Source organism: Symphalangus syndactylus, chromosome 15 (genome assembly GCF_028878055.3).
Source record: "Symphalangus syndactylus isolate Jambi chromosome 15, NHGRI_mSymSyn1-v2.1_pri, whole genome shotgun sequence".
NCBI classification, from domain to species: domain Eukaryota; kingdom Metazoa; phylum Chordata; class Mammalia; order Primates; family Hylobatidae; genus Symphalangus; species Symphalangus syndactylus.
This window is the reverse complement of record NC_072437.2, coordinates 68,626,989-68,759,595: the sequence shown is the minus strand read 5'-3', so window position 1 is coordinate 68,759,595 and position 132,607 is coordinate 68,626,989. Positions and strand designations below refer to the sequence as shown.

The window sequence follows — 132,607 nt, the reverse complement described above, 5'->3', positions numbered from 1 at the left end:
TCTCTCACAGGCACTTTACCTTCTTCACATGACCACAGGAGGAACGACTAACACTAATTAATCATCAATACTCCAGGTGCCTGCAGTTTCACGGTCAGCTGTGTTGGCAAAGAACTGTTCTGAAAGGAAATCTTTTTTTGTTTTGTTTGTTTTGTTTTTTTGTTTTTTGGGTCTTTTAGAAAAGGGTCTGCTTTCTCTCCAATAATTGTGTGGCAGTAATATTAAAAAGTGTCTCAAAAATAGACATATCATTGGAGTGGGTGAGTCTGGAGATTAGAGAATTGCCATGTTGAAAAACCTAGCAGTTTTGCAGGTTTTCCTATTCACCATCTCAGCCTACTGAGATCTCCATGGTATCCTTTGAGTCAATTTCTTTTTCTACCATCCAATAAAAAATTATTGAGGTTCACATGACATAAAATTAACCATTTTAAAGTGAAAAACTCAATGGCATTAATACATTTACAATGTCACCCAACCACTACCTCTAATTCCAAAACATTTCATTTACTTCAAGGTAATGGAACCCTTATCCATTAAACTGTCTCTCCCAATTCTCCCCCTACACTCAGCCTCTGGCAACTACTATTCTGAGTTATTTCACTACGGATGTATCTATTTAAGATCTTTCATATAAATGGAATCATACCATATGTAACTTTTCATATATTACTTCTTTTACTTAGCATAATGTTTTGGAGGTTTTTGCGTCACTTATTAACTCTGTATTTTCTTCTCACTTAATAGAAACCCTGGTTACCCCACCTGTCTGATGAAACTTTAGTAAATAATCAACAATATTGACGGAAGTATTTAAACAGCAAGTGATATCTTAAGGATGGTGATGGACACTGTTACACTAAAACTGGGACATTTCATCAAGTAAAAAACTACACAAAATCTCAAACCAAACTCCTCATTAGCAAGACGCGACCATAAGATGTCTGAAGAAAAAAGCAGGCAGAAGTGGGAAAAACTGACCACAGCCGAGGGCCAGCTGTGGAGGCCCTCAGACCTGGGAAGGGTAAACGGGGAAATCACATCCTCCCGTCTGTGTCCCCGGAGCACCTAAAACCTGGCTGAAAGAGTCCAGTCCAGCCTTACTGCAGTGATCAGGCAAGAAATGGAAACCCAGTACTTGAAACCAGGCAGGTGCAGTCCAGACTGGCCCTCACTTCCCCACCGCCACTCTTAAAACCTTCTAGCCCTGACTTGTTTCGTTCTGTCATGTGGATTGGGTGTTTGTGTGGGTTTTATGAAGGTGGTATTTTTAGATGAGAAAAACGAAGATTATGGCAGCACACTTAACCACACAAACACAAAACGTCTATAACAAATGCTATTTTATCTTCAAAGGAGAATTATATATAACCTTGAGGAGGGGATGAGGTTTATCCCCATTTTTTCTGTTTCTTCTCCTCTCCTCCGTTTTTTGCATTTGATAATTGCTTAGAATAAAGGTATGGAAAGTAGATCCCAATTTCAGTTCCCCTTCACACGCTGTGCAAACGTGGACAACCTCCGAACCGGTCACCTCTCAGTGGAAAAAGTGGTGATAACGTCCCACCTCAGAGTTATGATGCTCAAAATGAAGCAATATTTGTGAAAGGAAAATACACACGCTTGTGGTACGCTAGACCGGTGTTTACGTCCCCGTCAGTGAACGCGCCGATGTTTAATAAGAAGCGCAGCCAGTCAACACTTTTCTTGTCTTTTTCTCGTCTGCCTTCCTCCAAGGACTGTGAGGGACTCAAGATGTGTCCCATCTCGGTTGTTTGTCAACCTAGTCCTGCTATGTCGTGGGGACTGAGCAGGCCGACTCCCCCCCATCGCACGTGCAGGATGAGGACGCTATTTAGGTTTGAAACCTGCAGATTCAGTCCCAACCGAACTGGGCAGACACCAGACCTGCCCCGGCAACTGTAGTCCAGGCTCCGCCTCTCTACGCCCATTGGCTTATTCAATTCACGCAGGAACCAATGGGCGGAGACGGCAGCCGCGCCATCTGAGGGCTTAGCCGCGGCTGGCGTGTCCAGTGTGCGGCGGCGGTGGCCTGAGGAAGTCCTATTTCGGCGCTAAAGCGGAGACGCATCCCCCGACCCGAGGGTACAATGAGTAAACCGGCCGTGCCCCAGGACCTGCAGCTGCCCCCGAGTCAGAGGGCCCAGTCCGCATTCAAAGGTGAAGGCCGCGGTGGCGGTGGCGGGCGCGGGCCCGGGCCCGGCGGTCGGGGCTCGGGGCCGCGCTGGCGCGCTTCACCTCTACCCGGCTCTGTGAGATCCCTGAACGCGGCGTCGGCCTCGCCCTGCCGCATTCTTGGCCTTGTGGAACGGATCATAAAAGCAGGAATCGCTGCGTGGTGTTACTGTGCGGTCGCTGCTGGCTGGGTGGGCCCTCGTAAGAAGGAATCCGTTAGGCGAGGGGAAACGTGCGGGGCTCAGTCCGGGACCGGTGTCGGAGACCCTGGGTCCGCGCGGAGGCGGGGCTGCACGGGTTCACGGACCGACTGCGGCTGCGCTGGGTCCTCCGCCTCTTGGGTCGTTAGCGAATTTCTGCAGGGCTGGGGTCGCATCATGTGTTATTTCCAATTTCACAGCTTCTCCTTCGACTTTATGGAAACCAAGGGTTGGTTGGGTCATCAAAAGCAATATTGTTATTCCCTTATTCTACACATGGGAAAGCAGAAGAAAGTAATTCTCATCTAACCCAGTTCTGGCAAATTAGAACTTTCGAGTCTAGCTCCTCACTTCTACCATTTAGTTTCTTAAAGCTTGGCTTTCAGGAGCTCTATGTAGAAAATGATGTTCTCCAGATTTTTCATAGACAGTAGAGAATGTGATTCTTATGCAGAGGGGTTTTGGGGACCTGTTGTGGTAACAATCTCTTACAAGGTGATTTCTCAAAGGCAATATTGAATTGGGGAGTTTTCCGTTATATAGATGTGACCTCAAGTGGAACCAGCTTTGGAAGTAAACTCTTCATTTAGTCAACAAGATTTATTTGCCGTTACTGATGTTTTAACTAATATTGACTTGTAGCTCTTACGTTTTGTTATCTAGAGCAAAGAAGACAAAAACTCAAGGAACATCTGCTGAGAAGAAAAACGCTTTTTGCATACAAGCAGGAAAATGAGATGTTATCCAGGTAGGGTCAAGTTTATTTCTTTTCACTTCTGTAAAATTGTATCAGATCTGTCCAATAAAAATGTAAAGTAAGCCATATCTGTAATTTTAAATTTTCTAGTAGCCACATTTAGAAAAAGTGCTTACATATTATTTTACATCTTTTTTTGGTACAATGTCTTTAAAATTTGGTGTCTATTTTACACTTACAGGACATCTCAATTTGGTCTATCCACATTTCAAGCACTCAGTAGCCACATTTGGCTAGTGGCTACTTTATTGGATGGTGCAGCATTAGATCATTTTATTAATTTTTTTTTTTTTTTAGACAGAGTCTTGCTCTTGCCAGGCTGGAGTGCAGTGGCGTGATCTTGGCTCACTACAGCCTCCACCTCCTGGGTTCAAGTGAATCTCCTGCCTTAGCTTCCCAAATACCTGGGACTGACTACAGGCAAGCGCCACCATGCCCTGCTATTTTGTATTTTTAACAGAGACAGGGTTTCACTATGTTGGCTGGGCTGGTCTTGGACTCCTGACCTTGTGACCCGCCCACCTCAGCCTCGGAAAGTGCTGTGATTACAGGGGTGAGCCACCGCGCCCGGCCTAGATTATCGTTTTCTATGTAAATTAATTCACAGTCTAAGAAAAAAAACAATTTTAAAGCAAAGTATGTGCATAGACTAGATTATCAATTTACTGTTTACACCACACAAAGGTCAGTCTTTCTATTATTTAGCAAAGCTTTTACTCAGTGTATGGGGGAGTTCATCAGGGAAGGGTTGGGTGGCCCTCCCAAATGCCTAGAGATTATTAGTTGTAGTCTCAACCCTCCACAGAAATATCTTTATTGTTAAAATATTTTAGATAGTACATAGCTGTAGCATAAACAAAAACCCGTGAAAGTAGATGAAGCAGAAAGTTCCCCTCACTCTCTAGGGATAACCACTAATAACATCCTTACAGGCTTAGACTGGGTGCTGTGGCTCACGCCTGTAATCCCAGCACTTTAGGAGGCTCAGGTGGGCAGATCACGAGGTCAGGAGATCAAGACCAGCCTGGCTAACAGTGAAACCCCGTCTCTACTAAAAATACAAAAAATTAGCCAGTCATGGTGGCGGGTACCTGTAATCCCAGCTACTTGGGAGGCTGAGGCAAGAGAATCACTTGAACCTGGGAGGTGGAGGTTGCAGTGAGCCGAGATCACGCCATTGCACTCCAGCCTGGGTGACAGAGCGAGACTCTGTCTCAAAAAAAAAAAAAAAAAAAAGTCTCAGGTAAAAAATTGTATATACCACCCACATACATATTCAGAGAGTGGAAATGATAACGCAAATGGGATAAAAATTTTAACAATAGGTGGATCCTGGGTAAAGAGCATACAGATATTCTTTGACCTGTTTGTATTTTTGCAATTTTGTGTAAGTTTGGCGTTCTAAAATTTTAAAAATAATTTCTAACTTTAATAAGTTGCTTTAGTTTGGAATAAACAGTTTATCCTTCAGAAATAAATCTTTTACTTCTTTGTTTAAGACAAAAAGGTGATCCTAGGTTTTTGATTTGATAAGTAAATGAATGGTGATAACCATATACTGAAATAGGAAGACAGAAGGAGGAGCTAGGGAATTAGGAATTCTGTTTTGACCATATTTGAGGTACCAACCAGACATCCAAGCAGATATGCCAAATAATTGTGTGTCTGAAGTTCAGGGGAGGGGTTGGGACTGGAAGCATGAACTCAGAAATTGATTAGTGTACAGATGATATTTACTTAAAAACCTTAGGATGGAATGAAATTACTAGAGAATAAGTAGAGACAATATGGATTCAGACAGTGACTCTCAACCGCTTATTTAAATAAAGAATCCAACAAGGTCAGGGGTTTCTAATACTCTTAATAGGAAGAAAAGAAAATTCTAAAACGCTTCTTGTGGCTTAAGTACTACATTTATTCCTTTCAGAAAACAGATGTCGGCTGGGTGCAGTGGCTCATGCCTGTAATCCCAGCACTTTGGGAGGCTGAGGCTGGTGTATCACTTGAGGTCAGGAGTTCTAGACCATCCTGGCCAACATGGTGAAACCCCGTCTCTACTAAAAATATAAAAATTAGCCGGGCATGGTGTCAGGCGCCTGTAATCCCAGGGAGGGCCAAGGCAGGAGAATCGCTTGAACCCGGGAGGCGAAGGTTGCAGTGAGCCAAGATCACGCCATCACACTCCAGCCTGGGGAACAAGAGCGAGACTTTGTCTCAAAAAAAAAGAAAAGAAAGGAAAACAGATGTCAATTTAAATGTTATCACCTCAGCAGTGAATCATTAAATAAGACAACTGACCTGTGTTGCAGCTTTTCAGAATTAAACAATTATATTTTACAATCTCTAAAGTATAGATATCCTAAGACTCATTTCCGATAACCCTTCTGAGGGCAGTTTTATAAGAAGAAGACAGAATAGGATTAAGTCTCCCCCTCTGGACAGGTGAGTAAGATGGGTTCTTCTTGTCATCCTGAGTTTTGTTTTGTTCTGTTAGCTAGCAGTTAGCTACTAAGATACCCTGTTAAGTGGCACGTTTTGATCTTCCTTCACCATAGTTCAAAATGTATAGTACAGGTTGTGTCAAAGTTCTGTTCCTTCTCCAAGCTGACAGAACAAATAGATATGAAAGGCAATGTAACCAAAATTATTAACTACTAAATTATGTCAAATGTAAAATACATATATATATATATATTTTTTTTTTTTTTTTTTGAGGCAGAGCCTCGCTCTGTCGCCTAGATTGTAGTGCAGTGGCGCGATCTCAGCTCACTGCAACCTCTGCCTCATGGGTTCAAGCAATTCTCCTGCCTCAGCCTCTAGGGTAGCTGGGATTACAAGCATTTGCCACCATGCCTGGCCAATTTTTGTTATTTTAGTAGAGACAGGGTTTCGTCATGTTGGCCAGGCTGGTCTCAAACTCCTGACCTGAGGTGATCTGCCCACCTTCTCTACCCAGAGTGCTAGGATTGCAGGTGTGACCCACTGTGCCTGTCCTCATTTTTTTTTTTTTTTTTTTTTTTTTTTTTTTTTCAGAAAATGAAAGATCACGCATTTTAATGTGATCTCTGAACTTAGGATCGGTCTTAAAATCAATGGCATGTCTAATTGACAGTATTTTTTCCTGTCATAGTACACAAAATTGTTACAATCACTTGCTAAGAGATGCTCACAGTCTGCCTTAGCCAGTTTATAGCTATAAAAATAAGTTAGGTCAGTTTCTTGAGGAGGGATTTTCTTTGCAATACCGCCTAGAAACTAACGTTCTTTTTTTTGAGAGATGATCTCACTCCGTGTCACCCAGCCTCTAGTGCAATGATGGGATCTTGGCCCACTCCCTCAACTCCCAGGCTCAAGCGATCCTCCCACCCCAGCCTCCCAAGTAGCTGGGACTACGGCACCCACCACCACACCCAACTCATTTTTAATTTTTTTGTAGAGATGGGGTTTTGCTGTGTTGCCCAGGCTGCTCTCGATCTCCTGAGCTCAAGTAATGCTCCCACCTCGGCCTCCCAAAGTGCTGCTATTACAGGCATGAGCCACCACAACCAGCAGTCGATATTCTTAATGTATTGTAATATAAATTAAGCTGTGAATGGCATATGGTAATTTTTGGATTACTTCTGGGAGGCTCTTCTATAAAAGTATTTTCAATGTAGTACATCTGTTACTAAGTACTTAAAACTAACCCAAGGAGGTATTACTTACTAAAGGTTATTTGAAGACTTGTTTGAATAACTTGAGAATGATTTGAAATAAGATTATTAAGTATTTACAAATTCTATGGGCAGAGAGTGTTAGGACTTTCAGAAAATATCTTTAAATTCCTCAGCCATTTGTTTACACTATTTTTTTTTTTTTGAGATGGAGTCTCGCTCTGTCACCCAGGCTGGAGTGCAGTGGCGCAATCTTGGCTCACTGTGAACTCCACCTCCCGGGTTCATGCCATTCTCCTGCCTCAGCCTCCCTAGTAGCTGGGACTACAAGCGCCCGCCAGCACGCCCGGCTAATTTTTTGTATTTTTAGTAGAGACGGGGTTTCACCGTGTTAGCCAGGATGGTCTGGATCTCCTGACCTTGTGATCTGCCCACCTCGGCCTCCCAAAGTGCTGGGATTACAGGCGTGAGCCACCGCGCCCGGCCTGTTTACACTATTAAAAATAATTAAAAGCTTTGCTTAGGGCTGGGCGTGATGGCTCACACTTGTAATCACAGCATTTTGGGAGGCCAGTGTGGGCAGATCACCTCAGGTCAGGAGTTCAAGACCAGCCTGGCCAACATGGTGAAATCCTGTCTCTATTAAAAATACAAAAATTAGCTGGGTGAGGTGGTGTGTGCCTGTAATCCCAGCTACTCAGGAGGCTGAGGCAGGAAACCCTCTTGAAACCCAGGAGGCAGAGGTTGCAGTGAGCCGAGATCATGCCACTGCACTCCAGCCTGGATGACAGAGCGAGACTCCATCTCAAAAAAAAAAAAAATTTGCTTAGGACAAATTTCAACTCAGGTCTTTTTTAAATTTAAAATTAGTAAGTTACTTAATTGTTAACATTGCCCTCTTCTTCCTCCCCAAAAGGAAGCCTCCTTGGTACGGGATTGATTGATTGATCATTTTGTTTGTTTGTTTTTAAATAGTAGAGGTCAGAGAGTTGTGACACCTGAGGACCAAGTTCAAGAAGGGACTAAAGTGCTGAAACTTAAAACAAAAATGGTAAGATGTGGACATAGCACTCTTAAACTGTCCCCTTTTCCGTTTTGCGTTTCCTAAACACTTTTCTTAAATAATTCTTTTAGGCTGATAAAGAAAATATGAAGAGACCTGCAGAGAGCAAAAATAATACAATAGTGGGGAAAAATTGTATTCCTTTAAAACCTTCAAATGAACTAACCAATTCAACTGTAGTAATTGACACACATAAACCTAAGGATAGTAATCAAACTCCGCATTTGTTACTAACTGAAGATGATCCCCAAAGTCAACATATGACATTAAGCCAGGCATTTCACCTTAAAAACAATAGTAAAAAGAAGCAAATGACTACAGAAAAACAAAAGCAAGATGCTAACATGCCCAGGAAACCTGTGCTTGGATCTTATCGTGGCCAGATTGTTCAGTCTAAGATTAATTCATTTAGAAAACCTCTACAAGTCAAAGATGAGAGTTCTGCAGCAACAAAGAAACTTTCACCCACTATCCCTAAAGCCACAAAGCCTCAGCCTGTAAACACCAGCAGTGTAACAGTGAAAAGTAATAGATCCTCCAATATGACTGCCACTACTAAATTTGTGAGCACTACATCTCAGAACACACAACTTGTGCGACCTCCCATTAGAAGTCATCACAGTAATACCCAGGACACTGTGAAACAAGGCACCAGTAGAACCTCTGCCAATGTTACAATCCGGAAAGGGCCTCGTGAAAAAGAACTATTACAATCAAAAACAGCTTTATCTAGTGTCAAAACCAGTTCTTCTCAAGGTATAATAAGAAATAAGACACTATCAAGATGCATAGCGTCTGAAGCTGTAGCCAGGCCTGCTTCATTGTCTAATGATAAACTGATGGAAAAGTCAGAGCCTGTTGACCAGCGAAGACATACTGCAGGAAAAGCAGCTGTTGATAGTAGATCAGCTCAGCCCAAAGAAACCTCAGAAGAGAGAAAGTAAGTAGATGTAATTTTCTTTATTACCTTAGTTTTCAATAAAGTACTGTTTGTAGATGTGGCTTATAATTTCCTTGACTGCATTAGAATTTTCTGTCATGGTTTCTCTTCTGTCATATGCAGGCAAATTTATATTGTGGAACAATATGACCTAAAAGTTTTTGTGTTTGAGTGTGTTTTATAAGGTTGCTTTTTAAAATGCTAAGGTACATGCTTAATAATAATTGGGAAATACTTGATAATCTCAAATCAAAAAATGCATTCATGGAATCATTGAGCATAATTGACCTTGATATGTTTAATAGTTCTTCAAGCTTGTGAACTATATATATGCCATTAGAGTAAGATTACTTAAAAATAGACTTTTTTTTTTAACTTTTTCTCTATTTGACAGAGTTCTGTCAGCAATTTCAAAGTAATGTTTATATCTGCTTCTAACTGTAGAGCTCGTCTGAGTGAGTGGAAAGCTGGCAAAGGAAGAGTGCTAAAAAGGCCCCCTAACTCAGTAGTTACTCAGCATGAGCCTGAAGGACAAAATGAAAAACCAGTTGGGTCTTTTTGGACTACCATGGCAGAAGAAGATGAACAAAGATTATTTACTGAAAAAGTAAACAACACATTTTCTGAATGCCTGAACTTGATTAATGAGGTAGAGTCTTTATATTTGCTTAGCATTTTATAGTTTGCAAATTACCTTCATAAGCATTATTTCATTAAATTATAGTGTCAGTCTTTTTGACCAGGTGATGTTGGTGATACTATGTTGACTTAACATTAACTGTGAGATTATTTTAACAATTATTTAATTGTGAGATACACTGCTTCATTCATTAATTGTGAGCTTATTAGCCTTTAATTGACTACATTTTGCATTGAGTTTGTATAAATATACAGGTTGAGTATCCCTTATCCAAAATGCTTGGGACCAGAAGTAATTGAAGATGTTTTTGTTGGATTTTGGAATGTTTGCATATACATAATGAGTTATCTTGGGGATGAGATCCACAAAATTCATTTACGTTTTGTTTGTTTGCTTTTGAGACAGAGTTACTCTCACCCAAGCTGGAGTGCAGTGGTGTGATCTCAGCTCACTGTAACCTCTGCCTCCTGGGTTGAAGCCATTCTCCTGCCTCAGCCTCCAGAGTAGCTGGGATTACAAGTGTGCACCACACGCCTGGCTAACTTTTTGTATTGTTAGTAGGGACAGAGTTTCACCATGTTGGTCAGGCTGGTCTCAAATTCCTGGCCTCATGTGATCCACCTGCCTCGGCCTCCCAAAGTGCTGGGATTACAGGTGTGAGCCACCACGCTCGGCCTCATTCATATTTTATATACAGCATATATACGTAGCCTAAAGATAGAATACTTTTTATAATTTTGTGCATGAAGCAAAGTTTGTGCACGTTGAACGATTAGAAAGCAAAGGTGTCACTGTGTCAGTCACCCATGGGACAGTCTGGTTGTTTGGCAAGACCATCATTCCTCACTCTGAATTTCCATGCTACCAATAAGCAATCATTCTCTTACACTTATTTACACATAATTACTTAACAGTTTAAAAAAAGACACATTAATACAGTGAAAAATATGTTCAGAGTAACTAAGCAGCACGGTAGCATCATCAGAACGCCTGTATCAGCTGTTAGACAATAGCAACAACAAACAGCAGCACGTTTTCAATCTCCATCTATGATGTTGTGCTTAATTAAGAGGTATTTTACACTGTGTTTTATTTTTTTAGGTGAGAAGAAACACCAGAAGCAGTTGAGGGACCAGGAAGTGGGTCCTCTAGGGATAAGGAGGCATTCTGCTGGATGGCTTTTTAAGATGTTTACTTCAGAGTCATCTGCCTCATTGGCAATGGTTTTTGTCTTAGAAGTTTCTCTTTGATTTTATAAAGGGACATGATTTCTTTTTCTGTTCTGGATAAATGCTGCTCTAGTTCTTCAATAAGCCTGTCACATACTTTCACCTTGTCGCCTATAGGTACATTTTCTGCAGTGTTAATGACGGATATCTGCATTGTGATGTTGATACTCAAAAGTTTTTTTTTTGAGACGGAGTCTCGCTCTGTCGCCCAGGCTGGAGTGCAGTGGCGCAATCTCGGCTCACTGCAAGCTCCGCCTCCCGGGTTCACGCCATTCTCCTGCCTCAGCCTCTCCGAGTAGCTGGGACTACAGGCGCCCGCCACCACGCCCGGCTAATTTTTTGTATTTTTAGTAGAGACAGGGTTTCACCGTGGTCTCGATCTCCTGACCTCGTGATCCGCCCGCCTCGGCCTCCCAAAGTGCTGGGATTACAAGCGTGAGCCACCGCGCCCAGTCGATACTCAAAAGTTTTGGATTTCAGATTTTGGATTTTCAGATTAGGGATACTCAACCTGTATCAAAGGGATAATTGGGTTTTTTTACTCAATTACAAATATTTGATTTCTCTGAGATAATTAATATGTAATACACTGAGGTGATATTTACTTATTGCTTCTAATATTTTGTTTCTTACATCTATTCATTATATTTACACATTATTTTTTACATTCATTACACATTTTACCAAAGACTAGCAAAACAAATACTGTGTGAGTCATTATTATCACAGATTAAGTTACCTAAAATACTCAAAAAAAATCCCATTCATATGGTCAGGTGGGGTGGCTCATGCCTGTAATCCCAGCACTTTGGGAGGCCAAGGCGGGCGGATCACCCGAGGTCAGGAGTTTGAGACCAGCCTGGCCAACATGGTAAAACTCTGTCTCTACTAAAAATACAAAAATTATCTGGGCATGGAGGCGGGCGCCTGTAATCTCAGCTACTCAGAAGGCTGAGGCAGGAGAATCGCTTGAACCTGGGAGGCGGAGGTTGCAGTGAGCCGAGATTGTGCCATTGCACTCCAGCCTGGGCAACAAGAGCAAAACTCCGTCTCAAAAAAAAAAAAAAAGAAACAAAATCCCATTCATCTAAGCCAACATCATCACCATGTTTTTGAATTTATTGCAGAATTTTGCTATTTGGACCAAAATCCTATGGAGTATAATAATCAGCTCCAGAACAATATTCTGTTTAATAATAGATAATATCTTTGTTTCCTGACTGCTCTTTAATCTTGTTTTGGTCACCCACTAGTGTGTAAGATCCACAGCAAAACTGAATTCAAGGTATGATTTCAAACCTTACTCTACTCTTCATGAGCATCTTTTAACTTGTGGTTCTGAACACCAGTAAAAGTTACAATCAGGAAAACTCTTGATTCTCTAATAGAATAGAATCAGAGTTTATTTCTGCTCAGTTGAACTTTTTCCTTTTGATACTATGAACTTTTTCTGCCCTACTATTTAATTATATGTAACTCTGACATAAACCATTACAGATTCATTTTAATCTTAATATCAAAACCTGACAAAGACAGAAGGAAAAAAAACTCCGCAGACTATTCTTACTCATAAACATTTGGTAGAAGGTATTAACAAATGGAATCCCACAATATATATGAGGACGAAATCAAGATCAAATAAGTGTTCATTTTTTACTAATAAATTTCTCAACTAATGTTTCATTTTTTTGCTTTACGCTTAGGGCTATCTTTATCATTGATCTTGACTATAGTAGGCTCAATTATTGTTCATACTTTGTAAGCTAAAAAATATTACACACATTATTTCTTCCTCTTTTAGGGATGTCCGAAAGAAGATATACTGGTCACACTGAATGACCTGATTAAAAATATTCCAGATGCCAAAAAGCTTGTTAAGTATTGGATATGTCTTGCACTTATTGAACCAATCACAAGTCCTATTGAAAATATTATTGCAATCTATGAGAAAGCCATTCTGGCAGGGGCTCAGGTAAGATAAAAATTTACTGATGTTTACAATTACAGTGTAGTAGACAATTTGGAATTAATTTGAAACACATCACAACAGAACTTGAGAAAATTTTGGTCATATATGTAGTAGTAATAAATGTTTAAAGGCTGCAAGGATTGCATTATAAAAGCTGTTTGTTGGCCTTCTAAGTCTTTTATTCCTATACTGGGAATAATCAGACTTTAGAAAATGGATATAAGCTGAAATGTATATTTAATGAAACCTTCTGCATGAAATGTTTTAGCATATTATTGTATGCATTTCCTGGTTGGAAATTTACTGGGAGACTAAATATAATATTAAAATTTGTTTATTGAATATAAAGCAAAAGGGATTAAATTAGCTTTTTAAATGTTATCAAGCTCTCTTGGTTTTGTGGGAGAACTCTTTCACTTTGAGAGTAAACCCAAATTACATATATATATATATATATATATATATATATATACACTCTATATATTGGTCTTGTCTGCATACAGAAAATGGCAATAAACCAGTTTCTCTAACATTATTACCTCTATAGTGGCTTGATACCATATTCCTTATCTCTTCTAGCGCATTGACACACAAAGCTTTGGGTATAGAATAAATCATTTCTTGAGTTTTTTGTTTGGTTGGGTTTTTTTTTTTGTTTTTATGGATACATGTTCTTAAAATATATCTCCTTTTGACCAGATTTCTCAGAAACACACTCTTGGAGATTGTTTACATAGATAATTTTTTAAAACTCCCTTTTAAGAAAGATCTGTTCACCTTTGTCTCAACAAAATCAATGAATACTATTTTACTTTTCACTTAAATAAAAACTCAGATATTCAGCAGATAGTCTCTCAGTGGCTAACATGTGTAAAACTTTCTAGAATGGTAATTATATTTGACAGAATGCTACCTGGAAGGGAGTGTTAGGCCCCTACTACATTGTATCAGAAGGGACATTACTTAAGGCAACTAAGGACATTGTAGCAAGGATGCAAAACTGGAGCTAAGGCTCACATAGAAAGCAATAATGTAAACAGAAAGATGGAACACCAGAGGAGAAGCTGCTGGAAAACAAGAATCAAAATTAGCCAACATGGCTGGGCACAGTAGTGGATACCTATAGTCCCAACTACTTGGGAGGCCAAGGTGGGAGGATTGCCTGAACCCAGGAGTTTGAGTCCAGCCTGGGCAACATAGACCCCATCTCTTAAAATTAGTGGCCAGGCATGATGGTTCACAGCTGTAATCCCAGCACGTTGGTAGGCCGAGGCGGGAGGATCGTTTGAATCCAAGAGTTCAAGACCAGCCTGGGCAAGAGGGTGAGACCCCATTTCTGCAAAAAAAAATTTTTGAAGTTTTTGTTGGTGGTAGACAGTTGTGGTCACAGCTATACGGGAAGCTGAAGTGGGAGAACTGCTTGAGCTCTAGGGTTCAAGACTAGTAAGCCATGATTATGCCACTGAACTCCATCCTGAGTTGACAGAGCAACACCCTGTCTCAAAAAAAAAAAAAAAAAAAATTAGCCAAGAAAACTGAAAGCAGGATAGCTGAGTAATTCAGGACTAAGTACTGGAACTAAGACTGTGAATTACACCTTCCCTAATCTTGATTGTGTTGGATGGAACATAGCAAATGCTTATAATATCTGGTAAATAATGGGCACTTAGTAATTTTTTGTAAATTCTTGAATGAATGAAATATGTTGAGATGATCAACCTTAGCTCTTCAGAGGTATATTTCATAGCATAAGAAACAAAAATATAACCATAGACTTAAATGTAAGAGAAAAGGAGCAAGGCTTAAGTAAAATTATGGAGGAAGTTTTTTTTTTTTTTTTTTTTTTTTTTGAGACGGAGTCTCGCTCTGTCGCCCAGGCTGGAGTGCAGTGGCGCAGTCTCGGCTCACTGCAAGCTCCGCCTCCCGGGTTCACGCCATTCTCCTGCCTCAGCCTCTCCGAGTAGCTGGGACTACAGGCGCCCGCCACCACACCCGGCTAATTTTTTGTATTTTTAGTAGAGACGGGGTTTCACCACGGTCTCGATCTCCTGACCTCGTGATCCACCCGCCTCGGCCTCGCAAAGTGCTGGGATTACAAGCGTGAGCCACCGCGCCCGGCGGAAGTTTTTAAATATGAAATTCTAGGCCGGGTATGGTGGCTCACACCTGTAATCCCAGCACTTTGGGAGGCTGAGGCGGGCAAATCATGAGGTCAGGAGTTCAAGGCAAGCCTGGCCAGCATGGTGAAACCCTGCCTCTACTAAAAATACAAAAAATTAGCTGGGCATGGTGGTGCACGCCCGTAATCCCAGCTACTCAAGAGGCTGAGGCAGGAGAATCACTTGAACCCGGGAGGCTGAGGTTGCAATGAACTAAGATCGCACCACTGCATTCCATCCTGGCGATAGAGGGAGACTGTCTCAAAAAAAAAAAAAAAGAAAAATTCTGTCCTTCATTTTTACTCTATAAATTGGAAAAGACAGCCATTTCTCTTTTTTTCTTTTTTCTTTTTTTTTTTTTTTTGAGGTGGAGTCTCACTCTCTCGCCCAGGCTAGAGTGCAGTGGCATGATCTCGGCTCACTGCAAGCTCCACTTCCTGGGTTCACGCCATTCTCCTGCCTCAGCCTCCCGAGTAACTGGGACTACAGGTGCCCGCCACCACGCCCGGCTCATTTTTTTGTATTTTTAGTAGAGACGGGGTTTCACTGTGTTAGCCAGGATGGTCTTGATGTCCTGACCTCGTGATCCGCCCATCTAGGCCTCCCAAAGTGCTGGGATTACAGGCGTGTGCCAGCGAGTCCGGCCAAGATAGCCATTTTTCAATCTTAATTATAAGTGGTCTGAGAAGCATGGTTTAAGAGCCACTCCGTTACTTTAAAATACAGTATGAAAATTTAATCACAACTTGGATACCTAGTTAATGTCAGAGAAAATAAAACTTACATGGATCTGCTTTCTTCATTAAAAAAATTAAGCCTATTGAAGAGATGCGACACACGATTGTAGATATTCTAACAATGAAGAGTCAAGAAAAAGCTAACTTAGGTAAGTTTTAGTTATTTTATTTCCTTCAAGTGAATTGTAGTTTTTTGTTGTTGTTTTTTAACTTTTGTTTAAAGATCAGGAGTACGTGTGCAGGTTTGTTACAAAGGTAAATGTGTGTCATGGGGATTTGTTGTACAGATTATTTCATCACCCAAGTATTAAGCCTAGTATCCATTATTTTTCCTGATCCTCTCCGTCCTCCAACCCATGTGCCCAAGTGTATGTTGTTCTTTTTTTTTTTTTTTTTTTTTTTTTGAGACGGAGTCTCGCTCTGTCGCCCAGGCTGGAGTGCAGTGGCGCAATCTCGGCTCACTGCAAGCTCCGCCTCCCGGGTTCACGCCATTCTCCTGCCTCAGCCTCTCCGAGTAGCTGGGACTACAGGCGCCCGCCACCACGCCCGGCTAATTTTTTGTATTTTTTAGTAGAGACGGGGTTTCACCGTGGTCTCGATCTCCTGACCTCGTGATCCGCCCGCCTCGGCCTCCCAAAGTGCTGGGATTACAAGCGTGAGCCACCGCGCCCGGCCTCAAGTACTCATTTTTAAGACCCAGCCTAAATCTCGCTTGTGAAGCATTCCCTAACCATCTCCCTATACCACAAGCAAAGTTAGTTGTTTCTTTTTCTGAGTTTTAATAATCCTTTGTTCTTATTTCGTATATAGCATTTATTTCATTTTATAATAGTATTTGTTATATAGTTGGCAGCAGTATTTGCTGAGGAAAAGGAATTGTTCGGAGATGGCAATTGTGTTATTTTGAAAATTTGGCCAACTAGGAACAACTTTAATATCTTCTGATTTTGTTCTTAAAATTCAGCCAAAAGCTTAATCTATAAATGTGTTTTCTTTAGGAGAAAATATGGAGAAGTCTTGCGCAAGCAAGGAAGAAGTCAAAGAAGTCAGTATTGAAGATACAGGTGTTGATGTAGATCCAGAAAAACTGGAAATGGAGAGTAAACATCATAGAAATTTGCTATTTCAAGATTGTGAAAAAGAGCAAGACAACAAAACAAAAGATCCAACCCATGATGTTAAAACCCCCAATACAGAAACAAGGACAAGTTGCTTAATTAAATATAATGTGTCTACTACGCCATACTTGCAAAGGTAAACTTTTAAAATGTACCATGATTTGTTTTCATGCTTGGGGATAATAAATACGGCATTTAAAAATCTTTGAGATAGCTTCAGATTACAGCTACCATTTATTAATATAGAAATTTCAGTATGGGCATGGTGGCCTACGCCTGTAATTTCAGCACTTTAGGAGGCCGAAGCAGACAGATCACTTGAGCCCAGGAGTTCAAGACTATCCTGGGCAACATGGCAAAACCCCATTTCTACAAAAAATAAAAAAAATTTGGCTGGGCAAGGTGGTGTATGCCTGTAGTCCCAGCTACCTGGGAGGCTGCGGTGGGAGGATCACTTGAGCCCAGGAGGCAGAGGTTGCAGTGAGCCAGGATCATGCCACTGTACTCCAGCCTGGATGACAGAGCGAGACCCTATCTCAAAACAAAAAACAGGAAAGTTTTTAAACAAATAGAATGTCATTAGAACATTTCACCTCTTAAATACTGTATTTACTTTCCCTAACTATTGGCATTTTGAAAAAGAAAACTTTTATTTGAATTTACTTTAATCTGTGTGTTATTAATAACAGTAGGTTTTGGCATTCAGGAATTAGCCAGTTCTACAGATACTCGGGTATCTACTGTGTATAAGTTGTAATGACAAATTGAGAAAAGGATAAGTTTCTCACTTCAATGAGCTTATAGTACCTCTCTAAAAGACAATTACATGCTTTTACATGCTTACAGCATACAAGCTATATAGTATGGTACATATCATGAAAGTACAGAGTAAAAATGTTAAAATGTTTTTGAACTCTGGAATACTGTTTTAATTTTCAGTGTGAAAAAGAAGGTGCAGTTTGATGAAACAAATTCCGCATTTAAAGAGCTGAAATTTTTAACACCAGTGAGACGTTCTCGACGTCTTCAAGAGAAAACTTCTAAATTGCCAGATATGTTAAAAGATCATTATCCTTGTGTGTCTTCATTGGAACAGCTAACGGAGTTGGGAGGAGAAACTGATGCTTTTGTATGCCGCCCTAATGCAGCACTGTGCCGGGTATACTATGAGGCTGATACAACAGAAGAGAAATGAAGCTCTGATAGGGAACAGGGTTTGAATTATTTGTGGGGTGTTTTCTTTTGAGTAGCTTTATATTGCTCTTAGGTCTGGAGTTGGCCACGTACCTATGTATCCTAAGTATTCACGGCAGTGAGCTCCTTTACTAACATTCATGTTATGGCAAGAGTTGTCCTCCTCTGCATTGGAAAGCTAATCCTACCTTGTCAATCTCAACCAACTGAGTTTTTTCTTTAAGATAGGTAAATTTTGTCAGCTAGTTTACTATGTTCCTTGAATATAAACAGGTTATAATACTACCCTGTTCACTTTACTAAATATAAGTACAGTAATGATGCATAATTAGAAAATGAGGTATTCTAGGTAAAACGTATGTTTGCCTTGACATGTTTTTAAAAGTTACGATGTACCTCCCTGCCTTTAAACAGAATACTTTTTTTTTTTTTTTTTTGGCCTTTCTCGGATTAGTCAAAAACTGTATAGAATGACTCACTTCGAATACTAAGACACAGGAAGTTTAGCCTGCTTTCTTACCAAATTCATGTTACCCAGACTTGTGTTCTCTTATGTCCCTTGGACTGCCTGTTGATTGATGGAAAGTGTCTGCACTGTCACTTTTCGTCAGTAGTCTGTAGTCTCGTGGCCTCTTTTGATTATAATTGGGGTCACTAAGAAGGTTACTTAATTAAATACCCCATTTCTAAGAGAAGATACTTTGTGTAAGAAAAGATGCTACATTTAGTGGTTTAACTTCTGTAACTTCACTTGATAGTTTTTAAACAGTTAGAGTGGAGTTAGGGAAAGAACATATCATACTGAATAAATGTCATTATAGTTTATAGCATTTCTAAGATACTTGATACTAATACTTGTTTTCTTCCCTATAACATAAAAAACTTCATTATTAAGTCATGTCCCCTGAAACATGATAGTTACATACACAGTTTTCGCTCCACACATAAATAACACCACTAAAGTTGTTTTGTAAGGTTCCAAACTAATAATTATATGGCATATATCTATCAATTCTACAGTTTCAAATAAGTGACTTTTTAATTGTAAAAGATTAGTTGAAAAACTGTATGAATGTGGTTGAAGATCACATGCTTAGTCGTTTTTATGTTCATTCCATTTGTATATCTTTTCTATTTATTGACTTCTCATGTTCTAGAGAGTAGGACTTTTATTCTGTGTACCTGATATATATACAATTAAAATATCTGTATAATTATGTTTTAATGAAGTTTATTTCAACAAATATTTTATGAAATGCAGTTTAACCACAGTGAATGAATTTTAGCTTTGCTTTTGAAATACATTGTAAGATTTGACTTGAGGTTTTTGACACTTAAGTACATGCTTAATGATATATTTTCAAAAATCATCAGTCTACTTATATAAACTTTACCTAATTTTTTTCACTTTAACAAAAACATAACTGTGCCCTTTAGTTTTTTTCATACTTTGACCCAAAATATGCCATTTTGAAATACAGTTCAAGCTTTGATACACTCTCAGCTTTTTAATATCCATACCATATAATTCATTTGTCTGTATAGCATCGTTTGAAATGCCTCTGTTAGAGAACTCAAGATACAACTTTTATGTTTGGACAAGTTTTTAAGAGTGTTTTTTTTCCTCCTTTACCTGAGGGGAAAATCTGTCTCTAAATAGTCCTAGTTCTAACATTCAACCAGAGGTCTAACCCCTTTTCTGGTGCTTAAGGACAGCTATGTTATCTCTCCCCTAGGTTTATTCCAAGCTAAATGATGTGATACCCTGCATAAGCATCCAGTAGAGACATAACAGGGACCCCTCTTAAGGGCCCGCTTGGATCTTCCCATGTATGGTAATAAAGGAAAAATCTTAAGTGTCTTCAAGGGAAATTCCAGGTACCTAGCTAGCCTCAAAAAAAGTAAACTGAGCATCTTGGAATAAGGAAAAAATGTTTGGTTTCCTATAGAAATGAAAGAACATCTTGAGGTTGAATTTTTTAGAAACCCAGATCCATACCACATAAAAATGCCAACCACTGTCAAGTGGACCTCAGATAAGGGGAAACAGGACGGAACTCTAGCCACTATTCTTGCCCGTCTCGGCCTCCCAAAGTGCTGGGATTACAGGCTTGAGCCACCGCGCCCGGCCGCAGGACTGTTGGTAACACTAAATGAGACAGTGTAAGTAAAGGGCCCCATGAGTGGCCCACCATCCTCTGAGCTTCCAATGCTATGTGGCTAACATTTTTTTTGTTCTTAGATTCAACTTCCCTTTCCATTGTGACATTAGCTCTTTTGATAAATTCTACATATGTATTTGTTTATTGTCTGTATCCCAACCAGTCAAAACCGCCATGATATGCCTGTACTTGGTCTATTGAGAATAGATGTTCTTTTCAATTTATAGCAAAGATGGAGATAGTGTAGCGGGTGAGTTGGTAACACCTGTTTCACAACTCTAGGGAGCAACATTCTCACAGACCAGAGTGAAAGATGGCCCCTGACAGATTGCAGCTTCACAGCCTGGCTTTCTATCCTCCAACCTACACACCTATCTGTTTCTAAGCCTTTTTTTCCTACTTTTAGTTTACCTCTTCTACCTGTGCTTAGGAACTCATGCTTTCCCTTTAGCATCGAGCTTCTTGGAGAAGTTATCTACTCCATTGCTCCTCTTTTATTAGCAATTTTCTTCCTCTTTTCCATTCACTCTTCAATTAATTGCAGTCTAGCTTTTGCTTTCCCTAGATTGAAACACATTCCAGGAAAATCAGTTTAATTTCAAAGCCTTTGCACTTGCTCACTGAAACCTTTCATCACTCTATTGGATTCATACCTCTCCCAAGCCCAATTCTATATCCTCCTTACCTGATTTATTTTTCCTCAGAGCACTCATTCAATACATTAAATATTCACATATTTATTTGCTCATTGTCTGTGTTCCCGACTAGAATGTAATCCTAGAGGGCAGGGATTTTCCTTTTCTTTTTTTGAGACGGAGTCTCGCTCTGTGGCCCAGGCTAGAGTGCAGTGGCATGATCTCGGCTCACTGCAAGCTCCGCCTCCCGGGTTCACCCCATTCTCCTGCCTCAGCCTCCCGAGTAGCTGAGACTACAGGCACCCACCACCGTACCCAGCTAATTTTGGGTATTTTTAGTAGGGATGTGGTTTCACCATGTTATCCAGGATGGTCTCAATCTCTTGAACTCGTGATCTCCCCACCTCGGTCTCCCAAAGTGGTGGGATTACAGGCGTGAGCCACTGCGCCCGGCCGGGATTTTTATTTTCTATTTTGTTCACTGCTTTATCCCCAGTGCCTTGAATAGGAGATGCACCTGATGGGTGCTTCATGCATATTCACTGACTTGAACAAACAAATGCATTTTCTTATCTCCAGATTCATTGTGTCCTTTTCCACGTCCTCCTTGTCTTCTCAGGGATACTTGACACTTGCTTCCGTGAACTTCCATGACCACACTCTCTCTTGGGTTTCCTCTTATTTTCATACCACTTTCTTATTTCCCTTTGCCAGCTTCTTTTCTTCTTACTCTTAAATATTGGCCATTCTGGTGTTGTCCTTGTTATCTTTCTCTTCCTACTCTACGCTTTTCCAGACAAGATTATCTACACTTGGGGATTCGAATACCATCCACAAGATGAAAATTCTCAAGCATGTATTTCCAGCTCTTGACTGTGCTCCTTCCATCATTGAAATGGCCCTCCCATCTTGAATCACAACACATTTTTTTCTCCCCAAACGGCTCTGTATTTAGGTTAAGCACCAACACACAACTGATACCCCAAGTCAGAAACTTAAGAGTCACCTTGAACTCCTTCCTTTCACCAGCACTCTGAAGCAGTAGGACATCAAACTGTCCGTGTTACCCCGGCTCGCTCTATGCCCATTGCACCGCCTTATCATTCCTTGCTTGTCCTGTTTCCTTAATTTTCTAAAATTCCCTTGCCTTCCTCTAATTCATCCCACACGTGGCAGCCAGAGCATTCATTTAAAAATGCCAACCTGCTCATGCTCCCCTTAAAGAGTCCCCCTTTTTGGCCCGGCGCGCTGGCTCACGCTTGTAATCCCAGCACTTTGGGAGAACGAGGCGGGCGGATCACGAGGTCAGGAGATCGAAACCACGGTGAAACCCCGTCTCTACTAAAAATACAAAAAATTAGCTGGGCGTGCTGGCGGGCGCCTGTAGTCCCAGCTACTCGGAGAGGCTGAGGCAGGAGAATGGCGTGAACCCGGGAGGCGGAGCTTGCAGTGAGCCGAGATTGCGCCACTGCACTCCAGCCTGGGCGACAGAGCAAGACAACGTCTCAAAAAAAAAAAAAAAAAAAAAAAGAGTCCCCCTTTTTGTGATTCTCAGCTGTCTGCAGAAATCATCCAAACTACTTGGCACAGTATGGAAGGCCCTTCAAGATCTGTCACATCTTTTACCCTGACACAAATATTCTGCATATGGTATGGACTACTTATAATTCTTTAAAGAAGCCACACTTGTTCTTCTCTCCTTTGTACATGCTGTTCCCAGTGTACTTTGTACATGCTGTTCCCAATGCGCAGATGCTCTTCCATGCTTTGTCTATCTGGTGAGCTCCTACTCAGGTCTTCCCTGATATCCCCAGGCAGAAACAGAAGCTTCCTCTGCGTCCTCTCCTACAAGTACCTCATTTACAACACTGATTGCATTTGCAGGAATTGCTTTTCACATGTCTATCTTCCTCAAACATCTGTGAGCCCCAGGAGGGAATAAACTTCATTCTAACCATCTTTTCCAACTTTTTTCTTGGCACAGAATTTTTATTCCGGTTTATTAAGTTGAACAATAAAAATACTACTTTTCATCATCACCTCATATTTAACATGAAATTCTCATTTAACATGTTCCTAAGACACTTTCTCGGTGGCCCAGGATTGGGCGGTTGCTATTCAGTGCAGAAAGGGAGATGTCATCTAAGCGTGGTGGTGGCAGAGTGTGACTTGTCACCCACCAAGAAGCCCGAGTTACTGTCTCTTGGCCTCTATGGACTTTCTGAGGCATTTAATCCTTCAGGCTTCAGTTTCCTTAACTAAAATGAGGAGAGGAATAACCTGAGTTCTGAGATTAAACAGAAAAGTGGAACTAAAGTATCAGCCATACTCTGTTTTGGCAACCAATTTATAAGCTTTATCATCCTAAAATAAGCTCTGTGTGTTTTGTGCAATTATAATTTTGTGTATTCACAAATACAAATAATTTTGTGTACCGGAGTTGTAGGCAGTCATTTTATTATTTTTATTTTTATATTTTTTAGTCAGGGTCTCACTCTGTCATCCATCCTGGAATGTAGTGGCTTAACCATAGCTCACTGCAACCTTGAACTACTGGGCTCACGCAGTCCTCCTGCCTCAGCCCCCTGACTACAGGCATGTGCCACCATGTCTGGGCAATTTTTAAATTTTTAGTAGCAATGAAATCTCACTATGTTGTCCGGGCTGGTGACAAACTCCTGGGCTCAAGCAATCCTCCTGCCTCAGCCTCCCAAAGTTCTGGGATTATAGGCGTGAGCCACCACGTCTGGCCGTAAGTGGTCATTTTAGATCATAAATTCCATAAGGGCCAAAGGCCTTTTGACTCTCTACATATGGTTGAGTAGAGTACCTGCACTCCATACATATCGGCTGAACTGACTTGTATAGTGCTCAGAATAACTTTATAGCAATTTCAGAAATACAAGATGAAAAGCAGATTTGCTGTGATTTTAGTTATAAATAACAAGGAAAAAATGTTTTGCTCCTGGTAAATGAAAGGCACCAGTTTATCCAAAGGACTAAGAAAGGAAACTGATGCCTTGATTTGCTAAACCTAAATCCTTTTGGTACAATAGGGGTGGACAAATGGAAAAACCTGCCCTAGAGTCCTTTGTGATATTTCGTCATGCTCAGAGTAGGTGCTCTATAAATACCTGTTGGATGAATGTTGCATGACTGCAGTTCCTCTATAGTTTTAATGAGTTCCTAAGAGCAGCTAGCCATATCCCTTAATAGTACCTTTCTGCTGACAGCAGCAAGCTATGTATGGTGTTAGTACAGTTGCCAAACGATGAGCAGGAGAGAAGTCAATTCTGAATAAACATCTAGGAATTTAGTGAGACAAGTTGAGCAAAGAGCTGCATAAAACAGCTCTGGATACCAGTTAATGTAAACTTCATTCAGCTAGTTATACTAACTTTTAAAAAAACAAAGGCTGATGTCTGGTTACCTGAGCACTGACTCAGGCCCACAGGTGAATTTTGGACAAAACATTTTAATTGGAATTCTTTTTTGATGGAGCCAATACAATCCAGTTTCCCAGAGTTTCTAACACTCCCTATTATCTTGCTTTACTCATTTACATAACCTGTGAATCTCCTGAAACTTCTTTCTGGCTTAGAGGAAACTGAAACTAGAAAGAGAAACCTTTGGATAGCAAACTGGTCTAAAGTTACAATTTAGTCTTCAAAATTGGTTTAACCAAGCTTTCAGAGTGGATGGGCATGTTTCTTTATCTAATTTGTCTTAAAGCTTTGCTTACTGCGATGATCTGTGAAAGACTTAAAAAAGAAGGGCTCATGATGAGTAATTGTCCAGGGCCCCTTACAGATAGGCGTATTTACATTAATTAAGAATTGTTGGCCAGGTGCGGTAGCTCACGCCTGTAATCCCAGCACTTTAGGAGGCGGGCGGATCACCAGGTCAAGAGATCGAGACCATCCTGGCTAATATGGTGAAACCCCCGTCTCTGCTAAAAAAAAAAAAAAAAAAATTAGCCAAGCGTGGCGGCGGGCGCCTGTAGTCCCAGCTACTGGGGAGCCTGAGGCAGGAGAATGGCATGAACCCGGGAGGCGGAGTTTGCAGTGAGCAGAGATCGCGCCACTGTACTCCACCCTGGGAGAAAGAGCAAGACTCCGTCTCAAAAAAAAAAAAAAAAAATTAACCAGGCCTGGCATGGTGGTGGGCGCCTGTAATCTCAACTACTGGGGAGGCTGAGGCAGGAGAATTGCTGGAACCCGGGAGGCAGAGATTGCAGTGAGCCAAGATCCTGCCATTGCACTCCAGCCCAGACTGATAACAGCAAGACTCCGTCTAAAAAAATGATTAAAAAAAGAATTGTTGATTTCGTGCATTCTATGTACCAGCCTAGGTGCGTGGGAGGCTCAGAGAGTAAGAACTTACTCAAGAGTACCCAAGAGTCACTGAGGCAGAGCAGGGACTCCTCCATCTGCTGATCTCAGCTCCATGTCCTATTCATTGCTCCACGAGGTAACACGTGATTTTCTACTGTACTGGGCACTGAAAAGAAGGCTGCCGGGTACAGTGACTCACGCCTGTAATCCTAGCACTTTGGGAGGCCGAGGCAGGCATATCCCTTGAGGCCAGCCTAGGTAACATGGTGAGATCGTGTCTCTACAAAAAACACAAAAATTAGCTGGGCATGGTGGCGTGTCCTGTAGTCTCAGCTACTCAGGAGGTTGAGGTGGGAGAATCGCCTGAGCCTGGGAGGCTGAGGCCGCTGTGAGCTGTGATGGTGCCCTGCACTCACTCCAGCCTGGGTGACAGAATGAGACCCTGTCTCTCTCACACACACACAAACACACACACACGAGAAAAAGGAAGAGGGGGAGGGGATGGGAGCAAGTTCATAATTTCATTTTTTTTTTTCAGACGGATTCTCGCTCTGTTGCCTAGGCTAGAGTGCAGTGGCGCAATCTCGGCTCACTGCAAGCTCTGCCTCCCGGGTTCATGCCATTCTCCTGCCTCAGCCTCCTGAGTAGCTGGGACTACAGGCGCCTGCCACCACGTCCCAATAATTTTTTGTATTTTTTGTAGAGACGGGGTTTCACCGTGTTAGCCAGGATGGTCTGGATCTCCTGACCTCGTGATCTGCCTGCCTGGTCCTCCCAAAGTGCTGAGATTACAGGCATGAGCCACCGCTTCCGGCCCATAATTTCTTTTCTTTCTTTTTTTTTTTTGAGACAGAGTTTCACTCTGTTGCCCAGGCTGGAGTGCAGTGGCATGATCTTGGCTCACTGTAACCTCCACCTCCTGCGTTCAAGCAATTCTCATGCCTCAGCCTCCTGAGTAGCTGGGATTACAAGCGCCTGCCACCAGTCCCTGCTAATTTTTGTTTTTTTAGTAGAGACATGGTTTCACCATGTTGGCCAGACTGGTCTTGAACTCCTGGCCTCAAGTTATCCACTCACCTCGGCCTCCCAAAATGTTGAGATTACAGGCATGAGCCACAGCGGCCAGCCGCAAGTTCATAATTTCTAAATGAGCAGCCTAAAAAAGGTCTGCTGCAAGAGTATAATAAAATAAAAATAACATTTATTGAGTGCCTACTATATGCTGACATTGTCTTAAGTGCTTACATATATTAAATTAACTCAATTCTCACATCCACTCTATAAGGTATTATTCTCATTTACAGATGAAGAAAGTGAAGTACAAAGAAGTTAAATAACTTGTTTGCCCAAGTTAAGGAATGGTTGAACCAAGATTTGCAACCAGGCAGTCCAGCTCCAAAGTTTACATATACATAAGCTATGTTGTAACCATTTGCCTTTTATTTCATGGAGGGTGGAGAGGAGGAGAGGTTGAAGACAGTAAATTAAATTCTATGCTGCATTTAAAATTCAATGAAATATTTCTGCTTAAAAGTCAATGATGTAATCTTTAGTGGTATTTTCATTGACATCCATCATTTTTTTGCTTTAGCATCCCATTATACAAATGTTCAATTCTTTGGAGAGCTCTGGAACTGTGAATTATTTTTTGAAGCTAATTAGATGGAGACAGGCTTTATCAGAAAAACAAGAGAAAAACCATGGGATATGCAGTTTTCAGTAGAAAAGTCACAGCCCCTCTTCCACAAAGCCAGCATGTTTCTCCTCTACCATCGCAGAATCCAGATGTTCTCACCCTCCTAGCAAATGCTCCAATTGGAACTTCTTGTTCAAGCAAATCAAAGCAGAGCCAAGTTGTATGTAGGTTGGACTTTGGCTTGTTTTGAGCCATCCATTATGAACACTGTGCAAGGCAATTCTGTTGCTTTCATGCTGTGGCCTCAATCAGCAACACAGACCCGTCATTTATTATACTGAACTTCAGTTTTTGTATCTCAAGGGAAAAAAATTTAAATTTTAAATCCGGGGTAGTGTAGAAAAAAAATCCTTCTAAAATATTAGAGGAATCGGGAAATTGCTATCGGTTCCCTGCCCACAGTTGTAAAAATATCATTACGACAGCAGGGTTTTTTTTTTTTTTTTTTTTTTGATCTAGCTGTTTAAAAACCAATTGATTATGAGGATTTATAAGGTGATATTCACAAGTAATGATTGTTGAAAGTTATATGAATAAAAAGAGGATAGACATTAGTGAGTAATTTTAACTTAGTCTCCACGTATTTAAAATGTGACTGAAGAATAAGGGAAGCTTTTGAAAAAGAAAAAAGTTGCTCCGGATTCCTAACATCTTTTTATTTTTGGTATTCCTTTCCAGCCTGTGACATTGGTGCGTAATTAATGGATATAAGGCAGGACACATATTTATAGTGCTCAAGTTCTATTAGTTAGCTTAAGTGTCATGACCCACTTTGTAAGACAACTCATGTGAAGCAGGAGACAGCCCCTTGACCCCATTTAAAAACAAATTTTAGTAAAATTTACGTTTGGAAAATTTGGCTATGTTCTAGAGTTCAGGAGGGTATGGTGACTATTAAACTCAACAGCTGTTTGCTTCTTTTTTGTAGAAGTTGTACAGACTTGGTAAAGCTTATGTCTGGCAGTATTGAAAAAGCAAGGCTGGTAAAACCAACGGCAAAGCTAGCGGATGATTGCAAATTTTAGATGGGCTAGGAGCCATCCTAAGATGGTTTTGCTACGGTTGGTGGTGGTGTGCCGGTGATAGGACATGCTAACAGAGGACAAGAAGGGTGACAAGATCCAGCTGCAAGTCCGTATACTACTTATATTTAAGGTATTCTAGTGTTAAAGAAAGAACTTTCCAGTGTTTGTACAAGAACTCAGGACCGCTATTTTTATTTCTAAATATTAAATCTAAATGGGTATCCTGCGGGCATTGAAAAGTTAACTCGAAAGACACTGGTCTGCTTGGCGTCTACATTAGGCCACTGGTATAAATAATGCCAGCTAACAAGCGTTGAGGCATTGCCATGTGTGAGGCACTGATGAAGATATTTGATGTGAATTTAATAATTTAATCTTTCTTTATTGTGGCAAAAAATACATAACATGAAAGTTACCATCTTTTTTTTTTTTTTTTTTTTTTTAAGATGGAGTCTTGTTTTGTTGCCCAGGCTGGAGTGCAGTGGCGCAATCTCAGCTCACTGCAAACTCCGCCTCCTGGGTTCACGCCATTCTCCTGCCTCAGCCACCCGAGCAGCTGGGACCACAGGCGCCTGCCACCACGCCCGGCTAATTTTTTTTGTATTTTTAATAGAGACGTTTCACCGTGTTATCCAGGATGGTCTCGATCTCCTGACCTCGTGATCCACCAGCCTCGGCCTCCCAAAGTGCTGAGATTACAGGCGTGGGCCACCGCACCCGGCCGAAAGTTACCATCTTAACCATTTCTTTTTTTTGTTTTGTTGTTCCATTTACTGCTTACACTCACTTTATTTCATAGAGTAAAAGGTGCTTTTCAAACAAAAGTTTATGTTGTTTGTCTTCAGCTCCCCCTGTATTCTCTCACCATGTCATTGGTGTGGAGAAGCAGGAACCTAAACATGGGAAGTGAACATCAAAATATGTCATGATTACAGTGTGCTTCAAGGTAAATACCACTTCAGCACGATATCCATTTTTATAAAGCTTAAAAATAACTGTCACAAAGTAATATATTTTCAGATATATCTATATTTACATCTACATCTCCCCTCTCTATACATAGATACATATCTAGACTATAAAGAAAAGCACAGGGATTATGAACATAACCTTCAGAAGAGTGGTCACCTCTGTTGCGAAGCAAGGGGACTGGATCAGAGAAGAAATTCCAGCAGTCCTGTAGCTTCCAAAGGACTAGAAATGTTTCATTCTGCATGAGGTCATGGGTTTATGGATGTTATTTAATTGTTATGCTTCATTACTTAGATGCACATCCCATGTTGAGAATATCTCCTATACAAACAAAGCACTTGTATTTAAGAATGTGTTAAAAAAAAAGGGAAAATAAAATAAATATAGTTACTATATAAGCTTCATGTATGTTCTACTTACACATGCTTATCTAAGTGTGATACTTATTTTTTTATAAAGGCCAAGTTTAATGATTAAATATTATGAGCATTACCATATAATACACAACAATAAACATAATTTATGTTTTAAAACTAGTTTTTTTAAAAAACTTTGAGCAATATAACAAGCACATTATTCAGTTAAAAATAAATACATGTGCATAAATATAATAAGGTGTATTATGCCGATAAAAGAATATTGAATATGAAAGAGTGGAGAAAGTCTGGTAGCATAAAAAAGAAGTAAATTATAATGCTTTCATATGAGGATTTAAGAAAGTTCCAGGGCATGGGGGCTCATGCCTATAATCCCAGCACTGTTGGAGGCTGAGGCAGGCAGATTGCTTGAGCCCAGGAGTTCAAGATGGGGTTTCACCATATTGGCCAGGATGGTCTTGATCTCTTGATCTCAGCTGATCCACCCGCCTCCCAAAGTGCTGGGATTACAGGCATGAGCCACCATGCCTGGCCTTATTTAAGACTTACTAAAGGCTGGGCACAGTGGCTCACGACTGTGATCCCAGCACTTTCGGAGGCGGAGGCGGGGAGATCACTTGAGCTCAGAAGTTTGAGACCAGCCTGGCCAACACAGTGAAACCTCATCTCTACTAAAAATACAAAAATTAAGGCCGGGCGCGGTGGCCCACGCTTGTAATCCCAGCACTTTGGGAGGCTGAGGCGGGCGGATCACAAGGTCAGGAGGTTGAGACCACGGTGAAACCCCGTCTCTACTAAAAATACAAAAAATTAGCCGGGCGTGGTGGCGGGCGCCTGTAGTCCCAGCTACTCGGAGAGGCTGAGGCAGGAGAATGGCGTGAACCCGGGAGGTGGAGCTTGCAGTGAGCTGAGATCGCGCCACTGCACTCCAGCCTGGGCGACAGAGCGAGACTCCGTCTCCAAAAAAATAAATAAATACATAAATAAATAAATAAAAATACAAAAATTAGCACAGTGTAGTGGCGTGCGCCTGTAATCCCAGCTACCAGGGAGGCTGAGGTGAGAGAATTGCTTGAGCCCAGGAGGCAGAGGTTGCAGGGACCCGAGATAGTGCCACTGCATTCCAGCCTGAGTGATAGACTGAGACCCTTCTCAAAAAAAAATAAAGTCTTACTATCTTACTATAGAGGTATAGTAATCTATAGGTATGATATTAGCATAATAATAGACAAAGAAGCCAACAGAACAGAATAGAAACCAGAATGATGCCCATATATATCAATTGTATTTCTATATACTAGCAAGAGACGATTGAGAAATGAAATAAAAAGTACCATTTGCAATAACATCAAATACATAGACCTATTTATTAAAAAATCATAAACCCATATAAATGAAAAAATATGCCATGTTTGTGGGTTGGAAGACTCAAGTTTGTTGGGTGACAGAGTGAGACCCTCAAAAAAAAAAAAAGTCTTACTGTAGAGGTATAGTAATCCATATGGTATGGTATTAGCATAATAATTGATAAAGAAGCCAACAGAACAGAGACCAGACTATACATATATACATATATGCCCATATATATACATAGTCAATTATTATTGAAATGGTGTTAAGGCAATTAGTTCAATGGGGGAAAAAGTCTTTCCAATAGATGGTGCTTTTCCAATTGGATAAACATATGCAAAATAGAAAAGAAATAAAGAAACTGGACCTCTCCCTTACACTATACACAAAAATAAAATTGAGATGAATCATATATCTAAGCCTGTTTTTCTCAACTGTACTTGCATTATTACCTTCCCCCATTAGGAGTATTTTAAGACATATTCTCCCTCTAATCACCCCCGGCTCCACCACAGCCAAAATAAAGAAAAACAGATTGACCTTAGTTTGGATTCCTACAAAAGTGGACTCTGTGAGACAAGGATTGAAAATACCCATAGGGAAGTGGAAAACAGACAGGGAGGGGAAGGCAACAGATACAGGCTATATTATCAAGAATGTCATCACCAGTGCCAGCTGGTGCTTTCTCCCACTGCAGAGCTCTGACAGCAAGTGTAGAGCATGTGCTTCAGAGTCTTCCTGTCCCAAGGTCAAGGGAGCTAGAGTATGCATAAACCATGGCGCATCAGTCATTGGTTGAGATCTCGGCTCAGGACTTATTAATCCCCTTCCCTTCTGGCCTGTTTTGAGTGAGGACCTAGAAGGTTCTGATGGCCAGGGAAACCCTCAGGCAGAGATTAAGGTGCAGGTGTGAACTGAAATAGGGAAGCTTGAGTGGAAATGGATGGCCACCAACGGCCTCTGCTACAAATACCAAGTGTGAGCCGGGATGTGGAGTACCGGAAACTCTGACACTGGCACGATCACTTTGGAAGAACTGTTTGGTTATTCAGGCTGAATATATGTATATCCTCTGGTCCAGTAATTCCACTCCTAACTCCACATCCAATAGAAACATGAACACAAGTTCACAAAACGATATGTATGAATGTTCATATAAGCACTATTCTTAATAGCAAAAAATCAATAATTTCCAAATGTTCATTAACAGTAGAATGAATAAATACAACGTGTTACATTTATACAGTGGGAAACTCTGCAGGAATGAGTTTGAACTACAACTATATGCATCAAAGTGGTTGAATCTCATAAGCATAATATTGAGGGAAAGAAGGTAGAAAAGAGTATACTGAATAATTCAACTCCTAAATTTCAAAACTGGCATGATGAATTATCCTATTAGAAATTAGAAGTGAAGTCAGGCAGTGGTCAGCCTCAGGAGGGCGGTAACTAGAAGGAGGCTTCTAGGTACTGGTAATGTTTTGCTCTTTGGTCTGGGTACCGGTTATGAGTACTGAGTACATACTGTACTGTGTATTCACACTGTGAATGCTCATTGAACTTTATACTTGTGATTTGTGCACTTTTCTGTATGTTTGTTATACCTCAACCAAAATTTGACACCTCAAAGAAGTCAATGCTGGCCTTTGTCGCCTACCTCTCCACACCATAAAAAGTGTGATTAAGGCTGGGTGCAGTGGCTCACGCCTGTAATCCCAGCACTTTGGGAGGCTGAGGCAGGCGGATCACGAGGTCAGGAGTTCAAGGCCAGCCTGACCACCACGGTGAAACCCCGTCTCTACTAAAAATACGAAAATTAGCTGGGTGTGGTGGTGCGTGCCTGTAATCCCAGCTACTCAGGAGGCTGAGGCAGAAGAATTGCTTGAACTCGGGAGGCGGAGGTTGCGGTGAGCTGAGATCGCACCACTGCATTCCAGCCTGGGTGACAGAGCGAGACTCTGTCTCATAAAAAAAAAAACAAAAGTGTGATTAAATAGACTGATCAATGAAACAGAACTGAATGTCTATCAATAGATCCTAATACATGTGGCACTTTACACAATGATAAAGGTGGCTTTTCAAATTAGTGATAAATAGAAAATTCAACAAATGGTGTTGGGATAAGTGAGTAGCCATTTGGAATAAAATTTAGTTTAGCTCTACTTTATATCTTACACCAAGGTATATTTCAGATGAATAAAAGATCATTTTTTTTTAAGAGACAGAGTCTTACGCTGTCATCCAGGCTGCTGGAGTCCAGAGACTCACTACAGCCTTGAACTCCTGGACTCAAGTGATCCTCTCTCCTCAGTCTGCTGAGTAGCTGGGACTACAGGTGTGCATCACCATACCTGGCTACCTGGCTGATTGTTAGGTTTTTTTTTGTCTAGAAACTGGGTCTCACTATGTTGCCTAGGCTGGTCTCAAACTCCTGGAATCAGGTGATCCTCCAATCTCAGCCTCTCAAAGCATTAGGATTACAGGCGTGAACCACTGTGCCAGGCCCAAAAGATTTAAATTTTAAAATAAAACAATAAAATGAGTCAAAGAAACATTGAGAATAATTTTTATAACTTTACAGTTTTTTTAAAAAGCACAATACAGCAAAAGACCTCCTAAAACTAGAAGACTGATGAATTAAATTGTTTAAAAATGTGTGGCAAAATCCACAATAAATAAAAAGTTAGATAACAAATTGGGAAAAATATTTCCAATTCATAACGCATATAGACAGCTAACATCACCAGTGTAAAAGAGCTCTTTCAGATCAATAAGGAAAAGCTGAATAAGCCACCAGAAACATGGACAAAAAGTAAATACAAACAGTTCATTGAAAAGAAATAAAAGTGACTCAAGGCCAGGTGCGGTGGCTCGTGCCTGTAATCCCCACACTTTGGGATACCGAGGAGTTCGAGAGCAGCCTGACCAACATGGCAAAACCCCCACTCTACTAAAAATACAACAGTTAGCTAGGAGCGGTGGCACAGGTCTGTAGTCCCAGTTACTTGGGAGGCTGAGGCAGGAGAATAGCTTGAACCTGGGAGGCAGAGGTTGCAGTGAGCCGAGATCGCTCCATTGTACTCCAGCCTGGGCTACAAGAGCCAAACTCCATCTGTGAAAAAAAAAAAAAAAAAAAAAAGCAAGAAAGAAGAAAACTTCCTTTTGATTATGCAATTTTAGTTTCCATTTCATGTTCTTGGCTGCTGATTAGAAATTTAAATTCTAGAATTAAAAAATTCTAGAAGTAGGAGTTTCCAGAGCCAGTTAATTTAACAGCTCAAGAGTATCTGGGGCAGCTTCTCTGTAAGTCTCTTAGCCTTTCCCTCATGACTACAAGATGGCTGCCACAGCTCTGCCTATCCCATCCGTACATGCACTATCCAAAGGCAGGAAGGAAGCACGCTCACATATCTTCCTCTCATCAGAGAAAACAATCTTTCCCAGCAGCCCTCTGTCAGGCTTCCCCTTGTGTTTCATTGGCCTAGAAATGGGTCTCATACTCCTCCCAAAAATCAACACTCAGAGGAGACTGGTGTTAGCATGATCGCTTGAGAATAGGGTCAGCAAAGTTCTTCTGAAGAGGACCAGCCAGTAAATATTTCAGGCTTTGCAGGGCATGGGGTCCCTGTCACATCTAGTCAGCTCTGCTCTTGTAGAGCCAAAGCATCTAGAGACAACGGAAACAAATACATATGCCTGTGTTCCAATGGCACTGTGGACACTGAAATTTGAATTTCATATATTTTTTACCTCTTACAAAGCATTTTTTTTTGTTCTTTTTCCAGTGAATTAAAAATGTAAAAAGCATTTTGTACGGTATAAGGCCATACAAACACAGGTGGCAGGCCAGATTTGGCTAGCAGGCTGTAGTTTGTCAATCCCTGGTTTGGAGCAATGAGGACTCATCCCCTTGGGGCTGTGGGAAGGGACCACCTTCCCTGAGACATCACCACCCACACCTGAAAAAAAGAAGGGTGAGGGAAGTGTTGTTAGGCAACTGAGAATGTCCCCTACAACATATTAAGGATATTGAAAAATGCTGAGGGTTATGATAATTTTTAAAAACAGATTACATGTCAATATGGGCAGGATGATCCCAACCAATTCCGCTTGCTGAAATCCCTGCCATCCACTGAGATCTATGTTAGACGCAGCCGCCCCAGAGCACCTGTTTCTGATTCCTGGTTCTCAGAAGCCAAATTGGAGCATCCCTTCCTATCCATGGCAAACTTCCCTTTAGCACCTATCCTGTGCTGGATGCTGTCAATCCAACCTAACTGCTGGAAATGCAGAAGTGAAAGAGCCAATGGCTAGCCTCAAAGAAATCATCATTGCCGGGCGAGGTGGCTCACGCCTCTAATCCCAGCACTTTGGGAGGCCGAGGCGGGTGGATCATGAGGTCAGGAGATCGAGACCATCCTGGCTAACACAGTGAAACCCTGTCTCTACTAAAAGTACAAAAAAAATTAGCCGGGTGTGGTGGCGGGCGCCTGTAGTCCCAGCTACTCGGGAGGCTGAGTCAGGAGAATGGTGTGAACCTGGAAGACAGAGCTTGCAGTGAGCCGAGATTGCGCCACTGCACTCCAGCCTGGGTGACAGAGCGAGATTCCATCTCAAAAAAAAAAAAGAAAAAAAAAGAAAGAAAAGAAAATAAATCATTGTCCAAGCAGAGGAGGAAGAAACAAGGAACTATAATTCAGTGGGGTATGTGGCAAGAGGCATGTAGGTAGGGGGGCATCCCCGGAGGGAATGAATGAGGGATGGAATAGAAGTTTCAGGGGAGGCCCACAGGAGACCTCCATGCCAACATAAATGGCATCTGGCCCTTTATTAAGAGGATGAATGTAGTTGGTGTATCATCTACTCCAGGGGCCAGGAGAGTTGCAACTAAGCCAGGCTCTTAGTTGTAATCAACAGAAGCACAAAAGAGATTGATCAAAAGGATTAAAAGGTTGTAGAGTGACTCTTCTGCTTGCTGGATGGGGAGGTGGAATGCCGTGAACACCCTCCTGCAAAAAGGCCCTATGCCCACTGCAGACCTGGCCTGCAGTGGAAACCACTGTTGCTGCCCCCCCTAGAGCTCTGGATGTGATGGTTTGTGATGCTGCCCCTTCTCATACCAGGGCCACAGCCTGGTATCCTTTGCTCCTCCAAAGCTGTGTGCCTGCATTACCAGCTTTGCCCAGTACATCACTTACACACTGCATCCACTGCCTTGGATTGCTTATCTCTAAGTTGGTATCTCATGTAGATGCAGCTGATGGAGGGAGGCTGGGTCACGTGCCTGTACCCTGCTCTGCATAGAAGCCTGGCCGAGTGGGATCTCTGGCAACTGCCTTGGAGAGGCAGGACTCACTCATGTGTTAGGAAATTCCCAGGACATAGCCGAGGTTTTCAAACAATGCTAGGCAGCCAAAAAACATGACACATGTCCACTCTGCACGGACCGAGCATCCCAGTTACAGGAAACATGCAAAGGCACAGAGGTGTGAACCGGCAGAGCACGTTTGGGGAACTGGAAACAGTTTGTTTCTGCAGAAGACAGCTATGAGTGTTGGGAGAGTTGCCTGGCGCAGCCGGGAGGAGCCCCTGCTAAACTCATGGTCCTTGTGGCTCCAACCTCAAGGGAAATTTTTTTCTTTTTTTTTCTTTTTTTTCTTTTTTTGAGACAGAGTCTTGCTGTGCCACCCAGGCCTGAGTGCAGTGGCATGGTCACATCTCACTGCATCCTCAAACTCCTGGGCCCAGGCTCATCTCCGTGTCCTGAATGGCTGGGACTACAGGCGTGCGCCACCACCCCCAGCTAATTTTTGTATTTTTCTGTAGAGATGGGTTTTTTCCATGTTGCCCAGGCTGCTCTTGAACTCCTGGTCTCAAGCAATCCTCTTGCTTTGGCCTCCCAAAGCACTGGGATTACAGTTGTGAGCTATCAAGCCCCGCAAGGGCAGGTACTTGTGTCTTACTCAGTGTTCCCTGCTGAGGCCCAGGAGCTGTGACTAACTCCTTGCCGGGCCCAGGGCCCTGCCCCTAGTGAGTTTTAGTTAGTATCTGTCTAAAGGAATCATCTTTGTAAACTGTTGGATAGGCCGGGCGCGGTGGCTCACGCCTGTAATCCCAGCATTTTGGGAGGCCGGGACGGGCGGATCACGAGGTCAGGAGATCGAGACCATCCTGGCTAACACGGTGAAACCCCGTCTCTACTAAAAATACAAAAAATTAGCCGGGCGCGGTGGCAGGCGTCTGTAGTCCCAGCTACTCGGGAGGCTGAGGCAGGAGAATGGCGTGAACCTGGGAGGCGGAGCTTGCAGTGAGCCAAGGTCGCGCCACTGCACTCCAGCCTGGGCGACAGAGCGAGACTCCGTCTCAAAACAAAACAAAACAAAACAAAACAAAACAAAACAAAAAACTGTTGGATTGCATCATTGTTGTGAAATAGCAAGTGTATGCAGCTTCTCCCTCTTTCTCTTCTCTCTCCTTCTCTCTTGTGTGTACATTTTCACAATGTACTATTTTATAATTACATTAATAATGGTTCCCCCAGTAAAAATAATCTGGATTTAGACCCTTGGTATCTAAATATTTATATGGCACCTATCACTAGATATTTAGCCATTTATAAACATCTTTTAAAAATGCTTTCATTAAATTAGTGATTCTGGGCAAACACAGGCAGATATAACCATTGAAAGGACACACAAATAAAGGCCCAGCAGAGTTGAGATGCCATTGCCTTAGAGATTAGCATGCAGGCTCTGGGTCAGACACCTGAGAGGGAAATCCTAGCCTCTCTGCTTCCAGCTGGATGAGTCGGAAAAGTCTCTTGGGGTGGGAATGAGAGGAAAGATCTGGTTCTGCCAGTTGATGCTCTGAGTACCCCCTGCTCCATGCTGCTGCTTCTCAGCTTCATGCGATTGTACCTTTGAGGACTTCCATGGGCCACATTCTAACCCTTTTTTATTTTTTTTTTAAGACGCAAGGTCTTGCTCTGTCACCCAGGCTGGAGTGCTGTGGCGTGACCATAGCTCACTGCAGCCTCGAGCTCCCAGACTCAAATGATCCTCCCACCTCAGCCTCCTAAGTAGCTGAGACTACAGGCCTGTGCTACCATGCCTGGCTAATTTTTAATTATTTCGTTTGTGTGTTTGTTTGTAGAGAAGGAGGTCTCACTATATTGACCTGGCTGTTCTCAAACTCGTGGCCTCAAACAATCCTCCCATCTAAGCCTCCCGAAGCGCTGGGATTACAGGTATGAGCCACTGTGCCCAGCACTCACCCTCTTATTTACAATGGGATTGTTTGCCTCGCTGTGCCTAAATTTGTAAAACATGGCCAATTCTTAAATGCTCCATCATTCAAGGTATTTAGTCAATCTCTCTGTTCCAATTAAGCACCAGAAATTTGCAGACGAAAAGCCGCACCTCATTTCATTCACTGAGAATCACAAAGCCAGGCACAGGAGGCTGGGAGCAGTAGGGCATGGGCACAGAACCCAGCCCAGAGGACCAGGAAAGGTTCTGGAGCTTGGGGCAAGAGCTGAGCCTTGAAGTAGGAGTAGGAGTTAGGCAGGGAAGAAAAAGGGAACACAGCATTGGATTGCAAGGAGGTGGGGGAAGGCATGGCCATGTCTGGGAGCTGCAGGGGCTCCGGTCAGGGTAGGAGGAGAGGTAATGGGAAGGAGACTAGCGAAGGAGGCAGGGCTGATCTTGTGGGATCTCACAGGCCCTGCTAAGAGAGTGCAGGGTTTCTTTAGAGGATGGTAGAGGGAGCCGCTGAGTAATACAGACTTCCTGATGTGAACGTGGCTGTGTGGAGGAGGCTGACAGCATGGACTCTGGGTCGACTGTCCGGTCCTCAAAAGCTGGCTCTCCCACCTGATGACTTTGTGATAGTGAGAAGCTCCTGTAAGCCTCAAATTTCTCATCTTAAAAGTGAAAAATGGTGTTACTTGCCTCACGAAATTTTGTGAAGATGAGACAATACATATAAAGCACTATTATAGTGTCTAATACTTAGTGGTCGATAAATGCTAACTATTGTTGTTATTGATCATTTGAATAATAATGAGGTATACAGTTTGTCTCATTTTATAGACTTGTGATAATGGAGTGAATGAACTTTGTCACAGCAAAATAAGTTTAAAATGTTAGTTGTGTATCCTGATAGAAAATATAAACTTAAAAAGATTTCTTCATGAGACAGAGGTCTCACTACGTTGCTCAGGCTGGTCTCGAGCTCCCGGCCTCAAGCTAACCTCTCGCCTCAGCCATTGTGCCTGGCTAATATAAACATTTGTTTATTCATTCCACAAATATTGATTGACCATGAAGGATGTACCAGGCACAGTTCTAGGCTCTTGGGATAAGGTAGTAAATGAGGCTGACGGGTCCCTGCTCTCACTGAGCCTACATTCCAGTGGGGAGGCTGATGATGAAGAAGGAAACAATGTGATTCCCAAGACCCGTACATTCCACCAGGGCAGGGAACGTGTTGCATTTGTACCTTGATCTATCCCAAGTGCATGAGACAGGGCCTAGGTCAGGCACTCGATGAACGTGTTGAGTGAATGGAAGATTATTTCAGATAGTGCTGAGTGCCGGAAGACAAGGAAACAGCGTGACATGACAGAGTGGGAAGGTCCACTTGGCTAGATGCGGTGCACGGCTGAGAAAACACTGCTGAGCTGAAGTGGATGGTGTGAAGGAATCAGTCATGGGACAGTCTTTGGGACAGCTATTCCAGGCCAAAGAATTTTCCATGCCTAAGCTGAAGGCCCTGAGGCAGGGCTGTGCTGGGAATGCACAAAGACGGGAATGAATGGACCCCACAGCACAGGGGCCAGTCATTTGTGGGTCATTGGCAGGCATGTCTTTTATCTAACAGGAGACTATTTTTGCCTCCAGAGGGCACTTGAACAGGACAAATGCATCTAAGGGCCAGCTTGGGTTAACACTTAAGACAGAGAAGCAGTTTCCTGAAAGCATAACTTCAGAGGCCAGGAAAGCAAAAAGAAAATAATCTCAGTTGAAGCCTTTGCTTATTGAAATTTGAAAGCACCTCTTTTAAAAATTAACGTTTATGAGATAGTACAAGTGTAAGCTAGCAATGCGGGCTTTCATACATTAGTGTTAGTTTAACAACATAGCCCTCCCCTTGGTGGAGAGATGAGAAAGCCGTTTGACAGGTAGGAGAGGGGACGAAAGGCTAATTTAGAGAGGTCTCGGCAACAGTGTCAGGCCTGGGCGAGACCCAAAGCAAGGAGGCTCTGGGAAGCTAAAAGGTAACATAGAGAGGGGCCAAGGGACAGGGGCGAATGCGTACAAGAAGGCAAGAGGATGGGCTGGGGGAACCAGAATACTCTCACGTACTTTAGAAATTGGCCTGAGGACAGTTCTGCCTGGTCATATCTCTGTCGTCTCCAAAAGTCATGTGCTAAGCACTGTTTCAACATAGTTCTATGTCATATGCTGTGCAATACACACTAGTGTGACATGATTCTGGTCTTCCATGCACTTAAAATCCAAAGCAGTTTTACACATGAATATACTAAGAATGAGTCATCTTACATGGAGGGGAAAGACAAGTACCTAGACAATCTAATTTGAAGGACACGAAACCACTTCGTCTTCCGTCCCATCTCTCATAAGTCCTCCTGCTGTGGGGCTCTCCGTGCCCCTCCCTCTTACTTTGTCCTTTGGCTTTGGGCACTAAAGCGCTTGTGAAGAAGCTAATGAAATCTAGGAGACTCATCCATCTGGGTGCAACCTCTCTGGTCCTCCACAGGCCTGGCACCTGTTGCGTTGCCTATCTTGTTAGATTACCTGCTCCACATCTGTGATCTCTGCTAGATCACCAGCCCCTTGAAGCAGGGAACAAGTCATACTCACCTGTGTATTCCAAGGGGACTAAAGCTTCATTTTTCACATAGTGTTATGCAGTTACACTAATATCATCTACCTATATATTATATAAACATGCACGTATGTTCATCTTTTGCTGTTGTTATTTTTTTTGAGACAGGCTCTTGCTCTGTCACCCAGGCTGAAGTGCAGTGGCACTGCAGCCTCTGCCTCCAGGGCTCAAGCAATCCTCCCACCTCAGCCTCCAGAGTAGGTGGGACTGCAAGCACACACCGCCATGCCCACCTAATTTGTTTATTGATGTGTATTTTTTGTGGAGATGAGGTTTCACCATGTTTCCCCGGTTTCTTGAGCTCTTGGGCTAAAGTAATCACCCACCTTAGCCTCCTAAAGTGCTGTTTGAGGCTGTGTTTGAGGCTGTTTTAGGCTGTGTTGTGAAGATGCAGAGACAAAACAGCTCTTTTTTTTTTTTTTTTTTTTTTTTTTTGAGATGGAGTCTCGCTGTCTCGCCCAGGCTGGAGCGCAGTAGTGCGATCTCGGCTCACTGAAAGCTCTGCCTCCTGGGTTCACGCCATTCTCCTGCCTCAGCCTCCCGAGTAGCTGGGACTACGGGTGCCTGCCACCACGCCCAGCTAATTTTTATTATTTTTAGTAGAGATGGGGTTTCACCATGTTAGCCAGGATGGTTTCAATCTTCTGACCTTGTGATCCACCCGCCTGAGTCTCCCAAAGTGCTGGGATTACAGGCGTGATCCTTGTTTTGTCATGCCCGGCCCGACAAAATAGCTCTTAATCCACCTAAGAAAAAAGAAAGGAAATACCACATCCAGTATATACCACACACATCATCCCTCACCCAGATCAGGAAACCTCACGATGAGTTATGCCCCCAGTGAGCCCACCCAGCCTCATTCTCTCCTTCTTTCTGTGCCTTTAGCTAGTACACTGCCTTTGGAAAGATGTCCATCATCCTTTAATACTTTTGCTAGTAGAGCCACAGGTGAATTGAAGTAGGTAGCTGAAACTGCTGGACAACTGGGTTTATTCTGCAGGCTTATTTCACAAAGAGCAAACCTCAGAAAACTGAGGCCATTTGTGGCCTGGCTAGTTGGATTTCCAAATATTGACCATTCCTGGACTCCTTGTTACAGGTTTTCATACACCTGCTGAGACACATGACTGCCCTTGTTGGATAATCCTGATGTCATTGAGGAAATTAAATGAGATGAGGAAGTAAATTGTTTAGTGTGCAGTGGGCAGTCAGTGGTGTTATCTCATTACCACATTGCAGGTATTTATGCTGCGCCTGATTTTGTTGGAAACAGTCTTATGTACCTTTTTTACACAGAGGCATTGAAAGTTAATTCAGAGTTGATTTTAGGGGAAAGGATTACTTTGAACATAAAAGACACAGATTTACAGACATATTTATTGGGAAATGAAGTCACATATATCGGCAATTCTAGTGACTAAAAAGCAATTAATAAAATAAATTACATTTGATTGCCCGTGAAGTACATAGACAAAGTAAGTATGATGGAAAATGGCATAAAACAAACAGCAGAATAGGGTACATTTTGCTGCACAAGCAAAGTAGCGACAGAGCCTGTAAGCCTCACCTGGGCCATGACATTCATGTTCTGCCATCCTGCCGCTTGGGAGAAGTGGCTTCATGGTTTACCTTTTTGTGTGTGATCCACTAGCATGAACTACTGATTACTTCATGCAGATCGACAGAAGATTCTAAATTTTTTCTGAATCTTTGTAGATGTATTATTTATTCACTTAGATCTTTCTAAGATGTATTATTTACTATATCTAAAGTGTTTCTTAGAATTCATATCGTAATTAAATAATGTTAGAAATGAATCTGGCGTACGTTAAATATCATGAGAAAGAAGTTCATTCAGGTGAATTGAAATTGCTTGTACCATTAAGGTAACGTGCTATTTTAACATCTTTGCTGTGATTTTGTAACTTTGTAAGAGTTAACCTGTTTGTAGTATTTCTACGCTATTATGAATACCATGCATAACATAGTTTTTCAGCTGTTCACTAGTCATTGACTCCCACCTCTAATCATTAGCTATCAACTTTCAAATGATCATTTATTCATAGAGTGTTTTGGAATCAGGGTGGTGATTATAAAAGTTGGGTGAGCACTATTGTGTTATATGGCAGTAAATAGAACTGTTGTACTGGACTCTAGAAACTGGTCAGCATGGGCTTCAAAGATTTCTTTTGGGCAGCTGGACCAACCCCTTCCCTGTGGTTCTTCTGCATCCATGCAACCCCCAGAGCAAGTCAGATTCTTGGTGCTGGTCCTTCCTATCTGCTCATCCCACTGCAGAAAACAAAGAATGCCTATCTGTGTCTGAGGATAGGACTGATCCTAAGCTCTTATGGACTCCTCCAAAGATATGCTATACTTTGGAACACAGACAAACTCTTCATAATATCCAGTGCTAAGTGCTTTATAATACAACTGAATGCAAGAGCAACACTATTTTCACTTAGATTTCTGACTTTTAATGATGATTCGAGAGGTCTGAAGCACCATGAATTATTAATAGCTGGAAACAATATTCTGATTTCTTTTTCTTTTTCTTTTTTTTTTTTTTGAGACAGAGTTTCGCTGTTGTTGCCCAGGCTGGAGTGCAGTGGTGCGATCTCGGCTCACTGCAACCTCTGCCTCCCGGGTTCAAGCGATTCTCCTGCCTCAGCCTCCAGAGTAGCTGGGATTACAGGCATGTGCCACCACACTTGGCTAATTTTGCATTTTTAGCAGAGATGGGGCTTCTCCATGTTGGACACCATCTCAAAAAAAAAAAATCAGTAACATTTCTGTATGCTAACAGTGAACAATGTGAAAAAGAAACTTAGAAAGTACTCCCAGTTATAATAGCCACACAGAAAATTAAATACTCAGGAATTAACCAATGATGTGAAAAGTCTGTTTTAATGAAAACCATAAAATACTGATGAAGGAAATTGAAGAGGACGTTAAAAAATGGAAAGACATTCCATATTCATAGATTGGAAGAATTGTTAATTGTTAAAACGTGCATTCTGCCCAAAGAAATCTACAGATTCAATGCAATTCCTATCAAAATACCAATGACATTCTTCACAGAAATAGAAAAAAAGAATTCTAAAATGTATCTGAAACCACAAAAGACCCAGAATAGCCAAAGGGATCCTAAGCAAAAAGCACAAAACTGGAGGAATCACATTACCTGACTTCAAATTATACTAGAGAGCTATAGTAACCAAAACAGCATGGTACTGGCATAAAAACAGAAACATAGACCAATGAAACAGAATAGAGAACCCCCAAAAAATCCACACTCTACAGTGAACTCACTTTCAACAAAGGCGCCAAGACATATACGGGGGAAAAGACAGTCTCGTCAATAAATGGTGCTGGGAAAACTGGATATCCACATGCAAAAGAATGAAACTAGACCACTATCTCTCGCCATATAGAAAAATCAAATTGAAATGGATGAAAGACTTAAGACCTCAAACTATAAAGCTACTACAAGAAAACATTGGGAAAAATCTCTAAGACATTGGTCTGGGCAAAAATTTCTTGAGTAATACTCCACAAACACAGTCAACCAAAGCGAAAATGAACATATAGGATCACATCAAGTTTAAAAAGCTTCTGCACAGAAAAGGATACAATCAACAAAGTGAAGGGACAACCCACAGAATGGGAGAAAATATTTGCAAACCACCCATCTGACAAGGGATTAATAACCAGAATATATAAGGAGTTCAAACAACTCTATAGGAAAAAAACTAATAATTTGATCAAAAAATGAGCAAAAGGTTTGAATAGGCATTTCTCAAAAGAAAACAAACAGCAAACAGACATATGAAAAGGTGCTCATCATTATCATCAGAGAAATGCAAATCAAAACTGCAATGAGGTATCATTTCACTGCAGTTAAAATGGCTTATATCCAAAGCCAGGTAATAACAAATGCTGGCAAGGATGTGGAGAAAAGGGAACACTTGTACACTGCTGGTGGAATGTATATTAGTACAACCACTATGGAGAACAGTTTGGAGGTTCCTCAAAAAACTAAAAATTGAGCTACTACATCATCCAACAATCCCACTCCTAGATATATACCAAAAAGAAAGGAAATCAGAATATAGAAAAGATATCCGCACTCCTATGTTTGTTGCAGCACTGTTTACAATAGCTAAGATTTGGAAGCAACCTCAGTGCCCATCAACAAAGGAATGGATAAAGAAAATGTGGTATATATACACAATGGAGTACCATTCAGCCATGAAAAAGAATGAGATCCAGGCATCTGGAACAGCATGGATGGAACTGGAGGTCATTATGCTACATGAAATAAGCTAGGAACAGAAAGACAAACGTCCCATGTTCTCACTTATTTGTGGCAACTAAAAATCAAAACTATGGAACTCATGGTCATAGAGAGTAGAAGGATCGTTACCAGAGGCTGAGAAGGGTAGTGGGGAGTTGGAGGTGAGGTGGGGATGGTTAGTGAGTACAAAAAATATAGAAAGAATAAGACCTATTTTAATTGCACAATAGGGTGACTGTAGTCAATAACAACTTAACTGTATATTTTTAAATAACTTAAAGAATGTAATTGAATTGTTTGTAATTCAAAGGATAAATGCTTGAGTACTCCATTCTCCATGATGTGATTAATATGCATTGCATGCCTATATCAAAACATCTCATGTATTCCATAACTATATACACCTACCATGTACCCACAAAAATTTTAAAAATCATTTAAAACAGTTTTTTAAAGAAAATACTGATGAAATGAATGGAATTAACTAATTAAAAGTTTTCTAGGATGTGGTAGCAACTCTCTGAAAATCGTCCCCCAGTGACCACTGCTGATGGTACTTGCAGGGAAGTGTGGTTCCTTCACTTTGAATCTGGACTGGCCCTGTGACTCATTTTGCACCAACAGAATGAAATGAAAGTGATGCCATGTGACTTTCAATGCTGTGCAGCTTTAGTCTGGTGTGAATGTTCACTCTAAGGCAAGCCAGCTGCTCTGTAAGAAGTCCAAATATAGGCCAGGCCCAGTGGCTCACGTCTGTAATCCCAGCACTTTGGGAGGCTGAGGCAGGCCAATCACGAGGTCAAGAGATCAAGATCATCCTGGCCAATGTGATGAAACCCCATCTCTACTAAAAGTACAAAAATTAGCTGGGTGTAGTGGTGCACGCCTGTAGTTCCAACTACTCGGTAAGCTGAGGCAGGAGAATTGCTTGAACTCAGGAGGTGGAGGTTGCAGTGAGCTGAGATTGCGCCACTGCACTCCAGCCTGGAGAGAGAGTGAGACTCAAGTAATAATAATAATAATAATAATAATAATAATAATAAGAAGAAGAAGAAGAAGAAGAAGAAGAAGAAGAAGTCCAAACATACTGAGATGCCATGCTGTGAGGAAGCGCAACCCAGCCAGGTACAAAAGTCATGGGGTAAGCCGGTGCAGTGTCTCATGCCTGTAATCCCACACTTTGGGAGGCTGAGGCAGGTGGATCACCTGAGGTCAGGAGTTTGAGACCAGCCTGGAAAACATGGTGGAACTCCCGTCTCTACTAAAAAAAATACAAAAATTAGCCCAAGGTGGTGTCGTATGCCTGTAGTTCCAGCTAATCTGGAGGCTGAGGCAGGAGGATAGCTTGAACCTGGGAGGCAGAGGTTGTAGTGAGTCAAGATCACAACACTGTGCTCCAGCCTGGCAACAGAGTGAGACGCCATCTCAAAAAAAAAAAAAAAAAAAAAGGTCATGGGCAAAGGTGTGGAGAGAGATTCAGCCAGTCCCTGTTTCTTCCAGTTACTCCAGCTGAGTCATCAGATGTGTGGGTGAAGAAATCACCAGAGGCGGTGGCTCACGCCTCTAATACCAGCACTTTGGGAGGCCGAGGCGGGCGGATCACGAGGTCAGGAGTTCGAGACCAGCCTGGCCAACATGCTGAAACCCCCGTCTCTACTGAAAGTACAAAAAAAAAAAAAAAAAAAATTAGCCGGGCGTGGTGGCGCACGCCTGTAATCCTAGCTACTCAGGAGACTGAGGCAGGAGAACTGCTTGAAGCTGGGAGGCGGAGGTTGCAGTGAGCTAAGATCGCGCCACTGCGCTCCAGCCTGGGCGACAGAAGGAGACTCCGTCTCAGAAAAACAACAACATAAAAACAGACTGATCATCTGTAGTTTTTGCACAACTGATCACGCCCTCCACTATCTTGTTCGGCGGTCTCGGCGGTCTAGGATCCTCCTAGGCCAGCGAACCTTGCTGAACACTGGCGAGGACTCCGCCTCTAGGAATAGAATCGCGGGGTGGGTGGGGTCGCCTGGAGGTAGCTGGCTCCGCCCGGCCCGCGGGCGAGTCCGGAATACAGTTACCCACCTCAGTTGCCCACCGGAAAGCAAAGGGAGAGGAACACGTCAGACCGGAAACGGAAGAGAGCCCGGAGGATGTGTTTGGCGTGGGGCGCACTGTTACAGTTGCGCTCCTGATTGGCTTTCTGTCTCCGCTGTGTTTCCTAGAGTCTCGGCGTTTCTACCTCTTCGCACCCTTTCCTGCCACCCTTTGTCCTCTGGAAGCCCGGAGACATCAGCGGCTGCAATTTTGCTACTCGCTGCTCGGCGTGGAAGTGTCAGGTACCGCAGTTCAGCGCTTTTGGCCCCGCAGGTCCTCGGGCATCCCCGTGCCCCGTGCTGTACGTTCAGTTATCCCCCGACTTCCTGGGGTCGATGTTATTACCTGCTGGGTTTTAGAAGCTATTGCTTTAAATCTGAGAAAAGAAAAATCCCAGAAAGATAAGATGACTTGCCCAAGGTCATAGCGTGCGTGGAAAACAGAGCTCCGATTACAAGCCGGGTCGCTGTGCCTCATTCCTCTTGTCAACAACTCCTGTCAGTGTATCCAAGCTCCAAAAGCGAAGTTGTTTTATCTTTTGCTTCCCAAGATTTATTTGATAGTCTCACTTCTGTTTCCTTCATTTATTCTTTAGTTCATTATTGGAAAACTTTACAGCATGCCAGTACTGGTCATAAACCCCAAGTAAGACAGTCTTGTCATCACGGAGCGTGTAGTTCCAGCAAGTAGACAATTCAAGTGCTGTGCGGTGAAGTAATTGCTGAGATAGTGTATGGAAGCACAGAGTACACCATTCATCCAACACGTAATTGCTGGAGGAGCAAATAGGGACATCTAACCATTGCAGGGGCGACTCAGGATATCCTTTCTGGAAGAAAAGTCTGATGAAATCTGAAGGACCACTGGTTGAAATTAGCCAGGAAAGAAAAGGCTTTGCGGCATACTTGGTTTTGCTACTTATCCTCCGAGTACTTTATTGTTATGAAAGCCTAATTCCACCGTGTAAATTCCATGCATAACACTCAGAAGCCAGTTAAGTACAGTGCTGAAGCAGGTTAGTAGCAGTGAAGATGGGAAGGACCAGCTGAATGGAGGAGAAAAATTGCCCAGGTAGAATTAAGGGGATATGACATCATGGGATAATGGTAGGGTGGTCAGAGATAGCAAAGATTTCAACTGGCTGCTTTGGAGGATTATGGTATCCTTAACGTTAGCAGAAGAATGCAGAGCCGGGGTTGAGAAAGAGTTTTACGTATGTTATAAATATTGGAAAATAGAAAAAATCTGTTATGTCAGGGGGCATTTTAATATAGAAGTGTGAAAAATGGAAAATCAGTCTGAAAGGGGACGTCTTGAATGTCGTTTTGAAGGTGTTGCGTTTGAGGTACTGATGAGATGCTGTCAGTGGAAACAAACTCGGGTGGGAGGTTAGGTTTAGCATTTTATTATATTACTGTTATGGAGTTACTTATGCATAATTTTCCTGTAATGTAGATTGCTTTCTGTGGTATGAAAGCGGTCTTGAAAGAAAACATTGTAGTAAAGATTATATGTGAGATTCATTCCCCTGATTACCACCTTTCTGTTAAAATACCTTTAATATTAACTTTATTTATTTATTTTCTTTTTTTGAGACAGAGTTTTGCTCTTGTTGCCCAGGCTGGAGTGCAATGGCACGATCTCGGCTCACCACAATCTCCGCCTCCTGGGTTCAGGCGATTCGCCTGCCTCAGCCTGCCGAATAGCTGGGATTACGGGCATGCCCCAGCTAATTTTGTATCTTTAGTAGAGATGGGGTTTCTCCAATGTTGGTCAGGCTCCAACTGCCGACCTCAGGTGATCCGTCCGCCTTGGCCTCTGAAAGTGCTGGGATTACAGGCGGGAGCCACCACGCCCGGCCAGCTTTATTTATTATTATTATTATTATTATTACTAATTATTTTTGAGACGGAGTCTCGCTCTGTGGCCCAGGCTGGAGTACAGTGGCATGATCTTGGCTCACTGCAACCTCTGCCTCCCTGGTTCAAGCGGTTCTTGTGCCTCAGCCTCCTGAACAGCTGGGACTACAGGCATGCGTTACCACGCCTGGCTCATTTTTGTATTTTTAGTAGAAACGGGGTTTCACCGTGTTGGCCAGGCTGGTCTCGAACTCCAGACCTCAGGTGACCCATCCGCCTCGGCCTCCCAAAATGCTGGGATTACAGGCGTGAGCCACTGCACCTGACCAGTGTTAACTTTAAATGTAGAATAATAGGCTGGGCGCGGTGGCTCACGCCTGTAATCCCAGCACTTTAGGAGGCTGAGGCAGGCGGATCACGAGGTCAGGAGACCCAAACCATCCTGGCTAACACGGTGAAACCCCGTCTCTACTGAAAATTCGAAAAATTAGCCGGGTGTGGTGATGGGCGCCTGTAGTCCCCGCTACTCGGGAGGCTGAGGCAGGAGAATGGCGTGAACCCGGGAGGCGGAGCTTGCAGTGAGCTGAGATCGTGCCACTGCACTCTAGCCTGGCGACAGAGCAAGATTCCGTCTCAAAAAAAAATAATAATAATTATTATTATTATTTTGCTAGATTGTAACATATATTGATTATTACGAGAGCCCTGTGTACCTATTATGAGGATACTAGTTTGGCAATTGTTTTTTCCTTCCAATTTTAAAGTGCCTGATTTGATAGCCTCTGACGTTTTCGTAAGCACATCAAATAGTTTCAGCATTTTTTGAAATTGCCGTTTTCTCTTTCATGCAAGTATCCTTAGCCTGTGGCTACTATTTTCTGGCCTTGAGAACTTGATATAGTATTTAACCTAAGGTCTGATACAGGCTCTTGAGCTCACCTGCATCAGAAGCACTTGGGTCTTATTTTTTTTTTTTTTTTTGAGACGGAGTCTCGCTCTGTCGCCCAGGCTGGAGTGCAGTGGCGCAATCTCGGCTCACTGCAAGCTCCGACTCCCGGGTTCACGCCATTCTCCTGCCTCAGCCTCTCCCAGTAGCTGGGACTACAGGCGCCCGCCACCACGCCCGGCTAATTTTTTGTATTTTTAGTAGAGACAGGGTTTCATCGTGGTCTCGATCTCCTGACCTCGTGATCCGCCTGCCTCGGCCTCCCAAAGTGCTGGGATTACAAGCGTGAGCCACCGCGCCCGGCCAAGCACCTGGGTCTTATTTAACATGCAGATCCCTGAACCCCATTCCAAACTTACAAACTAAGAATCTTAGGAATCTGTTTTTAAGTCAGCTGGCTATGTGATTTGTATAACCTCTAGAGATTCATAACTACTGACTTAACGTCTGTGGGCAGCAGTTTGTTCTGTAAAACGAGAACAATAAAACCTATCCTTTAAGATTGTAAGGATTAAGTAACATAGATAACATAGCTACTGTAATGTGGTCCCCTGATCAGCAGAATTAGCAACACCTGGGAACTTGTTAGAAATGCAAATTCTCAGGTGTCTCCTGGAAAAAGCTACTGAATCAGAGTAGTTTGGTGAGACCAAAGAATCTGTATTTTAGCAAGGATCATAGATAATTTCTATGGGCCAGGCCCAGTGGCCCAGGCCTGTAATCCCAGCACTTAGGGAGGCCTAGGTGGGCAGTGGGAGTTCTAAGTGGGCAGATCCGAGGAGTTCCTGTGCAACACAGGGAAACCCATTTCTACAAAAAATTAGTCCCAGCTACTCAGGAGGCTGAGGTGGGAGGATCGCCAGAGCCTGGGGAAGTGGAGGCTGCAGTGAGCCAAGATCATGCCACTGTACTCCAGCCTGTGTGACAGAGTGAGACCCTGTCTCAAAAAAAAAAAATAATTTCTATGCATATTAAAGTTTGAGAAGCAGTGCTGTAGCACATCAGCTTCATAAAAGTAGGGACTATGAAATTCTTATTTACTAATATATTGTCAGCACCTAGTATAGTGCCCAGCGCAGCGTAGATATTCACTATATTTAATGAATGATTTTTAAATATGTTATACCCTCTTACTGAAACTAACACATTCAGAGTTTTTAAAGTTCTTCAGTAATCAAGTGCCAAAAGAGGTTTTTAACCCCACAGAATAAAACTGCATATTTGAGTTACTTAGAATTAGGACATCTTTTGCATGAGTCTAATACAGATGTAATCATTTGTGGTGTTCTCTTTCATAAATGTATCTAATGAGGAAAGCAAAAATGACATAGCCATCGATTATTCTCTTTTCTGTTCCATTTTAGCTTAGCTTACAAGTGGTTATGGGTTAAATGGCATGTAGCTCGATGAGAATGTTGATCAGATTAAAATAAGACCCACTCAGTTTTTTTTAATCTTTTTGATAGAAATTTATTTTTGTATTGTTTAATTATAACTTTTTAAAGAGGCGCTATGTTAAGATCAAGGACTTGCAGTCAGTCAGATTTGGATTTGAGAATAATAAATTGTCATTTGTTGACCATGTCAGAGTTTTTCTACTGTACTCTGGTAAACGGTGGGAAGGAACAGATTTGGGAGCACCAGCACCCCCAGGCCTCCCCTGGCCACCCCAAGGAGCAGGTGATCAATATCTTAGTATACCTCTACTTATTTGTGGCACCCCAGTGTGTCTTAGGCCTTAGTGAGCTGTGAGGTGCATGACCTTAGGTAAGTTACTTCTCTGATTTTCAGTTTCCTTATCTGCAAAATGGAGACCTTAGGGAGTTAATGTGGGTATGAGAAATGTGCATGAAACATATTGCACAAGGTTGAGGCATATAGTATATGCTAATAAATGGTAAGTTGCTGCTGCTATGGTTGCTAATAATTATAAAAAGCAAATGGAAAGGGCTTGAATTGAAAAAAAATTTAGATACATGGTTTTTTGCTTTATTAGCTTGCATTGTATTTTTCATTTTTTTTCTTTAATGCATCTTTCCAGGACAAAAAATAATATCCAAAGATATTTTGGCACTAACGGCGAGATCTGTAGCAAGAAAGTTGAGCAGTCTGAACTGTTGAGACTTCCAAGAAGACTTCAGAGAACCAAGACAGTGTAAAGGAAAACAGTAAAAAAGAGTTGTTAGACATTATTAAGGGCACGAAAGTTGAATTGAGCACAGTAAATGTACAAACAACAAAGCCACCCAACAGAAGTCCACTTAAAAGCTGCAACTGGTGGGCCTCAAAGAGCTACAGAGCATGCTCCAAAGAAGAGGTAAATTTAATTGTAATTTGAATGTTGTTTGAAAGTAATTTTTGAAATTCCAGTAAGCATTTTCTTTTTGCAAAAATATTTTTAATAGAAGTACTTGGGAGATATTGAACTAACGAAGAAAAAAATATCAGCTTGTAAACACAGGGACTCTAATAATTACTTGAGAAATGCTGTAATTGTATTATATTTAAATAACAAGAGGATATCTGTACACAATCCAGTGAAAGGAAAAGAGAAGTGATCTCATTGAGAATTCTACACTCTTAAGTATTTATCGGTGTTATTAACTGCCACTTAACTGCCTCTTCAAGCTGTTAATTAACAATATCATTTACATCTTGATTTGAAGGTAGCTTCATGTCTGTAAAGGACTCGCGTATTTGAAATTTTCCATTTAAAAAATTTTTTCTGGAATAAAGTTTAGCATGTTGATTACAACTGCTCTATATGACTTCCTGTGACCAATAACTATCTGTGCTTTCAGCTTTCTTGGCTTCCTTAGAGCATTGTAATTACTTGTGCTTGTCAAAAGAGTGTTTAAGTGCAATCAGTGATATCTTGGCATTGTTTTGTAGGTTAAATGGCAGTATTTTTTTTTTAATGACACATAATGATGTATTTCAGGGATGTCATTAATTCAAGTAGTAAGGTGTGTGGCTTTAGGATACCCATCACTGACTTCCCTTATCAGAACAAACAGATAATATAGGGTTCTGTTTTCCAGAATGATTTAACATTTTAATGGAACTTCCTGGTTTCTATGTGGTATCAAAAATACCTCTGGAAAGTATAATTGGGTGGTAGAGTAAGCTAATTCAGACAATCAGTACCCATAATAGGTACTTCCTCCTCGTCCTACTCTTTAGAAACAAAACAGTTACATATAAGTATATGGAAGTAAATAACACAAACATATAAATACTTACCAAGAATGGCATTTTTAAGGCTACCAGACCTGTTTATGACCCCTCATGCCCTTTATTATAATTTAATTAACTGTTACAGAAATGGTAAAGTGAGTTCAATGCTTTGGAAAGAGTCAGTAAAGGTCACATAAACAATTTCTTTCCAGTTAGGCATGAGTGAGACAAATACACATACGCAGGAACATCATACCCTTAGATCGCTTTGTAAGCTGTCTCACATCCTTGCTCCACTTTTCCACTTAAACCAAAATTGAAAATATTGCAGGATGGGTGTGATATATATAAAATATATGTCTTAGAACCTTTTATCAGTGGTCCTGTGTTTAAAAAAGAGGCTTTGGTCCTACATCAAAAGACTGGTGAATGAGGTGCATTTGTTTTGAGTTTTTAAAAGGTGTCTTTTAATGATTTTTGCCTCCCCTCCCCGCTTTTCAAGGACTCCAGGATGCATGGGATTAGATGAGTCGTGATCTTTGCTTCATGAGGCACTGTCATCATAGCTTCATGCATAGCCTGCTTTTCTTTGTGTTATATATTAAATCCCCATTGATATGGTTACCATGGTTACACTACCTCCCAAACTTAGTGGCATAAAACATTCACTCATTATGCTCACAGATTCTGTGGGTTAGCAATTTGGCTGGAACACAGTAGGGAAGGCCAGTCTGTGTTTTCTGATGTCTGGGTCCTCATTTAGAAGACTTAGAAGTCTGAGGCTGGAATCATCTGAAGTTTGCTCACTCAGAGGTCTAGCAGTTGATGCCGGCTGTCAGCTGAGACCTTAGCTGAGGGTGTTAGCAGAAACACCTACATGTGGCTTTCATTGTGGCCTGGGCTTTCTCACCGCATGGTGGCTGGGTTCCAGGGTGGATGTCTCAAGAGAAAGTGAGCCAAGAGGAAGTTGTGTTTTGTTTTGTTTTTGAGATGGAGTCTTGCTCTGTCGCCCAGGCTGGAGTGCAGTGGCAGGGTCTTGGCTCACTGCTATCTCCACCTCCTGGGTTCAAGTAATTCTCTGCCTCAGTCTCCCGAGTAGCTGGGATTACAGGTTCCTGCCACCATGCCTGGCTAATTTTTGTATTTTTAGTAGAGATGGGGTTTCACCATGTTGGCCAGGCTGGTCTTGAACTCCTGACTGTGTGATCCACCCTCCTTGGCCTCCCAAAGTGCTGGGATTACAGGCAAGCCACTGCGCCCAGCCAGTTGTATTTTCTTTTTAATGACCTAGCCTTGTAATAAGATTGGACATTACCACGTTTACCCTCTTCCACATTGATTTTCCTAGGATACTTTTTTTTACCACAACCACTTCTGAGACACCATCTTAACAAGGATAATGTCATTGATAGGAATGGAGTAATATACAGTTGGCCCTCTGTATGCGTAGGTTCTGCATCCACAGTTAACTTCTGATAACATTTTTTAAGAAACACACAGAAAAAAATACCAATTAAAAAATACAGTATAACAACTACTTATGTAGCATTTGTTGTATTGGGTATTACAAGTAATCTAGAGATGATTTAAAAGTATTCACGAGGGGCCTGGAGCAGTGGCTCACGCCTGTAATCCCAGCACTTTGGGAGGCCAAGGTGGGCAGATCACTTGAGGTTAGGAGCTGAGACCCGCCTGATGGACATGGTGAAACCCTATGTCTACCACAAAAATACAAAAATTAGCTGGGTGTGGTGGCATGGGACTGTAATCGCAGTTACTCGGGAGGCTGAGGTGGGAGAATCCCTTGAACCCGGGCGGTGGACATTGCAGTGAGCCGAGATTGTGCCAGTGTGCTCCAGCATGGGCAACAGAGTGAGACCCTATCTCAAAAAAAAAAAAAAAAAAAGTTATGAAGGAGAAAAGTATGTATTCATGAAATAGTTTTAATTACAGGATTCAGTAGATTGTTAAAAGATACTTTTTTTTTTGAGATGGAGTCTTGCTGTTTTTTGCCCAGGCTGGAGTGCAGTGGTGTGATCTCAGCTTACTGCAACCTCTGCCTTCTAGGTTCAAGCGATCCTCCTTCTTCAGCCTCCCGAGTAGCTGGGATTACAGGTGCACTCCACAACGCCTGGCTAATTTTTTGTGTTTTTAGTAGAGATGGGGTTTCACCATGTTGACCAGGCTGGCCTCGAACTCCTGACCTCAGGTGATCCACCCGCCTCGGCCTCCTAAAGTGCTGAGATTACTGCCCTGAGCCACCACACGGCCCTAAAAGATATTTTAACAAGTTCTCATTACATTGTTAAAATCTATGAAGAAAGATCCTTGTATGTAAAAATTATCTTGTTTAATGACACAGGCTCCCTACAATTTTTATTAATTAGAACTTTATAAATTATAAAGCCAGAGACTATAACTATGAAGGAAACCATTGTTATGAAATACATAATTCTGAAAAATGAATATTCATCTATGTTCTGTGCCTACTCTGATCAAATACATACACTAAAATTTGAAAATGAAGTTTACAAGTGGTTTATGAAAGAAATAATAATGACGTGGAATAAGGTTAAAGCTTTATTCACAGATAACAGTTCTGAAGGCACATTTCATTTTAACTGTTATACTTCCTTTTTTCCTTTTCTTTTTTGAGACAGGGTGTTGCTCTGTGGCCCATGCTGGAGTGTGGTGGAACAATCATCACTCACTGCAGCCTCAACCTCCCAGGCTCAAGTGATCCTCCCACTCAACCTCTCAAGTAGCTGGGACTGTAGGCGTGTGCCACCACTCCTGGCTAATTTTTTTTTTTTTTCTTTTTGTGGAGACGGGGTTTTGCCATCTTGCCCAGGCTGGTCTGGAACTCCTGGGCTCAAGCGATCCTCCCTCCTTGGCCTCCCAGAGTGCTGGAATTACAGTTATGAGCCACCATGCTCAACCCCTTTTTTCATTCTTCTGTTTTTCTTCCATTCCTATCAGATTTTAGATCTTCCATATATATCTCAGTTAAGTCCTTAAAATCTTTCTCCAAGAACTTTAGGAATTTGGAAGCTTTAATTTGAATATTAGGTAATAGATCATAATATAGAAAGTCAGGCATAATAAAATATTAATTTGAGTCCCACTTACTGAGACGGCAGTTCTCTGAGTTTAAAAATGTCGCAAATAGCCAGGTATGGTGAGAGATGCCTGTAGTCCAGGCTACTCAGGAAGATGATGTGGGAGGATTGCTTGAACCCAGGACTTCGAGGCCAGACTTCACGACATATTGAGATCCCATCTCTTAAAAAAAAAAAAAAAAAAAAAAGGAAACAATGTTTTATATTTTATATGGTTTACTTTCTTTTTATAATAGGATGTTTTTGTATTAACTTGCTCTAATTTATTTAGGAAGCTTTTAAAAGCTTTTTCTTATGAAAAATCTAAAACATACGCAAAGCACGCAAAATGGTACAGTGAACCCCTTTATACTGTCACCCAGCTTCAACAATGATCAACATTTTGCTATTCTTGTATTATATATACCTTCACCCAGTTTTCATCTCCTTGATGATTGATGGCTTTTTTTTTTCAGGTAAAATTTACATACATTAAGGTGTACAAATCTTAGCTGGAGGATTTTGACAAATGGCCATGTGACCCACACACTTAACCAAGACACTGTGTTTCCCATTTTCACCTTCCCAGTCAGTAGCCTTCTGTCCTGAGGCAATTGCTGTTTTGATTGTTTTTTCGCCTCAGATTAGTTTTGCCTGTTCTGGCACTTGACAGCAATGGAATCATACAGGATATATTCTGTGTCCAACTTCTTTCACTTGATCTAATGTCTATGAGAATCATTCATGTTGGCATGAGCTGAGTACTCTTCCGTTGTTTGGATATCTCACAATTTGTTTTTTCATTCTAACAGCAGACCTTAGGTTGGTTCCAGTTTGGTGCTATTATGAATAAAGCTTCTGTGAACAGGTTAAGCTGCCTTAATATTTGCTTGCAATATATATTGTTTTTGAAATACGATAGCATCTAATTGAAAATTCCACTAATTTATAATTTTTGAGGCTGATCCCTTATCCCTCCACCTTATTTATTGTTCTGAGTTAGCATTTCAAAGTTTATATAAAACTGGTACCTAATAGTTGAGAATTCCTGCTTTTGTCAGATATTGAATTGAATGATACTTTTTTGATCAACAGAAAATTTTCCCCCCAAAATCATTTTGCTTTTCACTAAACTACTGGCATAATAAGCAATCTCTCTTTTTTCTTTGTCATTTGGTTTTCATTTTCTTTTTCAGAAATGAGCCCCTGAGTCCTGAGTTGGTGGCAGCTGCATCTGCTGCTCTGTTTTGAAAAGCAGGCAAGCCAGAGCTGCTCAGGCAGCTCCGTAGCATGAGGAAGAGTCAGGGGCACAGAGAGATGGAGAGAGACCTAATTAGGTAAGTGAATCAAACCATTAGGTTAGTAATGTTTATATCTCAAAACAGGCCATTTTCATATGGCTAGTAAGTAATACACATAATATATACCACATAAGTGGAATTTACATATAGAATATACCATATAAATAGAATTTTAGCAATTCAAGTTTTTAAAAAACTTATGTCTTAAGTAAGATTATAGTTTTAAGAGACCAATTGAACAGTTACTTTCCTTTTAGAAAGTTACAGTTTCTTGTCCATGAAACAAGGAATGATAAATTCAGTAATGTTATTAAAAATAACAGAATAAGATAGCTTTTCTGAGAAAAGTAATTTTTTTTTTCAGTTAAATAGCTTGCTGGTTTTATGCATGGTATAGCAATCTTCAGGTCTGTTTCCTTCTCTTTTTCCTCCTATTCTTATGTTTAAGCTGACATCTTTCCACTTACTCTCTTCATCTCTCATTATTTTATGCTACGTTAGACTCCTTGCTGCCTACATTGTAGTAAGTGGTAACACTGCTTCATTTTGTAGGTGATCTAAATCTGTTGTTCCCAATGAGCGTGTGTACCAGATGTATTTCAGGAAGTTAAAAGAAATGGCCATGTGTGGTGGCTCATGCTCGTAATCCCAGCACTTTGTGAGGCTGAGGTGAGAGGATCACTTGAGGCCAGGAATTTGAGACCAGTCTGAGCAGCAAAACAAGACCTCATCTTTAGAAACCATAAAAAAATTAGCTGGGCATGGTGGCGTGTGCCGGCAGTTCTAGCTACTTTGGGGGCCGAGGCTGGAGGATGGCTTAAGTCCAGAGTTTGAGGCCGCGTTGAGTTAAGATAGGCACCACTGCCCTCCAGCCTGGGCGACAGAGTGAGACCCTATCTCTGAAAGAAATTATATTAAAAAAAAAAAAAACCATAAATATCTGGACTGTCTGTTCAGTTACTCATTTTGTTTGTGTTTGAACAAATACAACGGCAATAAATAAATATATCTATTTTGGTTTTAATTTAGTTATTGAATATAGGTGATAGGTATACAGATACTGATTGTACTTTCTGTTCATTTTCTTGGAATAATTTTTCATGTGACACTTTTATGTTTGAAATGAATATTTCTGAAGAACATCTTTAAAAGATGGAAGTAAACAAAAATTGTAACGTTCTGCGTTATGTGAATGTTAATAGATGACTTTTTAAAATTTAATTTAAACATAACTTTGTATGCTATATAATTAGTGGATAAAAATGAAATAAGAACTAAATGTTATCACTGTCCTGTTTCAGAAAGTTTATTATTGTTCTGTAGCTAAGGTTTCTTTATTTTTTTATTTTTTTGGAGACAAAGTTTCACTCTTTTTTCCCTGGCTGGACCACAATGGTGCGACTTCGGCTTACTGCAACCTCCACCTCCTGGGTTCAAGCGATTCTCCTGCCTCAGCCTCCCGAGTAGCTGGGATTATGGGCGCCTGCCACTGTGCCCAGCTAATTTTGTACTTTTAGTAGAGAGGGGGTTTCTCCATGTTGGCTTGGCTGGTCTCGAACTCCTGACCTCAGGTCATCCACCCGCCTTGGCCTCCCAAAGTGCTAGGATTACAGGTGTGAGCCACCGTGCCTGGCTGTAGCTAAGATTTCTGATGCACTTGACCTTTTTATTATTTCAGTTTCAATAACAAAATATCAGATATGAAAATTGCCAGATGTGCTACAGCTAGAGTTAATATAAGGCCAGAGCATCAGATTCAGTTTGACCAAGGCTATGACAATTATCCTGGCCAGGAGAAGACCGCTGATCTTCGAAACAGGTTATCAGGCTTTGTAGTCTGCTGGGTTTTGTTTGTGTAGTTTAGTTTTACCTTGACTGTAGATTTACCTTATTATGGGTGTGTATTATTGCTGTTGGATACATGAGCATTATGAATGCATTTACATCTGTGTTCTTACTCTCTGTATACCACTTCCTAGAGAGGGAACCATGTGCTGGATTTAGCCAGTCCTGCATTTTTCTATACCTTAAATCAAAATGGGCCATGCTTCATATCTACCCATGATGAATAGGGTTCCTTTGATTTAGAATAAATAGAGCTGACTGAATTCTGAACAAGTGAGTATTTTGTGAGAAACATTATTTTTCATTTTAAATATAAATGCCTGTGTATTCATTTACCCTTTATATCTCTATACGTGCTTATCTTTTGTTACACCTTAGAGAAATGACCCACCATCGACGAAAAGAAAGAAAGGCGTAGGCTGGGCGTGGTGGCTCATGCCTGTAATCCCAGCAATTTAGAGGGCCGAGGCAGGCAGATCACGAGGTCGGGAGTTCAAGACCAGCCTGGCTAACATGGTGAAACCCCGTCTCTACTAAAAATACAAAAGTTAGCCGGACGTGGTGGTGAGCTCCTGCAATCCCAGTTACTCAGGAGGCTGAGGCAGGAGAATTGCTTGAATCTGGGAGGTGGAGGTTGCAGTGAGCCAAGGTCGTGCCACTGCACCCTATAGCTTAAAATGGTAGATTATTTGTGGCCTTTTGAAATTACTGATTTGAAGTTCTTTAAGATGGTGAGCCATGTCTTACACAGTTATTTTAGAATCTAAAGTTGTTCTGTATTTACATAAAGTTTCTATTCTTTCTCTCCTTTAAACCCTGAAAGTGGTAGTTGCGAAGGAGGAGCCAGATATTTGGCATGGTCTGACAAAAATTAACTTGTCTTTTATTTATTTATTCGTTTATTTTTTTGAGACGGAGTCTCACTCTGTCGCCCAGGCTGGAGTGCAGTGGCACCATCTCGGCTCACTGCAACCTCTGCCTCCTGGGTTCTAGCGATTCCCCTGACAGCCTCCTCAGTAGCTGGGATTACAGGTGTGTGCCACCGTGCCCAGCTCATTTTTGTATTTTTAGTAGAGACAGGGTTTCACCATGTTGGCCAGGCTGGTAACTCCTGACCTCAAGTGATCCGCCCACCTCGGCCTCCCAAAGTGCTGGGATTACAGGCGTGAGCCACCACGCCCGGCCTAACCTGTCTTTATAGCAGGATATGCTCACAATTGGAGTGTTTTCAATACATCGTGTATTCTGTGGATTTGTTTTAAGTAAAATCAGGCACTTGAGTTAACTCCTTCTGGGTGTTAAATTACTGATTTATACAGGAAAGTTGTAAAAGGTGGTTAGCAGTTAACACAGGAAGTTCAAGAGTTTATGGTGACTTTGGAATATTATTTGAATTACTAATTTAAAGTGATTTAGTATCTGTTACATATTATTGAATAAAGTAGAAAGTGTTCTTGGAGTTTTACTTAAGAATAGTTAACTGAGTCCGTTAAAGTTGAGAAAATTTAACTGAATAATTCAGCTTGCATATAATACTGTGCAGCTACATCGGGATGGCATATTTGATTTTTAATATTAGATTTGATATTTAATATCTTAAAAATTAGGTGGCCAAGGAGAAGCTGAAAAAGTAGGAAGGGTTCCTGTGCCTTCAGTGTGTTAAAAAGCCAGCTAAAGGGGAGTAAGGGAAAGCAATGGTGAGATGCCAAGTTGTTCACTCTGCTATGACTCGGGCAGGGTCTAGGGTATCAATCCCAGACAACCCAGGTCTGGACTTATTGCTTCTGTTGGAAATTGACAGTTCCCACTGGCCTGCCTCAGAATGTTGGCACTGCCACTGACTAATTCTGTGACCGGGGCACCTTTTATAGCCTCCATCAGCCTGTTTCCCCAGCTATAAAATGCTGAAAGTGAAATCTAGCTGAAATGGCTTTGAGGAATAGAAAAGAAACACGTATAAACTATCTGGTACATAGTAGGTGCTCAGCAAATGTTCATTCCCTTTCTTTGTTGTACATTCCTCTTTTGAAGTTCAGTGCTTTACCAAGGCATTTCCTCTCTGCCGTGACTTGCTTTAATCCACCATCCTGTTCACCGGACGTTCGGTTGAGGGAGAAGAATGCAAGGCACTGAGGAAAATTCTGGAGCATAAAAGCCTTTGTTTACAAATAACTTAGGAACCTGCCAGAGGAAAACTTGTATGACTTGAAATCACATTACTTAGTGTTCATATGATATTTCCATTTTTTCTGGTTAGTTCTATTTAGTAGAGAAAAGTAATTTAGTCCATAAAAAAAAATTTAAAATTATTTTTAAAATTAGCCCTCCAGTTTATAAACTGGATTTTAATCTGCCAGTAAGTTTATTCAAGTAAATATGTAAAGTGATGCATAAAGCAGTTGATTATCAAGTTTGCAAGAAAATGTTACCTGTTAACTGTGATATTAATTTCAATAGTTAAAAAGTCATGTAAAGAAAGTTAATTATTTTACAGAATGATTGCTTTATGAAAGGGAATGTTGTGATTTCCCTACACAATCTTTTGTAATTATAATTTGTAATTAAACATTGCAGTGTTTCCCGCCCTTAAAAACAAATGTTGACTCTTTTTAACAGCTTCTTTTTAGCATAGTTTTATAGTTTTTCACAGCATGGAGTTTTTAAAACTTAATATCAAAGGGAACAAATAAAAATTAATACTAATTGAGCTAATCTTTTCAATTAGATATTTTGGAAATTAAGTTGCTGTAACTGATTTGTTGTATTATGAAGCAAAACTTCAAGTGCACATTTCTGTTTTTAGTCTATCAGTCCTAAAAATGTGGCAATTTAGCTAAGATGTTTGATGTACGTCAGTGGAATTATTTTGAATTTTTACATAGAATATTTCACTTAAATTTTTTTCTCATAATTTTGTTGACAGTTTATATTCATTAAAATGTTCTTTTTTTTTTTAGGAAAAATATATTCGGGGAAGAGATGTAATAGATTTCACATTATGGCAGTTACTAAAGAAGCACGTGAACAGGTTTGTAAAGAATAACTATTTCTCAGGTGGAAAAATATTCCATCCTTTCAAGATGTCCTCAGTGTTCCGATGGTGTAATAGTTGGATATTTTAATATTCCTTCTTGTCATTGGCCTGGATTCGAATCATGAATGTGGCGGTTGTCAGAAGGAAAACTTGGGACTGTAAATTGAGAAGGCATTGAGAGACCAGAGAATAATTTGGGCAAGACCAGCTTGATGAATAGATGAGTTTACTAGGACTTACCTACTGGACATTTCTGGCAGCTCTAGAGTCACCCTGCCTCTTATCTCTAAGCTGCTTTTAAGCTTACATGCTGGCTGTTTGCCCACGTGTGTGCACGATGAGACTGTTTTCCTTGATATGTTTTGAGGTATGCCCTGGGATGTTTTGGTTCTCAGGGACACCTGCTCCTCAGCTAGACACTGTAGCCTTGGCTCCCTGCCCAGCCTTCAGGGTTCAACCAACACACATATACCCTTAAGTAAGCTGGTGGGGGACATACCACACTACAGTTGTTGACATTGCTAGTTGTGGTTCGGTTTCCCTCTTGAAATGCTGCATTCTGTGAGATAATGGGAGGTAAGTACTACCAATTACATGAATCCAGAGGTCCAGATTAGCCACTAATTTGGGTTAGAACATTATTAATCACCTACCATTTGCAGTGTATCTCTATGCTATTACATAAAGACATACTGGTTCCTGCCCCTAGGAAGCTTGCTATCTAGAAGAGGAGATAGCATTTATAAAATAACTTATTGAAGTGATTTAGTGATTGTTCAGGAGATGGGAAGAACATTCAAGGAATATATTTAAGAGACTTGTAGTGTTTTTTTCTTAACACGTGGTTGGTGTTTGTTCTCTATTCTTCTCCTTTTCTTTGGGTAAGAAATTTACCATTTTAAGTCTAAAAGAGAAATGAGTGTCCTCTTGCTTGGCATTAAATTTGGTTTACTAGTAAAATAAATGAAGAAACTCAGTACAAATGGTCTCCAGAGTGTAAGTGATGAGCATTTCTGACGAATAGAAGTTAGTTTTTTGGATTTTGATAGAAATAATGTTGTATGTGGACTTAGGAGGCTGAGACAACAGGATGGCTTGGGATTAGGAGTTCAAGACCAGCCTGGGCAACATAGTGAGATCCTTTCTGTAAAAAAAGAGAAAAAAATTATCTGGGTACGGTGGTGCATGCCTATAGTCCTAGCAACCTGGGAGGTTGAGGTGGCAGGATCGCTGGAGCCCAGAATTCGATGCTGCAATGAGCTACAATTGTGCTATAACACTCCAGCCTAAGTGACAGGGTGAGACTCCCTCTCAAAGGGGGAAAAAAAATGTTGTATGTGATAGATAAGTTCCTAGGCCAGCCTCCAATGGCTCATTTAATCTTTCTACCAGTTACTTACATAAACTTCTGATTTTCCCCCTATTTAATAAACTATATTAGAGGCTAGATCTCATTCATGTCTGTATACCCTGTAGCATCTACTCATGCGGCTTACAGATCATAGGAACCAGTTATCTTAAATCTTAAATTCTTTTTTGAATAAACTGTACTATAAAATATACATCTGTAAAGGAAAGTAGTGAATTCAATTAACGTTTGTTCGTTAGAACTGAAGGTGAAGCTAGAAGAATAACCCCCTGTATTACAAAAACTTCATTCTTTTGTGTGTGATAAAAAGGAAATGCAAAATGCATAGGGACAATGAATCACCTCTCCCCTGCTCAAATGGTATCCGTTAAGTGTGCATCAGAAAGGAATTTTTTGTCAGGGCAGCTGCTGTTGTCCAGCCAAAAGAGACAGTTGGATTCTGGAAGGAGCCCGCTTGCTTTTTAAAATAAAATAATCTTATATCTAAAACTGAAATTAGTTGGCAAGGAGGCATTTAAATTTTATGTATTTTATAAAACAGTATCAAATGATTCTACCCTAGTGAGGAAAGTAGCACACAAATTTATGTAATAATTTACTCTAATGAAGGTACTGTTTGTGCTATACTTGCATGAGTCTAAAGAATGTTTTTTGTTTCCAGTTAAGTACAAGAATAGCAAAATGTGGAAACTTAAATTTAGCCATTTTTCATTGTTGTTATCTTACCATCCCAAATAATGCTGGAAATATAGTTGGCATTCAGTAATTTTTTTTATTGACCGATTGAATGAGTTATTCTGTTCCATGATACCCACGTCTTGTTCCCCACTAAGTTCTTACCACTGCTACAAAGGATATAGTCATAGGCCCTACTGGTTATCCTAGAGTCGACAGGCAGTATAGCCCAACAGAAAGAGTGTTGGTGTTGTGTAGATCTGGATTCAAATTCCGATTCTGCCTCACTAACCTTTCCGCAACTGTACAATGAGGGTTAGTATGTACATCTGAAGGATGAAATGAGGTCATCTGAGAAAAGTGTGAGGCACGGTGCCTGGAACATAGTACACATTTAATAAACGTTTGCAACTATTAGCAAGTATAAAAATTTGATCCTAATGATGACGGAAAAGACATAGGTCTGTCAGTGTCCACCAAATAAAAGATAACTGAGACAATTAGGTTATTTTATTGGTGTGATTGCTCTGTAAATGTGGCTAGTTAAGCCTAATAATTGTGATAGTTACCCAGTATCAGATGAACTAGGCCAAAATACTTAATATCTGCCAGTCAGTATGTGGTTAGACACATCTCTGCACATGAAGGCTCATAGAAACCGATTCAGAAAAAGCAAATAGATAAAATAAGGCTTACCCAGGTAGAAGAGTAAATGAGCTATTTGTTGACATGCTTTAGGGGGCTTGACAAAAGTGTATAAACAGGTAGGCTGGAGGAGAAATCATATGCAATGTATACCTCTAGCCCGGAAAGATAAAATATGTTTGAAAAAATAATTAAGGACCAAAAATTAGGGAAAAAAATAGCCAAGGGATAGATAGTGATACTCATTTTCTTTTTACAACTTTATTAAGGTATAATTCGTGTGCAAGGAACTGCACACATTTAGAATATATAACTCGACTAGTTTTGACAAATAGATACACCCATGAAACTGTCATGTACAAATCTGAACATTTTCATGTTCTTTTGCAACACACACACACACACACACACACAATGCAGGCAACCACTGATCTGCTTTCTGTGAAAATAGATTGGGTTGCATCTCTTAGAATTGTACATAAATGAAATCACACAGTATGTACTCTTTTGCATCTGGCTTGTTTCTCTCAGCTAATGATTTGAGATTCATCCATGCTGTAACATGTACTAGTAATGCATTTTTATTACTGAATAGTATACAGTTGCATGGCTGTATTAGCTTTTTTTTTTTTTTTTTTTTTTTTATGAGACAGGGTCTTGCTCTGTAGCTCGGGTTGGAGTGCAGTGGCGTGATCTCGGCTCACTGCAACCTCCACCTCCTGGGTCCCGGTTGAAGCATTTCTCCTGCCTCAGTCTGCTGAGTAGCTGGGATTACAGGCACATGCCACCATGCCCAGATAATTTTTGTATTTTTAGTAACGACGGGGTTTCACCATGTTGGCCATGCTGTTCTTGAACTCCTGACCTCGTGATCTGCCCGCCTCGGCCTCCCAAAGTGCTGGGATTACAGCTGCGAGCCACTGTGCCCGGCTGATGTATTACATTTTTGTACGTATTCACCTGTTAGTGGACATGTGAATTGTTTCCCACATTACAACCCACATTTGGCTATTAGAAAGAAAGCTGCAAGGAACTTTCATGTACAAGTCTTTGTGTGGACATGTATTATCTCTTGGGTAAATATCCAGGGATGAAATAGCTATGATGAATAATAGATGTATTTTTAACTTTTTAAGAAGCCATCAAGCTGTTTTCCAAGATGTTTGTACCATTTTACGTTCCCAGCAGCAGTAACTGGTGGGAATATGGCTCATTCTCAAAAGATGATCTGAAATTTCAAAAGTAAAAAAGTTATTGAAACATGTAATATGATGGTGGTAATTAGCCTACTCACAGGGTTGGTTGTGAGGATTAAATGTGCTAATGCATAAAAAACATTTAAGCACAGAGGAAGCACTCAAGTGTTCATTAGCAGTTTTATTGTTATTCTGTTGATCTAACTTCTTTGGTTGTTAACAGTAGTACATTAGTGAGTAATTTTGATAGAGTTAAAATAAACAGCCTAGATTTTAAAAATCAGTCACATATTATATAAAAAATATTCATATTCGTAAAAATACCTTTAAACAAAATACAAATTTATTTTTTTTTCCAGTGGAAGGGGCAGTGATTACCTGGCATTGTTGTAAAACCAAAGTTAAGCTTGCCATTATTGTAGTTATAGTCTTTATTTAGCCTTTATTTATTTATTTATTTTTTGAGACAGAGTCTCGCTCTGTCACACAGGTCGGAATGCAGTGGCCTGATCTTGGCTTACCGCAACCTCCGCCTCCCGGGTTCAAGCAGTTCTCCTGCCTCAGCCTCCCAAGTAGTTGGGATTACAGGCACGCACCACTGTGCCCAGCTAATTTTTTGTATTTTTAGTAGAGATGGGGTTTCACTGTGGTCTCGATCTCCTGACCTCGTGATCCGCCTGCCTCGGCCTCCCAAAGTGCTGGAATTACAAGCATGAGCCACCGCGCCCGGCCGATATCGAATTTCTGACCTCCCCACCTTGGCTTCCCAAAGTGCTGGGATTACAGGCATGAGCCACAGCGCCCGGCCTAGTTATAGTCTTTAATATAATTTTTGTTGCCGTTATCTCTCAGCGAGTAACTTTTTATTATATACTGTAATTATGAGTGTCAAGGTATTAAAAATACACGATCAATTCAGGATTGGTTATAACATTTTTAAAAAAGATATTTACATTGACTTGTTCTTATTTAAAATGTCTTATTATACAGACACATCACCTTCACTTTGGGATATGGAATTTGATAAGCAGTTAGCCACAGAATATGAACAACCCCTTTAGAATGAGATTGAAGAGCTGATCCAGTGGACAAAAGAGGGGAAACTGAGAGTTCCCAATTAACAATGAAGCAGGTAAGTGTTAATTCCAGGGGTTATAAAATTCATTGATTGAGATTATTTCTGCCAGATATTCACTTTTAGAGTGTAGATACTTACATGAATTTCAAAACACTGTGTAGATATCTTCACGGTGTCCTAAAGACAGTTAGTTGCAGCAGAATGCATGCAATATAATAGAATTTTATAAAATTCAAAAACCAAATTTTGAATATACTTTCTTAGCTCTAACGGTGATGAAACTATAAAGAAAATGATCAACATAACGTGGTATTTCAGGAAGTCAGGGTAATTGAGTAGGGACACCCAGGGGCTTCGACAGTTCTATCATTCTGTTCCTCAGGTTGGACGGCAGGTTCACAGGTGGTCATTTCATCATGCTTTTATGTCGTTTTATGTTGTAGATATTATACTATATGTTATTCATATTATAATTACACATTATATTCTTTTGTTTGTAACAATGTTTCATAATATTTCAAGGAATGAATGGAAATGGGCACATAATGAAGATATGCAGTGCCTAGCCATCAGTAGAGTCCCAGCATTATCAGATTCCAAGATAATTCTTATACAAAAACAAGCAAAGGGCATGTTATCTAGAATGAAAAGACCATCCATATTCTAATAAACTGAGACAATCAAATAGGGAATCCCTCTTTTAAGGATGGTATTTGTTATATGCTTGGAAGTGTTTTGAAGTAGAAATTGGTTGTAAATAAATCTCCTTATTAATAGGAAAGTATAAGCTTGCGTTTAATGTCCCTGTTATCCCTACCAAGAAATTTAAAAATCCTGGAGGTTAGTATTGCTTATGAACTCACTTACTTGCTTATTAATAACAGGTGCATTTACTCTCTTAGGGGATGACCATGGGTATTTTAAAAGATAAGAAATTTGCTGAGAATTCCTTAAATTTTTCTAATTTTTACTAGCCAGTGAGGACATTGACCCTTTTTTGCAGGTAGCTTTGAAAGATGATGATACCTCCAGTTGAGACCATGTTGTTAAAACATCCTTCATTTAACCATTTAGACATTTGGTTCTAAAGAATGTATTATCCTTAGATTCTTGTTTCTAAAGAATGTATTATCTTAAGATTCTTGTCTTATTACTATTCTTAAAATTGCCCTAAAACTTGCTGAGGTAATCAGCTTTAAATTCTGTAAATACAGATAACAAAACCCTCTTAATCCTAAAGGTGCTTTTAAAGTTCATGCATTTATACATGTATGCAAATTGGCTATTAAATTGGGACGATTTTATTCTAAGTAACCAAATCTTAAGGAGCTAAAGCCAACCTGCTTTATAAAATATATTAATTCCAGGACTAAGCAATTTCTGAAAACAGACTGATTTACTGTGCTGCTTAATATTTCCTCAAACTAGAATACAAGTGACGGTGGCAGAGGGAGGAAGTAACTCATACTAGGAAGAACAAACAGCTGCTGGAATATGCTTGTGGTTTAGAGCTTCTTTTAAAAATCCTGTCAGCTGCAAAGGGAAGGAAGGATAATATTTTCCACTATGTCAGTAACATCTTTATGAAGATGCTCCTTTTGAATGTGGTACAGAAAGTTGGAAAACACTTAGGCATGGTATCTGGCATAGTGCCCCTTAGGAAGCACTTCACATACAGACGGTCCGGGGCTTAGGATGGTTTGACTTAGAATTTTTTGACTTTATGATGGTTCCCAAGGCGATGCACATTCAGTAGAAAGCGAACTTTGAGTCCGCATACAACTATCCTGTTTTTCCTGTTTAGGACATTGCTCCCATAAATTTCATGAGCTATTCAACCCTTTATAATAAAAAAGAATTTGTGTTAGATGATTTTGCCCAAATATAGGTTAATGTAAGTGTTCTGAATACGTTTAAGGTAGGCTAGTCTAAGCTCTGATGTTCCGTAGGTTAGGTGTATTAAAGACATTTTGACTTATGATATCTTCCCCTCCCAATAAACCCATTGTAAGTCAAGAAGCACCTGTAGAGGTCTGCCTTTACCAATTTCAGCTGTGACAGATTTAATGTTCCTGTATTGCTTTTAAATTGGAGAGCAGCAGCAGGTCTGAAACAAATACTGCAGTTAGCTTTGTGTTCTTCACTATTTATTGAACAGTTCAGAGGGCAAGGAAGCAAAGAGAAGTGCTCTGAGTGTGTCTTTGCTTGCCAGCTCCTGAATTGTTAACAGTTCTATAGTGGCCTTCGTGTATTTTTCTCTCGTTTTATGTGTTCTCTTCTCTTTTTGTTGACCCTGTCTCAAAAAAAGAAAACAAAAAACAAAATCAAATAAAAATATCCCTTGGGAATACGTGATGTTTGTATATGGAGACCCTCATGCCTTTCTTGCTACCTGTAGGATAAAGTCCAAAATCCTTAGCTTAACATTCAAATTTCTCCATCAAACTGGGTTCCTAGGCCAACTATTTGAGAGTTAATGTTCTTTTTTTTTTTTTTTTTTTTTTTTTTTTTGAGGTAGTGTCTCACTCTGTTACCCAGTCTAGAGTGCAATGGCACAATCTTGGCTCACTGCAACTGTCACCTCCCAGGGTTCAAGCAGTCCTCTCACTTGGCTCACTGCAACTGTCACCTCCCAGGGTTCAAGCAGTCCTCTCACTTCAGCCTCCCGAGTTGCTGGGACCACAGGCCTGCACCATGCCTGGCTAATAGATGTGTGTATTTTTTGTAGAAAGGGGTTTTCACCATGTTTTCCTGTCTCGTCTCCAACTCCTGGGCTCAAGGGATCCATCCCTCCTTGGCCTCCCAAAGTGGTGGGATTACAGGCGTGAGCCATTGCACCCAGCTGATGTTTTTCTTAAAATGGAAATTCTTTGGTTATACCCCATACCTACTGAATTTGTATCTCATGGGAAAGCTGTACAGTTTGTATTTTTAACTAGTATCGTTTATTTCTTGCTACTCAGAGTGGTCCCCAATTAGCATCTACATCACTGGAAACATTTTAGAAAAATAGAACTCCAGGCCCTGCTCCAGACCTAATGAATCAGAATAACGTAGACATTCAAGTTTGAAAAGCACTAGGTAATCTTAATGTACACTTGGAAGTTTAAGAATAACTGATCTGGCCCCAACCTGTCATTTTAAGTTTGTCCCTCAATGTTGCTCTACATTTATTCATTCAACCAACATGTATTGGGTAAGGTATCAAGGATGGCTTCACATAGTCATGGAACTCTTAGTACAAAGTTGACAGAATATAATGTCTGCCCTCCAGAGACACACTGGGGTTAACCAGTGAAGTTGCTTACTGCTGTGTGTGACCAGCCAGTGGCTCTCACCATCCATTTAGACTAAAGGGATCAGGATTCTGGGCACACCCATAACCATTCATAGTACATTAGTTGGGGAGCTCTGCCTTATGTCCTGGTATTTCTTAAGATTCCATTCTTGGCTCTCTTCCCACTGCACATGCGCCTTTGACAATCTCATTTACTGCCATGGCTCAGTCACATCTGATATCCACATCCAATCAATCATGCAGCCCAGGTAATTTACCTCCTCAAAAGCTTTTAATTTGTCATTTGTCTTCATGTTTCTACCTTAGTTTAAGTTACCATCATTTCTTACAAGGAATATGCAAACTTCTGAACAGGGTTTACAAGGACCAGCATGATCTGTCCAGATAATACGTCTTGACTCTCTGTAGCCCTAACATAATCTAGTCATCAACTCCTGAATAGGACATGGCTGTCAGTACTTGGCCTCTCCACACCAAATCATTGACTCAAGATTGTTTATTAAGGAAGGACCTGTGATGCTGTTGTCATTGTCCTTAACCTGTAAACTTGCTGCCTTCCTCACTTTCCATTTATTCTTTAACCCTCTGTAGTATTGCATTTGACTTATTACCCTGAATTTGTTGTTGCAAAGGTCACTAAGAGTAAACAATTTCCATATTGCTGAATCCCATCCTTCCTTCTCTTCCTGGACCTCTTGATCAATTGATAACTTTCGTAACTCACTTTTCCTGTAAACTCTCTATTGCCTTCAGTTTTGCCCAATCTGAAGTGCCCAACTCTCCTATCCTGCTTCTGTAATATTTTCCCCCTTTTACTGTGTAAAAAATAATTTCCTGATGTTCCCTTTGGGTTGCTCCGGAGACTTTTTCAAAGATTGGAGTTCTCCCAAGTTTTGTCTAAAGGTCACTGTTCTTATTCTCTGTTTTCAACTTGTCCGCTTCCAATCTGTTCTCCCCAATGCAATAGGAGTGTCAGTCTAATTATGTCAAGCCTTCAGTGGTTTTCTTAATCTTTTCAGATGGAGTTGAGGCCCCATGTGGTCTCACGAGACTCTTCTTTATCTCATCAGCCTTATGATCAAATTCTGCACTCCCAGACAGAATAGCAATTAGAATAAGAATGTTTTCAATTGCAAGAAGCAAACAGAAAAACCCAACTCAAAATTATTAAATAATACAAAACAAAAAGTCAGGAGTTTGGAGTCTTCTGGGTTGGTTAACTCAGGAGCTCACTGGTAACACTGATGAACTAGGTTTCTCCATCCTTATGCTTTCATTTTCCTTGGGGTATTGGTTTGGTCTTCCAGGATGGCTATTGCTAAAGGTAGCTGCAGTAATTTATTCTGTGTTTCTGTTTATCAATAAGGAGACCTTTCCCAGAATCCCTGAGCAGACATCTCATGCATGGCCCAATTGGCTAGATTAGTTATATACCCCTTCCTAAACCATGTTGTTTGCCAATATGGCCAACAATGTGGGGTTGGGGATCCCAACAATGTGGGATGTGGGATTACCACAAATGACTTAGTCATGTGCTGGAGAAACAAAATTAGGGCTTCACAGCAAGGAAGAAGGGAGGAGTGAAGTATCCTATTATGTATACTTCTCCTTCTTCCTGTACATACACTCAAAAATGTTCAGGCCCATATGAAAAATGTATTTATTTCCCAAAGAGAATCAGCCAGAATCTCATCCAAATACTCTATCCAGCTTCATGTCTAAGATCTCTGGTGGAATACGTAGGCTGCTTTTTCATCTGGTGGCTATGGCACTCTGGTGTTTTGTCCTCAACAGCCACATCTAATATGAGCACCGGGAAGAAGACTCTTTCTAAGGCTGCTCAGCTTTAGAGTACATTTCTTCATGGTGTGAGCTTGGTGTCCTGTCTCAGAGTCACTAGTTTCCCAGCCCGAAACAGTTGTGTCTCAATGCCCTCCATCCTGCCATTTCCACCCGGCCAGTTACACACCATTCCAGGTCTGTTTTGTAGCACTCCACTTCCAAATACCAAATTGTCTATCAGTTTGGATTCTTAGTCATAAGCCAGAGAGATGGATTCTGGTTTTCAGCATAAGATAAACTGTATTAGAAGAATATTGTGCTGCTTGCAGAATGGCCAAAAGGACTAGAGAATCAGCATCAGTCTGAGCCACACGGCTGGGAATAAATCCTGGAACTATACTGCATAACTGGTCGGGTGAGGAGATTGTAGCCACTGTGGCCAAGCACTGACACACTGTGCTTTGTAACACTATCTGCTGCTTTGGGAATTTGATCTTCACACATGTGTTACTGCATCTGGAGAGGATACACTAAGGTCCTTCCTTGATTTGTTGTTGTTAACCAGCTACCAATTTTAAAGTATGTGCAAGTTCAGCTTAAATCGTTTGGCATTTTCAGCTTTTGTAAAGGGAGACTGGCTCAGTGGGAAGACTCAAGGAATTTCTCAGACATAAGAAGGAGCTGAATTCTAAGTAACCCAAAAGAAATACCTACTTAAGGACAAATCCAGGTTTTGTGGGGCCAAAATTTACACAGTTTGTTGGGGTTGTGGGAGTGGGAAGGGGATTTATTTAGGAAAAATACATACAAAATTATATTAACAAATTAGATAGAGGATTTGAAGGGGCTTTTGCAAATAAACATCCCTGAAGCTGTACTTCCCAAATCACTCCGCTAGCTCTGATTTCCAGCCCACTCTGCTCAGCACAGTTTATCTCATGCTGGTTAACTCCTATATGTTCTTCAGGCTTTGGCTGAGACATTACTCACTCTGAGCTTTCAAAATCTTCTGACTGCTCTCACAGAATCCTTTAATCTCTCCCATTTAGACATATATGACACTATAATAACTGCCTGTTGATATGCGTGATTCCAACACTAGATTATTAAGCACCAAGATTGCAGTCATTTTAGTATCCCCAGTCCCTTGCATATCTATACGTAATAGGGATTCAATATTTATTAAGTGAGAAAACTACATATTTACATATTCTTCTTGCCTTTTTTTTTTTTTTTTTTTGAGACAGGGTCTCACTCTGTTGTCCAGGTTGGAGTGCAGTGGCATGATAACAGCTCACTCCAACCTCAACCTGGACTCAATCAATCCTCCCACCTCAGCCTCAGTACACTCAGTGGACTACAGGCATGCACCACCACATCTGGCTAATGTATTTTGTAGAGAAAGTGTTTTACCATATTGCCCAGGCTGGTCTCAAGCTCCTGGGCTCAAGGGATGCTCCTGCTTTGGCATCCCAAAGTGATGGGATTACAGATGTGAGCTACCACGCCTGGCCTCCTTGTGCTCATGTTCTCATGTTGCTTACCACCATCCATATGCTGATTACTATCAATTCTTATCTATAGCTCTAAATGTGTTTTAAAAAATAGCTTTAGGCTGGGCGCGGTGGCTCACGCCTATAATCCCAGCACTTTGGGAGGCCAAGGCGGGCGGATCATGAGGTCACAAGATCGAGAGCATCCTGGTTAACAAGGTGAAACCCCATCTCTATTAAAAATACAAAAAATTAGCTGGGCGTGGTGGCGGGCACCTATAGTCCCAGCTACTTGGGAGGCTGAGGCAGGAGAATGGCGTGAACCCGGGAGGCGGAGCTTGCAGTGAGCCGAGATTACGTCATTGCACTCCAGCCTGGGCAACAGAGCGAGACTCCGTCTCCAAAAATAAAATAAAATAGCTTTATAGGGCTATAGTTGACATAAAGCAAACCATGCACATTATTTAAAGTGTACAGTTTGAAGTGTTACATATGTATACGCTCGTAAAATCATCACCGTAATCAAGATAGTGAACATACCTATTACCCCAATATGTTTCCTTATGCACCTTTTATTCTTGAAATTCCACCCTGCTCTCCAGCCCCCACCCCCGCCCAGTAAACCACTGATTGTCATACAGATGAGTTTTAAAATTTTTCAGGATTTTATATAAATGGAATCATACAAAATGGACTATTTTTGTCTGATTTCTTTCACTTAGCATAATTTTGAGATTCATCCATGTTATAGTGTGTAGCAATACTTCATTCCTTTTATTGCTGAGCAGTATTCCATTGTATGGCTATACTGGCTATACTGCTGTTGTTTTTTGTTTGTTTTGAGATGGAGTCTCACTCTGTCGCTCAGGCTGGAGTGCAGTGGTGTGATCCTGGCTCACTGCAACCTCCACTTCCTGCGTTCAAATGGTTCTCCTGCCTCAGCCTCCTGAGTAGCTGGGAATATAGGTGCGTGCCACATTTTTTTGTATTTTTAGACGAGACAGTGTTGGCCAGGCTAGTCTCAAACTCCTGATCTCAGGTGATCCACCTGCCTTGGCCTCCCAAAGTGTGGGATTACAGGCATGAGTCACGTGCCCGGCCAGCTGTACTACTGTTTATCCATTCACCTATTGATGTACATTTGGGTTGTTTCCAGTTTTCAACTGTTAACCATTAAAACTGCTATAAACAGACACAGACATTTCTGTACAAACATTGTGTGAACATGTTATTTCATATCTCTTGGGTGCTAATTGTGTAGCAGTGGTCTAAGTCATTTTACGGTTGTGCCTTTTTACATTCCTACCAGTGGTGTATGAGTCTTCCAGTTGCTCTACATCCTTGCCAACATGGTCAGTCTTTCTCATTTTAGCCATTTAAATGGGTGTGTAGTGGCATATGGTTGTGGTTTTAATTTCTATTTCCCTATTGACTTACAGTTTCTGAGTTTTGAGACATCTTCATATATTCTGGATGCAAGCTCTTCATCAGAAATGTGATTGCAAATATTTTCATAGTGTAGAATCTTTTAAATTTTGGTGAAATCTAATTTACAAATTTCTTCTTTTATGGATCATGCTTTTGGTGTGCTAAGAAATCTTTGTCTAACCCAAGCTCACAAAAATTTTCTTTCCTCTAGAAGTTTTATAGGAGTTGTAGCCCCATAATCCATTTTGAGTGAATTGTTGTACATGGTGCAAAGATATGCATTGAAACTCACTTTTTGGCACATGTATATCCAATCTGTTTTAAAGTCTCTCCTTTTCAACTGTTTTTTCTCCACTGCATTACCTTTGGACCTTTGTTAAAAATCAGTTGTCTACATATGGTATGGGTCTATTTATGGATTCTCTGTTCCATTAATCTGTCTATTTTTGTGCCAATACCACAAGGTTGACAAGTCTTGAAATGAAGTAATGTTATCTCTCCAACTTCGTTATTTTTCAAAGCTGATTTGGCTATTGTAAGTTCTTTGCATTTTCATTTGAATTTTTTCCCCCATTTGAATTTTAGAATCAGTTCGTCAACTTCTAAAAGGGAAAAGCTCTGGGATTTTTTTTTTTTTTTTTTTTTGAGACGGAGTCTCGCTCTGTTGCCCAGGCTGGAGTGCACTGGTGCAATCTCGGCTCACTGCAAGCTCCTCCTCCCGGGTTCACGCCATTCTCCTGTCTCAGCCTCCCGAGTAGTGGGGACTACAGGCGCCCGCCACTACGCCTGGCTAATTTTCTTTATTTTTAGTAGAGATGGGGTTTAACTGTGTTAGCCAGGATGGTCCCGATCTCCTGACCTTGTGATCCGCCCACCTCTGCCTCCCAAAGTGCTGGGATTACAGGCGTGAGCCACCGCGCCTGGCCAGCTCTGGGATTTTTAAATGTATTTTATTTCAGAGATGGGGTCTCTGTTGTCTAGGCTGGTCTCCAACTCCTTGCCTGTAAGCAATACTCCTGCCTCAGCCCCAACAAGAACTGAGATTAGACATGAGCCACCATGCCCGACTAGGGATTTTGATTGGGATCATGTTGAGTCTATAGGTCAATCTCGGAAGAACTGAGATCTCAACAATATTGAGTCTTCTTGACTCATGAATTTGGAGTAGCTCTCCATTTGTTAGTTTTCTTTAATTTCTCTTGGCAATGTTGTTGGGGTTTTTTTTTTTTTTTTCTTAAGAGTCTTGCTCTATTACCCAGGCTGGAGCGCAATGGTGCAATCTCGGCTAACTGCAACCTCCACCTCCCGGGTTCAAGCAATTCTCCTGCCTCAGTCTCCCAAGTAGCTGGGATTACAAGCACCCGCCACCACGTCTAGCTAATTTGTTTTGTGTTTTTAGTAGAGATGGGGTTTCGCCATGTTGGCCAGCCTGGTCTCAAACTCCTGACCTCAGGTGATCCACCCGCCTTGGCCCCCCAAAGTGCTGGGATTACAGACGTGAGCCACCGCGCCTGGCTGCAATATTTTTTAGTTTTCAGTGCACATCTTGCATATCTTTTGTCAGATTTATTTTTCAGTATTTAATATTTTGATGTTACTATGCATGTCATGGCGTTTTGTATTTTAAATTTTGATTATTACTGATTTTGTTTTAAATCTTTTTTCTGTTGAAGTATAAACTTGGTAAAGTGTACAAATCTTTTTAAAATTTTCTCTCTTTTTTTTAAACTTCTCTTTGGGAAAGCTTTATTGTGAAAAAGACACAAATAAGAGATTTTGTTAGATTCAGTTTGAAATTATCAAGTGTAATACACTTAAGGATGGCTTCAGTGTTAGACTGGGAAGGTTTTCTCTTTTAAATGAAAAGGATCCCTTTCCTAGGAAGATGTTAGGTAACACAGTATAAGTGACTATTTTCACTCTTCAGTTTGAAGATGAATTATCCTTCAATAAGTGCCCACTTAATCCAGCATGGTCACTCCTCCCCTTCTTTAAATTACCAAGGCTAAGCACATTGGTATATTTAGTTATGTCATTTGCACATGAAAATGTTTTTTTTAACTTTTTTTTCTTTTTTGCGATGAGTCTTGCTCTTGTCCTCCAGGCTTGAGTGCAATGGCTCAATCTCGGCTCACTGCAACCTCCGCTTCTCGGATTCAAACGATTCTCCTGCCTCTGCCTCCCAAGTAGCTGGGATTGAGGCGCCTGCCACCATGCCCGGCTAATTTTTGTAATTTTTTAGTAGAGACGAGGTTTCACCAAGTTGGCCAGGCTGGTCTTGAACTCCTGACCTCAGGTGATCTGCCCACCTCGGCCTCCCAAAGTGCTGGGATTACAGGCGTAAGCCACCACGCCTGGCTGAAAACATTTTATTAATAACTTCCTAAGCATTTGTCTCTCCTTCCTCCCAAGATTTCAATAAACTGATGCCAAGAATTTATGGAGAAAATTATAAAAACTTTACTGAAAGACATACGAATAACTGAATGAAACAAGCAATTATGTTCATGGACTGGAAGAGGCAATACAAGGGAAAGATATCATTTCTCCTCAAACGAATCTGCAAAATCAAAGTGAACAATTTGTTGTTGTTGTTGTTGTTGAGACTCACACTGCTACGTAGGCTGGAGTGCAGTAACACGATAAGAGTCTCAACCTCCTGGGCTCAAGCGATCCTCCTGCCTCAGCCTCCCAAGTAGCTGAGGCACGCACTACCATGCTTCGCTAATGTTTTTTATTTATTTATTTTTTGTAGAGACCAGGTCTCACCATCTTGCCCAGGCTGGTCTTGAACTCCTAGGCTCAAGTGATTTTTCTGCCTTGGCTTCCCAAAGTGTTGGGATTACAGGTGTGAGCCACTGCACCCAGCCTGCACAAATCTTATGCATAACTTGATAAAATTTTATGTTTGAATACACTGCTGTGATTACCTGCCAGATCAAGATATGTAACATTTCCCACATCCGAGAAGATTTCTTCATGCTCCTGTTCCCCACCCTCCCTGACAACCAGGAGGTTCCCTTATGATACCTCTCTTCTAAGTGGAATCAATCATGATGTACTCTGTCTGGCTTTTTTTTTTTTTTTTTTTTTTTTTTTACCACAACTTATGTATGTAAGGTTCATCCATATCGTTGTGCATAGTAGTTGTTCATTCTTATTGCTATGTAATTTTTTTTCTCCTATTTAAGGACATTTAGATTATTTCCAGTTTTTGCTACCTTGGGTAATGCTGCAATGAATATTCTTCTACATGATCATAAATAATAAATACTCTTGGGTATATGCCCAGTGGTAGAATTATTGGGTTATGGTCTGTGTATAACTAGCTTTAGTAGATAGTGTCTGATATAGTTTGGATATGTGTCCCCACCCAAATCACATGTCAAATTGTAATCCCCAATGTTGGAGGTGGGGCCTGGTGGGAGGTAACTGGATCATAGGGGTGGGTTTCTCATGAATTGTTAAGTACCACCTCCCTTGGTACTGTCCTCACAACAGTGAATTCTTGTGAGATCTGGTTGTTTAAAAATGTGTAGCACCTACCCCCACCCTACTTGCTCCTGCCATGTAAGATGGCTGCTCTACCTTTGCCTTCTGCCGTGATTGGAAGCTTCCTGAGGCCTCTGCAAAAGTAGAAGCTGCTATGCTTCTTGTACAGTCTGCAGAACCATGAGCGAATTAAACATTTTTTTCTTTATAAATTACCTAGTCTCAAGTATTTATAGCAATGCAAGAACAGACATACAGTACCAGTTTTCCAAAATGATTAAACTCTCACCAACAATATATGAAAGATACAGTTGCTACATATCCTTGTCAATGCTTGGTATTGGAAGTCCTTTTAATTTAAGCCATTCCGGTGGTAGTTTTGGTATCTCATTGATTTCAATGTCCATAATACATAGAACTTCTTTTCATCTTGGGCACATAGGTCAGCCTTGGAATTCACCCTTTCAGAGGCCATACATATATGTGTATTGGTGCATGGCAGAGGCTGGTGTACACACATTAGTGTATGGCTGAGCCATAACTGGAGCATACCTGAGACTAACCCTATGGTCTAAGAAGAACTTAGTTTGGAGTCCTGGGCTAAGGGATCCAGGAGTAGCCAATCCAGAGATTCACTCCTTATCTATGAAGGACATCCACATCCCTGGCCCATATCTTCGGCTGTATAGGAGATCAAGGCCCTTTGTTTTGGGTTAAATGGAGATTGCTAGAAGGAGGGTGCTAAGTGAAAATGCTATATAGACTACATGCTTTTTACAAATGGTAGCAGTTCTCCAGGCCAGCCCATCACCACTGGACCACCCTTGTATGTAAATCCTGAATAAACCTTGTCTCCTTCACTGACTCTGCCTCTCTTCTTACAGTGCCATCACAACTGGAGTCAGTGGGGTCCAGAAGGACAATTAGCCATTTAGATAACATTTGAAAATTAACCAAGGTAATTCATAGTAACATTAAAAAATGCAAATGAACATTTCAATAAAGGCAGAAAAAGCACTTGATATTCAATGCTTTCCTCCTGATGTTATGACCAAGACAAGGAAGTCCATTATCACTATTTTTTTTTTTTTTTTTTTTTTTTTTTTTTTTTTTTTTTGAGACGGAGTCTCGCTCTGTCACCCAGGCTGGAGTGCAGTGGCGTGATCTCTGCTCACTGCAAGCTCCACCTCCTGGGTTCACGCCATTCTCCTGACTCAGCCTCTCCGAGTAGCTGGGACTACAGGCGCCCGCCACCACGCCCGGCTAATTTTTTGTATTTTTAGTAGAGACGGGGTTTCACCGTGGTCTCGATCTCCTGACCTCGTGATCCGCCCGCCTCGGCCTCCCAAAGTGCTGGGATTACAAGCGTGAGCCACCGCGCCCGGCCATTATCACTATTTTTATTCAATAGTGGAAACACTAGCCAGCAACAAAAGGCAAAAATAAATAAAAATAAAAGGTATAAAGGTTACAGAGAAGTTAAACTGTCTTTATTCGTGGATCGCAAGATTTTGATCACAGAAATTCCGAAAGAATCTACAGAGTATTACAAATAACAAGGGAACTTAGAAAGATGCTTGAATATAAGGTCAGTATGTTAAAATCAATATTGTTTATTCTTACGAGTAGAATATAAAAAAGTCAAAATGCCATTTAACATTGTATACAACACTACTCAAGAATAAATCTAATGAAAGATATATATGTTCTCTATACTACAATCTATCCAAGCACAGCTGCATTAAAATATAGATATATGTGCAATCTACAAAACATTGCCAGGAGAAATTAAAAACCACTTAAATAAATGGTGGGGGAAGAATGATATTCATGGATTGAAGGACTTAATGTTGTTAAGATACTAGTTTTCCCGAAACAGATCTATAGATTCAATGCGAGCCCAGTAAAAATCCCCCCCCCCCCTTTTTTTAACAAGCTAATTCCAAAATTCACCTAGAAATACAAAGGCCGTAGAATAAGCCAAAACAATCTTGGGAGAATAAGTTACAGGACTTAAAGATTTATTATAAAACTACATTAAATTAACACAGTTTGGTACTGGTATAAAGTTAGACAAAGATTACTCCCTCCCGCTCCTCAATCTGCCCCCATCCCTAGAACGTGCTGACAGCTTTCTCCATCCGATCTGCAAGGGTTAAAGGGCGCTGAGGAAGGGCTGACCGACTGGGGTGGGAAACAAAGCGGCACTGAGATAACTTCAGGCCACCTTCCTCCCCTCAGTACCTTCGGATGAAAGGTTTCCCTTCTTGGTCTGAGAAGCCCACTAAGAAGAAAGCCTGGGCTGTGGCGTTCTGGGGAAGGGAATAGTACGGCCGCCGGGCGCGTCGCCCCAGGAACCGGAAGGCTTTTTGCCGCTATTAGGGCAGAATGACTTCCGGCAAGTCCCAGACGTTTCGGATTCCCAGCCCAAAGATCGCGGGGATCCATGCGTCATCCGGGCCTCTGCTCCCGGAAGAGACCACGCCGCCGCGAATGACGTAATGGAGGCGAAAGGGCTTGGCTACCTGTGGCAGCCATGATAAAAACTAGGGAAAATGGGAGCTCGAAGTAGCTTGCGTTATTAACAGACATACAAACGCCCCTAACCACGTTCCTTAGGGATGACAGTACGTTACAAAAGTGCTTCTAAACTACTACTGAAAGCTCCGTGGGAGTGCCCGCTGGCGTGGGCGCGCTGGAAGGGAGGGAGAACGTGTACGCCCCAGGCCTCCGTAACCATGGCTGCGAGGGGCGGGGACTGGGAGCGCTGGTGCTGGGCCGGGGTGGGGCTGGGAGGAATCGGTCCTCCACTGTCCCAGCCGGCCACGCGCCGGCGTGTCGCCTCCCGTCCCGCTAGCAGCACGCTGCGTGGCTGCTCGTTGGCTATTTAGGACGGAAGCTCGGTTGGTGTTTCTCCAGAAGTTTCCCCCTTGGGCGGTGGTGGAGGTAGTAACCGTGATAGTAGCAGCTTCGGCGGCAGCAACAGCGACTACGAGGGATGGCGGCGGCTGCAGCAGGAACTGCAACATCCCAGAGGTGCGTGTTTTTCTTTCCCTTTGCTGTTTATTTTATCCCCGTTTCCTTGGCTAGTGAGCCCTGCTGAAGTCGTTGTTTTCTTGACAGGTTTTTCCAGAGCTTCTCGGATGCCCTAATCGACGAGGACCCCCAGAAGGCGTTAGAGGTGAGAGAGCCCATTTCTGCTTCCTCCTCTCTCCTTAGGGGAACTGGGCCACTTCGGGTCCCCGCTGACCCGCCTTCTCCCCGCACCGCCGGACAGGGACCCAGGCTCCTGTTGATGCTGCGTCTCAGCCCCGGTATTGAGATTGTCGGTCTCCTTTCTCTGTTACACGGTAGTCGCGTTACCCCAGACTCCTATCTTGCCCTTTCCACTCCCTACAGCTCCTGAGAAATACCTCCTCTATTTCTTGGGAGCATGGTTGGCATTTGTAGTTTGGCTGAAAGGATTTTTCTACTGGAGCAAAAACCTTTTCCCTTACGTCCCTGAAACTTTCCAGAGGTCTTATCACAGTTCATTATTCACTTATTTGTATATTCATCAAAAAAATTTTTTGGAGTGGCTGTGTGCAAAGGCGCTGGTTGCTGTGGGTTAAAGTCTTGGTTATATACTTAGCTAACCTAGAAATCACTTTTTGTAGGTGTGCAGTGAAGACGAACCATAAAGCTGTAAAGGAATGTAAAAGAGCAAGAGTTAAATAATAAGAATTAAAGGAGAACCTAAGGATAAATGATGCTGTGGGTCACAGAATTTAGCCAGAAGTTTTTGTTTGTTTTTGCGTTAAATCACAGAAAAGAGGAAACCTGTTTTGTTGTTACGTTTAATAATTTGAGGCAAGACAGCGTCTTTTCTAGCTGTGACTTTTATAAGAAATGTGCCACATGGTACTAGAGCCTCCATTGAGATCTTTGAGCGGAGATTTGAAGGAACAAGGGAATTAGCTTGGAAGCTCTGGGGAAAGAATATTCCAGGCAGGACCAAGAGCCAGTGCAGATCCTGAGGTAGGAATGAAGTTGGCCTGTATGTGAAGCAACACAAAGGCCCTTTTTATTAGAGGGCCCATTTGATTAAGAGATAAGGTTGGACAGGATACTAGGAGCCAGGTCCTATAAGGCCTTTTAGGGTCCAGGTATATTTTTTACATCTAAATATATAGACCTTTAGATACTGGGAGTAAGGCTTCTGGGATGAGTTTGGGGATAATATTACAGGAAGCAGCCGGGCGCGGTGGCTCACGCCTGTAATCCCAGCACTTTGGGAGGCCGAGGTGGGCGGATCACAAGGTCAGGAGATCGAGACCATCCTGGCTAACACGGTGAAACCCCGTCTCTACTAAAAATACAAAAAATTAGCCGGGCGAGGTGGCAGGCGCCTGTAGTCCCAGCTACGCGGGAGGCTGAGGCAGGAGAATGGCGTGAACCCCAGGGGGCGGAGCCGGCAGTGAGCCGAGATCGCGCCACTGCACTCCAGCCTGGGTGAAAGAGCGAGACTCCGTCTCAAAAAAAAAAAAAAAAAAAAAAAAAAAAAAAAAATATTACAGGAAGCACTGAGAATTTTTCTCCATAATTTCTTGTATTAGCTAGACAGCTATTACTTTTAATTTACATTTGCATTGTTTCATTTACATTTGTTTAATTTACATTTGTATTGTCGTGTTAGATAATTAAACAGTTTACATTGTAATTAAACAATACATTTGTATTGTCGTGTTAGACCTAGTGCTTCCTTTGGGGATCCAGTTTATATAAAAGTTGCTTGTAAACAGTATTAACATAATGAATTTTATTGTCACTTTCCGTCTTATTTTACTTTAAAAATTTTTATGGAGGCATATATGATATATGTAAATAACACAGATTTTAAGTCTGTAGTTTGGTGAGTTTTCACATGTTTACACCACCAGATTAAGATACAGAGTATCTCCATTCATAATGCTCCTTCATGCTCTTTCTCAGCCAGTAATTCTTCTTACTGTCCTGCTGACTCCTGCTTTGACCTCCATCACCATCAGTTAGTTTTGTTTGTTCTTGACTCATAAAAAGAATCATACAGTAGGTGCTTTATTGAATGTAGGCACTCTGTTTTTGCTTTAATGATTACATGAGTATAAATTCATTTTGTGTGAAGCAGTAGTTCTTTTGCATTGCTGTGTAATATTCCATTGTATAAATATATGTTGTATAGCCGTAAGTACGGCGCAGTTTATTCTAACAGTGGACGTCTGGGTTATTTCTAGTTATTAGCTAGCATAAAGCTTTTGTGAATACTCTTGTACATGTATTTTGGTGAACACATGTATTTCTTTTGGTTGTATGTACCTAGGAGAAGAATTGCCTAGGATAGTCATGTGGCTAGCATTAGTACCTTGGTTTTTAATGTGTGGGTCTTGGACCGGCATTATCAGCATCACCTGGCAATTCATTAGAAGTGCAGCTGGGCGCGGTGGCTCACGCCTATAGTCTCAGCACTCTGGGAGGCCGAGGCGGGCGGATCACGAGGTCAGGAATTCAAGACTAGCCTGGCCAACATGGTGAAACCCTGTCTCTATTAAAAATACAAAAAATTAGCCGGGCGTGGTGGTGGGCAGCCATAATCAGCTGCCTGCGAGGCTGATGCGGGAGAATCGCTTGAACCCTGGAGGCGGAGGTTACAGTGAGCTGAGATCGCGGCATTGCACTCCACTCCAGGCGACAGTGAGGCCAGGCCATCAAAGGCATTAAATCCCAGCACAGGGTTTTCAGTTTTATCATGTGATTATGGAGATCTGTTAAGAATTTGGAGGAAGGAAAATGAAATTTTCTGAATTATGAAACCTTTAAAAGCAGAGTAGATAGTGAATTGGAGGAGGCACAAGGGATAGTGGATAGCAGGAAGATGGTCTTGCAGACCGGGTCAAAGGTGAATATCTGCATGAAGGGCAGTGATTGAGGGCATGGAGGGGAGTTGTTTTATGTAAAATGCACTGGACTTGGTGACGATTAGAATATAAGGGATGTCTTCTGAGTTTCTGGCTGGGGGAATGTAATAGGAACTGGTGCCATTAATTTAGATAGCACTTAGGATGATAGCACTTAGAAGATTGCATTCAGCATTGGGGAAATAGGTTTGAGGAGAGAAAGTAGTTTTAGATTGTGAATATTTGTATATGAGTTGCCTCTGGGACATTTCAGGTAAAGTCTAGAGAAAACTATACACCGATGTTGCTCAGGACCACTGTCTAGGCTCAAGATTTGAGTCATCAGCATGCATCAACACATACGTGAAGCCCTCCAGTAATTAAGGAATCAAAGAATGTTTGTAGAGGGGAAGAAGTCTTAAGCACTGAGCCCAAGGAGAACATTAGTTTTTAAGAGGCAACAGAATGGTAAGCCGAAAGGCCTGGTTATTATTGTCAAGGGCCACAGAGAGATCAAGTCAGATAGGAATCAGTTGGATTTTATAAGGGGTTATTAGTGACTTTGAGAAGATTAAGACTAGAGAGGCAAATATTTTTGTATTCTGTGGCAAAGGAGATGCAGTCAAAGTAGAGACCGGGGAAAAGGGTGAAAAAAAGTCTGCAAGGAGAAAAATCAATACTTTTCATTGAGTGATTACTGGATGTCACATATAGATCTAGGCAAGCCCAACACCCTGGAGTCATCTTCAGTTTCCCTTATCCCACATGTTCACCCATTAGCAAATCTCTCTGCTTCTAATATGTTCCAACTTAATCAATCGTATTTCTCTTCATCACCTCTGTGGCTAACATCCTTTTCTAGCCTAGACTTAGTGTAGTAGTTTCCTAAGAAGTCTCCATTTCCAGTCTTGATTTGATAATGTGTTCACCATACTGCAGCCAGAGTGACATTTAAAAAAAAGTAAATTGGACCATGTTCCCCTTACTAACAGTGAACTTTCCATGGCTTTCCATCAAACCTAAGGTCCAAATTCCTTATAACAGCCTGCAAGCTACAAAGTAAGGCCCTTGAAGTAGCATCTTACAGCTTCTTTGCTCTCTTGGTTTGAGCCATACTTTCTGTTGATTGACTAACCCCATGTGAGTTGAGGAGCATCTGTATATGTTGCTTTCTGAGAGTCACACTACTAGGTTAAAGCAAAGTCAATGATACATGTGGCTCTTGAAATAATTTTACCATTTAAGAAAACTACCAAATCCCTAGAGTTTGTAGGCAGTTGGCAGAAAATAAAAGTGTTCCTGCACTTGTCTTTGATCTCCCTAATTGTGTAATCTCTTACATCATTATTTTTCCAGCTACCACACCTATATGTTGTGACTGCACAGGGTAAAAAAGTTTCAATCTCTAATGTTAACTCTTGATAGTTGACATAGCCATCTATTAGATTGTATCTGGGCTTTGAACAGAATATTTAGTTGGGTTTTATTAGAGTTGCATGCTATTGATAGAGTCTAGCTAGGAGACGGCCAGGTACAGTTGATTGTGTATGTATTGATTGTCTTAACCTCCCGAAGTGCTAGATTTAACTTCTGGTCTTTTTTTATTGCACAGCTTCACATTTTCTAGGAATCTCAAATTCTATATGGTGTTTGAATCTTCTTCAAATTAGTAGGAGGAAGTCTGTAATGGTCAATGTGTAACAATTAAACTCTTCAGAATATATGAGCTGATAATAATTACCATTTATTGAGATCTATAGACCAGGAACTAAAAGCTTTATGGTACAGAGATACTACATTAGATTGCCTACTTTTGGGAGGAGGGGCAAGAGAAGTGGGGGAGATAGTGATCCTTTTATAAGGAAAAACTCCAATATTATATCCCTGTTATCTTTCCTCCAAATAGCTTCTGACAATATGTTACTTGATTAAAAATTATGTTTTAATTAGAATTTGATGGCTTCTTACAAACTTTTACTGACACTCAACATGTTTGTTTTTGTAGGAGCTGACTAAGGCTTTGGAACAGAAACCAGATGATGCACAATATTATTGTCAAAGAGCTTATTGTCACATTCTTCTTGGGAATTACTGTGGTAACATTTCTTATAAAGTATATTGCCCCTTTTTAATAAGTTACTTATAGGTTTTACCCATGACAAATTAAAGTTTGTCTTTGAGAATTTTTAAATTGGTCTTTTATACAAGGTAAATTAGCTCAAATGTGACAGACATGTTGAGCAACACCCATTTAAATTTTATGGATGTCGCTTTTTCCTTCATTGGGTGGAGAATGTATACAGATTTCATTCATAGTTATTGGGTATGCTGATAAAAAATAGCATCACATTTACTATTTGGCAGAGTATTAAAATGAAATGCTCGTTTATATTTTTTTTATAAAAAAGAATGTGGCCAGGCATGGTGGCTCACGCCTGTAATCCCAACACTTTGGGAGGCCAAAGCAGGAGGATCATTTGAGCCCAGGAGTTCAAGACCAGCCTGGGCAACATAACAAGACCACCTGTATTTAAAAAGTAATGTATTTCTGTATTTTGTACCTTCTGAATAGGGAAAAACTGAATACCTTGAGTAAAATTACATAGATGATGTTAATGAGACAAGGAGGTGAATTTTGTGACACAGTTCTAGTCATTGAAGAGCATTAAGAAGGAAGCTAAATGTTAAGCCAGAAGGGAGATACAAGAGTAATATTTATTTGAATTCTATCTTGTATTAGCTTTTCCTAATTTAAAACCATTTGGCATTTCTACCAACTTGAAAACTTAGAAATCTAAAACTGATTCATATGTTATGTGTATTTGCTAGGATCTATAAATAACTGACTAAATACCCATCTTTTTCTACATAGTTGCTGTTGCTGATGCAAAGAAGTCTCTAGAACTCAATCCAAATAATTCCACTGCTATGCTGAGAAAAGGGTATGCAGTAGCTACTCTTCTTGTTGAGCTTGGTATAGATAGTAGGTATTTGTTGAATGAGTTCATTGCAAGCTTTATATAAATTGTAAAATTCTGTATACATTATATAGCAGAGATATGATTCAATTTTAAATACAACTTATAGTTCTATTATTTTGTTAACCATAGTATGTGATAGGAGATCTGTACTTAGTAAGTTTTAAAATAGTGATGATTGAAATAATTGCAAGGTATAGATGAAACTGATAGATTTCACATTGCTTTTTTTTTTTTTTTTCAATCATTTGGAATTTACTATATTTAATTGACTGGACAACATCCTATTCAGCAAAGCTGAATAGGCTACATTTATGCTATGAAAGCTCTACATCTGTATACTTTATATCCCATCTTGTTTCTGTTGATAAGTATAACTATTCTTTAAGAAACTTCCTTAATTCCTTTGTATAATTATATTTTGGAGTAAGCAAGTCTGTACAATTAAAGTCAGATTCCTTCTGAAGTGAGTTCTAAAATTGAATTTTAGTAGGAATTGTACTAGATCTCAACAGTATATTAGAAAGTCTCTAGATTTATTAACATATACTTAAAATAAATTTTTTCTATACTTAAATTTTTTCTTTCAACAGTAGAAAATACTAAGTTTTTCATTTAGAAAGAAGGCTATTTTCCAGATTTTTTGTGTGTCTTAATTTGTTTTAAATATATTCATGCAGAATATGTGAATACCATGAAAAAAACTATGCTGCTGCCCTAGAAACTTTTACAGAAGGACAAAAATTAGATAGTAAGTATTAACAATTATACGTTGTTAAACTTATCTATTTCTGTCTTAAATACCAAAGCTGAATTTTGGTATTGTTAATTTCAGGTTAATTGTAGAAACCCAATACCTGTTTTTCTCATCTTAATTATATTTCATATTGATCGCAGATATGAGATCACTTAAAATTGATTAAATTAGCCTTTTGGCATTTAAATCACAGATGAACTTTACCATTAGAAGTAAAAAACTCTATAGAATAAACACTTAACATGCTCTCTCTATTTAGTCTGGCTTTGTTTTTCTCTACTGGAGAAGTGAAAGTTTAATTTGCCTTCTTGGTCAGAAGTCTGTTCATTTTAAGTTATTCAGATTGCTGAGATGTGAAATCTTAACATTAAAGGTTTTTATGGAGAAGTGAAGTGTACGTTTGGGTAAATTATGAGAGGGTACAGAAGAAACACAGTTTTGAGAGTATTGTGACTTTTAATGTTATATTTTTGAGGGGAATATATTAAAAGTATCACAGTGGTGTGGATATCTAGACATACAGAAATTGTGAGAGCCAAGAATTTTTTTTTTTTTGAGACGGAGTCTTACTCTGTCGCCCAGGCTGGAGTGCAGTGGCGTGATCTCGACTCACTGCAAGCTCTGCCTCCCGGGTTCATGCCATTCTCCTGCCTCAGCCCCCCGAGTAGCTGGGACTACAGGCGACCACTACCACGCCCGGCCAATTTTTTTGTATTTTTAGTAGAGATGGGGTTTCACCATGTTAGCCAGGATGGTCTCAATCTCCTGACCTTGTGATCCACCCTCCTCGGCCTCCCAAAATGCTGGGATTACAGGCATGAGCCACCGCACCCAGCCGAGAGCCAAGAATTTTTAAATCTGAAAAATACTAAGAGATTGTGAGTAATCTCAGAAAATTGGAGACTACATAATCCTACTTGTATTATCATTTTATTTTTATGTTATGATAGAGTTTTATCACAGTTCTCTAAAGAAGTGGTTCTTAACTGGAAACGATTTTGCTTCCCAGGAAACTTTATGCAATGTCTGAAGAGATTTTTGATAATCTTGAATGGTGGATGGGGGGGATGTGCTACTGACATCTAATGAGTATAAACCAGGGGTGCTACTAAATATCCTATAATGCCCAAGACAGTTCTGCCTAACAAAGAAGTATCTGGTCCAAAATATCAGTAGTGCTGAAATTAAGAAACTTCACTCTTAGTATTTTATGTTACATTCTTACTTTGTACTGTTTTGAATCTTTGCCTTTCTGTTGTGTACCTATTCAGAAAAAAGGATTTTAGCACTGATTTTGCAAATGGAAGCTACAAATTAAAAAAGGAGAGGTCTGGGTGATAAGGCTTATTCTCAAAGTTGCTTATCCCAGTTTTGGTACGTGAATAGTAGGGCTATTCAGTCAGCAAACAGGACATCTGCACTCTTAGCAAATTCTAGAGTCAAGTTATGTAGTGCCTTGATACCTAATGTGAAAATCCTGAAGAAACATGAGTCATACCATTCTCTACATTTTCATTTTTCTTTCTTTTTTTAGCAAGAGAAGGTCTCGCTCTGTCGCCCAGGCTGGAGTGCAGTGGTGCGATCTTGGGTCACTGCAGCCTCCACCTCTTGGGCTCAAGTGATCCTCCCACCTCAGTCTCCCGAGTAACTGGGGCTACAGGCACATGCCACCACACCTGACTAATTTTTGCATTTTATTTTTTGCAGAGATGGGGTTTTGCCATGTTGCCCAGGCTGGTCTTGAACTCCTGGACTCAAGTGTTCTGCCTGCCTTGGCCACGGAAAGTTCTGGGGTTACAGGCACGAGCCACTGCGTCTGGCCCCTAAATTATTTATTGAGTAATATCTTAATATCATGCCATTGACATTTATTCTTTAGTTATTTCAGAGGTGGCCTTCAGAGGAAGACCTATTTGGTAAAATTGCTGTTGAGGATATTTTACTTAAAAATAAATTTGTCTTTAAATCTAGGAAACTTTTTTTGTTGTTTTTTGGGGGGTTTTTTGGGGGTTTTTTTTGTTTGTTTGTTTCTTTATTTGAGACTGAGTCTCGCTGTGTTGTCCAGGCCATAGTGCAGTTCTCTGTCTCGAGTTCAGGTGATTCTCCTGCCTCAACCTCCTGAGCAGCTGGGACTACAGGCATGCACTACCATGCCTGGCTAATTTTTGTATTTTTAGTAGAAACGGGGTTTCATCGTGTTGGCCAGGCTGGTCTCCAACTGCTGACCTCAAGTGATCCACCTGCCTTGGACTCCCAAAGTGCTGGGATTACAGGTGTGAGCCACCATGCCTGGCCAAAATCTGGGAAAAAGTTAAGTTAAACTTTTAGGCTTCTATTTTTATCAGACAAGGTAAATAATTGTTACCTTTTCCCCTCTTTGTGTGATAGATTGCTTGGTTTTAGTTATTGATTACTTAAAATAATAGGTTACTCATATCTAAGATTTTGATATAATAATAGTTCTCCTCTAGAATACAGTGTGTGTGAGAGTGTACTTAAATTTTTTATTAAGGCTGGTATAGTTGGATTTCTTTTATAAATTAGTAAAGTAGAAATTTTTGTTAAGAAATTTTTAATTTAAAATTTTCAAATTTATCTTGCCTGCAGTTAACTTGAAATAATAAGCTTTTATTTAGAGTACTTTTAATATTTTTAACATATCTTACTATGCACTGTGACTGTTTATTTTTTTTTTATTTTTTTTTTTTTTTGAGACGGAGACTCGCTCTGTCGCCCAGGCTGGAGTGCAGTGGCGCGATCTCGGCTCACTGCAAGCTCCGCCTCCCGGGTTCACGCCATTCTCCTGCCTCAGCCTCTCCGAGTAGCTGGGACTACAGGCGCCCGCCACCACGCCCGGCTAATTTTTTTTATACTTTTAGTAGAGACGGGGTTTCACCGTGGTCTCGATCTCCTGACCTCGTGATCCGCCCGCCTCGGCCTCCCAAAGTGCTGGGATTACAAGCGTGAGCCACCGCGCCCGGCCAAGCACTGTGACTGTTTAAATGTAATCATTGTTCTGTGTCTCCAGAAGTGAATAATTTGTTTATGCATACATTTACACTGTTATCTGTAAATATATAATACATCACCTATAGCCTCTCGACTGCCATGTAACTTGGAGATAGGACAAAACTTCACGGAATTTAAAGATGCTTGGTGTTGATAGGAAAGACATGGTAACAGATAAAGCCACTGAGAGAATAGTGGACTGAATAGGTATCTGCATTGAAGAGCAAGCTGGGGCTGGGAAAGGCTTTTGGACCTCAACTCAGCTCCCAGTTACCAAGCCTCCTCTCCACCCTAACTGATGACGTATTGGAAGTCTGATTTACAACTGATTTTGTTCTGTGTGTTAGGAAGCTTCTCTAAGAGCATTGGGATTGGGGGAAATGTGGATTATTTGTATCTGTGAAATTAAGGTTGACTGTAGTTAAAATTTTTAGAAAATCAAAATGTTTCATGATTAACAACTAAATGTTAAACTATTGGTATAACTATAGTAGAGTTGGCGATAAGGTCAGTTAAGACAGATTTTATTCACTGCTGACTCCCCAGTGCTTAGAACACTGCCTGGGATGTAGCAGGTATTCAGTAAGTATTTGTTGATTTATAGGTTGTGCAGTTGAGTGATGTTATAGTCAATTTTTTCTTTGTAGGTGCAGATGCTAATTTCAGTATCTGGATTAAAAGGTGTCAAGAAGCTCAGAATGGTATGTGGGTCTCCCTTGGTATTTGTTTCGATTTAAAAAGAAGTAAACATCTGAAATTTTTTTGGTTTAAACAAATTTGTTTTTATCTTTATAATTGCTTTTAAATAGTATACGTTTCCTTAGATGTGGGCTTCCAAAGATACACTGGTTTTTGCATAGCTTCTTATGTTGAAAGGGAGATTTGGGTGGATTTGCTTGTACGGTATATCAGTAAGAAATTACTAAGGAGTCTAAAATGAATGCAGGATGCAAAATGAAACCACTCTTCTTTAGTTGAAAGGTACGGAGAATTTGCTTGCTTAATCAGTATGTTTGTGCTATAGAAATCATATAAATAACTTTGCTTATAAATGCACTGTTACCTGAAAATGTTTCCTTTTTATGTTTTAATAGGCTCAGAATCTGAGGTGGTAAGTCCAAAGTTTTCATTCTTCGTGTTTTTATTATTTTAAATTTCAAATACCAAATATATTTGAGACAAGACTCAGGATGATCTGTCTGATATTTAAATATTAAGCAATTCCATTTAAGTGCTGGTTCCTCTAGGAACTGAAATAAAATCATTTTTTGATAAACATAGAAGTTTCCAGTCATGAAAATTATTCGCCTGTTTTAATGAATTTAGTGTGTGGTTAAAGTTGATTTCGTGTTTTAGTATGGTCATGATGATTATTTATCTTTTCGTTACTAAAACCTTATTGCATTTATTTAGGTTCAACAGTTTGAATCACTTGTAGGGCTTTTTATGATAGGCTAAGACAAAAGTTAAAGAAAATTGGAAATTGATAGAGTCTTGCTCTGTTATGCAGGCCGGAGTGCAGTGGTGCCATCATAGTGCACTTGAGCTTCAAACTCCTGGGCTCAGGCAATCTTCCCACCTCAGCCTCCCAAGCAGCTGGGACTACAGGTGTTCACCACCAAGCCTGGCTAATTACTGTGTTTCTTTAAAACGATTTTTAAAACAATGTTATTTTAGTTTAGGGAGTTGCTGAATCTTAGAACTGGCCATCTTATATAAGCAACCTTTTCTAATCATGCCTTTAGAAGTTTTCTGTTATTTGAAGTTCTGTTATTTTAGAGGAAAAATCTTTTATGAAATTGAATCTAAGATTTTTTAAATGCTGAACATTCTAATTTTTTTCCAAAAACTAGTGGTATTTAACAATTACAGTTACTATGTCTTTGAAGAAAATTTTCATGTAGTTATATCAAAATAACTGCAGCGTTGGGTAAATTAATAATACATGCATTTTAATATACAGTTGCTAAACCGACTTGTAAAAATCTTTCTCTTTCAACTTGCCAAAATCAATCTGCATCCCAGTGGACTCATCAGTCAAAAATCAAGTAAGTGTTTCTTTTTCATAAAACAATGCATGATAAATATGCCTAAAGAGGAAGAAACCCTGTCGTTTAATAGCAAATTCTTACCCTGTGATTTTTAAGTTTTTGTTTGTTTTCTAAAATTGTGGTAATAGCTTTATGTAAAGCTAATTTTAAGGGTGTTTAAGGATTAATATTTATACTTAAGTTAAATTCAAATCATTTCTTATCTTTAAAGTTGCTTCACTTGGTTTCATATTATGTTACCTTTCCATATATTAAGGAGAGTCTGCACAGGTAAACAAGTTAGTAGTAGATCTAACAGAATTGTAACTTACCTTGCCTTTTATATTTGGAGCAAATTTTTCATAGGAATATTCTCTATGCATTGAAAATTAATATTGCTGAGAGCAGCAATTATAATAATAAGCAACTAGCAAGTCTTCGACTTTTAATTATTCATTAGCCTGTGTACAGCTTGCATTCTTAGGACTGTAACAGAAAGAAACACAAGCCGTTGATCTGGAGCTTTGCATCCTTACTGAATTGCAAAGGGAAACTGAGACTCTTAAAGTTCATTTCTTTAATCAAGGTGGTTTTGGATATAATTACCTAAAATAGCCTGGAAAAGTTAAAAACAATCTATTCATGGTAGTTGTGGGGAGATACAGGATGAAATTCCAAGTACCTAGTAGATAAGGAACTTTGACTTGCCCTCGTGGCAGCAGCAGGAGTAGGGCACATAACCATGAAATAATAATTAAGGTGTTCAGAGCATAAAATAATCCAACATCTGACTTAATATACATGTACCAGACACTGTGCTTGGTCCTAGGGATATAATAGTGACAGGATAAACAGCTCTGCCCTCAGAGAGCTTTTAATCTACTCTAATTTGAAAGTGAGAATTCCGACATTTCTAGAGCTTTCAGTACAAAAGATGCACATAATTAAAATCTAGACCCATTAGTCTTTCCGTGTATCTTGAAATTGAAGGAAAGTGTTGTATATGATGTTGTGCCTGACACAGTTAAACTTCACATGATTTTAATTTTAGTTCATTTGCCCCTGTTTCGTGTGCTCAAGTCTGTCTGCTTCCAACATCAGTTTTGAGAGCATGGAGTGTTGACTCAGTCTTATTGCTTCACCTTTCTGAGCTTAAGTTTTATCATCTGTAAAATAGGGATTTAAGTGTTTATCTTTAGTATTTGGATGAAATGAGAGTGTAAAAACTCTGTTGATGGCATATAAATATTAGCTGTTTAAAATAAATGACATCTTTAATATTTATATTAGTTTAAGCACAACAGTGCTAGAGATGAGTCAGAACCCAGAAAATCATGCAAGTATTTAAGTCTACTGAAAAGGTGTGAGCATCATCTACCTTACCATTTTTTTCCATTAGTACAGAGCATAAAAAACTAGTTATATAAAGTTGTTTCTGTGAATCAGTAGCTGCTTTGCTGTTTTCTTTCTCCAGGTGGAGCTCTTGTTGTTTATCGGACTAGTTTTTGTTTTGACAATAGCTTTAAGAAAATTAGAAGAGTTACTTAAGTTTCTTTTTTTTTTAATAGGTATGACTGGTATCAAACAGAATCTCAAGTAGTCATTACACTTATGATCAAGAATGTTCAGAAGAATGATGTAAATGTGGAATTTTCAGAAAAAGAGGTTAGACTTTGAATCATTTTTCAATATTACTATTATTTGCAAATTTAGTATATTGCAGAATAATCGATTAACAGTTTATCAGATAAATGCCATTTCTTCCTGAGATGATGTGGAAAATGTTGAATAAAATCTGAAGCTATTGCTTTGAGATAAGAATATGTATGTTGGTAAATTATAGCTGGATGTGCATTTTTTTCTTTAGATTTGAAATTTAAAGCAGAATTTGGTTATATTAGTAAGATAATGTGATTTGGTTATACTTGTGTGGTGTACTTCATGAAAAAGATCTAGTTAGTTTTGTGATCACACATGTCTTAGAATTGACTAGCCATGTTTAATGAGTGTGACTTTTTTTGTTGTTTTTTGAGACAGAGTCTCGCTCTTGCCTAGGCTGGAGTGCAGTGGCGTGATTTCGGCTCACTGCAGCCTCCTCCTCCTGGGTTCAAACAATTTTCCTGCCTCGGCCTCCTGAGTAGTTGGGACTACAGGCACATCCCACCATGCCTGGCTAATTTTTGTAGAAACGGGGTTTCACCATGTTGGGCCAGGCTGTTATCAAACTCCTGACCTCAAGTGATCCACCCACCTTGGCCTCCCAAAGTGCTGGGATTAGAGGCATGCACCACCGTGCCCAGCCTCTTGAGTATGACTTTTAACAACTTGATTTCTTAGCATTTAGTAGAGAACCTTATAATAGATTATTTAAAAGAGATAGTGATAGAACTGTATGTTTTGCACATGGGTAACTTTTTGTTATATATCATTTTGCTTTTGTATGTTTTCTTGAAATCTAAATATCAAATAGGTGTGATTAAATATATGACAAATATTATGAAACTTATTCTTTTCTGCTGTTTAATGATGTCTATAAGAATTCATGTCAAGGATACCAGATGGAAAAAAAAAGGTTCTTAAATCTGAAATTCCATATATAATGTTTAAAATAATTTGTAACATTGTTGAAGATTTGTAATTATTTTGTCTAGGTTTTTTACCCTCCATTATGTACATTTACAAAATGTGATGCTAATTTTGTGTTCATTAGTTGTCTGCTTTGGTTAAACTTCCTTCTGGAGAGGATTACAATTTGAAACTGGAACTTCTTCATCCTATAATACCAGAACAGAGCACGTTTAAAGTACTTTCAACAAAGGTAAGACAATTGAAAAGGTTTGTTACTAATAATATTTTCAGAATTATAGAAATACTGGTGAACTAATCACCCATGTGTTTATAAGCGTGTAGATTCTTTCAGCCCTTTATCTTTAAAAGGGACAGGAAAATAAGAATGGTAACTTTTGAGTATAAGGGTTATTTTACCTCTCAAATTCTAGTACAGTAAAGTATAAAAATCCACTTAGATTGTGTGGCATTTGTGTACTTACTAAGACAGATATAATGTTTTTCAATAAAGAGATTTTTTTAAAAAGATACAATTATCAGCCTGTCTTTAAGATTTGATACTGACAGTGTCTCTTCCTTTGAACTTGTCAGTTTTGTCTGTTTTGATGTACAAATACTTTTGTCACCCTACCTCGTGCAGTTAAAATTCAAACTACTATAAAGATGAATCTGCCTTTTTTTTTTTTTTTTTTTTTTCGGTTGAGACGGAGTCTTGCTTTGTTGCCCAGGCTGGAGTGCAGTGTCGCGATCTCGGCTCACTGCAACCTCTGCCTTCTGGATCCAAGTGATTCTCCTGCTTCAGCCTTCCAAGTAGCTGGGACTACAGGCATGCACCACCACGCCCTGCTAAATTTTTGTATTTTTAGTAGAGATGGGGTTTCACCATATTGGCCAGGCAGGTCTCCAACTCCTTTTTTTTTTTTTTTTTTTTAAACTGAATTTTAGATAACTTTATTATGAGGGAACAATGAGTAAATTATAGTTTGAGTAATTTTTAGATTCCTTTATAGTTTCTAAAAGTAGAGATATACAGTAGAATTAATATTCAGAGAGTGTCACTCAAAAGATGTAGATAATAGTGTAATTTAGTAGGAAAAATACTGAACTGAAAATTTAAAAACCTGACTCTGGATCTTTGCTTGCTCTGTGTATTTAGTCTAGGCACAAAATGACTAAAAGACTGAATTTTCAGCACCTTTGAAAGGAGGGCTGTGGAACAAATGAACTCTGAAGTCCTTTCAGCTGTAGAATTGTGTGAAGATATATGATAAATGAGTTAATGGGAATAAATGATGTAGGTAGGCTTTTTCCATTACTACTTTTTTTTCTTGAGACGTAGTCTAGCTCTGTCGCCAGGCTGGAGTGCAGTGCTGTGATCTCAGCTCACTGCAACCTCCGCCTACTTGAATCAGGTTCAAGTGATTCTCCTGCCTCAGCCTCCTGAGTAACTGGGATTACAGTCACGTACTGCCATGCCCAGCTAATTTTTGTATTTTTAGTAGAGATGGGGTTTCACCATGTTGGCCAGGATGGTCTTGATCTGCTGACCACGTGATGTGCCCGCCTTGGCCTCCCAAACTGCTGGGTTTACAGGTGTGAGCCACTGCACCTGGCCTACTACTCCTTTTTTTATACACAGGTCCTGCAGCATACTGTGTTACTATTTATTAGGTTGAAGCTCTAAGGACATGTGAAGTTTCCTGTTGTGTAACAGGATCGGGGTTGGCCTGTGTTGTGAAGAATGATAATTGGGCCTGCAGAAAGGAGACAGCTGCAGAGGGTTGGAGAAGGAAGTGCAAAGTGAAGTAGTTTTTTGCATCCAGTTTAAAAGGATCTGCCTACTTATTTGAAGATTGTCAAGAACAAAGCTGGTTAATTATGAGGCAGATTTTTGAAATAGCTGCTTTGGGACAATAGAAAGTGAGGAAAGGGATGAAATCTTATCAGGATTTTGGTCTCTCACTGGTCCTATCCACATAGTATAGAATTTGTTTAATAAAAGAATTTTTAGTAATCAAGCACAAAATAGGTAGATTTGAGAGGGATATAGTTCAGAAAATTATGAATTTGACTTTTTTTTGGTATATGTCTATCAAGATTGCTAATGCAGGTGAGCCGAGATCACTCCATTGCACTCCAGCCTGGGCAACGGAGTGAGACTCTGTCTCAAAAAAAAAAAAAAAAAAAAGATTGTTAATGCATGTCCATTTGGAGTTATTTAAATTGAGTGTGAATTAATGATAAATGACTTAAGAACTTGTATTACTGAGCCACCTCCTATGGTGGAAGAATATCATGTGTGGTAACAGATGTGTGGCTAGAGTTGAGGATGTAATTAAGCACTCTTATCTCTTAATTCTTTTTTCTCTTTTGAGTGTTGGATTTGTTAATTTTAACCATTCTTCAACCATACTACTATGTTCTCAGTTTGCCTTTTCTGCCCCTTCCTCTTTAAATGCTAAGTGACTACTTTTCTTCCTTGTATAGTAGTTTATGTATACATTTCATGTCCCTCGTTTCTGTGTGTAAGTCTTTGAGGATAAGAAGCATGTCTTATTTGTATCTTTGTATGTGCCCCAGTTAGGGTCCCCAGATAAAGTTACAAGATGCTCATTTAAGTTTCTATTTCAGATAAACAATGAATAATTTTTTATTATGTAAATATGTTTAATGCTATATTTTTATTTGCTAAACTTGGCAGCCCTCACCACATAGATTGCACAGTGGGTGCTTAGTTCAGTGAATGAATTAAAATTGGATTTTGGTTTTAGTCCCATGACATTGACAGAGTATGTTTATTCTTAGTTTTGCAGGTGGAAAAAAAATCTGAGGTTAATGGACTTTAAATACTTTCCCCAAGTTTACCTAGTTAACTAAATTCTTCAGCCTGGCCCAGGAGACATAAATACACTTCTGATTGCCAACCAAACTAGTGCATCTTTGCTTAGGTTTTTCTAAGTTTTGAATTGGAGAACTTAGATTCCAAGGATGTGTTCTAAAGAATTACTGTTTTTCTTGCCCTGACCCTGGAATCTCCGTATTTTATATACCATATATATATGTGCACATACACAATCTTGTTAGATTACTAACTCTTAAACTATTTGGGGGGGAAGCAAATTGAAAGAAGTTTTCTTAATTATGTCTTAAGGGAAATAAATGATAAAATCTTTGAATTTCCTTTTTCATACAGTAGAGGGAGACAATATTAAAATACTGAAAATAAAATCTCTGGGTTACTGAGGCTTACTTCGTGGACACTTAAGAGACAACAGCACTAAAATAATTTGTTTTTCATGTGTTCAGATATCTTGATTGTTGAGATATCTTGGACCTTTGTGAATTGAGAAAGGATGCATTTTGCAGAGGAGAATCTGCTTAATAGTAGAGATTCAGTAAAATTTGCAGCTTAAAAGTGCGATTTCTTTGCTTTTGGGAATTCTCTTTTCTTTCCCACCTTCAAGATTGAATGAATGTTGCATATCCATGTATAGCCAGTGGTTAAATATTATTTATTTGAGTGATATGTAATTTGTGATGAAAGTAGTAAGAGGTAAAACCTTGAAATTAATGAAATAGCATTTCTTAACTATTTTACAGTGTAGTATCCAATATGTTTTTCCAAGCCAGGATTCATATTTTTTCAGTATCTCTGATAGTTATTGCTACTTTTTACTGAATATCAGCTTTAATGTCAGCCTATTATTAATTTTTTAGAAATTAAGAAACTGTATGTCTTTCATCTTGTTGATTTCATGATACTATTCTCTGGCCACAGTCTCCAAATTGACTTTAGTGGCACCCATATTGTGAAATATTCATTTTAAAAATTAATTTTCATTCCCTTTAAGATTTAGAATTCACAAGTTGGGCACGGTGGGTCATGCCTGTAATCCCAACACTTTGGTAGGCCAAGGCGGGCGGATCACTTGAGGTCAGGAGTTCGAGAACAGCCTGGTCAACTTGGCGAAACCCTATCTCTACTAAAAATACAAAAAATGAGCTGGGCGTGGGGTGCCTGTAGTCCCAGCTACTCGGGAGACTGAGGCAGGAGAATCGCTTGAACCTGGGAGGTGGAGGTTGCAGTGAGCCGAGATCATGCCGCGCCACTGCACTCCAGCCTGGGTGACTGAGTGAGACTCCGTCTCCAAAAGAAAAAAAAGAATTAGAATTCTCAGTCTTTTGGGGTGAATTTGCCCTTGTGGAAATGTTCTTGTATTCTTAAGTCATAGTAATTTTGCTGATTATACAATATAAAATACGAAGGCCTGGAATTGTGAGAAATAAAAATGTATGTCTGAGAAACAAAATAGCCTCCTTTTCTCTTCTCCCACTTTGAGAAGTTTTAGAATGAATCCCATTTCTTAATGGTCATAGAAGAATATATGTATGTTAAAATCCTGGTGATAATGTAATGGAATGGGGTATCTGGGCATGATGCTTCCTTCTGCTTGTCTCAATACATAGATATGAGAGTTTTAAAAATTACTGTTTTGTTTTGCTTTTTTGGTACAGTGGTGGTGATAATAGTGAGTGAGATTTGTTTGCTTTTTTAACTGAATTAGTTTAAAAAAAGATCACAAATTGTAGATCTTGGAATGTATTCCTATCTTTTCATATATTTTGTAATGTATATTCATATATTTTTAAAAGAAGAATTTTACTCTACATAATTTTTAAAAAGCTACATTTTGTTGATATTTTTGTCACATCCTTACATATTCAACAGCAAAGTATTTAGGCATATGCATGTACTGTAGCTTATTTAGCCAGTCCCATTTTGTTTGACCTGTGGAGAATTAGAATAGGTATTTTGACTGTTTTTATCACATTCCAGGCACTGTACTATGAATTATCTCATGTAATTCTCATAGTTACTGCATGGTGTAGGTATTTTTATCCACAGTTTACAGGTAGAGAAACTTAACCCAGAGATGTTCAATAATTTGCCCAGGTTTTTTAGCCGATTATACTGACGAGGATATTGATAATAGCATTCTGTTGTTAGTTATTTGCCAGACACGGTTCTTTATTCTTTTCATACATAATGTCATTTAATCTTCTTGAGAACCTTAAATGAGTCAAGGCCTACTGTTCTCATTTTATAGGAGAAACTGAGGCTCGCTGAGATTGAGTTGCATGCTTATGGTCATATATCTAACCAATGGCACCTATTTGTGACTCTTCTAACTATACAACTGATTGTTTTTGTCTTATTCTCAACCCGTGGTTATTTCTCAGGAAATAAGTAAAAATTCTAGCTGAAAAAGGCACTTGCAGCAAATTATTTCATATCTTGGCTCCCTCATCTCTAAAATATGGATAACCTTTTTTTTATAGGGTGATTCCATTAAGTAAGATGATATATGTGAAGCATGTAGCATGCAGGATATGTAATAAGAGCTCAATAAATGTTACTAGTACCTTTCTTACTGTTTTATTTTAGTTATTTCGATTTTTATTCAGGCTGTAAACTCAGCAAATGCATATCATAGAAAATCTGGAAAAGATCAAGGAGTTTAGGAAGTAATCACTCAGACTCACCACTCAGATGACATTCTAGCATGTTTCCTTTTAGATAACCTGATATTTCCCGATACATAGGTCAGTCACTACACCTGACACATACTGGAATCTTTTTGTTTATGGGAATGTCTCTCCTGATTAATTAAGAAGAACAGAGGCTGTGTCCTTATGTACCAGCACTGTTTCTGGCACAGAGTAGGTCAGCAAATATTTGAAATGAGCTGTTAGAAGTTTGGAGAAGACCTTCAATCTTCTCCATTCATTGCCATTTTTTTGCATTTAAAAAATGATTATAGAAATATTTTAGTGTAAAATCAAGGTAGATGGATTAGTCTGGGCTCGAAGACTGAGCTATTTTGAGACAAAGGAATTTGATGTAGCAATTAAATGTGCAAAGAGCTCAGTAAGAGTATGTTGGGAAGGCTGTATTCTGAAGATTAGGGGAACAATTAATGAGTACAGTCTCAAAGTGTATGGTTCTCAAAAGTTTGCCAATAAATTGCCCCAGCTCTTTAGTCTCTGGGAAAGATCCCTTCATGTCAGTCTGTAGTGGTAGGTGGGATCTTACTTACCACTTAAGATGGTGGTGTCTGGATATCATGATTGCTTAAGCATAATGACATCTCTTTAAATCTGGAATTTCCTTCATTGGAAAGAATTAAACTCTCTGCTATGCAGAGGAGACTTCAGAAATGGATGGTAATACATATGCTGTTGAGAGCTAATGATCCAGCACAGTAGGGATTCTTAGTGTAATCTGTGAATACTCTTTTGGGATATTAGCACCTTGAGAGCCTTCCCTGTACTATGAGAGCAACATTCAAGCAAACTACCAAAGTTTTAAGTTACTTTTAAAGTCTTTTCGACTTAAATGAAAATAGAATGGTATGTTAATGGTTGCAGTAAAAACCTCTGAAATTGGACTGGTGCTAATTCTAGAACTATCTGCAAGACTTTAAACTTCATTTTTAAAAGCATGTACAAACATTGAAAGTGAATTAAATGTAAAAAGGATTTCATAGGACATTAGTCCCTTCCTTCTTTTACTTTTTTTTTTGTGTGTGTGTGGGGGGAGATAGGGTCTCACTCTGTTGCCCATGCTGGAGTGCAGTGGAGTGATCATGGCCCACTGTGGCCTCAACCCCTTGGGCTCACGTGATCCTCCCACTTCAGCCTCCCAGAGTGCCAGGATTACAGGTGTGAGCCAACACACCTGGCCCCTTTTACCTTTTTTAAAAAGCTACTTTAAGTGGTTATAACATGCAGCTATTTTAATGAATGGATTAAGTATAATTTCAAGTTGAGGTCAGCTTGTCTCAGCTGAAGCAGGTTGTTACTAAGAGCTTTGCCTTTTGCTTTATAAAGTCCTCTTTGTTCATACTGCACAGTTACTCAGGTTATAGTGGCTTTCAGTAGATGCGAATGCTACTCTCTGCTGCTCTTCAGGTGAAACAAGGAACTTTTTGTAGACAGTGTGTTCATAGTTACAGGAACATGAAGTGTGATATATATAGGGTGGCCTGTGGCCAAGTTTAATGTGGTGATGTACACAGTACTTTCCAGGCCCTCATTTTTTAGGTGAGTTGAAAATTAAAGAAGGTGCAATTTTAATTTTTCAGATAATATTAACAGTTCTTTTCAGTAACTATTGCTGTGTCATTGCCATCTATTTGATTTATGTCCCTTTTGATAAATATTGTAGCAGTGACAACTTAAAGTAACCAGAGTACAGAAAATATTGGTGGTATATTACTTTATAAAAAATTAATTGTAGTTCACTTTAGGGAATTCTAGATTCTTATGAAATATGTTTTTATGTATGTAGAGTTTAAACATGTAAATTACACCAAAGATACTATACTTTTTTTTTTTTTTTTTTTTTTGACAGAGTCTTGCTCTTTTGACCAGGCCGAAGTGCAGTGGCACGATCTTGGCTCACTGCAGCCTCCGCCTCCCAGATTCAAGCAATTCTGTCTCAGTCTCCCGAGTAGCTGGGACTACAGTCACATGCCACTATGCCTGGCTATTTTTTGTATTTTTAGTAGAGACAGGGTTTTGCCGTGTTGGCCAGGCTGGGCTTGAACTCCTGACCTCGGGTGATCTGCCTGCCTCGGCCTCCTAAGGTGCTGGGATTACTACTCTTTGCCCTTATCCCAGTGACATTTGTTTCATTTTTTTCTCTTATTATGAAAACAGTTGTTCATTACATTTCTTTGCTCCTAAAGAAAATAAAAATAAACACTTGAGACCAGATACCCCACATACATACACCATCCTTTTATCTCTGATTAAAAATATTGGCAGTTTTCCCTATGTTAGCGCTTGTTAAGGTATTTTAAGGTGCAAATTTTGAAGGTCCTTTTGCTAAATGCATTTGGTATAAAGATTACCTGGAATTGCTAGTTTAATGAGTCATCTGATGAAAGATAAAAGAACCAAAGGGTGAATAGGCTTCTTTTTTTAAGTCTGCCTTTAGATTTTTTAATCCCGTTTACAAAAGTAGTGATCCTTTTCATAGGAAAAAAACATGAGAATGTAAAATTCTAATTCAATTGCTCATTTAAACTGTTTTATATAATGTTTATTATAGTGTTTACTTTAATATTTGCACTAAAAATGCTGATATTAGCCTGTTAAAATAGAGGTGAGAGCATTATTTGAATAAAGAAAACAAAAGGTAGATAAAATGCTATGTGATTGTGTGTGTTAGGGGTAAGGGTAGACTCGGGCCTAGCCTTAATTAGATAGTAAAAGATGCTATTAGGATACTATTAACTTTTTAATAAGTGAACTTAGTCTTCTCTGTACTCCCCGATGCAGTGTCCTTTCATACCCATGCTCCAGTTAGGCCATTCCCTGTGCTCTGGAGACCTACCCCTTCACTCTTGCAAATGCTTCTACCCTTCAGAGCCCTTCAAGGTGTATAAAGCCTTTCCTCTTCAAGGTCAGGTGTGCTCTCTCCTGAGCCTTTAGAACATTTACTTATTTAGAACTTCAGTAACTTTAAGTATCTCACATACTTCTAAATGGTCGAGGATGTGTCTTTAATATTTTAAAAATCCAGCCGGGTGTGGTGGCTCATGCCTGTAATCCTAGCACTTTGGTAGGCTGAGGTGGGAGAATGGCTTGAGGCCAGGAGTCTGAGACCAGCCTGGGCAACCTAGTGAGACTCTGTCTCTACAAAAAATTTTAAAAACATTAGGCAGGAGTGGTGGCACTTGTCTGTAGTCCCAGCTACTTGGGAAGCTGAAGCTGGAGGATCCCTTGAGCCCAGGAGTTCAAGGCTAGAGTGAGCTATGATTGTTCTACTGCACTCCAGCCTGGGAGACAGAGCAAGACCCTGTCTCTAAAAATAAAACAAAAATCTCCCACAGCCTTGAAGACTGTACTATCTCATAGCAGGTGCTTAGTAATTATTTGTTGAATGAATGATTGCCTGAATGTTAATGTTAGTTGTATTGTGTTTATACAGTGAAATAAGTTTCTCCACTGTAAAAGAGGTTAATGCACGTGTAAATGCAGTAATTCTTTTAGAATCAGATTTCTGTATAGTGGCATTATTGACATTTTGGGGAATTGCCCAGTACATTGTAGGATGTTTAGTGGCAACCGTGGTCTCTACTCACTAGATGTCATTACCACCCCTTCCCTCACTGCAGTATGACAACCCACAATGTCTCCAGACATAGCTAAATGTCTCCTGGGTGGCAGAATCATCCCTAGTTCAGAACATTGCTTTGGATGAAAAAAAAGCATATGTATTTCAAGTCTTCTCTTGATTGTAGCTTATATATAGTGTGTATGTTGTTTTTTTTTCAAGGGTGAATTTTGAGTGTAGAAACAAAATTGTTTCATAGTTTTTCAAATTTAACCTTATATAATTTAAGGAAACTGTCAAAGGTACTATTCTTACAAAACTTTGATGACTTAAGAAAACTGCATTTTTTACTGTTTTGTGTATTTTACATCGAGTAATGGATTTTATTTGGTGTTTCCTCCAGATTGAAATTAAACTGAAAAAGCCAGAGGCTGTGAGATGGGAAAAGCTAGAGGGGCAAGGAGATGTGCCTACACCAAAACAATTCGTAGCAGGTTTGTTTTCTGGCCTTGATGAGCTTTATATTCATATTGTGTTGTGTAATTGAAATTAGTAATGAACATTCTTTCTACTTTCATTATTTATGTTCCCAAGATAAGATACATTGAGTAATAAGGTTGCTCCGTAATGAATATAAAGTAGCCTTTCTGTGGAAGTTCTAACTTCTCAAATTCTAAGAATACAAATGAATGGCAGCAAAATCCCAGAGGGAGTTGGGATTTATTGTTTACCATGTAAAGTTTATGGCATCAGTTGGAGGGTGTTTATTTTTGTGTGTTGGCCCTTCCTGTTGTTTCTTTTTGGGTTGTAAGTTGGTTTACTCGGCTGATTATATTTCCCCTTCTTCCCTCTCCCTCTCTTAATTCCTTTCTAATCCTTCTACTGATATTGTCATCTAACTGCCTGGAATTTTCAGGGCTTTACAGGGTAAGGTATCTACCCCATTTCTTATTGCTAATTTAGAGATGGACACAAATAGATAATAAATGCCAAAGGAAAGTCTAGGAGAAGAGTAGAAAACCAGGCTTCATTGTATATATAACCCTATAAGAAACAGAACTTGGTGTTGAGGTCAATTTTAAGTATATGCAATAACTAGGTAAGAATTTTTCTAGTGGACTAATTCACAGCACACTCAGAACTACAACCTAAGATTATATTTTATAGCAATAGCCTCATTAATGAGTGGAGGGAAATTTCTTTTTATTGAAAGTAATGGTCTGATTTAATGACTGAAACAAGCTAACATGTGTCTCAGCTACTTTTTCTGATTTTGACTGCTTTCTTCTGTAACAGAAAACACATTTCCTTGTGGCACCTTTTAGAAAACACCGAGTTATTCAACAGATCATTGGTGTGTGTGTGTGTGTGTGTGTGTGTGTGTGTAGTTATTTCTTAAAAAATAATTTTGGATGTTTAGAAATTTCAAAAATAAGAGATTCTCATGTAGCTTTCACCCAGTTTCCCCCAGTGATCGTGTCTTAACTAGTCCAATGATTACCTCTTAAGTAGTCTATGGTATAATTTTCAAAATCAGGGTATTAACACCAACAGATACTTTTTAAGGACTGAAGTATTATCTAGTTGGTATTTAAGCATCTGCTTCACACTTTATTTGAAAGATGTATGTGTTTCTTTTAGGACTGACTCCAAGAGATTTTGAGGCTGAGGTTTATATGTAGCTGAAAGCTTTAAAAAATATATAATCATTTTAAATGTAGTATCTTACTTAATTCTAACAGCCCTGCATAACAGGCAGCCAGCCCCTTAGTATTCCTCCCATTTTGCAGGCTCAGAAAAGTTAAGCTCAAGATTATCCATCAGTTCTCATTGTCTAGTACTAAAATCTAGGTCTTCTCAGTTGGATCCAGTTATTCTGTTAACCCGTTGTCTACTTGTTGCATACTGCTTGTTGTTGCATTTTCTAACAATGGAAACAGTCTTTGCCGACATGAGTATCTGTGTAGTTATTTGATACTATAGTGAATGAGCAGGGAGGTTAGATTACTCATCTCTCAGTAGTTCATCTACCATCTCCAGGTGTTAAAAGTTTTTCTGAGTTTAAAGATCAAGGCTTTTTAGTGTTACAGTTACCATGTTTTTTCTAAACTCAACACCTTAGATATTCAAGATGATATTCTTCCTGTCCTGTTTTTGTAAGAAATTAATATACTTGTCAGATTCCTGTGTATTGCAAGCTGGAGACTGTAGATAAGGGCAAGTCACTTAACCTATCTGAGCCAGCTTGCTTATCTATAAAATAGAGATTAAAACCTCTGTTCTCATCCTTCCTGGGAGTCAGCATTAGGATTAATTAAATCCATGTTTCCCAGGCTCTTAACTTACCATGGCATGCATTTTTTGTTTTATCTGGCTGCTAGTGAAAATGTACAAAGATAGAAGGATATCTAGTAGAAGGAAGGTGGATAGGATTTTCAAAACAATATATTTGGCCCTGAAAAAAAACTATGTGTTGGTGTTGTGTGTGTTGTTTTGTTTTATTTTGAGGAGGAATGGGCAGGAAGAAAGTCGGTTTACAAGTGAAGAGAAAGCGTAGAAAAACAGTGGCTGTTAAATAGTTTCTCAGCTATTTTGACAAAAGGGATGTAGAGAGCAGTATTGGGAGGAGCATTTAGATTAGTACTAATGTGTCCTAATACATACTGATGGGGAAATTTTGAATTGGGTTTTTTGAAAACTATAGCTATTTTGTCCAACACAGTAGCTGCTAGCCACATGTTACCTGTTGAGCACTTGAAATATGACTAGTCTGCATTGAGATGTGCTATGTGAAATATATGCTACAGTTTGAAGACTTAGTATGAAAAAAAGAATATAAAATATCTTCATTTTTTTGTTGTTGTTGGTTTTTTTTTTTCTTTTTTTTTTTTAAGAGGGAGAGAGTCTTGCTCTGTCGCCCAGGCTGGAATGCAGTGGCACTGTCATGGCTCAGTGTAGCCTCGACCTGCTGGACTCAAGCAGTCCTCCTACCCCAACCTTCCGAGTAGCTGGTACTGCAGGCATGTGCTACCACGCTCAGCTAATTATTATTTTTTTCATAGAGATGGGCTCTCACTATGTTGCCCAGGTTGGTCTCACACTTCTGGCCCCAAGCAGTCCTCCTACTTGGCCTCCCAAAGTGCTGGGATTATAGGTGTGAGCCCCCATGCCCGGCCTCTGTTGGTTTCATGTCAATATGATACTATATTTGATATATTAGGTTAAATAAAATGTATTATCAAACTGCATTTCACCTGATTCTTTTTGGTAATGTAGTTACTAGGAATTTTTAAATTATATATGTGACTCACATTTGAGGTGGTCATTATATTTTCATTGGATAGTGAACAGAGCTGCTCCTATAGCTACTAGGTTGTCTAGTTATTTTCTAATTATTTGTGTGCCAAGATCTTGATGCCTTTGGTCTTTGGAGCAATCTTGGCAGTACCCTGAGCCCCTGGGCCAGTAGCCTCTCTGGCTGCAAGCAGCCTCTGTTTACTCCAGTATGCCCTACAAATATTATTTGCTAGGTGTATGGGATGTGGGCATTGAACTTTAGATCATCAAATGTAGTACTTTAAACATTTAGGAATTACTTATTGTTATTGCCTATTAAAATAATCTTATTTTTTTAATGTGGGAAGAGTATGGAGTGGCATGGATGATTATTTATATTTTCAGGCTATTTATACTCTGAAAGATACTAAGTACTTTAGAAAATTCATATTTTTAACATTTATTAAAATCTTAGTTACAAAAGATTTCTTAGGCATCCTTTAAAAAATTTTATTTTTAGAATTGTTTGTACTGTCTCTGCAACTTTTCTGAAAACATAAAAGTTCTGTATACTTTTCATCTAGTTTCTGTTATCAACATGAAGAATCTGCTTTTAATCTAATTTTGTATAACGTATCAAAAGTTTACACTTTATTGAGTTATTTTGCTCAAAAGAAATCCCCAGATTTTACATTATGGTAACTGACTCAGTTTTTAGAAATGTGAATTTTGTTATTGACGTATATACCAGAAAGACACTTAGTGCATACCTGAAATTCAGTAACCTAAACTGTTTGCTAAGATGTTCCATATACGTGGTCACAAAGTTTACATATTCTCAACATAATTGAAACATGTTGATTAGTTACTTCTGCCTTTTTTACTTCATAGATGTAAAGAACCTATATCCATCATCATCTCCTTATACAAGAAATTGGGATAAATTGGTTGGTGAGATCAAAGAAGAAGAAAAGAATGAAAAGTTGGAGGGAGATGCAGCTTTAAACAGATTATTTCAGCAGATCTATTCAGATGGTTCTGATGAAGTGAAACGTGCCATGAACAAATCCTTTGTAAGAATATAAACTTTTAAAGAAATATATATGGGAGCAAATTTTACATATTTTAAACGAGAAAATTGGTAATTTGAGACCAAATTGCGTGTACTATAGCTGGGAGAACTTTTTGAATAAGGTCTGTCTGAACGTTTCTTTTTGCTCTAAGAGTAATTTTTGAGGAAGTTGAAAACTTACGGAAGAGATGAGAAACAAGTGATTTATCCTAAGTAGGTATTTTTTATCAATGAGTTAGATTGATAGAGAGTCATCTTACTTGGATTTATCACAGTAGCTGAGTGAACTTCTGTTGTTTCCCTTCTAGACTCATATGTAGTCTCAATGTTAGAGATGAAGAATATAGATGTGAAACTTTCCAGAATAGTGTTTGCAAGTAGAAGATGCACATTATTCATTGTTTTAACAACTCTTTTGATTAAGAAAATTCAGGCTTTTTGTCAGGGCAGCATAAATACCTAAATTAGACCTCAAAATTTTAGTAATAATTTGTCATTGTATATTTAGCTTACAGTTGTAATCATGTGAGTTTTATTAATACCAGTAGCTCTGGAAATATGACTCTTTTAAGACATTCATATTTACAGTAGAAAGTTAAAATTAGTATTTTAATTTAATATTTAGTTAATGTGGTTGAGGCTCAGGTGTTTCACACTTAAGAAATATGTGGTAATTGGTCATGATTGTGCTTTTCACAGTTTATTTATTTAGAGACAAGGTCTCACTCTGTTGCCCAGGCCTGAGTGCAATGGCGTGATCTCGGCTCACTGCAGCCTCTGTCTGCCCGGCTCAGGTGATTCTCCTACCTCAGCCTCTGCAGTAGCTGGGACTATAGACATACACCACTACGCCTGGCTACTTTATTTCTTGTAGAGTTGGGGTTGCACCACGTTGCCCAGGCTGGTCTCGAACTCCTGGCTTCAAGCAATCTAGCCGCCTCAGCCTCCCAAAGTGCTGGGATTACAGGCGTGAGTCACCTCAACCAGCCTCACTATTGATTAAAAAAATTTTTTTCATCACTTTTGGGAGGCTGAGGTGGGAGGATCACTTGAGCTAAAGATCTTGAGACCAGCCTGGGCAACATAGAGAGACCTTATCTCTACAAAAAAAAAAAAAAAAAAAAAAAAAGCTAGGCCTGGTGGCATGTGTCTGTGGTCCCAGCTACTTGGGAAGGTGAGATGGGAGGATCTCTTGAGCCTGGGTGGTCAAGGTTGCAGTGAGCTGTTTTTTTGTGCCACTGAACTACAGCCTGGGCAACAGAGACCCTGTCTCAAAAAAAAAAAAAGTTTTCATTAAACTTTTAGTTTTGAGGTAATTGTAGATTGACATGCAATCCTAAGAAATGAGATTCTTTGTGCCTTTTACAAAGTTTCCACTGATGGAAACATTTTGCGAAAACTATGCTACAACGTCACAGCCATGATATTGACAGTTAAGATAAAGAACCTTTAATCCCAGTGCTTTGGGAGTCTGAGGCCACAGGATCCCTTGAGGCTAGACCAGCCTGGGCAACATGGTAAGTTCTGATCTCTACAAGAAATTTAAAAGCTAGCTTGACATGGTGTTGTGCCCCTGTCAGCTCAGGCATCTGAGGCAGGAGTATTGTTTGAGCCCAGGAGTTCAAGGTTGCAGTGAGCTATGATCATGACACTACACTCAGCCTGGGCAGCAAAGTGAGACCCTATCTCTTTAAAAAAAAAAAAAAAAAAAAAAAAAGCTAGAGATAGAACATTTTCATGGATTCCAAGGATTCCCTTATGTTGCTATCTTATGGCCATACTCACTAACCCCACCTCCACCCTTCCGTGATCCCTGATGATGACAAATCTGGCAATCTTTGTCAGATATGTAGTTTGCACATATTTTCTCCCAGTTCGTAGTTTTCATTTTCTTAACAAGGTCTTTCATGAGCCAAAATGTTTCATTTTGATTAAGTCTAATTTACCACTTTTTATGGATCATGCTTTTAGTTTCAAGTCTTATTAACTCTTTGCCTAGTCCTAGATCTCAAAGACTTTCTCCCATTAAAAAAATTAATAAAAGTAATATTGTTTTACGTATTACATTTATTTTTTATTTAGAGACAGGGTCTCATTCTGTCACCCAGGCTGAAGTACAGTGGCACAGTCACAGTTCACTGTAACCTCAAAGTCCTGGGCTCAGGTGATCCTCACGCCTCAGCCTCCCAAGTAGATGGAACTACACATCCATGCTGCCATGCCTGGCTAATTTTTAAAATTTTTTGTAGAGATGGGGTGTCTCCGTATTGCTTAGGGTGGTCTCGAACTTCTGACCTCAAGCAGTCCTTTGGGCTTGGCTTCCTGAAGTGCTAGAGTTACAGGCATGAGCCACAGCACCTGGCCTACATATTACATTTAAGTCTGTGATGCATTTTGAATTTTTATGTCAAGTGTGAGATTTAACTTGAGATTCCTTTTTGTGGGGTGAATAGTATGTTCCAGTGTTCTAGCACCTATCTTTTCTCATTGAATTGCTTTTGCACGTTTCTCAAAAATCAGTTGAGCATATTTGTGTGAGTCTTAAGTTCCCCATTGTGTTAGATTGAGCTGTATGTGATCTATATGTATGTTCCTCTGTCAGTCCCACTGTCTTGAGCTGTAGCTGTTTAAGTCTGAAATTGGGCAGACTCATTCCTCCTACTTTATCCTTTATTTTCACAATTGTTTTTAGATATTCGAACTCATTTGTCTTTCCATGTAAATTTTAGAATAAAGTGATTATATATAATTTTGGTGTTCATTACTGGAATCTAGACATACAGTTAATTTTATGTTTGTCTTGTATTCTGTGACATTGCTGGACTCAGTTCTAGGAGTATTTTTGGATAGATTGTCATTTTTTAAATGTGGACAATCATCTTCAAATATGGAAGTTTTATTTATCTGCAGATACGGAGAGTTTTATTTCTCCCTTTTCTATCTGTATGCCTTTTATCTCCTTTTCTTGTTCTATTTCACTGGCTGCAACTTCAGCACTGTGTTGAATAAGAGTAGTGAGAGTGGACATCCTTGCGTTGTTTCCCATTTTAAGGGAAAAGTATCTATTGTTTTATCATTAAGTATAATGTTAACTGTTAAGTTTTTGGTAGATGATCTTTGTCAAATTATGAAGTTCTGTTGTATTCCTATTTTTCTGAAAAATTTTTTTTTATTGTACTTTAAGTTTTAGGGTACATGTGCACAATGTGCAGGTTTGTTACATATGTATCCATGTGCCATGTTGGTGTGCTGCACCCATTAACTTGTCATTTAGCATTAGGTGTGTCTCCTAATGCTATCCCTCCCCCCTTCCGCCACCCCACAGCAGTCCCTGGATTGTGATGTTCCCCTTCCTGTGTCCATGTGTTCTCATTGTTCAGTTCCCACCTATGAGTGAGAACATGCGGTGTTTGGTTTTTTGTCCTTGTGATAGTTTACTGAGAATGATGGTTTCCAGTTTCATCCATGTCCCTACAAAGGACATGAACTCATCATTTTTTATGGCTGCATAGTATTCCATGCTGTATATGTGCCACATTTTCTTAATGCAGTCTATCATTGTTGGACATTTGGCTTGGTTCCAAGTCTTTGCTATTGTGAATAGTGCCACAATAAACATACGTGTGCATGTGTCTTTATAGCAGCATGGTTTATAGTCCTTTGGGTATATACCCAGTAATGGGATGGCTGGGTCAAATGGTATTTCTAGTTCTAGATCCCTGAGGAATCGCCACACTGACTTCCACAATGGTTGAACTAGTTTACAGTCCCACCAACAGTGTAAAAGTGTTCCTGTTTCTCCACATCCTCTCCAGCACCTGTTGTTTCCTGACTTTTTAATGATTGCCATTCTAACTGGTGTGAATGGTATCTCATTGTGGTTTTGATTTGCATTTCTCTGATGGCCAGTGATGATGAGCATTTTTTCATGTGTTTTTTGGCTGCATAAATGTCTTCTTTTGAGAAGTGTCTGTTCATGTCCTTCGCCCACCTTTTGATGGGGTTGTTTGTTTTTTTCTTGTAAATTTGTTTGAGTTCATTGTAGATTCTGGATATTAGCCCTTTGTCAGATAAGTAGGTTGCGAAAATTTTCTCCCATTTTGTAGGTTGCCTGTTCACTCTGATGGTAGTTTTTGCTGTGCAGAAGCTCTTTAGTTTAATTAGATCCCATTTGTCAATTTTGGCTTTTGTTGCCATTGCTTTTGGTGTTTCAGACATGAAGTCCTTGCCCATGGCTATGTCCTGAATGGTAATGCCTAGGTTTTCTTCTAGGCTTTTTATGGTTTTAGGTCTAACATGTAAGTCTTTAATCCATCTTGAATTAATTTTCGTATAAGGTGTAAGAAAGGGATCCAGTTTCAGCTTTCTACATATGGCTAGCCAGTTTTCCCAGCACCATTTATTAAATAGGGAATCCTTTCCCCATTTCTTGTTTGTGTCAGGTTTGTCAAAGATCAGATAGTTGTAGATATGCAGCATTATTTCTGAGGGCTCTGTTCTGTTCCATTGATCTGTATCTCTGTTTTGGTACCAGTACCATACTCTTTTGGTTACTATAGTCTTGTAGTATAGTGTGAAGTCAGGTAGCGTGATGCCTCCAGCTTTGTTCTTTTGGCTTAGGATTGACTTGGCGATGCGGGCTCTTTTTTGGTTCCATATGAACTTCAAAATAGTTTTTTCCAAATCTGTGAAGAAAGTCATTGGTAGCTTGATGGGGATGGCATTGAATCTATAAATTACCTTGGGCAGTATGGCCATTTTCACGATATTGATTCTTCCAACCCATGAGCATGGAATGTTCTTCCATTTGTTTGTATCCTCTTTTATTTCATTGAGCAGTGGTTTGTAGTTCTCCTTGAAGAGGTCCTTCACATCCCTTGTAAGTTGGATTCCTAGGTATTTTATTCTCTTTGAAGCAATTGTGAATGGGAGTTCACTCATGATTTGGCTCTCTGTTTGTTACTGGTGTATAAGAATGCTTTTGATTTTTGTACATTGATTTTGTATCCTGAGACTTTGCTGAAGTTGCTTATCAGCTTAAGGAGATTTTGGGCTGAGACAATGGAGTTTTCTAGATATACAATCATGTCATCTGCAAACAGGGACAATCTGACTTCCTCTTTTCCTAATTGAATACCCTTTATTTCCTTCTCCTGCTTGATTGCCCTGGCCAGAACTTCCAACACTATGTTGAATAGGAGTGGTGAGAGAGGGCATCCCTGTCGTGTGCCAGTTTTCAAAGAGAATGCTTCCAGTTTTTGCCCATTCAGTATGATATTGGCTGTGGGTTTGTCATAGATAGCTCTTATTATTTTTAAATACGTCCCATCAATATCTAATTTATTGAGAGTTTTTAGCATGAAGGGTTGTTGAATTTTGTCAAAGGCCTTTTCTGCATCTATTGAGATAATCATGTGGTTTTTGTCTTTGGTTCTGTTTATATGCTGGATTACATTTATTGATTTGTGTATGTTGAACCAGCCTTGCATCCCAGGGATGAAGCCCACTTAATCATGGTGGATAAGCTTTTTGATGTGCTGCTGGGTTCGGTTTGCCAGTATTTTATTGAGGATTTTTGCATCAATGTTCATCAAGGATATTGGTCTAAAATTCTCTTTTTTGGTTGTGTCTCTGCCCGGCTTTGGTATCAGGATGATGCTGGCCTCATAAAATGAGTTAGGGAAGATTCTGCCTTCTCTTCCCTTCTCCTTCCTTCTCCTCCCTTCTCCCTTCTCTTCCCTTCTCCTCCCTTCTCCCTCCTGCTCCCTTCTCCCTTCTCCCTCCTCCTCCCTTCTCCCTCCTCCTCCCTTCTCCCTCCTCCTCCCTTCTCCCTTCTCCCTCCTCCTCCCTTCTCCCTTCTCCCTCCTCCTCCCTTCTCCCTTCTCCTCCCTTCTCCCTCTCCCTCCTCCTCCCTTCTCCCTCTCCCTCCCTCTCCCTCTCCCTCTCCTTCTCCCTTCTCCCTTCTCCTTCTCCCTCCTCCCCCTCCCTCTCCCTCTCCTTCTCCTTCTTCTCCTTCTCCCTTCTCCTTCTCTCTTCTCCCTTCTCCTTCTCCCTTCTCCCTTCTTCTCCCTCCTTCTCCCTTCTCCCTTCTCCCTTCTCCCTTCTCCCTCCTTCTCCCTTCTCCTTCTCCCTCCTTCTCCCTTCTCCTTCTCCCTTCTCCTTCTCCCTCCCTCTCCCTTCTCCTCCCTTCTCCTTCTCCCTCCTTCTCCCTCCTTCTCCCTCCTTCTCCCTCCTTCTCCCTCCTTCTCCCTTCTCCCTCCTTCTCCCTCCTTCTCCCTCCTTCTCCCTTCTCCTTCTCCCTTCTCCTTCTCCCTCCTTCTCCCTTCTCCCTCCTTCTGCCTTCTCCCTCCTTCTCCCTCTCCCTCTCCCTCTCCCTCCTTCTCCCTCTCCCTTCTCCTTCTCCCTTCTCCCTTCTCCCTTCTCCTTCTCCTTCTTCTCCTTCTCCCTTCTCCCTTCTCCCTTCTCCTTCTCCTTCTCCCTTCTCCCTCTCCCCCTCCCTCTCCCCCTCCCCCTCCCTCTTCCTCTCCTCCTTCTTCTCCTCTTCCTTCCTCCTCCTCCTTTTTTTATAGAGATAAGGTCTCCTGTGTTGCCCAGGCTGTTCTTGAACTCTTGGACTGAAGCAATCCTCCTGCCTTGTCCTCCCAAAGTACTGGGATTATAGGTGTGAGCCACTGCACCGGCCCCTTTTAGAGTCTTTTTACTACCTCTGTTTCATATGTAGCATCTAGGGTGTTTAGATTTACTACTGGGAAGAATAGGAAAAGTACATCTACTTGATCTTCCCAGGAGAAGTCATTCTCACTTTTGACTTTTAAAAGTATGGTAGACAAAATTAGCAGTATGTCAGATCAAAGATGTCAAGTCAAATCAAATCAAAGATCGAAGATAGAATCTGCACTCATTTTCATGTAGAAACTTTGACAGTTATAACCAAATTGTGTATACCCATAAAATAAGCCATCTTTGCAGCAACATTGATCTGGAATATACCAGGGGCTTCTGTCCTTGTGAGAATATGAAAGAAACTAGACTTTGTTCTCTATAATCTCCTTATCTAATTGGCACAAAAGACCAAGATATACAAAATAATCAGAGGGAAATGCTAAATTGCCCTGCAGTCTATTAGGAGAGGTGTGGGGGTGGGGCGATAAGTGTCATCAGCCAGTATGGTCAGATTGTAAGCCAAATCCACAACTGAAGGTCCTCTTGGGGTAGTTTGTGTTTGTCTGTTTATTAGAGAGAGAGTTTCACTCTGTCACTCAGGCTGGAATGCAGTGGCGTGATCTCAGCTCATTGCAACCTCCGCCTCCCAGGTTCAAGTGATTCTCGTGACTCAGCCTCTAGAGTAGCTGGGACTACAGGCGTATGCCACTACGCCTGGCTAATTTTTGTAGTTTTAGTAGAGACGGGGTTTCACCACGTTGGCCAGGCTGGTCTTGAACTCCTGACCTCAGGTGATCTGCTCGCCTCAGCCTCCCAAGGTGCTGGAATTACAGGCGTGAGCTACTACGCCCGGCCTTGGAGTAGTTTATTATACAGACTTGTCAAATGTAATTCAGTCATTTTATTTAAAGCCCACTATGTGCCAGGTCACTGTGCTTAGAACTAGGATATGAGTATTAGTAAAATGTACTCCTTGGCCTTAATGAGCTCTCACCATTAGTTGAAGTCAAGGGTGGAAAGCAGATCTAAGAAGACAGAACCTTAAATTGCAACAATGCACTGTGACACATGTTATGTAAATGGTAATTAGGCTCACACAGAAGACAAATTTACAGGAATAGAGAAATAAGAGGTCAGAGGAAGCCACAGAGAGGTGGTGACATTTCATGTTTGGAAGATGACTAAGGACACAAAAATCACTGCCATGCAAAAAAGCCCACGTGAGGGAGCTCGGTAGAGTGTGTCGGACATGGGGTTACATTGAGGTTCCAGTGTGTAGGATATGTAACTGTATACATTGGCCACTAACACAGTTGGTTATTTTTAAATGTTTATATTTTAATAATTCGCACTATTCTTTGATGTGGTTCAAATCCATTGATTTTTATCATGTTAAAATAAGAAATGTCCAAATGGGGCCGGGTGCAGTGGCTCACGCCTGTAATTCCAGCACTTTGGGAGGCCAAGGTGGGCGGATAACCTGAGGTCGGGAGCTTGAGACCAGCCTGACCAATATGGAGAAACCCCGTCTCTACTAAAAATACAAAATTAGCCAGGCATGGTGGTGCATGCCTGTAATCCCAGTTACTCGGGAGGCTGAGGCAGGAGAAGCGCTTGAACCCGGGAGGCGGAGGTTGCAGTGAGCCGAGATCATGCCATTGAACTCCAGCCTGGGCAACAAGAGTGAACTCCGTCTCAACAACAACAACAAAAAAAATAAAAAAAAAGAAATGTCCAGATGGTTTTTTTTAATATATTAATGAATATGCTTGGGTTGTTGGTAGGTGGTATATTCAGTAGATGGTAAATAAATGATCAATTCTTCAGTGAGACACTGACTTTCTATACCTGCATTTATGTACCTTGATTTTTAAAAAATTTTGGATAAACTTGCATGTGTTTGGCCCAAAGAGAGCACAAAGTAGAGGCCCTTAAAGTTCTCTTCAGCTGGTACAGGAAGAGATTATTTTGACTGGTCTTTATGGTCTTCAGCAAAAGAGATTACAATAATCATTTTTTTGGGAGCTAATAATATTTTCATTTGAAGGTAGTTTTTCCACATGCACGTCTATGCTCATTAGCAAAGGATGTAGTGCACCTCCCTGACCACTTTAGGATTTCCTTTTCAGATTTTATGGAACTTGTTAACCTCTGGAATGCCTAAGATTAAATAAAAATATTGTTTTGTGTTTATATTGAGCTATATATTTTATCTGTGTATAATCTATTATATATATATTGCATAGAGTTTATATTGAGCTGTATATAGTAGCCAATATTTGGGGCCTTATGCTTGGAACATTTTTAGAAAAATATTCTATTTTGATTATATGGTCCAGGAATTAATCTATTTTTATTTTTCATTGCAGATGGAGTCGGGTGGTACAGTTTTGAGTACCAACTGGTCTGATGTAGGTAAAAGGAAAGTTGAAATCAATCCTCCTGATGATATGGAATGGAAAAAGTACTAAATAAATTAATTTGCTCTCACCGTATTGTGTATATTCACCTAATGTCCATTGTGTATTGATATTGCATTCTTGAATTTTGAACACTGAATATCTTTTTGAAAGATTATACCTCTTTACCTCTTTGTGCTTTAGAAATAATTTTCCTTCAAGTGTTCTTGTCTAATGAAGAATGAAGATAACATTTTATCACTTCTGTCCTTAAAGATTTCAGACACGGTGAAACTGAATAAAGCATATCATTTGCTCCTAGATGGATTCATTCTATCTAGTTGTGGGGATGGAGAAATCTTTAATGGTATATTTTCGGTTATTACCTTATTTTTGATGCAGTATTCTGTCAGTAATTTATTAGACCTGGCAGCTTTGGGTGAACTTAGATTTTTCACCTTCAGTGTTACATTGTGTTTGCTTTTAAAAACTGCTTTTGAATGGAGTTGTAAATACAATTTTTCTATGAAGATGTTTGGTTTATTTACCTTTTTCTTAAGTTTTTAATGAGAACTTTGAGAAATTATCACAGGGAATTCCCATTTAGTTCTTTTAATGGGAAGAATTTGTAATTTTAATTGCACTGAGATATTTTGTTCCTTACCTTGCAAATTTCTGTATAAAACATAGATACCTGAGTTTTAACACACTGCAAATTTATACTAAGGATAATCTGTGAAGGTGGGGCAAAGAAGGTTCTAGGAAAGCCCAACTCCACTTGCTTCTTTTATCACAGCAGGATTCCTGAAATTACAGCATTGATGGGTTTTTTTGGTACTTTTTTTCTTTATTAGAAAATCTCTGCCGTCACGTCCCCATGATTACTTTGGTTTCATTGGTTTATGGTAACTGCTGTGAGAGTAAATTAATGTGTGTATGTTTAGTATTTACTCTGTGCCTAGAATATATAGATATCATGAGAATACAAAAAGTAAAAGACATGATTATTAACTTCAAGGAGCTTATAAATGTAGCAGGGAAAAAAAATAACATTCGTGAAGGAACTGTGGAAAGATTGAATGCTGAACTCGGTATAAATACACTTTAGAGACAGGAAAATGTTCTGTTATTAAAATTGTTTACAGTCTAAGCTGTTATAGGCTATGGATGACCTGTAGATCTGACTTTGTTTTCTCACCATGATTTTCTCAACTGTAATACCCCAGATGTTGGTCTCAGCTCTGTTAAGTGTCACTAACATTTTTATGGCAAAGCACTACTCTATACCCTCAGAGCAGGGGAAGTGGGAGGCAAACGGGTCATCATTTCAGCCTCCAAAACAGTAGGATTTCAGCTCCTTCCTTCTAGTCCTTTGTTGTGGGGTGTAGGGGAGTTACTAAGGAAAGTTTCAGTAAGGTGATACCAGATAGTGCCCAAACCTTGTTGTTATAGCTTGTTTAAGCATTCTAGAGTTTTCATGTGTCCTTTTGTCCACTTAGAGCTACTAGATACATTTTTTTCTTCTTGAACACTGAAGGAAAAGACAAAATTAAGTTTTTGGTTGGATGGATTTCTAAAGTTTTCTCCTTAGGGAAATAGGATAGTGACTTGTATTCTGTATGTTAAATTTTCTCAGTACCATTAATCCTAAGATGAAGAGGAAGGCTATTGCTGCAGAGGCATAGTTGAGGACGTACAGCAGTACACCAGGGAAAAGAATGCTTAGCTCTAGCAAGTCTTCGGTCATTGACTACCTTCATAATCTTCAATAGGTTTAGGCCTTTCTTAGTTCCTTTGTATATAATCCATAGAGTCTTAGAGTTATAATTAAAGATCCATGGTTCTAAATACAGAAGCATATTTTTACCGCTTAACTTTTTCTTTCTTAAAAATGACACTATTGAAATAGCTGTTTTTGACCAGGTGCGGTAGCTCGTGCTTATAATCCCAGCATTTTGGGAGGCGGAGGCGGGCAGATCACCTGAGGTCAGGAGTTCAAGACCAGCCTGGCCAACATGGTGAAACCCTGTATCTACTAAAAATGCAAAAATTAGCTGGGCGTAGTGGCATGCGCCTGTAGTCCCAGCTACTTGGGAGGCTGAGGCAGGGAGAATTGCTTGAACCGGGAGGCAGAGGGTGCAGTGAGCCAAGATCATGCCACTACACTCCAGCCTGGGTGACTCCATCTCAAAAAAAATAAATAGCTGTTAAAAAATAAATCTAGTACTATCTTTGGTTGTTTTTAAAGGACATATTATCTAGAATATGCTTACCTATTGTCTAGATTTGCTAAGTGTTGCAGGGTTTGGGATTTTGCTGGTCTGAAGGGAGTTTGTAAAACACATGACTGAAAGCATTATAAAACGCACCTTGTCAAATATGTTAGATTTATAGGTCAAGGGAATTTTGAAAAGTAGGCTAGATTGCTGCCCAAGAATCCCACTCTAAAGTACTGCTTTGTTTAATCATTCTAGATAATGGAAGCTTGTAAGCCTCCAGAAAGTTAAAACAAAAAACTTCTTTCTGATTAAGAGCCTCTTAACTCTATCCTTATCATCTGCTATCTCAATGTAGCTATTAATTGTTCCCTCTTTGTTTCTAGACTCCAATTTTCATTTCTCAAATTTTGGTTCTCTTAGTGCTGTTAGTATTAGTAGCCTTTTGTTTCTTTAGACTGTATAGGTTTTTCCTCTTAAGTGTTTCCTTTCCCTTTTTAAGGTTAGTCCTGGAATACATGTTTTTCTTGGTCTTGTAGATTTCATCTCTTCTGATTTCCATAATAATTTGCACCTTGATGAATCCAGAATTCTCCCACTGTCTTCAAAGAATCTGGAATAGAATAATCTGCTTTTTGAACTCTGCTATCTAGTAATCTCTTTAGATATCTATACCACAAGTTTGAAACATCAAGGTCAATTTTGGTAATTTCCTGTCTTATGTCTTAATACCCATTCAGAGTTGATTGCCAACTAACAAGCTCAGCCTTTAGCACTGGCACTTACTGGCCAATCTGTTTTCTGTCTATAGGGAGTGAAATGGATTGGAGAAAGAGGATGGCTTGCATTAATAACTCTAGTTTTTAAAAACATTTTTATTCCTTTTAAAAAAAATTTTTTAGAGACACGGTCTTCTTCTATCACCTAGGCTGGAGTGCAGTGGTGCGATCATGGCTCACTGTAGCCTCCAACTCCTAGGCTCAAGTAATCCTCTTGCCTTGGCTTCCCAAAGTGCTGGGATTAGAGGTGTGAGTCACTGTGCCTGGCCCACATTTTCATTCTTGGCTCACTGTAGCCTTAATCTTTCAGGCTCAAATGATTCTCCCATCTCAGCCTCCCAAGTAGCTGGGACCACAGGCGTGCACCACCACGACTGGCTAAGTTTTGTATTTTTTTTGTAGAACTGGGTTTCACCATGTGCCCAGGCTGGTCTTGAACTTCTGGGCTCAAGTTATCTACCTGCCTCAGCCTCCCCAAAGTGCTGGGATTACAGGAGTGAGCCACCACGCCCAGTCATGAACTTCAAGTAAATATTTAAAATGGAGATATCTCACAATGCTATTGCGAATAATTTAGATAGAAATTTTAATTTAGTTCAGTACTTAAATATTTTTTGGCTCTTCTTTCTCACTTTACCTTCCTCTATTCCTTCCCCAGTTACCTACATATCAGATGAGATTATTGATCTCTGAGATATATCACTGACCCAGAGCAAAATTGCATATTAATTTACCATCTAATCAGCCTAATGCACTTAAATTCCTTGGAATCTTTCCTGTTCAGATAGGTGTGCATCTCTCTGAACTTGTAGCTCTACTGACATTTCCAAAAAAAGGTAGAAGGTTTCTAGGTGGTGTGTGTTTTTGTTAGTTACTAGAGCCACTTACCCTTTGTAACTAGCTCTAAAGAAGTACATCTTTTGCTCATACCTGCTACTGTAACCATATGACAGTATGGATTTAAGTTATTTCTGCCTAGGGGAATTAGATGATAAAAGCTAAAAGGACAAAATACTGGTTTCTGTGCAGGGAAGGGTCATATGTAGTTTTAAATAAAAGGGTTCATCTCTTTTGATGTGGTTTCCCTTTCTCCATCTGTGCATTTTTTAAATCATAAGATCATTTTAGACACACCAAGAGATTTTATTTTGGGAACTTGTGGGGAAAATATTGATTTACCTACAAATGTTACTATTTGGAGCCATCCTTGTGATTGGTTTCTGAGATTAATTTAACTCGTAGCCTCACTTCCTACCTTAGTAAAGTTGCTCCTCCAAATCAGCTAAAATCATATACAATGCTAACTCATTACTGCAAATAGTGGTAGTTACTGTGTACTAGCATTTCTTATGGACTGGGTGGCACTATCTCATTTTTAATCGCCCTTCAATAGCATCCCATTATTGCAAATCAGAAAGATGATGGGGCCAAAGTAAAGTTCTTTGCCCAAGTCACTCTGCTAGTAAGTAATTGCAATAGCTGGGATTTGAACCCAGGCCTGTGAGACTCCATTACCCATACTTCTGACAACTGCAGTCCTCTCGTCAGGTTAATAAGCTAGATGTGGAATGAATGATTTTTATTACCAAATCAGCTGACTGGAAATGAAGCAGAGAATATTCAAGTTAAAGAACTAATTCTTTTTTTTTTTTTTTTTTTTTTTTGGAGACAGAGTCTCACTCTGTCGCTCAGGCTGGAATGAAGTGGTACAATTTCGGCTCACTGCAACCTCCACCTCCCGGGTTCAAGCAATTCTTCTGCCTCTTGAGTAGCTGGGATTACAGGCATGTGCCGCCATGCCTAGCTAATTTTTGTATTTTTAGTAGAGACGAGGTTTCACCATGTTGGTTAGGGTGGTCTTGAACTCCTGACCTCATGATCCGCCCACCTTGGCCTCCCAAAATGCTGGGATTATAGGCGTGAGCCACTGTGCCCAGCCAAGAACTAATTGTTATATATGAGCTGGGAAGATACATTCCTAGAGATCCTCACTTTCTTAAGTAGGAAAGCTTATTAGGAATCCAAATCTCTTGCCTCATAATGAAAGTAATACAAAGAAGTAGTCTGATTTTTGAGAGGGTGCTGTTTTTCTCAAATCTAGATCATTACAGAGAAACAGTGTACTTTTAACAACTGTTGCATGTGTAAGAAGACTGGTACATGATGCCAATGAAATTTTTTTCCCTTTAACTTGGGAGCTCTCATACCAGTTCCGTTGTACAAATGCTGAGATTGTTTCAAGGTTTTATTCCTACAGACATGTTAGGATTTGTGTGTCACTGATTTCTCCAATAAAATTTGAATGATTCAGGTTATTTCCTTTTTCCTATGTTAGCATTTTGTGTATATATATATATATATAAACATTTGAATTTTGGCTTGTCTGGAGTCTTTTAAATATTTGGTATGCCTTCACATTCAGATTTTTAGTTTTATTTTTACATTGAGACTTCTACCTGTATCATTGACTTTATTTTTTCCTATGATTAAAGGATTCAGTTATACAAAAAGATGTTTCAGAAACACTGCCATTTACCTAAAGGTAATTTTCAGCTTCTTTAGAAGGAGTTAGGAAAATGGTCCTTAATACCTATATGGGGTTTTTTAAAAAACTGTACTCTATAATGCAGCCACAAAAGCTCTAAATAATAAACAATTGTGCATACTATTAATATATATTTAAAGCTTTTGTTAAGTTTGTGAAAAGACAGTATTGCATAGTGGTTAAATGCATGGAGTCTGAAGCCATCCTGTTTGGGATCATCCTGGCTACGTTGCTTACTAGCTGTGTGACAATGGATAGGTGCTTAATGTCTCTGTGCCTCAGTTTTTGCATCTATGTAAAGAAAATAATAGGATCCACCTCATGCCTCATGGTCTTAGTTGAATGAATTCATGTAACTCCACAGTTATCTTAATCCAGAAGGCTCAAAATACTAAGGTTTTGTGTGTGTGTGTATCTGTATGACAAGTGATATAAAAGGTGACCTGAATTTATAATATGAATAGTCACATTTTGCAGCAGAAATATTAAATGTTTAATTATAGAATGCTAGCGCTGATCCTGCTGAAATTGTAACAGAATACAGCAGTTGCCCCTTAACTGTGGCAGATACATTCCAAGACCCCCAGTACTGAATGCTGTATATACTACATTTTTTTATACATGTATACTTATGATAAAGTTTATAAATTAGGCACAGTAAGATAATAATAGAATATACAATATACTGCAACAAAACTTATGTGAACAGTTATTTTTGGACAACAGTTGACTGTGGGTCACTGAAATTGTGGAAAGCAAAACCATGGATAAAGGGGAACTATTAATAGTCTATCTATATTGCATTATCTTCTAAAAACCAAAATTCTGACTTCAAAAACTCATCTGGTCTGAGGGTTTTGGAATTGTGTATCTATGTGTGTGAAGTGCAGAGAGCAGTGCTTCATGTGACAGATAACATCAGATGATCCTAGGCTGGAAGGTGGAAATCCTAGAGAAGCTTTTTTTGTGTTGTAAGTTCAGTCTTTCAAGATTTGGAATTCTGTCAGGAAAGTATATCAGCTAGTTAACAATTGTTACTGTAATTTATAAAATTTGTACTTTGGAGAGCATAAAAATTCATGAAAAGTTTTTAATAATTTTACTTAAACAGAGCTTAATTATGTAAGTATTGTGAGCAGCACTTTATAAAGAATTGTAAAATAAAATGGTGGCAGAAAATATAAACTAGATGTAGAATGTTAAGGGACTTCCTTCGGAAGTTCTCTGGTTTTCATTTCAATTTCAAAGCTCAAAACAAGGTAAAACTATTAGGATTTGTAAAAAAATACAAGGTACAAAATCACGCCGTTTATAAACCACTGATTGTCGTTATTCCCATCAGTGAAAAGAAGCTGATACTTACTTGTTTGTGTTTTTTTTTTTTTTTTTTTTTTTTTTGAGACGGAGTCTCGCGCTGTCACCCAGGCTGGAGTGCAGTGGCGCGATCTCGTCTCACTGCAAGCTCTGCCTCCCGGTTCACGCCATTCTCATGCCTCAGCCTCCCAAGTAGCTGGGACTACAGGCACCCGCCACCACGCCCGGCTAATTTTTTTGTATTTTTAGTAGAGACGGGGTTTCACCGTGGTGTCGATCTCCTGACCTTGTGATCTGCCCGCCTCGGCCTCCCAAAGTGCTGGGATTACAAGCGTGAGCCACTGCGCCCAGCCTGCTGATAGATGTTTTTATAAGAGTTAATTCATCAATCTTATTATTCTTGCCCCAAATGAATCAGTGTGGAGCATATACAAGTGTATAGACATTAATATGGGCCCATTCTCAGCTGGGAGTTCTCACAACTACCACTTTTTACGGATTATCTGTTTTCTAACCTTTTTCTGTGGCTTGAATTGACTAAAAGTGAACACATTCATAAGTAATGAGCTTAGGCTGAGGATATATATCCAGTGGGGGATGAAACATGCTTAAGAAATTGAGTGCATTTCCTTTATTATTATTATTATTTTGCTATTTCAAAACAATTGACTTTAAAAAAATTATACTTCACCACAGACACAGCTGTTGTTTTGTAATGGAAGGAGTAGTAACTTATGAATCTAGACTCTTACAATCCCAGTTCTGACAGTTTCATAATTGTGTGTTTTGAGGGCAAGTGACTTATCTGAACTTTTTTCTTATTTATAACACTGGATGATAATTAACACTCAGGATTGTGAGGATTTAATAACTAAGTCCTGACTCAAATTATGTTATCAATAAATGCTACTTAAATGTAAAGTCCTTTCTGCAAAGGGCACTTAGTCTGTTGCATATTCTTTGTTTTTAGTGTTCAGATATCTGCTGTTTCTGAATATGTCATGTATTTTCATTCCTTTTTCTGCCCCTTCTGGGCATCTCCTGTTTCCTACTGATGTGTCAAAACTGAGTTTGTATGCTACCTCCAGGAAAGCAGTCTAATCTTTTGCTACTCTATTACTGACTTTTGTGGCATTGGATTGGGTTATTTGCTTATGGTTGAGACATCACTGGATCCTTTGATGGAGTCATACCAAAACCACAATGTGTCATGAGCATGCTTGAGAGTGCTGATCTATTCCGTGTTTGTCAGATCAATACATTACAATTGATTCATTTCTTCCCCCGTGTGACTGAGTTTCTTGAGGGCGGGGTCTGGCTTCCATCTTTGTATGTGTAGCACCTGGTACATACAGAACAGGCTCCCAGAATTGGATGGATTTGCTCATGGTCTTATCACTGCACAGAATGCCCTTATTTTCTTCCATTCATTCTATGAGACCTCAATTAAAATGTCAGTACTCTTGTGGAACTCCCCGCTCCATGCCCTCTACTGAAATGCGTTGCCATTCTAGTTGTGATGTGGGAGTGCCTTGTTTATGCCTCTATTTATGACACCTCTCATGGTGTCACATGTTTTAGGGTTAGTTGCGGCTGTATCTGTTTTACTTTGTGTGTCTTGGTCAGTTAGTGTTATTTACTTAAGCTTTGGATCTTTGATACATAGCATAGTGCCTTTCACATAGTATGTACTCAAATACTGGAAGTTATTCATCCCAAATCATAGTGTTTAAAATTGGGGTTTTTTAAAAATGTCAAGCCCTTTAAGTTGATCATTTATTTGTCAATGTAAATAGAATGGTAATTTGTTTTCAAAAAGATGAGGTCTTGCTATGTTGCTCAGGCTGGAGTGCAGTGGCTGTTCACAGGCGTGATAATTGTGTGTTATAGCCTCAAAGTCCAGGGCTCGAGTGATCTTCTCGCTTCAGTCTCCTGAGTAGCTGAGACTAGGCATGCACCACTGTTTCTGACAGGGTTGTAATTTTTAAGTAGGTTTTTAACCCACAGCCACGAGAGCTAATTTTACCTACATTATTAGAGGTAATAATAGTTATGTAACTAATCAAAACCAGTGTGATATCCAAGTACTTTTTTTTTTTTTTTTTTTTTTTTTTTTTGCTATTTAATTTTAAGATACCATTTTTTGGAGGGGTGTCCTGATTTATTTATTTTTTTTATTTTTAATTTTTTTAGTAAGGTCTTGCTCTTTGCCCAGGCTGGAATGGCATGGTCACAGCTCACTGCAGCCTCCATCTCCTGGGCTCAAGCAATCCTCCTTCCTCAGCCTCCTAAGCAGCTGGGACTACAGGTGTGTGCCACCACTCCCAGCTAATTTTTAAATTTTGTGTAGAGATGGGGGTCTCCCTGCATTGCCCAGGTTGGTTTCTCAAACTCCTGGGCTCAAGCCGTCCTCCCACCTTGGCCTCCCAAAGTGTTGGGATTATAGGTGTAAGCCACCGTGCCCGGCTGTTTTTTGTTTTGTTTTGTTTTGTTTTGTTTTAATTGAACGGACTGAAGTTTACTTTCTAACTAGGTTAGCCCTCCGTTGATAAAAAACAAATGTACTCTCTTGGGGAGAGTACAGGGGAGGCCAGATCTTAAAAGCCAGGCGTGGAATTAGGTTTGAGCATATGTAGCAATCTGGAAACAAAGAGTGAGTCAATTTATAAGCATACCCATTTTCTTGGAGACAAAAGTTTGAATTGCTCACCAGTCCATTTTTTTTCTGGAATCCCTGAAGAAATTTTGATGAGGGTTGTATACCTTATTTTTATACCTCTTTGATGAGGGTTGTTGTATACCTCTTTGATGAGGGTTGTATACCTTATTTTTAAACAGTATTAACACCCTTGAGGCCCTTCAAGTCTTTGCTGTCAAAAGCCATACACTTTTTCTTTGAGTGAGCTTTTACTTTAAGTTATGTAATAGAATAATATAAGTATCTGAAAAAGAACTTGGTTCATGACATCCACTCATTCATTTATGCACTCAGCAAAATTCATTGATTGTCAAATACGCGTCAGACACTGAGCTAGGTGCTAGGTACTAGGTAAACAAAATTCCCTGCCTTCATGGAGCTTAGATTGTGGTGGTGGAAAGAAGCCCTCAGCCTGAATACTCAACTTATGTCTGCCCTTTATTCCTTAACACATTAAACTATAGGTAATAGCATATGTTAGTCTAATCTTTGTTTAACAAAGCTATTTCTTGTTCTGGAATATAAGTACAGTTACAGCAGAATAAGTACCAAGGCAAGATTGGAGAATGACCGGTTGTGAACAGGGACTTAGGAATATGTGTAGCATAGGATTTTATTTTAGAGTTGTTAAAATCAGATCAACAGAGCATGTTTTTATGGGCCATCTGCCAAGACTAGAGGTAGCTTTGGAACCTCTTATTCCCTGGAATGCAAACATGTATTTGCATTCCATCCACTGTCAGTATGAGGAGACAAAAACGAAGTCAAGATTTTGGAGCTGGAATGGATCTTAAATATTACGTAGTCCAAACCTTTGGTTTTACAGATGCACTTTTTCCAGAGTGCTGTCATCTCATGTACTTTTTTCTTCATAACAGGTTTTTAATGTAACTCAGATAGTTGGTGATAGACTCTCAAAACTTATTTATCCTAATCTTTTTTTTTTTTTTTTTTAAGAGACAGGGTTTTGCTGTGCTGTCCAGGCACACAGTAGCTCAATCATAGCTCACTGTAACCTCCAACTCCCGGAGTCAAGTGATCCTCCTGCCTCAGCCTCCCAAGTAGCTGGGACTACACTACTAGTGCACTAAGCTAATTTTTAAATTTTTTTTGTAGAGACAGGGTCTTGCTGTGTTGCCCGGGCTGCTCTCTTAACTCCTGGCCTCAAGTAATCCTCTTGCCTTGGCTTCCCAAAGTGCTGGGATTACAAGCGTGAGCCACCATGCTTAGCTGATTTACCCTAATCCTCTGCTGACCTTCTGATATCAGACAACTAAAATGATAACATTGGGCAGCTATTTTGTATAACATATAGGGTAGTGGTTCTTAAGCTTTATTGGTGAGTAACCCTCACTTGGGAAGCTTATTTTTAAAAATGTAGACCTTCATTACTTTCCTCCTGAGATTTTGAATCAGTACCTTTGAGAGAGGGTCCAGTAAATCTTTGTTTTGAATGAACTGATGGTTTTGAAGCAGGTGACCTGGAGGACTGCATGTAGAACACAGTGATGTCAAGGAGTAAAGGAGAGAAGTGAGATCAGCACTAATCACCTCTAATGCCTTATTTCCAGTAAAGTTTAGAGAAGGGGAAAAGCTACTTGGCTTGCTCCTTTGAAGATTTTGTTTCCCTCTTAACATAGAAATTAAAAGGTAGAGTGATGCTTTTTTTCTTCTTAATCTTGGGGGTCATTATGATTAAGTTATTGAATCCATATCGTATGACAGCACATGATGAAAGAAAATCAGATGTTTGTTTCAATCAAAGTGAAACAAAATGAGAATAACTATTTGGGCAAAACACTATTTTATCACTGCTAAGATATTACTAGAACTGAGCAGAGAAATAGAGAGCCATAGCATAGTACTAATTAATGGGTACTATTTAGCAACTGGAATATTCTCAAATGATGCCTGTTTAATTACCCATAGGTGCTAAGTGGATGTTAAAAATTATGGTGCTGGTCGAATAGGCAGAGTAGAATTTGTGTTAGGGCACATCCCATGGAGATCTTTTTTACTGCTTAATTTTTTAGAGTTACCTCAGTAACTTAACAGGCAGGAATATAGTTTTAATGGAAAGGAAACCACTTGCCTTTAACAGCGTTAGTCCCGCTAAGAGAAAGTTTTTGCTTGTCTAGTTTATTACAGGTCTTTGACTTTGTCAGTATATGTCAAATTTAGTATAAAAGATGATTAATTATCTAGGCTGATGAAATATAGGCAGCTGAAAAGAAAATCCTTAGCAATTCATACCTTAGAAGGAACCCTGAAGGACAGGACGCCATAGAAATCCTGTTTTTTTAAAAAAGTAATTTCAAGTAAGTTTGCAAATGCAATGCTAGTAAAAAGTATATAGAGGTATGTCTTTCAAACTATCTTGTTACTATTGGAATTTTTGTAGCCATGTGCAGAGGAGAGAAAAGGTGTTGGATTTTCTGCAGTTCAGATTCAGTTCTAAGTTTGGTGTGAAAACAATGTTTACAAAGGAGCAGGCACAAAGGTGAGAAGAGGAATACGAAACACAACATCTGTAAATTACTGAATTCAGAGGGAATTTAGTGGGGCATATCTCTTAAATGGTTTTGAATAATTTGGTGTTTTAACCAATTACTTAATTTAACTTAGTGGGTATACTGTTACCAGTCCCATTACTGATTTTTATCCCTCTGTGATAACATAACATCCAAATAAAGACTGCTATGTATTTGACTTTAAAACTATAAAGATGTAAAAAAGGTTCACTAAGCCAAACACCTTAGAAAATAGCCTCAGTTATTTGCTATGTTTAGATTATACCTGCATAAAAGTATTTATTTATAAATGTACTTACCTTACACAGTAAGTACCTAAAATTTGTAAATTGAATACTTTTGAATGTAAGCAGTTGAAGTAAAACCTGTAGTGAGTTCTTCAGTCAGTCAACACTAAACCTGTTTTGTAAATTTGATGCTAGTATTATACTAGACTTTCTCAAAATGAAGCACACCTATATATGCATATAGTATATGAGCATGCATATTTGTACAAAAGCCCTTCAAAAGGATTTCAGCTTTTATAAACACCAAAACACTCTCTGCCTGTAAAATGTTTTTGCTGAAATTTGTATCATTAACTCTCAAATTTACATCTTCATGTTTGAGATATACTTTTAGGACTGTCTATGCATGTAGACTTTGGTCAACTCTCTCCTCCTCCCTCAATAAATCAGTTAACTTAAAAAATATATTGTGACCATTTTTATAAAATACATGTTCATAAAACAGATAAACATATTTAGCTTATACAGAAATAAAATTAAGTCAATCCACTCACAAAGAATTTCTATTTTGTAAAAATGTAGCTTGTATTTCAGTATAATAAAATCTGATGTAAGAAACTGTCGAGTGGGTTAAGTGGTTATTCTTAGTATTCTATCTACTTTTTTAGTGTCACAGTTATTTGAGGTGCTGGTGGAAGGGGAGGTGTAAAAACACAAGTTTTTGCAGCCAGAAAACGAAAACATTTTCCATGTGCTGACTAAATGGCAGCTGTCACATTTTTCCTTCCATTCTGAGTCAAACTAGGACCTTGAAATCTAACTTGAGATGTTCCATCAGGATTGGTTTGTACCACTACTGAGAATTAAATGAGTATCTGTAATAAAGTACCAGTAATACACATAAGTTATACACGCATACTAACATTTCAGTCAAGATTCAGCACAGCAAACTGGGCTGTATTTGCAACTTTTAAACTGGCCTGGTTAAAAGTAATTTGGGAAATTAGTACCAAGTTGTGAAGAAATTTGTAATTCTTCCCTGTTGCCCTCTCTTCCTTTATTGAATGCTCATCTGTCCACTTCTCTTTCAAAGTAGACCCCTATTTTCGTCCTTGAATACAATTTAAGTCTCCTTTGTCATTCCTATCCTTAATCCAACCTTGAATTTTTCCTCTGTTCTTAAATCATCCTGATTTTTTTTCTGTTAAATTGATGTCCTTGGGTATTTAGTGACATTTCATAACAACATAATCCCTTGGCCTGTTAGAAGTAAATTACCCACCTCCTATATTTTCATCTAATTATGAAGCTTTGAAAGGGGGCATCTTTTCAAAAGGCAGCCTTCCCTTACGACCTGCTGTCCTTATTAAGATGCCTCTTTGGCCTGTATGGCACCTGCTCAGTGTTCACATGGGAAGCTACCAAGCCAAGGGGGATTCATCTAAGGTGAAAACTTAACCAGCTCCCTCCTTGCCTGCAACTTTTCATTGGTTCCCTATTTCCTATACACACACACACACACACACACACACACACACACACACACACACACACACACGAAATCCCCAAATTAACATGCCACTTAAAGCTTCTGCCTACATTTTCATCTTGAAATTCCTACCCCGACCTGAATGCTGTTTTCTTGCTTGTACCATGCAGCTTCACTTCACACCTCTGGTCTTACTCAAACTCCCTGTGCCTGGAATGCAAATCTTTTGTCACCTTCACTTGGCTAACTCCTGCTCATCCTTGAAAATGTAGAGAGAGAGCATTTTCCAAGAAGCCCATTGCTTCCATCTTTATCAAGGCTTTGTCTGGTGTGCTGAACCCTGATTATCTGTATCTCTCGTAAGACCATATGCTCTTCTGGGCTGGGATCACTAAATCATTCTCTTTATTTTTAGAACCCAGTACAGCTTGCTGAACCATGGGGGTGGGAGATGATATGCAGAACCATTGACGCATGTTTCTTTCGTTAATAGAGTAACAATAGTTTTAAAGACTAAATATGTAGAATTCATAACTGCAGGAAGTAGCTGCTTCCTGAGAACGGTGTGACCATTACATGTCATTACTGTGCCTTTCCTTCATCTCTTTTC

At 39.8% G+C, this 132,607-nt stretch overlaps 2 protein-coding genes and 1 pseudogene across 17 annotated transcripts; all 3 read left to right on the top strand.

The window, feature by feature from the left end:
• The first annotated feature begins 1,950 nt into the window (after window positions 1–1,950).
• On the top strand, window positions 1,951–19,072 carry CKAP2 (cytoskeleton associated protein 2). 14 transcript variants are annotated; one of them, XM_055244420.2, is made up of 10 exons: window positions 1,979–2,181; window positions 3,060–3,144; window positions 5,503–5,595; window positions 7,782–7,857; window positions 7,941–8,809; window positions 9,254–9,458; window positions 12,480–12,650; window positions 15,623–15,692; window positions 16,542–16,797; window positions 17,601–19,072. In XM_055244420.2, exons 1-10 carry the CDS (start codon window positions 2,112–2,114, stop codon window positions 17,854–17,856), a joined length of 2,151 nt encoding a protein of 716 aa, XP_055100395.1. In that variant the 5' UTR covers window positions 1,979–2,111; the 3' UTR covers window positions 17,857–19,072. The 14 variants fall into 14 exon arrangements, with proteins under 14 accessions (XP_055100398.1, XP_055100395.1, XP_063474880.1 ...); XM_063618806.1 differs by having other exon boundaries at window positions 1,983–2,181; window positions 7,785–7,857; XM_063618808.1 differs by having other exon boundaries at window positions 1,994–2,181; window positions 9,254–9,416.
• Window positions 19,073–42,127: 23,055 nt separating this feature from the next.
• On the top strand, window positions 42,128–79,274 carry LOC134732579 (small ribosomal subunit protein mS31-like; annotated as a pseudogene).
• Window positions 79,275–79,350: 76 nt separating this feature from the next.
• On the top strand, window positions 79,351–118,289 carry SUGT1 (SGT1 homolog, MIS12 kinetochore complex assembly cochaperone). 3 transcript variants are annotated; one of them, XM_063618803.1, is made up of 14 exons: window positions 79,351–79,368; window positions 81,330–81,446; window positions 81,534–81,591; window positions 86,328–86,418; window positions 87,195–87,264; window positions 87,981–88,051; window positions 91,714–91,767; window positions 92,161–92,177; window positions 93,092–93,114; window positions 94,665–94,761; window positions 95,807–95,914; window positions 105,192–105,282; window positions 108,956–109,137; window positions 118,169–118,289. In XM_063618803.1, the coding sequence occupies exons 2-14, from the start codon at window positions 81,409–81,411 to the stop codon at window positions 118,268–118,270; spliced, it is 1,002 nt and encodes a 333-aa protein (XP_063474873.1). In that variant the 5' UTR covers window positions 79,351–79,368; window positions 81,330–81,408; the 3' UTR covers window positions 118,271–118,289. The 3 variants fall into 3 exon arrangements, with proteins under 3 accessions (XP_063474873.1, XP_063474874.1, XP_055101235.1); XM_055245260.2 differs by lacking the exon at window positions 79,351–79,368 and adding an exon at window positions 90,235–90,330 and having other exon boundaries at window positions 81,238–81,446; XM_063618804.1 differs by lacking the exon at window positions 93,092–93,114 and having other exon boundaries at window positions 92,161–92,181; window positions 94,646–94,761.
• Window positions 118,290–132,607: the final 14,318 nt, after the last annotated feature.

Bases quoted from the DNA above. Each gene is read 5' to 3' on its own strand.
- CKAP2 (XM_055244420.2), top strand. From the start codon at position 2,112: ATGAGTAAACCGGCCGTGCCCCAGGACCTGCAGCTGCCCCCGAGTCAG. The intron at 2,182-3,059 runs GTGAAGGCCGCG...TTTGTTATCTAG, and splicing joins GGCCCAGTCCGCATTCAAAG to AGCAAAGAAGACAAAAACTC. The intron at 7,858-7,940 runs GTAAGATGTGGA...TAATTCTTTTAG, and splicing joins TGAAACTTAAAACAAAAATG to GCTGATAAAGAAAATATGAA.
- SUGT1 (XM_055245260.2), top strand. From the start codon at position 81,409: ATGGCGGCGGCTGCAGCAGGAACTGCAACATCCCAGAG. The intron at 81,592-86,327 runs GTGAGAGAGCCC...TTGTTTTTGTAG, and splicing joins ACCCCCAGAAGGCGTTAGAG to GAGCTGACTAAGGCTTTGGA. The intron at 94,762-95,806 runs GTTAGACTTTGA...TGTGTTCATTAG, and splicing joins TGGAATTTTCAGAAAAAGAG to TTGTCTGCTTTGGTTAAACT.